The sequence below is a fragment of the Zootermopsis nevadensis genome, unplaced genomic scaffold, assembly GCF_977971745.1.
Source record: "Zootermopsis nevadensis isolate Lab colony 2312 unplaced genomic scaffold, Znev_1.0 Znev_ptg000007l, whole genome shotgun sequence".
Lineage (NCBI taxonomy): Eukaryota > Metazoa > Arthropoda > Insecta > Blattodea > Termopsidae > Zootermopsis > Zootermopsis nevadensis.
Genome location: NW_028259139.1, coordinates 6296016 through 6419539, shown reverse-complemented (window position 1 = coordinate 6419539; position 123524 = coordinate 6296016). Strand labels below are relative to the sequence as shown.

At 38.2% G+C, this 123524-nt stretch overlaps 3 protein-coding genes across 13 annotated transcripts; 1 reads left to right on the top strand and 2 right to left on the bottom strand.

Annotated features, from left to right (window-relative positions):
• Positions 1-1989: 1989 nt before the first annotated feature.
• On the bottom strand, positions 1990-33468 carry LOC110826519 (sodium-dependent nutrient amino acid transporter 1-like). Of its 4 annotated transcripts, none has more exons than XM_022057224.2 (13): positions 33086-33468; positions 13151-13402; positions 11362-11481; positions 10204-10486; positions 8875-9100; positions 7585-7855; positions 7067-7170; positions 6353-6542; positions 5657-5833; positions 4549-4648; positions 4019-4195; positions 3303-3397; positions 1990-2892 (listed from the first exon to the last, which is right to left on the bottom strand). In XM_022057224.2, exons 2-13 carry the CDS (start codon positions 13181-13183, stop codon positions 2677-2679), a joined length of 1992 nt encoding a protein of 663 aa, XP_021912916.1. In that variant the 5' UTR covers positions 13184-13402; positions 33086-33468; the 3' UTR covers positions 1990-2676. The 4 variants fall into 4 exon arrangements, with proteins under 4 accessions (XP_021912916.1, XP_087200241.1, XP_087200242.1 ...); XM_087344115.1 differs by lacking the exon at positions 33086-33468 and adding an exon at positions 21091-21200; XM_087344116.1 differs by lacking the exon at positions 33086-33468 and adding an exon at positions 16074-16230.
• On the top strand, positions 24634-39536 carry LOC110826518 (luciferin 4-monooxygenase). 2 transcript variants are annotated; one of them, XM_087344118.1, is made up of 9 exons: positions 24634-25188; positions 31919-32037; positions 34337-34544; positions 35083-35476; positions 35854-36016; positions 36210-36485; positions 37731-37958; positions 38674-38839; positions 38966-39536. In XM_087344118.1, the coding sequence occupies exons 2-9, from the start codon at positions 31927-31929 to the stop codon at positions 39085-39087; spliced, it is 1668 nt and encodes a 555-aa protein (XP_087200244.1). In that variant the 5' UTR covers positions 24634-25188; positions 31919-31926; the 3' UTR covers positions 39088-39536. The 2 variants fall into 2 exon arrangements, with proteins under 2 accessions (XP_087200244.1, XP_021912915.1); XM_022057223.2 differs by lacking the exon at positions 24634-25188 and adding an exon at positions 30518-30624.
• Positions 39537-39725: 189 nt separating this feature from the next.
• Calx (sodium/calcium exchanger 3) lies at positions 39726-111457 on the bottom strand. 7 transcript variants are annotated; one of them, XM_022057231.2, is made up of 9 exons: positions 109405-111454; positions 65206-65297; positions 62465-62607; positions 60147-60246; positions 57785-57895; positions 52433-52591; positions 49349-49507; positions 47245-47416; positions 39726-46276 (listed from the first exon to the last, which is right to left on the bottom strand). In XM_022057231.2, exons 1-9 carry the CDS (start codon positions 111123-111125, stop codon positions 46072-46074), a joined length of 2862 nt encoding a protein of 953 aa, XP_021912923.2. In that variant the 5' UTR covers positions 111126-111454; the 3' UTR covers positions 39726-46071. The 7 variants fall into 7 exon arrangements, with proteins under 7 accessions (XP_021912923.2, XP_087200236.1, XP_087200234.1 ...); XM_087344110.1 differs by lacking the exon at positions 49349-49507 and having other exon boundaries at positions 109405-111453; XM_087344108.1 differs by lacking the exon at positions 52433-52591 and having other exon boundaries at positions 109405-111452.
• Between the last annotated feature and the right edge of the window lie 12067 nt (positions 111458-123524).

The following is a 123524-nucleotide window of genomic DNA, read 5'->3' as shown; positions in this document are numbered from 1 at the left end:
GACAGAGTAAATCTGAAGAACTCAGAGGAAAACGTGTCCCAAATTCAGTTTATTGATCTCAAATCCCACATGGACTGCTCTGAGCTCGAGCTCGGGTCTCCCTGGTGAGAAATCGGCCCCGAACCACCTGAGCTATTGTGCGGTCTCCCTCGTCTCCGTTCCCCTCGCTGTAATCGGGTTCCTGCTCGTTCAAACTGGATTTGTAGCGCATAAAGCAATGTGCTTTACGCCTACTGCTGTTTCATTGTTTGTGAGACCGTTTAATGCATAAATCAATCACAATGGTTGCTGCTAACAGGGTAATTGTGTAATGCGATGCCACATTCTTCGCAGAATCTCATTTTGTTAATACGTAAGATTTATAGGTTATGGTACTGACATTTTTACAGAAGACAAATTTAGATTTTTTTTGTACATTTTATATCAGCGTGATCAAAATTATCTGAGGTCGACAAACTTTACTTATGAATGTATTCATGTTCTAAGAATTGAAATATCCCTAGGAGAGATTTTACTCATTTTATACGGTGCTATGTTAGCGCGAAGAACTTGTGTGTTTGCAGGGTGACGCAGAAAGAAATGGGACATGCCCGAGGTTATACTTCCCCGTCACAAGTGGTTATGTAGAAAGTTTACATTTGAGCCTTTCACTTTCTAAATTCATTTATAGACCTTCTTATCCAGATAAGTTAATTTCAAACAGTTTCCCATCTAAGTTTGGAGTAGTGGTTTGCACTCATACTTTGTGATTCCAATCACGACTGAGATGCTGGATGTCTCAACTGAAATGTTCTGTAGCACCCTTCAGCCTCTCCAGACGAATTCTAGTGCAGAACGTTAAAATAGGACGCGAAAAACGTCTTCATATCCTTCACTAGAGCTAACCACAGTTAAGTCAGTACTTTGAAGTTGTATTTATGTAATGTGGTTGCAAACAGAATTAGGTACATCGTGAGTGAAGATTCATAACTATGTCGTTAAACACTGGAAGATTACTGTAAGTAGTCATTATTAAAACACGTAATTTAGACTGAAGATTTATACTTTGCGTTTTATGTCGTAGTAGTTACTTCGAAAGTTATTCAACGCGATAATTTCTTCCTCGAAGTGATGGCGATCAGAGGCGACGTTCACGTATTTCTTTAGAAGTGCAGTCTACTCAAGACGTAATAATACCGTGTGGTAAGGTCCTCGGTGAGGTTCAGACACATTGACTCAAATACCGGTCACTGCAGTGCGTCATGGACACGAAACGTACGTAATTAACGTCACGATAAAAAATTTACCACACGGGGAAAACCCGTCTTTCGTAGGACGAAGACGTCAGCGTTCACGTTTCAAGCACAGACCTGTTTGGTTTTCCTCTTTCACGAGACAAAAGAACATCTGGTAGATTGATTAGGGCTGTAACCTGCAGACCAGACATCCAGTCCGTGAAGAAGTAAAGATGTCCCACTATACGTCACATAGGCGTTTTTTTTTTTTTTTTTTGGGGGGGGGGGGGGTTATAGCTCCTATTCATTCTTAACTTCGGCATTAGATAGGTGTGAGTGGTCAGTATCATAACCCAGCCGCGGGAAAGGACCTCATACAGAGTGATTCTAAAAGTTAGGGCCAAACTGAAGGAGCATATAGAGGGAATCAGAGAGAACAACTTTCGAATGGGAATCCATGTCCTTCGAAGTTATCCTGAATCAGTCGAGGCCATTGAAGGTAGGGAAGTCTGATAACATACCGCTGTAAAAATTTGGTTTGTAAGATTGCTAATGTAATCCTTGTACATTAATAAAAAACAAAATTAAGCTAGTAGGAGAATAGCAAATTACGATTATTCTATTCCAAAATCACAGGTTAGTAAAAGAAAATAAAAGTTTTTCCCCCAAACCATTTTCACTGTGCAGTGTTTTATACATAATTCCTCACCCACAAACTCGCCAGATACGGAACTCCAAAATCTGTAAAGAATGTGGACGTCAAGAAAAACTGCAATTTTTTGCTCGATTTGTTTAAAACTTTAATATAACAATTTCACAATGCTTATGAAAATTACAGTCATAATTACCTTACAGATAGACACGAATGGCAGTATTTATAGTTTTTAAAGCTTTATGAGTGTCCATGATAAACAGTCTTCAGTACTAAGACAGCAGATTGTTATAAAGGTCATTTTAAGCATCTGTGAATGCAGATTCACTGATGCCGCACTTCAAACAAATATCAATAAACACAAATACTTATCACTTTAAGAAATTAATAAAATAATATAGGATAATTGTATTATAAAAGTCTATAATAATGATAACTTCTTTGTCTTGAAATTTTGATGCTGATAGAATGATGGTTGGTAAACAATATTTAGACGAATGGTTTTGAAAAGACGCGATGTCACAATTCCAGGATTAAATTTCATCAAACAACATAAAAACATCTGTCAGCACAAAAGGATTATAAACTAATATATAAGTAGTGTATGTGCTCCTGAAGAAGTATTAACACATACCACTGACTTGTGGAAACAAATAACACTCAATCACCAATAAAAAATAGTTACATCGTAAATGCGAAGTATTATACTCAATCAGAATATGAAAATAATTTACAATAAATTTATACACGTATTGTACTTTGTGATGATAAAATACGACTTTGTGAAATATATTTGATGCGTCCAGCACATCAGAATTTGTCTGGTGCATCACCGGATTGAGTCACTCTGCTTCTCAATGGCGAGTTACCGGTAACTTTACGGACAACCTTCTGCCACAACGTTTCATCTCTCATGATCAGTTCCAGTTCTCTTCTTCTTGTTTCTTTGAACTCCTTCCACTCCTTGTACGTCTTATTATTCATTGGCCGCCACAGCTCCGAATGTTGGAATGCGGACTTTATTGCCTGAAATGGCGAGTGTAACTTTAACCCCCTTGGTTATTCTTTCATTTGGCATTTCCCCGAATGTAAAAAAACTCAACTTTATTTTGATAACTTAAACGTGCATAAAATTTTAATCCATAATTACTTGATAATATTGTATACTACTTCATTCTGTTCGAAACTGAAATAAATTTTGATTTTAAGTCATCGCTGTGAAACTTCCCAGTTCTTAATTAATGATAAATAGCATCTTATAATATTATAATTATGTTTGTAACAGGTATCGAAAGTTTGGTTTAATAAAGGGATAGTCTGGCACAAGGGAGATGAAATAATCCGTTGTCAAATTATCTCACTCACGCAATACACACACATTAATTTGTTAACTTTCTGTTCATCTGCGTGTATTATTTATATAAATTACAACTAACCTCTAGTAATGAACCATCTCGCTTCTTAAATATAACAAATAATCCCCACAGCGGAAGCTGCAACACTCCAAATGCAAGGAGAAACCAACCTGCACCTGTAAGAAAAATTAAAGTACTACAAATTAACGTGTGGTTATATACAGAACAGAGAATTTGTTTCTGTTTTAAATGGCACGCCTGATAATAATAAAAAAACTAAACAGGAAATAACCAGATACTCAAAATTTTTACTTAACCTAGACTTTCAAATTATTTAATATTGCAATATTTCTATCACTGATATTATCTGAACCTGGTTTCTCATTCAATATTTTGTCTCCCAGGAAATTTTCTCCAGGCATAAATTCGAAACCTTTACTGTGTGAACCTAACCTAACCTAACATTTCAGTCATACTAACAGACCTCATGCATTTATCCTGTCCTAGCTGTGGTCTTAGAAATACACAACTTTGCTTCCTGTAGGCTGACCCTCCATATAAATGACAAAGTCCTGTGACCCTCAGGTGGGTCTCGCGAGACCAATTGGTGACCCTCACAGAAGGAAATTTATTAAGTGATCACAGATAGCTTGGGCATTTTAAGCACTTTGTCGGTGGTTTCTGAATACAGATTGACATTTTATTAATATAATAAAGGTTTCTCATCGACCTCTGCCCCACACGACTGATTTTGGTTCAATTTTATTACTGAATACAATAAACCTCTGGCTTCTTACCATAAGCAGATGTTGGGAAAGGTTCGTCATGATAAGTTTCAGGTTGCATGATGGCTATGGAGTACACGAGGATGACGAGCATCAGAACTGGCGTAATAAAACCCCAGCACAGTCTCCAGTATATGCCTAATTTTTTACCCAGCATAAACTCCAAATCTTCAGCCAAGTTGTCCACACCTGAGGAAATCCAGAATTTATTTCATACTGTGCCGTAATTACAACTCGGCAGTTCGTAATTAAAGAACAATGTGGCCAAAGTTGAGTTTGCACATAATTTCAGAGCACTAGTTCCAGAAAGTCTCACGAAGGAGGTTTCATTCTGTTTCAGTACAGAAGGGCGCATTTTAAAGTTTTTATTCTAGCCCTGAACCAATTGTACAAACACACTGTATTTAAATAAATTATCTGCAGCAGAATAGGAACAATTGAAGGACAGGCCCATACTTTGAAGATTCCTGTCCTAAGAGAAATACGTGTACAAACACAAAATCAAAAATTTAGCTATTTTAATCATATGTAAAAGAACTTACCATAAACCCAAGCGATTCCAATCATTTCAATTGTTCCTAAGATGAAAACAGTGAAATTTGCACCATAGAAATCCACCAGAGTCAAAACGTATTGACCACCCTGCGAAATTATAAAATGTTATACGCCAATAAATGACCTTTACATAACAATTATTGGAAGATTAAGCATAAATAAGTCTGCAGATTTTAATATTGAATTCTAAAAAAACATATTCTCTAACAGATAAAATTACTAAAGAACATTTTTCTCATAAAAGTATTTAATTTGTAGACACTGTTAACTAAACAAGGAATATTTATTTGTCACAATTGAAGTAGGAATCATTCTTTCTTAAAATGTAAATTTATTGATAGTCTGCAAGATCAGGGCCCCATTAACTGGAGTTTTGAAACTCACTTGCATATTTTGTCAGTGTGAAATGTAGTCCGTCAAGTTAAGAGAGAATACACATTGATCATGTTTGAATGGAATATTTCGACATAATTGGGAGGAAGTAACAGTACACTCGAGAAAAATGCAAAATTAGGAGCCTCACAATTAGTACTCATAACGAGGAGTACTTATGTAATGGAATTGAAGGAGAATAAGATAGATGAAGAATGCACTGGACAGATGAGAAATGCAAACGTAATTACTGTCACAAATCCTGAAGGAAGGCCTAGGGACAGATGGAAATCCATCAGAATCATGGCAGGGGTCAGCGGTTATCAATATGACAACAAACTTACGAGTCCTCAAAGAAACAGGGACCCTCTTTCAATATAAAATGTTAAATCTCACGAAAACGACTCTAAATAAAACACGAAACATGTGACACAAAGAGATGTTTTAATAATGAGCTTAACACGTTTTAGTTCTGTTTCACATCAGTTGCATAGTGGACGAAAAATATCTGCGAACCTCAGGTACGTCACGGTAAGAGTAGAAGGGGAAATGGAAATAATGGGGGAGGGAGATCAAGGTGCCTTGTGCGCAACACTTCCCCTCTCTCCCGTACCTCAGCTGGCCACGACAACACGTGCATCTGAACGGTCAACGATGCCCGAAGATATCTAATAACAAGAATGACCACTAAACTTTACTATTAAGTCTAATGGATTTGCTTACTGGTGTGACATAGACAAGTCCCACAAGGAAACCAAAAATGCAGCTGGATGTTGCAACCACCCAGTATTTTACACTGGGGAAACTGTCACAGATAATGGTATTAACTGCCCCTACAAGGGCTACAGCACTGCCGACCCCAAGTGTGTACAGCATTAGGAAAAACAGCACAGCGAAAAGCTGGAACAAATAGACCACAAGTGTTAAAATACCCGCAAATTATAACAGGCATGTTACAACAACAAAGAAAAATTCACTGTTGAAGGCAGCATTATTAAGTTTTTAATCTATCCAGCGAGTCCATCTCAGTACAGTTCAATTTTTTAGACGTGGCCGCTGAGCAGCGCGTGAGGGGAAACCCCTTTAAATCCTTACCTCCATCACTGGACTCGTCCAACTCTACGGCGCACCGTGTTCACAGCGGTCATGCCTAAGAAACTGAACTGTAGGAAACTTCATACCCTGATATCTCATGACCTAGCAAATTTCCGAAACGTCAGGTCTGATCTGAAAAGGAAAATTTATGCCGATGATGGACAACGTCTAGCCAGTAAATAATTATGTTTACAAAAACGTATCATCGTCCTAAATTGAAGAACTGCGGCCACGAAAACGTGATGGCACTGAACAACTTAACATATCCGAATATATGAGACACTCAGACGCACAGAAGGAAATGTACAGAATGTCGTCACATACCTGAGGCACGACATCAAACTTAGTAATAGCATCAGGGTATGATACAAAAGCGAGTCCAGTTCCTCCTTGCACAACACTTTGTATGTCATCAGTACCCAGTTCGTACATCAGATTTCCCAAGATGGAAAATATTGTACAGCCAGCCAGCAGACTGGTGCATGTATCAAGTGTGGTTACAATCATGGCGTCCCTGCACCAAAAGCAGATAAATATAATAAACATAATGGCTACACGTGCACTCATAATCTGATGAACACCAATTTTAACAAACAGCATACGTAAACATGGCTGTCTTCTGCGATGGTGTGCCATGTCTTCTGGTAGTAGTTCACCGACGTTTCAGAGGAGCTTACTGTGTTGATGGACACAGCAAGGGCCTCTGAAATGTTCGTAATGTCTGCCAGACTAGACTGCGCGTCATCCAAGAAGGCAGCCATTTTCATTCTGACTGCCGCGAAATCTTTAAATCAAACAGAACCAAATTTCCCGACAAAATTTATAATAGGTCTACCACGACGAGTACAAAAAGAAATAGATCAAAAAGTCTGGTAGCTTTTACTTTCGGACAGACAGGTTGACATGACAAATTTAATATCTTGTTTATATTTCTTGCTTAAAAGTGTACTTTAAAATATTCACATCTTTTGCTCATTAATATAAATTTAAGAACTAATAAAGTTTAGAAATGGGTTTCCATGTTTCATGAACACTCACCTATAGACATTATGATTGAATTCATTATACGACGAATACATAATAAGAGTTCCAAAGCAGATGTTGAGCGAGAAGAAAGCTTGGGTTACTGCATTATACCACACCTGCAGGAATAGAGAATTTGGCAAGCTACAAACAATACAATTCGTTAGCGTTTCTACAATATTTTTGTAATTAATTTTGCATGTGCTTGTATGAAATCCATAAAATCCAATTTAATCCTTAACTGAAACCATGGCGCAGAACTATTCTTGGTCAAATAAGGGACGAACACTGAGGGTTGGAGCGGAAGGTTTCTGTACTAGTCTGGTAAGAAACATTTCCTCCGCTCTGAACCTTCGACCACTGCTCATAACACGGCATGCGCTGACGTCAGCAATGGTTAAGGCAAGCACAGGGTGTTTAAAAAGTAATTTACATTAAGTAAGTTGGGAGAGATCGTTAATAATAACTGATGTTTTGTTAATAGTCACTACAGAGCTTGTTCTCGCTACCTTGACGCAGCCGAGGATATTTACCTGTGGATTTAGCAGTTCTTCCCACTGGGGCTCAATGAAGAAGAGGATCCCCTTACCAGCTCCTGGCAGGGTAGCGCCACGGACCAACAGCGCAATCATAATGACGTAAGGGAACAGAGCCAGAAAGTAGGCGGCTTTGCCCGAGCTCTTCACGCCTCGTATAATAACCAGGAAAACTGTTATCCAGGAAAACAGCAGACACAGGGTGAGACGCCAGTCCGGGATTCCTATACCATCTTCTATAGAGTCTGGCTCATTCAACACATACTTGCTGTAAGTGTGAAATCAGAAGCAAATGAACAGTCTTTTGTTGAAAATATAAAAGGTACGTGTCGTCATAGTTCATAAATCCATCACAATGGTTTTGTATTACCATGAGAGAAGTTGCTTCCGACTTTCCATTGCCTGCGCGATTATTATCAACATACACGGCATACAGAGTCCTCTAACGCAGTGGTATTCAACCTGGGGTAAGCGTACCCCTAGGGGTACGCGCGACATCTTAGGTGGTACGTGAAATTTAAAAAAAAAAATATTATTTTATGATAAACACTGAATAATCAGTAATGTAATTTATTTAATTTATTTTAGATGTAGATTATATACTATGTATAATTTGAATTATACACCAACAACTTTGGGGGTACAAAGTTGAAGAGAAATTATATCTGGCGGTACGCGAACAAAAAAGGTTGAATACCACTGCTCTAACGTACGAAAAAGCACATCAGTTTTACCATAATAAATACAGATCTGTTCATTCAGTGTTTTATCTACAGTCCGTCTTGATAAATAGTAGCACTGGTTGAAGCACAAACGACTACAGATATATTTAATTGAAATTACCCTCTCTCGCGCTAAACGAAGCAAGTTTAAAATCATTGTTGTAGCAGCGAATATTCTTTTTTTCAAAATATTCTGTTTTCTGTTTCTCTGTCAAAACTGTTTTAAAAGACTCGACATATGACTTGAGCGGCGTCAATTTTAAGTTTTCCTTCGTGAAAGCAGTTACGTCCGTCTACGTTGTTACTGTATTGTTGGCAAGCCCTCAGTAATAAATTTAATCCAAATATTATGTACTTTCCGAAATGGAAACCATTTCGTAGGGGCGGACGGACAAACAAAAACGTTCCATTTTATACACCTCGAAACAAGTGACGCAAATAAATTATCTTTAGTAACGAGCTAATTAAAATGATAAAAGATTAACCAGATACTGTGTTGTGCTACCAGCGAAACTAGAATGTGTTACTTGGGACTTCTTTTTACCATCAGAGACAAATAACTTACTAAAAGTACAATTCAGAAGAGCTCTTGCGATCTGTATAATTTGTAGATGCATTAACGCTGTCTTCTGTCTTTTTAGAGTCAAAGCACATATCCCATTCTTCTGCGCAGGTCGACCACGGTAGATCAGCCGCAAATGAATTAACAAAGTAGAAGGCAGTAAGAGCCATCAGCGAGCAGTAATAACTGAGCACGAGGACTGTGGCAAACGTCTGTCCATAACCAATACCTAAAACGAAAGTAACAAGCCTGATACAGGATGAAGTTCTTTGTTCCAAGAGGCAAGTTAAGAGCTAGACTGCTCTATGACTGTCCTAGTCCTTGTTAGTTGGTGAAGTAACCAATTTACCTCATCTTTATTCAAATTTTAAACCGTTATTAATGCCAAAGTGTGTGCTGGGGGCGACACCAGCGCGTTCATTTGGGGTCTTGAAATTCTGAGTGGTAACAGAGCTTCGAAAAAATTTTATGCATTACAAAATGACACAGCGACAGAACCATATCTACTGTAGGCCTATATTTAGCTTTCCACCGGTTGTTGCTAACTAACAAACAGAAACAATGAATTTTGTAAGCACCTACAAATTGTGTATGAAATTATAATTCCACAGTTACAAAAATTGTGGCAGAACAAATATTTGAGATGATGAAGCATGGGTCGACAATCATATACATGTGGGCAATTTGGTGGCATCGGAACGGTTTTGTTTTCCCTCGAGAATTTGAAAATATACATAATTTACCAAATTTTATGTTCAAGGTCACAACAAAATCATAAAATGTTGCAACAAGAACAGAGGAACCCGGGCGAGTAACGACATCCCAGAACTCGCAGCGTAGAACAGCCTTGAATCATGCAATTTGGTGACGCTGATGATAGCAAGGCACACGATTATTTCCGGCCTATGAACCGATTCTCTGTCCAGTGCCGAGTTTTAAATTTAATTCAGATGTCACATTAATTTACGTTTTATACAAAAATAACGCATTATCTATTGAATAAGGAGGATATTTTTGTGAGATGAAGTGTACTAAGACAGTATTTTGTAAAATGTCTTGATGTGAGAACACAAAATAGAAATCTTAATGTAATTATTTCAAGTCGCAATTTATGGTAGATGAATACAGTGACAACTTTAGGCCATATTTAAAACACATTCTAATCGCTCGTATATATTAATGGAACAACAGACTGTACGATAATTAATTTGTTATTCCTGACAAGCGTGATCATACAGATAGAAGTATCTGAAGAAAATAAAGTTCACGAACCTTTCCCAGAACTTAAAACTATTCGCAAAAAGTACATGAAAAAATCAGCCCCAAACGTACCTTTGAGAGCTGGTGAAAGTGACCACGCCTTGATAGGTCCCCCGGATACAAACTGCCCTATAGACATTTCTATATAATACAGCGGCTTGCCAATGAGGAACAGCACCACGATGTAGGGTATGAGAAATGCCCCTCCACCATTCCTGAAGGCTGTGTAAGGAAACCTCCAAATATTCCCCAGGCCGACTGACATGGCAATGCACGACATGAGGAACTCGACTCCATGTGACCACTGCTGTCGCTCGGGACCGCCATCTTCGTCATTTGCGTCATCAGAAATATCCTATGAAGTGGACATAACCCCTGTAAACTTGCTGCCATATACAAATCGAATTAAACTTTAAAACCAGAATTTACTACATAAAGTTTCTGCATTAAACTATTAGTTTAATGCAGAAAAATGTGGTGATGGGCTCACAACTTTAGAGCCACATTCAGGAAGCGCATCCTAGCCCCGAACTTTACCGACTTGAGGTTGGTATTCCTCGGTTTCTCATGGCTATTAAGACTTTTAGACTAAGGCTAAGAATAAGGCCAATACTCTCGAGTCGCTATTAATTCATAAATAATTAGACGCTGCCTAACAATAGTGTTTAAGATTTGCTTTCATGTGTCACGAAGAACCAGTACAGATAACGATAGCTGTTTCCTGGGATGTTGCGCCAATAAGTTTACCGATGTTTCAGTGGTGTTTGACGATTCCGTCATTAGGGTGGTCGCCCGGAAGAACCGCGTGTTTAATAAAAGTTGACAGTGGAACCACGGTTCCGGAGAATCTGACGTAAATACGTCTCTGTAATGTAATGTAATGCAATAATTCTTATATAAGATAAGTACTTGTGATATTCTAAAACGTTTTTAACAGCACAATATTATCTACTCTACGAAGCACTTCTTCTACAAGCGATTCACAGCTCAGCTCTTTCCGTAATAACGAAAGCGGATTGTTGACGGCAGTAATGTAACACAACAATGCACACAAGCTGACCATTGTTGTCGGTCCATATTTACACATTGTTGATATGGATCTTATACGTCTTCGAGTCACTTTTTGCCGAATGACCCTTCCGTATAGACGTATTTACGTCAATAAATAAATTAAGACCCCCCCCCCCACAGGATTAAGAATTTATAATTAATTTACTATGTAACTCATACCACATTTCCTTTTTCTGATGCTGGATTAGTAGTAGGAAATCCACTGGAAGGTGAGAACTTGCTGTTTGTGTCCACTTTCCCAGAATCATTTTCAAATGCCTGGTTTACATTTCCCAGTTCCTATAAAACAAAGTTTTCACTGATCACTACTGAAACAAATGACAACCATCAAGCCCTATAAACGTAGAATTTTGTGAGAAGAAAGTGCATTGCATATTCTGTTACTGTTTTAATAGTACATTCCTAAGCGAAGTTGATCAGAATGGTTATAAAGCATATCATTCTTTCAGACCATTCTGAAAAGGAAATTCGTCGGAATTTTTTTTACTGATACGGACTTTAGTAAAGTTTTTACTTTAAACATGGTTCAATTAGCCTAACTGGTTTCATGCTCCAACGGGTTCAACGCCAACGTTGAACAAAACTTCTCTCCTAACTGAATCAGATATTGTATTGAAGGATATAAAGGTGAAGTTTAGACCCACTGTATTCCCATTTCTCTCCATTATCTGACAAACGAAAAATGCGATCAATAATAGATCCATTATGTCGAATTCAATATTGATAATCCCCAGTAATTTTAACCACGTATAAATTTAGCCTTAACATAAAAATATTAGATAAAATTTTCTTTGAAGCTGATAACAGCGGCATTCCACGATAATTACGATGGTAAATTTTATTGTCCTTCTTTTATCTTATGATAAATTAGTAGACTAGACAGATCAGAGTTTACAGGCATTGACGTAGGATTTTACTTCGTCATGCTGTTACCAGTCAATCGATCCTTCTTATTAGATCAAACTTACAGGCTAGTTGCTAGAACCAACACGTTTCTCTTCTGCAAATTCAGTCGATGTTGATAATTAATCCAACACAAAAACGTCTGTTCTGTACGCTTTTTCTCCCCGGTACAGGACATAAACCTCAGTGCTTAGTTCCCTGTTACGACTTCTTTTGTTTGTCGTACAGCTAAATTGTCAATTCGTGTTTCTTGCCTGCATTTGTAACCTGCAGATGCCATGTACAGACCAGACCTGAGCCTGTCTCTCCCCCACCCCCAATCATCATCAACGCTGTCACCGCCGTGAAAACTTCAAATCTCACCCTCATCTTGAAGTTCGCAAGAATTGTATGTACGTAAGGCAGGTTTAATAGAAACCCTCTTGACGATGATTACCGATGATCTGTTTGACAAAGCTGTATTGATGCTTTCTTCAGAAGTAAGAAGAAATTAAATCGCATAAGTAGGGTTACCTGGTAAAACACGATTACATTGCCTGCCGGAAGATTATGGACTGTGAATCTTTCCGTTTAATTATGCATTACTTCGAATGTTTATCTACTGTGATCAACCTCGAGTAGAATTATGTTTAAATTTATCTTCAATCATATTAAAACTTGATCTTCAGTATTCGCCCTCGAAAGGGTTTGAATGAAATTCTGATCTCTGATATTAGCTCTCGAGGCGCTGTCCATGGAATCATGCTCTTCCTGTAATCGCCCTAGGGAGGATCTCTGCTGCTGAACTTAATCTCAGATAATCCAAAATGTAACTTTGTGGTCATTTACAGCTTTGTCTTCCTGAAAGAGTAAACCTAACTAAGCAAATAACTGAGAGGTCTTCGATGTTCTGGGGTTAACTGTGTCTTTTCGCAGCTTTCTGAGACTGAATTAACAGCAAAGTATTTTCAGAAGATATGCCAAAAATGTTACCATTAAATTAAGCCCTCTTCAGAAGAGCGTATTCTTAAAGACTCGCGTGTACAATTATAAAACCAGAACTTACCACTGCGTCTCCATTTTCGGCTGTCTTCTTCATCTTGGAATTCACTTTCTGTCTTCGTAATTAAGAATATCAAATATTTTAAGAGTTCTTAAAATAATGTTTCACTAATATAATGATCGTGTCTTATGACACTTTTCCTTTTCTTTCTTCAGCACTTTTTGTCGAGTTTTATCACAGATGACATCAGAGTTTCGATGGATGGCTTGTTGTGTATTTGGTCCGTCACGCAGGGCACTATCGAATCTCCAGCCCCTGAAGGAACAAAATGAAAAACTCTTTCAGACATAGATGTACCAAGACCCACATTCTCCCCTCTTTGCCTGCATCTTCCAAGAGGGCTAATCCCTTCGGATTTTGCGGCCAATGCACTTGCGAGCTCTCCGATTCGTGCCACATTTCTCGCCAATCTCATCCTTCCAGATTTGATAAATCCAACATTTGATGAAAACACTAATTATGAAGCTACCCATGAAGCAGTTGTCCACTTTGCTGTCAATTCCTTCCTCTTAAACCCAAATATTTTCGATAGCACCCCGTTCTCGGACACAGTCTACATTCTTCCTGTAATATGAGACACCCAGTTTCACACCCACAAAATACTTCAATCAAGATAGAAGGCCTCGAGGCAGAAATATAAATCCGAGACTTTGCAAACACGAAGCAACGTCCGGATGATATAATTATAATTGTGTTTCATTTAATTTTTACGTTTTTGGATAAAAACTCTTAATGACAAAATGTTCTGAACTGCGTCGTGAAAAAACACGTCCAAAATTGACTGTGACCTTAATTTTCTCGTAAAAGAATTTTTTGAAAATTACCATCCTTCTCAAATTCTTTAACTATGACATATTTCGAAATATTCATCATTGTCTGCAGTTATATTATGACTTCAAAATTAAACATTGGTGATGAAACATGAACATTTATACTTAGTCTCTTTGCGTTTCTCGTAAATCAACCCTCGTGACTAGCAAGTAATAGAGGTGCTGTCTTCGTTTACGGTATTAATGTTTTCGCCCATCAAATTAATTAAAATCATAAACACGGAACATAAGATAATGTGTCGCATTCAATTCAACCCCGCCTTCTTTTTCCCAACACTCGGTTCCAAAGCGAAGGTGGGTATAAATGACGAAAAAAGATGTCCTTGTTTCAGATCTTTGTAGTTTCATGGGAAAACCGAATTCAACGACAATTCAGTACAATACAAGTCACTTAACAGATTTTATCGAAATCTGTAAGTAGCTGATAAGTCCCATTTAGGGACGGAGCATTCACATTGGCCGTCCTGCGACGTCAGATAAATTATAACAGAGTAATTGTGCGTCAGGAACAATAGAGAAAGTACAAAGCTATCTTGACGCCTTCTAAGGTAATGACCTTTGAGAGGCGAAAAATTCAATTGAAACCTCTGAAGAAATCCAACTACGTTTTAATATGAAACAGGTAGCCTTCCACAAGAATTCGAGTTATACGCTCAAAAGCAAAAATGCAAATAACTCATCTGCATTTTCTGGTTTTCCGGTACGGATCGCCTTTCCAATCTGGTTTCATAAAAATCTAGGCATGGAAAGGACTACGCCTGCCTATTGCACTGCTAATCACGTCCCGAAGATCAACTAAACGGCCGACTTGAAGTGAATGGAATCCACACACAAAGGAGTTTTAGAACAAGGTCGATTATCTGCATTAATCCGGATCGAGATTCAAGGCAATCGAGTGTCCACGTGGTTTGTAGTAATGGTTCTCTTGAATCTCGATGTTAACAGATTAATCTATGGCTACTCGTGTGTATTATGACATTCAATGTCACAGATCTAACCTAAGCCATTACGAACTGGAGCTTCAATGCGAATTACTACTCCTCATTCTGATAAATCCGTCATCAACATTTGTTATTTCTTCGTTTCCGGACTTTTCCCATTGTCTAGCATTTCGAGAAGAACTTGACATCAAGGAAACTGGCTCTGTTTCCGCCTTCACGTGAAAAGGTGAGCAGAAACTCAGACGACTCCTTTAAGAAGAACCGATTGCAGTCGCTGGGTCACGTGTTTTATCCGCCACCGCAATGCTAGACGACGTACAAAGTCCAGAAAGTAAGCATTAATGTCCTCCAGGCGTTTATGCAACGCCCGCATAAAGACAGGGGACAACACCAAGTTTTGTTTCGGCGCGAATATTGCAGAAGCAAAGGTGGTGAAAACTGAGAACTATCCTGGGTTCGAGTCCCGGTGAATATGCTGAGTTTATTAATGATATTTCCCTATGATATTCAACGATATGAATCCAAATATAAGGTCAATGATAAGCTTTCGGGCGACAAGGACTCATGTGACACGTAAGCATTTGTCGGATTTCGCGCCAGTAACACTGCTGGTACTATACTAGTGCCCATTTATCAGTTACTCGCTTTTCGTGTTACTGACATGGGCATCTTGAAATAAAAGTATCACTTTTGAAAATAAAATGATATATATTTATAATCCCGCCTCTCTGGAGCTGGCAAAACCCCGATATGTTGATTTTTTTCCTTTTTTTAAGCATATAATTCACGCCCCAAAGTCCTTTCAGACAAACAACTGCTTAATAATTTTCCAAGAATAAATTGCCTCTCATTAGCGATGTATGAAAGTATTTCATTATCTACACTACAAACAGACATGTATGTTGCAACAGTAATTAGTAGTGGTAGTAGTAGAAGTTGTTATTATCTGAACTAGAAACTAACAATTGAAGGACCTCACATTCAGGAAGTAGGTGACGTCACAGTCTGGAAGCCACGAAGGTAATAATATAACCTAACAAATAATTCAGCCGTTTCTTAACACCCATAACATGGCACAACGTAGCTTCAGAAATGCGATATGGAAGCACTGTGAATCGAAGCTGCAGGTAACTGAACGAAAAGTCAAATAATTACCTATAATGGAAACAAATTGTCAACGCTTCTTTATATGTACGTAAATGCGTGTTTCCAACACGTTTGCTGCTATCTTCAGGACGTGTTCGTTGAAGATGGCAATCTTCTGGTATGTTAAGACGAAACTTACCGACAACTCTTTGGTGTTTACTGCTATCGTGTAGATGATGACGGCAGTAAACACGTCTGAAACGTAGTACAATTTCTACCAGACTATAAGACATTCCAGAAGAGAGCCATCTTCATAATCGCCGTCATGAAAAATTGTAATCTCACGGCTCATTAGTTATTTCTCCTGTCATGATTAAATGATACACGCAATTTGCATTAAAACCAAGGTACAATCAGCTGACATTATAGTGAAGTCTTTTCAGACTGACTCATGTACTCAACAGTCACTAATTGAAACAAAATTTGGAAGTACGAAAGCAAAAGGCTCTGTGTTCGATTCTGCGTTTCTTATGTGAACGATGACCCTCTAGAAGGAAATTATGAGAACCCGTTTATGCTGAATAACGAAATTTTATTATGTCGACTGAACTGCGAACATGGACATGATGTAGATTATGTATGAGACGCGAATACAGGCAATTCTACTCGCAGGACGTCCATGTGATTCGTGAAAGATGACAGAGTTTATTGTCTTCTCGTGATATTGATAAAACAAATTATTTACGTGCGCGATATAAATATGCAGCTTCTATTCCTAAGTTATTACAACATTCATTCACAGGGCATGAAAACTCGGTTCAGAAATTCTATAATCTCGTCTTTCTAATGTTTAACGATTCCCATACGCGACCTCAAGGCCATTTCTGAGCGCAGTAAAGTATGCAGACATTTATATAAAGTATCTGCTACTGTGGTTCGATTTTAAACAGAACTAAAACGAGTCGACAAACTTCAGTAAAAATTCCTCAAAACGAAATTTTTTTAAAACCTGTCCAGGGGTCCTTTTGTTTTGACACGCCAATCACTAAGCGATTAGGCGCATATTTACAACGCCTTAAGAAACTGAATCAGAGCAGAGGTAAATGGCGGGCACCTATTAACGGACTCCATAATTACACGGGTAATATCTTGACTAGCTGAGCAACTAGTAGATTCTTCAACAGCGATGAATCATTAATAATGAACACGAATGGATGTGAAAAAAGGTCGTACTGACTTTGTGCAGTCTCACCATTTGCCTGGAAGGAATGAGGAAGACCACAAAAACCCTCAGTCAAGATAGCATTTCTCCGGGCCGAGATTCGAACTAGGGGCTTTCCGGAGAGGAAGTAGCAGTGTTAACCACTAAACCGCGACCTTTGGTCGCCTCCCTCGAAAATGGCAGGCGGACGTTTAGGACTGCGATGCAATGAACTGCCGCCTCTGAGGACAATGACGTTTCTTACCTCATCGTAAACTTAAGCTGCGTGTGCTTTGAACCCTCATTTATCAATGTCTTCACAAAAGCTGCCAGTAAAACGATAATAAATGCAATAAATATTTTTTTCAAGAAGAGTATATTTAACAACGTTGTATCACCTGAACAATGTTTTAGCATCGCATTACTTGTAAGTACGATGGCGTCCGGTGGGTGACCTTTAAATGACAGGTAACGTTTTTATCTTGGTCTACTACAATGTCATCCTGGTTTTCGCCTAAAGGGACTGCGAGAAACTACGAAAATCATCAGGATTATCAGTGTCCAGACCGAATGTAAACTTGCAGGAAGATACCAGGGTGTCGGAGGAACATATTGCGCCCATCTTCAGGGCTGTAGTGTAGAATGTACACGTTGGTCTTCTGGGTAGTAAGGCCCTGAAGAAGGAGGCACTACGTTCCTCCGAGACGTTCGTACCTACGTACAGGCCCACATAGTGTTATTACCGAGAATAAAAAGATCGACTTTCTATACAATGGTTCCGAAATCAATCATATGGGAACTATACTTTGTTATTTTTGTCCAATTATGGCGTTATCAGCAGACTTTTTAATTACTTGCCAAGCATGTTTCTCCAGCGGAAAGCTCCTACGTTACATAAAATATGACTTTCGAATCTCCATCTAATTGCTAGCGGATATATTAAACAATTTTCTTTACTCTCTACAGGAGAATTCCAAAACGGAATATTTAAACCGTGCACTAAAATGCCAATATGGAGATGCTACTCTTTCAATCGACTTCGTAATCAGCGTGAACAGGTTAACAAATCTCTTTGTACTGGCAGAGATTTAATCTACCAATGAACTCAAGAAAAGCTTTATTGTTGTGCTGAAAAAAACCTTGCTATCCTTTGATAGCATTATTCTGTTTCATTGTTGTGCCACTGAAGATGGATAATACTGCACTAGAACCCTACACTAATAAGCAAGTCATGTTTCATTGTGCCCAATTCTAATAAAATAGCGATTAGATACGAATTGTCACAATTTCGTTATCCATTAAATCTGACATTATCTGTTTAGCGCAATCAAGATTAAATAATATTCTCATTGTAACTGACACTACGCGTTTCAGATTATGATCGAACTAAAATATGTGCTTATCGGAACATTTGTTCTACATTACGGCTGAATACCGTTTCGATCTCTATCTGCTCTCGACTTCTGTCTTCGATATTTTATTTAACAAAGAACGTGAGATTGAATGCGCTGTCGACTCCGAGGTTCTGATAGTGATGAATATGAGAATGCTGTTCTTGTGGGTTGTACCGCCGTGCGGGCTCACAGATACCGACGTTTCGGAGAAACACAGTCTCTCCATCTTCAGGGGTAAAGTCATAACCCAGAAGAGCATCACTGTCAAGTGACAAACTGTTGTTAGCATTGTTTAAAAAGTTTAAACCAACATAAAAACTGAGTTATTTGCAAGAATTTATAATTTAGCTCTGACAGTTAACACAATAGAGCAAGTTAAGATAACATTGTTTATATGACAGAAAAATAACTTCCTGTGTAATTAATTTAGTCAGAATAGCACGTTCTTTCAATTTTGTATTTTTCTGATTGTTCTTGTTATATTTGTCAGCTATAATGTGAGATTATAATGTTTTATTAGTAGATTCCAAGTTTAATCTCAATCGAGTAACTTACATATTTCAATGTGCGTTAAGTATAAATATTAATTGAAGTTTAACAGGCGTTACAAATTTTGTCTATCATTTTTATGATCAGCGTACCTGATATATTAGGAATAAAACAGCTTATTTCCTCCACGTTATTAACAAAAGGTAGGCAAGAAATGTTTTTTTTTGTCCAGAAAAATTACACAAAAATATCTGTTCATGCACATGACAAACATGATTGAATAAGGCGACGTTAATTTTAAGAGGTAGATTTTACTGCATGCCTGTTCTTATTACTTAAAAATGTACTTTATACGGTGAAACGACTTGCGAATATCACATAAGCAATTGGAAATGCTTAATAAAATCTAATTTACTGCCGTACATGATATTGCCTAGTAGATAAGCTAAATGCACATAATATCTCTTGCACGTTTAGAATGTGTTAAATCCGCCACTGACTTGTGAACAGCGCCTTTCTCTCTTGCGAGACGAGATTTCACCTTTAAAGCGTAAGTGTGGTGACAATTAGTAACACGAACTGCAGAAAGCTAATTCGTGACGACGCAAACCGATCAGTGCATTCTACACTGAAGCGTGCAATGCATTCATGACTCATTCCTGCATTGTTTAAAAACTCTGAAACAACCGAATAATTTCAGCATTTCATAGGTCTACATGATATTGCAAAATGACAACATTTTTTTCTCTACAACTGTTTAGAAAACCACAATTTATTTTTTTCCTATGAAAACAGATTTTGACAGAGTGGAATAAGTAAAATATTATGATAAACCACATAAATGCCATGCAAGTCTGTAGGTGGTTCCACTTATTCCCCACAGGCCGTAGTCTGCTCCCTTACTAATTAACCCGAGATATTCACCCGTTACTCCCATTTGTCACCCGCAATTCACTAATGCCGTCTATTGGACGATGAATATACACACCAGTAGTTGATACAATGTAATAAAACAACGAAATAATGAGATTATTCATGCAGAAATAAAATATGAGCAATGTACAGCAACGTTTGAGAATATAAAATAAAAACCCTATTTGGATTTAAATTCACAAAGAATTTTTCCTCAGTTTTCACCGTGTTTCTGATTTATATATATATATATATCGGCTTTCGCCTTTCACTAACAATACTACTTAACCAATTAGATATTTCATACACGTCATACTGCATTCTTTGCATATTACTTTAGATCGATTCCATAACAGCAATGGGAATCAACAACATAAAATTAACGTATTTAAAAATATCAGATAACCCACAATAACTTTATAATTTGTACTAATCACTCAATATTACGATGATGAAATCAAGGAACATAAGACGCATTTAACATGTAGTTCGTATGTAAACTATAAGAAATCCATAAAAAAATTAGTTTAAAATCCTGAATAAGACCTAATCATAGTAGGAAAGATAATATTGAAATGAATTTTAGATAAATGAAACGATATGTGGGCTGAATTCATATAACTCAAGATACGGACCAACGCTGCAAATTTGGAAACACGGCAATGAAACTTATGTTTGCATCAAAGCCGGAAAATTTTCTGCCAAGCTGAAAGGCTAATCAAGGACTCTCCTACATGACGTTTATATTTCATGACGTATGATAATTTTATGATTTAAGCCAACTAAAGACAATATTCAATCAAACTTGGAGCATTAATTATCATAAAAATGTTTCATAAAATTACCTCCTGCTAAACGTAAGTATAAAATTGTCTTTTATAAGTCACAGTAATTAAACGTTGCATAAATCCTATCTATTAAGGATTATATTTCATATACTTACCCGATTTTTTTTGAGAACCGCCAGAAAATAACTTATTGACGAATGAGGGTTAGGATTAATGACTACACACAATAATAAATCGTTTAAAAACAACTAAAATGCAGGCAAAATATTTTGCAAAAAAACAATTCACAGGTACTCATCTACAATTTCGAACAGAGTGGAAAACAAAACACACTCGTTTCCTTTTCGCAAAAAGTTTCTCTTGTTTCTATGACACTAATTTTACTTAGTCTCGAATTTGCATACGCAGGGGACCACTTGTTGATATGACGTTCCCCAGAACGAAAGGCGATGTTTCACAGCCCGAACCTGCACAAGATTTAAACTTGCTCTCCTGTTATTCAGTAAAAGTACAGTTGGGTGGCTGAAAGCTTGGGGAAGGGGTGGGGGGAGGTGAAGACCGATTTTTATCGACAGCAAGAAGTTAAAGAGAGCAGCATTTCTCCTTCAAGACAAAGGAACAGAATGCGACGCTGGGAGATAAGTAGCTTCAACGAAATTAAAACGAGCAACGCGGATGCAGTACGCCAGCGAAATGTTCAGATACAAGAGAAATGTCACAACGTTTGGACATGGAACAAACTCTGAACGATATTATATTTAAGATAATTTAACGACACTGTTTCAACTGCATAGGAAGAAGACCATGAATAAAGAGTAGGTAAATATTTAAAATTAGTGACTATCTCTTGAATATATCAAGTGGTCAAAATTATTAACTGTCAAATGTCGACATTCTCCGTCTGGGACTGTACGGGACAAATTTAATTTTGGTCCACACAGAATCAGGAGATTATAATCCGTACTCTACACGAAGATTGAATTTAAATTCTTGATATTTTTTTAATTTTCGTACTTTAAAGTGGAGATCAAATGATGATCCACAACCTCTTACTGAATTTTACTTCCACGTATTCTATATTTAACAAAATGGCCGGCCGCAGTAGCCACGCGGTCTGCCTGACTGCTACGACCGTGGGTTCGAGTCCCACTCAAGGCATGGATATTTGTCCGCGTCTTTCTGTGTTTGTATAGGTAGAGACCTAGCGTCGGGCTGATCACTCATACAAGGAGTCCTACCATTGTTCAAATAGATCAAAAATGAATAAATAAAAACCTCGACACCTACGGGTAAAAGAGGATGAGAGAGAGAGAGAAAGAAAGAAAGAAAGAAAGAAAGAAAGAAAAAAGAAAGAAAGAAAGTATTCTATCTTTAACAAAATACGGTGGTGAGCAGTTAATTACCTGCGTCGTGTTTCTGGAAATAAGAGTGCAAACTGAAGTTTACGTGGGGTAGTGTTAGTTTAGTATTTACGTCATTCTCCTTTGAGGAAGAACATGAATTATTTACAAGTATTCGGAAAAACAAATAAACATCAGAAACTTCTCCCGTTTTATGCTTCGCGTAAACAACAGAATCGAACTGCTAACATAATGTATCGTTTTTGTTCGGACTGTCACGTGCTACGACGTAAGTTACGTGAAGAACGCCTGTTGAAAACCTTATAACTCATATCACTGAGATACTTTGCTGTAAAACACCCTTCCTTAACACCGATATTAACTCTTCAGCAAGAAGTAAAACTACGTGTTAATTTCGTTCATCTGTTATCATGATTAGGCTGACGATAAAATGTAATGAGGACATAGGTTAGGGTTTTTCAACCTTTCCCACGCAAGCAGCCATCGCCTTAATCGACTCGCGGATCATAAGCTTATAGATGAAGATAATCTGCACCAATTACGTCGGTAAACATCTAGCAGACTACACGGCAAAACGTCCCAGAAGACATCTCCATACCAGACTCCGTGAGAATCTAAAATATCGCCAGACGAAAATCAGATATATTTAACTCGCAACATTTTCTCTTTCAGACAGTCATCGTAAAACACAGGTAGGCCTGCGCATTCATAAATGTCTGGAAAGTGCATTTCTCCGTCAAACACAGTCGTAAACTCACGATGAACAGAGTCCTTCTTCAGAAGCTAAAAGTCACTTAGTTTTCATAAAACCCGAAGGTTCATTACAGTATTCTTAGGAGCATACTACAGGTACCAATCCTGAAATAAATCCAGTCCACACCCTTACATCAAATCCCTACGATTTATTTTAATATTATCCTCTCATCTACGCCGAGGCCTTCTATGCAATGGTTCCCAGCCTGGTTTTCCTTACAAAATGGGTTTATTGTCGTCATCATATTTCCTAATGTACTGATCTTTATAAACGAGGAGACAATTGTACACTTATCTGCGACGAATGAGAACGCCCCAGATGATGACAAAGTATTTCGTTTATCAAATCACTTATCTACAAGTACGAGTACATCCTCTATTTACTATGTAAATTTGTCTGGAATTAACGTTTAATTACTTGTAATCTTTTCAAGACAAAAAAGAATTCTTCGTCTTTAAACTCTCTGCAGAACTATGACACAACACATTATTATGAACAAGTGCATGAAATCAACGCAAATAGGGTTGGTCATGTCTGTCTGCCTGCCAGTATAATTCAACTCGAAAACCGGTCAATAGATTCGGATAAAATTTGGTACGGACGTTTTGTCATTGGAGACTATCGTAAAATCATACTTTTCAAATTCATAAAATCGGTAATACCAACATGGCGGACGCAGAAATTTGCATGCTATCAGTTCTACATCATTCAGAAGACGGCGCAGAATACAATTATTTAGACGTGGCCGTTGAGAAGCACGTGGGGGGGGGGGATAATGGGAGTTTATTTTACTGGCATAGCAGGTTAGTTAAGTTGTAGCTGAACAAACAAACCCACAATTTAATTCCTTACATACGCCACTGGACTCGTACAGGCGACTGAAATACACCGAATTTCAATATCGGACGGACTTTTTCAGCTCTTCTGATTGACATTATAAGTTCTTCAGGCCAAAACAGGAAGATGACTTTGAATTAGACTTTAGCGACTTCCTTGCGTGTTTTTATTTCACGACATGCAACCATTCGCTCATTTCATTCGACAGTGTACGACCTCTGCTTCCGTAACCTTGGTACAGACTAGTTGCGTAACCCTCGAACTATCCACCACCTGGTGCTCTCGTGATTCGTCATTTTCTCAGATAATTTTGCAGTAAAGGTAATTACACAAGAATCATTTATGACAACCGACTTCTCACATTGCCTACCTTACGGCACAGGGTCTTTCTCTAATATAAGTGACAAGTCACTCAGCCAACAAAGGAAACCCTAGTTTTTTTCTTCTGACGACCCCAAATCGCGTTCACAAAAGTTCGCCATTGGTTTCCTCCCTGAGCGATTTCTGTTCAGTCCACTCTATTCCTTGAAGTCTAATTCTGACACTGTTTTGTTCCGGGCTGTGACGCTACAGGCCTAAATTCAGTCCACAGGGTGTCGCAATTTTCGGAACACACTATACTCAGTCTGACATTCTGTCACGCCGGTTGCTTTACACTTTCACTTCTTTTATTAACACAGTCCCAATGTCATCTCAATTAGAATACATTTATCTTTAATACCAAAAGCAGGTGAGTCATTTTCATCTTTAAAACTTTAAACTTGTCTTTCTTGAGGTGTTGTTAGAACAGGATCCACCGATCATGGCCGCTGACCTTGTAGGGAGAGCCCAGAATGCGGACCACTCACTTAAGGAAGGAAGTAGTTTCGGTCAGTCAGTACAGTCTGTGTCAGTGCAGTAGTGTGGAAACCTGACAATTGTTGTCTTGTGACTGTTCTGTGTTAACAAAATGCCACCTGTTCGTTGCAATCTCCTTCCTGATCATTGACAACGCCTCGTATCAAAACACTCAGACAGACAAACCACCGACGTCTAACTCAAAGAAGGACGAAATGAAAGCCTGGCTATTGGAAAGAAACATCCCATTTTGTGACATGTTGAAAGCTCAACTGTACGATTTAATCAAATTAAATAAGTCAAAGCCTAAATATTATGCGAGTGATCAGGCATAATCGAAGACGCTATTGAACGTATTATAATTTAAGATAAAGGAGTGGACACGAGCAGCGGTAGTGATGAATGGAGTGATGTCAGAAAGCGATGGTCTGTGAGGAGCGGAAGAATTGCAAGAGGACCGAAGACTTGTGAAGAAGATACTCTCTGCGGTGTTAATTTTCTAGTGATGAGTAATTTAGTGAAATCGACTGTCCTGTGTTGCACTCCGTGGTGATGTTTTATTTGGAGTGTACTGTACGCGGCCTGTTGTCATCGCTTCCAGCAAACTTCTGGTAAGTGACTCGCTCCGAGGTTCCAATTCACAAAGTTCAGCAGCCAATAACGCTGGAACGCAGTATACATAAATAGAACGAGCAAAAATTGTAGCTGAAGATTTGGTGGAAAGATTAGCAGTGCATTTGTGTATACTTGAACAGAGAACATTATTATTGAGGCTAACACATGCCAAAGATAAAATCATCTTGCAACTTCAACCCCTTTTCCTGCTTTATTTATTCAGTTCACTTACTGATGCTGTGAGTAAGTCGGATTTTTATAGAGTCGGATAATAGAATAATAAATGAATAGGAAATTAGAAGGACGTAAAAGGAGGCAATCGTGGCGTAACACAAGTTACTCTACCGAAATCGGTGGGCCGCGGGTTACGAACCCCTGGTTTAAATCGTGATTGGTGTAAAAGACATGTAGGAGCACGGAAATGGATAAAATTACACAATTAAGTGGTTCACAACTTGTGCTGTTTTTGAAATTTATAAAATCTATTGGACTGTGATATGTTCAGTCTATAATGTAAGATTACTCATAGGTTTGCCGGGATTTCATTTTCTCGGTAAATCATTTGGTATTTTTATCACCGATGCCACCTACAACGACCATAACATCCACCCAGCTGACCTATCCAATGAATACCGGAAGATGAGTAGGATTGCGTCAGCCGTTTCCTGCCGGAAACAAAATATGGCAGAGAATTAATTACCTCGCGTGTTGAAATCAGATCCGTGATAACGATCCAAATATGCGTCATGAAATTAGCGACACAGAATCGAAGACACAGCAGTCGTCAGTGAGGAATTTTGAAAATTCAGTCTTTCCATACACAGCGTAGCTCCGGTGTATTCCAGAAATATCAAGGAGTGTCATTTAAGAATCCCCCCAATTAAAATTCACAAAATAAGAACGTTCGAGTTGTGTAATACAGGACTTGGCTGAAATTATTATAACTGTCCTCTCGTAACGGAATGTTTTGAGCCATGCATTTGCTTGCACGTATATTGTAAACAGTACAGCCTGCGAACAATAGTTCTCGGAGTTCTTAAAATTCTTTAGTCTCTCCAGCTTTAGTGAAATATAAGTCATATTTAATGGGGGAACAAGTGGTTAGATGCGACAAACGTCGACAACAATGCAGCTTACGTTTATATTTTATTTTATGTAAATAGAAATTCCAGGACAGGCATTGTAGTACCAGCGGTTAAGAGTTTATTTCTAATGAGATGTTGCATTTTTAATTAGAAGGTCTGTGGTGTGATATTAACCTCGTACTACTGAGTTGCGATATTTTGTAGGCAATACAGGACTCCCACGTAACTAGGGCTGCCTTCGGCACGTGACATTTCCTCTTGGCGTTTTCCTGCAATGACGTACGTATCCTTTGTTAAAGAACCGAACGTGGCATTGTGCTCGCGGTGAATCAACGCTAGTTACACGGACACATAACATCCGAAACTCTGGCTGTTATTTTGTCTGGGATTCCCGCCGAGGGCTTCGCCTTTGCTTTGACCCTGATCGCTAACTCTCCTGTAACTGATTGTGTTTAAGGGTCGAGCAACGTCGGAACCCGTTTGTAAATGTAAACGTTCTTTAGGAATATCCAATGTTTGACAAACTGCCATGTTGTTTCAGTAAATGGTTCTGATCCACAACGTTGCAACTCGCAGAAGATAAGAAATGGATGAATGTGGCCCCAGGTCGGGGAAGGCTGAGAACCCTTGGGGGTTCAAATACGCTCAACGTCCATCACCACTTCCCCACCTCCCAAAAAAACTAGAACCTTCTGCATTAGGTTGGTTTGGACCAGTTACCACAGGTTCTGCATGACGTGTCTCTCTCTCTCTCTCGGAGCGAGATCAAAGACCTCAGTATGTCTGTGCAGTGGTTTTCATTTGAATACCTGCGCCAATTTTGACTGACGGTAGGTTAGCCACTGAGCGGTGAACTGAGATTTCAAAAATGGCCTTTGGCAATGATGATGCAAGAAACATGACTGTTAAAAGCAAATTGAGTCCTGCCAGTCCATAAGAAGAACGGAAATGATGCCTTGTTTATAGCTCCACCTGTATTTTGTTGTAGCCAAAGTAGTAGACCTTGGCCATTAAACAATGGTTCCCTAGAAACCTGTCTGGCGTTTCCTTTCCAAGAAACGCCCCAGTATCGCTAACATGACAATATTTCAACAAACAATTACAATTCAATCAAAATTTGTAGTTTCCAATCGTTTCTTAAAATAAGAGTAAATATTTGTTTAGAAATTACAGGGAACAGGAAAATGTAACCTATCAGTTAAATGAGTTTTTCTAGCGTGATAAGACGAGCTGAAGGTCTATTACATTTACAAAATTGTATGGAAACTCTGTTAAATATGTACTGTGAGGAAACTTCTAATAATGTACTTTCTGTCAAAGCAATTTTCTTAATTTCTTGGATATTCCACTACGCGTTTCCGAATACAGTAACTTATAGAAATCTTTCCTGCCTGCAGTCATCGTATTTCTCCTCGATCTGGAAGGAGTGAGCCTGAATGTGACGTCAGGAATTGGGAGATTCCCCTAGACCTTGTTTACTCAGTCACGACAAAATTCCTTCCCAATCGTAATTTCCTTCCTATGTGGTCTACCGACGAACATCGGAATATAACTGAGCTACTTACATCTACGAAATAATTTAGCGTCCAATAATATTTGAAAGAAAATACATCACAACATATTGTTATGATACTAGAATTATCAAGATGTAAATATAAATAATAAGACAACTACATAATACAGAATCTTTCTATAAACGCTGATAGTTGTGATATTTTCAGTTCTCAAGGAGGTGAATATGACGATGTTGTTTTGGGTTGTAACGCATAGGTAGGAACCAACATAAAAACATACCGTCTCCATCTTCAGGGCTTACGTGGCGGTGCTGTAAAGGCCCTAAAGATGGAGAAAGTTTATTTATCCGAAACGATGGCATCTATTTACAAGTCCACACGACATTAAAACCCAGGGAAACATCAATGACATGCTGACTGTTATGCACCTGGTGAAGAAACGAACTAATTTTTGTAACCTGTTCATAAAATCCAGAAATTGTACACTACACTGAGCCAGCCGAATCCATTCCACATCCTTAACGTCTGTTATTTGCAAATATGTTTTATTATCCTTCAATATACACCAATATTTCCTATATGCATGCTACATTCCCTGCACATCTTGTTCTTGTTGATTTAATCGCCATTACAATATTAGAAAAAAAGCAAAAATTATTAAACTTCTCCCTAGGCAATATCTTAAATTTAAAAATGTTACATGAAGACCGTTAAAATTTAAGTAGCAATTATTGGAAACAATAGTACATCAAAAGAATAGATTAAAGCAAATTACACGAAAAATTTAAACAAGAATTCCCTTCTCATGATCTCAACGTAAATTTTATTTTTATCTGTCTTTCCCTAGTATATAAACCTCCTTTTACACTTTAAATTTTTTTTGTCTTCGTACTAAAATGTTCTGCATTATTTTGACAAGAATCAATACTTTTGTTTTTAACTAATGACTAACCAATAAACTAACATCGCCAGCAAAGACCAGAAACTGGTGAATCACTTAATTCCAATCATTCGTAAGTTTTCTTGGAATTGGTTTCATTAACTTTTCTGTTTTTTATAGGTACAAAACATCGTTAACCTAAAGTTGTCTGTATGAATCACACACACAGACAAGTTGCTAGTGTCCGCCACAAATCTTATGATTCGCTTGTCGAATCAGGCGACAGCAAAGTTACTTGTTACGCAATTTGCAACATCACACGCTCTTTCATTTGTCCCCATGACGATTCAACGAACTATTTAAATGACAATATCCCGGCTATGCTAATTACAAGTTAGAATATGATAATTACTAGGGGTGACACCAAACTTCGCAGTGTAATGGCGAATTCTGCGGTGACAGACTTCTCTGACTAAAAGTTTCTGTATCTCCGCGCTCTAGCGTGAGCGCTGAAAGCCTTATGGACCAGTCCTTGTCTGTCTATCGCGTTATTCCTACGGGGGTAGGCAACTTGCAAGACCGGTGTTCGCTGTTGTGCCTCGGGCATCGACAGTGCAAGAATTGCCTAAACCAATCAACAATTCTTCACTGTGTATGTGTATTCATGGGTAATGGTGAAATGTTTTCTTTGCGGTACGGACAAAATTCTTAAATATTTAGACGAGTTTCGGCTTCAAAGGGGTCTGTACACAGTGTATCAGGCCAGCTAACACTTTATTAGTCCTCGGTCCTTGGTTGGAGTCTCACCTCTCATCCACCAATCCGACTAGACTCAGACTGAAGACCTTGAAGACTACCGAATTTGCGACCCCTGTATCTCAGCCACAAACATGTTACGACAAAGGCTATTCACAAGCGCAGTTATTGTTTTGTAAAGTATGAAGTAAGCAACACCCCTTCTTCAATGTTTACGTTACTCAAGTTACGAAACGCTTGAGGTGTCAACTCCTTCACTTCCTGGGACAGTTTTCAAGGCGTGCCTGTCCAATGTGAAATATTCAGGCAGACAAGTGCTGATGTACGCCCCAACATCAAATATTACTGAATGCTTTCTGAGTAACATCTTACCAGGGGTGAACAATTCCAATAATATGGAAATTCAAAACTGAAAAGATCATGTTCTATTAATGCCACTTCAATGTTGCGTCAGTATTGACTCTGGTGCTACAAAACACAGGTTTTAAAATACGTGCAGATGTAATCGTGGGATAATTCTGCCGTCCTAAGGGAAACACATATTTGAACGTAGAAAGCGAAAGTAGCAAGGGAGCTGAAAAAGTTGTAAAATGAGAATTCAATTTTTCACGTCGGCGATTATGATTCGACTTCGTTATATTTAAATTACAACATCCGGAGACCTTTAATTTCAAATTAAATACGTATTATCCTCACGGGTTGAAGTATCGCTCGTAATGAGCTTGCAACTCCTCTAAAATAAATTAGCGCCCTTGATAAAATTCCAAATTCATTATCAAGTCCAACAGCGCCCTGATGATACACAGTATGAAATGAAGAAACAGATCTCTGATGGACAGGCTGTAGGGGATTAAGTAACCTTTCTTCCCATCAAGAACCCGCCGAAAGGAAGCGATGCATGGACACTATTGCTGTATTTGCTTTCTGTATCGAGTTTCATGTAACTGAAGCTGGAAATAGAAGTTTGCATAATTTACACTGTACTGAATAATTTTAATCTAAATATGATCCTTGGAACGGATGGGCTGAGAATACACCATGCATTTTTTTCGCATCCGGTTCAAACCTTTCTGCCTGCGTTAGCAGGAAATTTGATTGGCTGATTCCGTGTCTCAGCGGCTGCTTGTGAATACCAAAACCTATCTAATTCAGTTCTGTGAGCAGACGGGGAGAAAAGTTTGCCTTCGGTTGTTTTTGGTAAGTCGGTCAAGAAATTTTATTTTATTCTCAAATTGTCAACTATTATTTCACTAATTGGATCAGTCGGATCAACCACTCGGATCTAATGATTGTCATCGGTATTAAGGAGGTCTGGGGTTCAGTTCATGAAAGGAATTATTCCTTAACTCGCTACGAGTTCAAACCGATTTTATGCAATCATATCGACGGAATTGACGTAATTAAAATTCGGGAAAGGGAGCAGGTTGTTATTTCAGTGACGTCAAAACTATCTTACGAATCATTAAACAGAGCAAATTTAGAACTATAATTTTAATACGTCATTTTATAAGGGTATTATGATTATTCTTCACAGCTATCTACAATATTTAATTGAATTTTTAATTAAATATCAAAGTGAGTGGCCTACGCGCATGTGATAATAATATTTAAGAGAGGCTTCTGAGTGTGTGGACTAGATTGGATTGCCCCCGGATAGGATTCAGTAGCAGGTTCTAAGGGTCCCATCAAATGCAGATAATTTCCAGACAGCTTAACGATAATCAGTTTCTCCGCTCCGTGTGGTTAAATGCTAACTTGACTATCATTCAAGATATATAATAAGAAATATTTTATGACGCACACTAGGAAGAACTAAAATTATTTCGCTCATTCAACTGATTAAACTAATGCCTGTGTTTTGTATCAACGAATTAACTTACATTAATCAAAAGACAGATAATTCGCATGGAATATGTCGATTATCTTCCATATTTTTGTTGTAAGCCTACAATCAGAAATACACAGACAAGAGCCAAAATTGAATTTAGGTTTGAATTTTCACAGCGATGATGATGTTCTTCTGGGTTTTGGCTAATTGTATATTTGGCCTTGAAGATGGAGACAGCACGTTTCTCCGAAACGTTGGAATTTACTGGCTAGTCTACACGGCGCAAGAACCCAGAAGATCATCATCAGAGTTTAATTATTTGTAATGTTATATGTTGTCAATATAAAATTTAATTCAGTTCTGTTGAGTATTTTGGCATTCGAGATATAAGAAAAAATTGACATTTTGTAAAAATAACGGAGACAAGGAATATGTCCATCCACAAAATAGACACAATGAAATATTTAAAAAAACTGAAGGATACAGAACTCGCGAATCAGTTCATTAAATTTTAACAGCAACTTTTCGTTGAATTTGCTTTTCCTCGGATAAGACATTTAATGCATGGTTGAAATGTAGTGTTTTGGCTTAGGTTTATTTGAAAAGGGTTTCTTATGTACAACATAATTTGACAGAAGTTTATTATTTACAACTTATTTGCAGGGAAGAACATGTCATTTGCCGCTGTTTTAAAAGGACGCCCAATTGAACTACTGTCACATGTTCCGATATGGCAATATGTAGAAAGCAAAGTGAAGAACTTCAGTTCTAAAGTTGCCCAGGTGAGTTTAATTAAATGTTATGTTTTGTATAAATTCTGTAACTTAATTTGGACGGCGACTAGGAAAAACACGGAAAAAGTTCATTCATTTTTAATCAGTTGAATTATTCATACTAACATCAAAACAAGTTTTGAGCATTTTTAAATAGGCCTATCTGATACATTTTAGTTTCATTTATAAATGCTGCTTATTCAATATCAGACTCGAAATAATTTACGATTTACTGGAAAGCCCTTTATAATAATATTCATATTCTGGTTATCTACTTTTACCAACGTCCGACCAGCGCTTCTCGAGTGAAAGTTGCGGACGGACGCGTAGAAAGTAGTGAATTAAATATATAATAGAAAGTACAATAACCACCCAAACTAAGTAAAACAGAACCTAATATTACAAAGAATATAGCAAAATAACAACACAGCAAGATGAAGAAGAAAGAGATTCACAATGATAAGAAATTAATTAAAAAGTAAAGTTAAAGTAAAGTTTGTCCCACTATACGCCATGTAGGCGTTTGGGGTGAGTGGAGGTATAGCTCCTCTCCGACGGGGGCAGAGGATTTTTCCTCTAGCCTCTGCGTCCAGACCGGCTCTGGGGCCCACCCAGCCTCCTCTACAATGGGTACCGGGGTCCTTTCCCGGGGGTAAAGCCGGCCGGGGCGTGATGCTGATCACTCACCCCCATCTAGTGCCGAGGTTAAGGAAGAGAGGAGCTATACCTCCACTCCCCCCACCGCTTACATGGCGTACAGTGGGACAAACTTTACATGAAATTAATTATATAAGTAAAATATAAATAAGACTACAGGAAAACGTCTACTTTTACAAAATCTACACAGGCGACGCTCGTTATACGCAAATTAAGGCTTCTCATGGTATATTATTCATAAAATCAACAGGCATGTTACACGTTTCCCATTTTACGCATTTTCGATAAACACAAGAGCGAAACCCCAGCGTATAAAAAATGTCGCCTCTACATATTTTGGAAAGCAAATAGTGATTGTCTGAAAGCATTTAATAAAAGAAATTAAGAGGATTATACTTACAGTAGCCTTTTCCGATTCCAACAGCGGTCCGGTCTCTTCATATTTTTATAGGTCTTCCTCTTTCCCGCTTTCCTTTTAAAGACTATGTATAGAATATTTCTTGAGAATCGATATTTCCCATTTCGTTTCACAGTATCCTGCATATTCCTCGATAAGTTAACGACAATTTCAGCCACCATTATGAGGGTTAGATTTTGTACGTAAATAAATATTGTACCTATTACCGATACACAGATCAAAATACTCAACACTATATTTATAAAACACTCTTTTGTATTTTGTATCAGCTTAAAATCGAGAAACGTCACTGTTAAGTGCCTAAATCACGTTCAAAACACGATACTTGGAGCAGCATGACAAACATGTGACACTCACATACAACTCCAAACTCTCCACACTGGATGGCAGCACTATGAAGACAAACATGGGTGCGTTTTAATTATGCAAGGAATGAAATTGAATGTATCAGATGAAAAATTTATTTGATGTCAACTGTCTCAAACACAGTAACAACACGACTTTTCTGTGCAAGAGCAGCAATATTTATTGTCTCTTTCCCATCAAAACAAAATGGGTCCTGGTCTTGCATTATTTTACTTCTTGGTTTTGACCACAAAGAAACCACTGAAACTCTCATTAAAAGTCTCACCCCAGGAATGACAAAAGCCACATAACCAAACCAGTCATGCAATGTTCCTTCAATATTATGCGAGTATTTATAACTTTGACTTGTATTTCTATTAACCTAAAATTAAAAACTTGCCAATTATTCTTGGGGAAAAATAAATCAGATACAAAATGAAGCACGTTTGCTAGCAGTTACACTGCCTACTGTTATAAGAAATGAGCTGTACATAGATCTTTAATGTATCTCAATCTGAAAGTGTAGAATGTTTGTTTCACAATCATATTTAATAGTTTTTGACATATTATGTAACAAAAGCTGTACAGCCATCCCTACACTCTTCTCAAAATATCACCAAACATTCATTTTCCTTTCTGTACATTCCTTTGTCTTAAGTCCATATTTCTTGGATCTGCTGCAGTTTGCAGGCCAGATACGTGGGCAAAGCCCTTCTTTATTAAAGTCTTCATATGGCAAATCTCAACTTAAACTTATAATTAAACCAGTAATAGAGTAAGTCTGTTTCAGAATTTATATACCCTGTCCTACGTGGTACGTTTTATCTCTCTTGTATTTTGCATCATTTCATCTGACCTGAGGAAGTAACAATTACTTTTTCTCTTCAGGTGGATGCAGAAACTAAAAGAGAAATTACATTTGCAGAGATCCTTGACAAGAGCAAGGAACTGGGGGTAAAGTTGGCAGCTCAAGGGGTAGCATATGGAGATGTGGTAGCTATTTGTAGTGAGAACAATCTTGACTACTGCTGGATTGTCCTGGGAGTTCTCTGGACTGGAGCAAGCTGTGCACTGCTCAGTCCAACGTACACAGCAAGTAGGTTTAAGTTTCATGTGCCTGTTAGTTGTTACATGAGATGCAAATGTTGAATCAGGACATTTTATTTCTTCTGTCATTACTACCACCATGAAATATAACCAAAGAAAAGTATATTATATACCACACTTTCCCTAATGTAAATATGGTGGCAATGATGCTATTATGATATTATTAAAAGGCATGTTTTAACACTTTAAAGCCCAGTAATGACCGTACACATCGCCTTCTTTAACAATTAACATTTGTAATATGTGATAAAAATTTAATGGAAACAGGAACATGAATCAATGGTGGTCCTCTGTGTTGTTATGCGGTATGGACTTATAGACGAGTACCGATGTTTCCGAGGAACTGCCCTGAAGATCGAGGCAATATTTTTCTCCAAAACTGCGGTTTCCACCTACACATTAACATAGTATCACAACCCAGAGGACCACCATCGACATCTTCACCACAATGTGAAACTCAAATCTCAAGCTGAACATGCCTCCTGAATATAAAACTAGTCTTGTTTACTTGAATTATGCCTTTCTAGGAGAATGGGAACATGCCTTGTCAATCTCAAGGCCTAAGTTGGTAATGTGCTCAATGTCCGTATGTGAGACGAAACTGGAGCAATACTTGAAGTCAAGCAACGTGAAACAAGTGCTAGTTTGGGATTCCAAGGGCAAATCACTACCAGAGCACACAATATCCTTGGAAGAGATTTTAGATGGTACACCAATTGCATGCATGCAAAAGAAAAAACAAAGGAATATTTGCATTGGAAATGCACTTGTTGTTACTCAGGATTCAGAAGAGGAACATAAAGCTGGTAAAAAGAAAACCAAAGATCATCCAGCTTTTATACTGAGCTCAAGTGGATCTACTGGTCTTCCAAAAGGAGTTGTGTTAACACATTTTAATATTACAACAGCTTTAACCACAAGGTACGTGCTCTTGTCAGGAAAATTAGTTGGTAAATGAGCAGCCAAAGCAGAATGCTTAAAACTTTACCTTGTGCTTGGTTCTTTGTTTTATCATTCAACTTCGTGGGTTATTTATTAGTGATGTTAATGAGAAGTGATACAATTAGTTATAAAGGATTAGGATAGAAGTGATTGTGGCCCGTTAAAGTACCGTTCTGCCATTTGGCTGAAGGCACTGGGGGAAACCGCAGAAAACCTCTAACGTGTATCCCTGTCATGATTTGAACTGGATACCTCCTAAACATGAAAAAGTTCGGATACAAATGAAAAGTGTCACATGATTCTGTTTCGGATATATAAAAAATTATAACAATTAAATAAATTTTTGTACATTTTAGCACGGACTATACCAGCTGTATTGAGATCGCACTAGGAGTGCCACCGTTCTGTCATGCATACGGTCTACTTCTGGTGCTTATGTGCATGTGTGAAGGAACTCGTGTTGTGGTGGTACGTAAGTTTAAGCCAGACCTCTTCATTCGATCCATCGAAGAACATAAGGTATGTTTAAAACATTTTTCCAGATTCCTATGTTTCAGGTTACTGAAGTTACATTTTTGTACTCATCATTCACACATCAACAACAAAAATTACAAACATAACCACTACAATTTTAGTTGAACTATAAAAGAATGTAACCGTTACCTGTTTCCACAAATCTCATACAGTGACAGCTTTGTTATTATGATTGCAGGTAACTTGTTTGTATTTAGTGGCTTCTTTGTTAGTGTTTCTCGTGAAGCGGGATGTGTTAGATAAACCTGAATTCAGCTCTGTACGACACATCTGGACGGGGGCTGCACCTTTAAGTCCCAAACTTCAGCAGTTGGTGCTACAGAAACTGGCTGGACGTGCACTGCTGCATCATTCGTATGGGTTAACAGAAACAACATTCACAATGTTCACCTGCACAGTTGATAATTTCAGGCTGGGAACACCGGGAAAAGTCACACCTGGAATGGAATGCAAGGTATGTTATATTTTTCAGGAACAAAGGGAGAAAATTATAAGGATTACTACTGAGGTTAAAAAAACTCAATTATTTTTTACTTTGCTTATACTGACCTGAATATAATACGATAATGCCAGATGGAGCATTTATGTGGAACAGGCGGTAGCCTACTTTTATGATCCTCAAGCATGTCCAATAAGATATGGAGAAAAACCTAAGAACCTGCACGATGACCACAATAATGGTTTCCTTCTAAGACAAAACTACATCTAAAGAACACTAGTGTATGAGATTTGATGTTCTCACAATAGTGAAATTGATATTGGTCTTCTGGGTTGTAATACCTTGTGGACTCAACTATAATACTGACTCAGCACCACATTTGTCAAACATACAAATCATGTTATACATAAAAAAACTATTTTATGAACAGATAAAACATTATTACTGTGTGTGTTCAAAAAACCGGTCTGCTGCTCTGGCAATGTTTGTACAGTGCTTCAGTTTGTTAAACAAGAATAGAAATGGCACTATGTTGATACACCATTTTATTGCATTAAGATCATGCAACAGTCAAAAGACTTACGAAGCACTCTATTTGCCTGTTTGTCCAAGACTTCAGAACTAGGTTAAGGCAACTAACATATCACTGTCAACTATACATTAATATTAAACCACCTTGCGCATGTCTCTATCCAGGTTCCTAATCCCTGACTGGGATCGGTCAAAATCATGCTTATGAGGCACAAAATTCGTGTAATTCATCCATATTTTACGTGGAATTACATTAAGTGGCAGTAACCTACTTTTTTTTTAAAGGGGGAGCAGCTTCATCGTTGTCTTCTTCCTCTTCCTCTCTTTATGTTTCGTCACTTTCGTCAATATCGTCGATACCAAAGTTATCATCCCTGATTTCGTTACAATCAGACCCACTATCATTACCTAAAACATCTAAAATCTCATCTTCAGTCATGCTATGTTTACTACTTGAGAAAGCTATTTTGACAGACAGCAGACAGATGTCAAGATAAAACACGATCACACAAAAGCATCGATACATCAAGTGTAGCGATCGATAGAATTTTCTACTGTATATAGAAAGATTGTCGGATTTGCCATCTAGTAGTAAACTATCAAAGTACGTCGCCAGAACGGACTCGGGAGAGGGACACGACGCGACATTTAAATTCTGAGTTAACTTGGACATGGGATGTAAAGGGTTAAACAACTAGACGGAGTAACTGATTTCTCATGTACCAACAGGTTGTTGATGTGGAAACTGGTAAAATGATTGGCCCCAACCACACGGGTGAGCTCTGTTTCCGGGGCCCACTCATCATGAAGGAATACGTGATGAATACTGAAGAAACCCAAAAAGCAATTGACAAAGATGGATGGTTCCATTCTGGTGATTTAGGATATTGTAATGAAGATGGATATTTCTATGTTGTGGATCGACTGAAGGAGCTGATAAAATATCAAGGGTATCAGGTATCTAGAAGTAGATTTCATCCATTACAAGAAGCATAAAAGCAATACATCTATACCCTGATGTATGTTGTAGATGTGTTCCTGGAAAAGAGTGATTAGGGTTCTCTTTATGTGAGGCATTTTTTAAGTTAATACTAGAGCATCAGGCATTTTTATATGAGTCTTAAGTGAACTGTAGCTATGCTAGGAAAATTCAAGAAAATGTTTGTTATAGTTCAGGTTTCCAACGCAAACGCTATTCATAATCTGGTTAATAAAGTAAGAACAAATGGCATGTTACTAGACAGGTAAATAAAACACCAACATACAGTATCAGCAGAAGAAAATTTGGATGAAATCAGAGCACAGTTTGAAGTACCTTAAATACCTTTCACAATAGACTGGAGTATCAAAACAGACTCTAACAGCTGCTAAAATATTAAGGAGATTGTGTCCTTGTAACAAATCAGCTGTGCACTCACTGGAGGCATGTGGTTCAGTAGTCAGACTCGATTTTTTAACTGGTATCTTCAATCAGTGGAGATATTTAAAAACTGGAGTCTACTGAATGAATATACACAAGAAAGAAAAATTCAGAGAAATCATTTCTCCTGAAGTGTCCAACATACCTACAGAAAAACAACATATGAGGTAGAAACTATTCACATTTGAAAATTTGCAAATAAAATGAAAGTTCAGTGTCTGCTGTGATGATTGGAAAGATGTTCTATTGCAGGTATCACCGAGTGAAATTGAATCCATTCTTGTGATGCATTCAGCTATTCAGGATGCAGCTGTCATTGGTATTGAGGATGAAACATATGGAGAACTACCAGGAGCTGTCATTGTCAGAGAACCTGATACACAAATAACAGAAGATGAAATAAAGGACTATGTTGCTTGTAAGTATATGGAGGAGGACATGAATGTTCACTGTAATGTCAAGTTTACTACTCTCAGTATAGCAGCACCATGATCTTACAGACTTTCTGTCACATTTATAGAATTCAACTGTGTTTCAATTTCAGGTCAGGTTTCACCATATAAAAGACTAAGTGGAGGTGTGTGGTTTGTTAATTTTATTCCAAAGACTACTACTGGTAAAATCAACAGAAGAGAACTGAGAAAATCGATTGACATGTTATCTTAGCTTTACATTTGCTTTTAATTATGAAACAGGTTTTCTTTAAAATTAAAACTTTTATTGTCTAATTTTAGATTTCATAGACATTCTGCAATGTGTAATTAAAATGTGTTTAAAATTGAACTTATGCATGTCACTCATGCACAATTTCTGATAGTTATTACAATATCATACTTTCCTTAACATGTCTTGACAAAGTCTTTAGTGTACTGAGGCAAATGCAATATATATGTGGGTTTGCTTTATTTGTCATATACATGAGACCTCTTGTAAGGCAGCTAGTTCATGAAGCCTGCATCCTCATAAACAATAATGAGTACCACTGGGCTAGAGGAGTTCCAAAGAAAAATTATAATACTGACTGTTTCATTGTTAGTCTTATTTGTAGTAATCTTTTGGTCTCCCAGACATTTGATGATGAATAAATAAAGCATGAGTGGCAGAATGCTAATATTCATCTACCATAAAATCCTGTACCTTTACTCATCCCATTTTAATAGACATACATTGTCACTAGTAACAAGGTGGTTTTCTAGAGGTTTAAAGCCTTGTAGTTTGGATTCACAGGCAACCATGTTTGCCCATAAGTTATTTTACGTATACGTATGCTAAAACGTAAAAAATGCTTACAAATTAAATAAAAATATCTTTGATATGTAGATTTATTTTTGTTTAGTTCTCATAATTTACAGTAATGAAGCTTCCATAACATAAAGTAACTTTGACAGGTTTGGCATTAAAAACTGCGGACATGACTGCCACGTTTGAATCAAAACTGTACATCTCTCAACATTATTACTGTTATTACTTATATTATACTTGACATAAACATGTAAGTAGTAGAAAGCAATAATTCCTGCTTTGTATTCCTTCTTGATTACTGCATAACAAGTCATGATATACTAAACATAACACACTTGAGATTGCACTCAGTATCACAAACGGGAGAGGAGACAACACAAAGCTGAATACTGTTATCTATTATTATATAAAAACAGTGTTATTAGAAAAACAAACACTCAAAACCCTGCAAGTACTACAAATTGGCACAAGCATGATTCAAAGCAAAATAACTATTTTTGGAAGAAAGAAATTATCAGTGAATATTGGAGCTATTTGCAGGCCTACTCCATTATTTACATTATATGTACTTTATAAAAAACAATGCTATTAACTGACGTTTCCAGGACTAAAACTAAAAAAATGTAATTTATTTAAGTACCTTAAAATGCACTTGTATTTTAAAATACAGAATGCAGATTGAGACATATTCAAAAAATGGATTTAAAATGCAATGAAGAAAATAATCAAATTACACTATATATGAACACAAACAGGTTTGGTCTGAGGTACATTTCTGTTTATGTATAACGTATTCGGGATGAGGTAAGTTGAAAGTCAAAATGAATGATTTCACAAATGCAATGTTTTACATGCAAACATATGTAAATTTATGGCATTACTGCATGTGAAAGATATGTTTCTACAGCCGTAAATTTGCTTTTGAAGTCTGAGAAAGTGAAATGAATCTTAATGAAGATGGAAGTGGGTCTGAAATTATCAACCGTCTTTACACATTCCCTTACCCAACATGTAATATACAAATCACATTTTCCAAATTTAAAAACATTTCCTATTTTCATTAATTTTTCAGTGCCAATAAATATCCCAAAGAATAAATGGTTATTATAAATGTTATTAAACTTCACTATTTACTGACCGTCATCATAAGAAATGTAAATTACCTGTGCATTTATAAATCATTTATTAAAATGTGTATGTCAACATAAAGACCTGGAAGAAGTGTCAGAAAGGATGTAAATTTACTCAGTGGCTGATACACAAATTTTCATGTTGTCCCAGTATTACTGTCATCCTCAAAGCAATTCCCCAACCTCAAATATAAATAACTTTGGATGAATGATAGAACTGGCCAGCAGAATGCTACTGAAGTATTCACAAACAATACAGTCTATTAAAAATGTAAAGCTTTTAATGATATATAAGGAAGAGAAATTATAATCCATTAATTTTATTGTGCTGTCTTGAAGAAAACAAAGTAGGACCATAATGTAAATCTAAATTCAACATAATTTTAAAATGAAAATATTAATTTGGCATCAATAGCAGCAGTTGAAGCTAACATAAGTGATAGAATTTGACAAAAAGTTTATTTTAAATTTTTAATACAGTACCATTAGGTTTTGAAAACTCAAGTCTGGAAGATGCCTGTCTTCTGGGCTGTAGTGCCACATAGTCTGGTACAAGTTTACCAACGTTTCAGAGGTCCTTGCTGCCTCCACCATTAGGGTGACGACTGCCTCTGACTTCATGGTGCTACAACCCAGAAGACAGCCATCTTCACACTCTCTGCCATGAAAATCTCAAATACCACTCAAGTCTGGTACTTGTGAAATTACATTTTGCTATCTCTCCCCCTGTGTCTATGCCACTGACTGCAAGTTCAGAGTGAACTACGTGTGACCACCATTAAGATATTCAGTACAGTACTGCAGTGTTGCTGTTTCTTTAACAAGACATTTAAATTCACAATTGTTAATAAAAGATTAATGTTTGCTCTGTGATTACAATTAAGTATGAAACTAAAACATAGTGGAAGTTCCTTTTTCTGGTCTGCATTTAAAAGGTGACCCAATTGTTTACATCATGTTACATTATAATCTAAATTTCCATTTCATATTCCATTTATATCTTAAAATAATTATTATTCTGCATTTATAATTAAACATTCTTTGCAATTACTAACTTCATTAGAACTTCAAACAATATATATTTATTTTCTTGATTACAGAAATAAAATAAGATTATTTATATCTTCAATTAATTATGCATTACCTGTCTTGGTGTAACAAAGAGCATATTTAATGTCAACATAAATAGTTTCCATATTTCTTCATACTTACATAAAAAAGCCCTTTTACCGCGGATGTTATATTTTTTAATCCTAACTCAATATTTTATGGAAGAACTCTATTAAGTCTAAACATCTGGTTCATAAAAACCAAATGTAGACTAATTTAAAAACTCAACAATGTGAAACTCACGATATGATGAATCACTACCAATAATTTTAAATACCTGTATCACAAATAACTACTACACATATTCATTCATGTTTTTACATTATGTACAAATGTACAGTTATTTACATATAAAATACTGTTTGCACAAATAAGCATGGCATATAACCAATATGAAAATTTTATTTTGCCAAGAACAGATTTTGTCTGGCAGTGGCAAATATCAGTACTGAAATTCATTACTTTTTCTCTACAGTTACTCTTTCAAAATATTTAAACATGTATAAATATTTTTTAACAAAATCTTCCATCAGAAATGTTAACATTCTAAAAACAGTTCCCATTCTCTTGTAAGTATTACAAACTCGTATAGAAAATGAATGTGTCAGTTCCACTATAATTGGACTCCAAAATATTTTGAGACGAACAGTTCACTATCTTCATCTTTCAAATTGCTTTGGATTTAGGAAAGTTAGTACTACATATATTGCATACAATATGCAGAGATATCTGCTGAGAATATAACTTCCTACAAAAATGGTGGGTGGCTATTTCTTGTTTTATTCGTGCTTCATCTATTGAAACAAGTGCATATCAATCTCAGTAGAACTGCCATACTTTTTTTTTGATAACAAACATTTTATTTTGAAATGCACTGCTGCATGTCTGACATGAAAATTTCAAACTTTCATTATTGGAATTTAAATAGAGAGTTCAGCACATTAATACACTGTCATCTAGCAGAACATTTTAATCATAAAATATGCCAACATCATATTATTTCCCCCTGAATTTATTTTTTGGTGCAAAACCTTTTTACATTTTTTCTTTTGCATATTTATCATTTTAAATTAATCACCTTTCTGTAAAAGTAGATCCAGAGTTTTAGAAATATACCTACATAAACGTATATAAAAGTGTGAACATAAGTATCACAAAACAATCAATTATATTGATACTGTGTGTTTGAAATAAAACATATACTACTTAAGAGAGGAGTTTTATTGCATGAAGTCAACATTAGACTGTAAAATTTAACTCCCATTGCACAAGAATTTAACTGTTACAGTGTAATATATATATATATTTATTTATTTATTTATTTATTTCATCTCATTTATTTTCTGACTGTAATTTCCTTACATTATTAATTATGTTCTTCCTATCTTTATCTGTAATTTAATATATTAAATATAAACTACCACAGGAAAATAATTAAATGAGTCCTGGCAATGAAAACACAAATAGAAACTTGGAATTATTTCTCACATCTGCCAAACGCTGTTGACCATTTCTTCAACAATACAGAAGTTACGGAATGGTGACCACTGTACTTTTTAGATTAAAAATATGTATTGTACATAAAATTATGTGATGAAACTGAATCAGCTAATTAAAAGTCCTTAGAAAAAATTTCAAGGTTATGGTACATGCAAGTTGACAGACAAAAAGAACTTTCCTGACTAGAGCACAGAGATTATAGTAGACATCAGTACATGAAGTGGTAGTATTAAGATAGAATCACAATTGGAAAATGACGGGTTTCAATAGTGACAAAGACTAACATGTACAGGCTACAATCAGTACAACTCATTCAATCACAGATTCACACATTCAAAATCATACAAGATTCACACACAAATCAGAAATTGAACCCAGAACCTCAAAAGGCTGGTCGGAGTAAAAACTTCAACTTCCCACTTAAATCCATCAGGACCTAATGATAATCTTATAATACAAAACTTCTAGAATAAGGTAGTAGACAATTATGTTATCACAAAGCCTGTATAAAGTCAAAATGTTTTCTTACGTTCTCGTATTAAAAAATGCCATTATGAACTAGTTCTATTACTGATTGAAATGTCTTCAATAAATTAGATGAGACTTTTAATTATGTAATTATATAAATAAATAATGAAGATAAGTGTGGCATAATTCATAAACTGTATTAGATGAAGTCTGACAGACATCAATGTACTTTCATCTCCATTCAATTTCACTTTAACTCCTTCATATATAACCACGCAATAAACATCAGGAACATGCTGAAATTTGTAAATACACCATATTTTATTTATGCATTATAGAAGCATGCAGTTTAAGTCCATAATTTACAGAAGACAAGATATTCAAGTGAAATATATTTTTATGAAGACAAATACAAATTTTCAGTTACAAATTATTCTACAGTTGGTAGCAGACAACAAATACATAGGTTTATGACAGATAATGGTACATCCTTCAACACGGACTGATGCGTTTATGAAACACTTCAAATAAACTCCGTATCACTGTATTAGAGCTATAACAGTTTGGATCATTCATGTGTACTTAACTAAAAACAAGGAATATCTGTTACATTACAATTCCTACCAACATATACTGTGACTGAATGCAAGGAAAAACAGAAGCTATTATATTGAAGGGAAATTAAATAAAAGCATGTTAAGTTCTCTGAATTAACCTCTCTTTGCTGTGCATAATGGCATACGCACAGTTCAATGGGTCATGCATCACAGTAGCATACTAAACTCCTGACTCAAAGTCTGGGTGGTAACCCTGTAGCAAAAGGTTTTAAATTCCCTATTTTCATACAAAAAAGTTAAGGTTCCAAGACGCAATAACCTAAAAATAACAGAATAACCATTAGTACAGAAAGGCAAAAAGAGTTCTAATGTTACTACTTTCACATTAACGTACTACTCAAACAAGAAGCACCTTCTTATCGCGAGTCTCAGCCTTGCATGGTACAAAAATCACAATAATGTAAAAGATAGAGTTCAATAGAAAAGAGGAATCCTTAAATCTTGCATGTGCCACTGTAAACCAACGCCAAACAAAACTGTGGTCATGATTCATAACATATTACTTACAATATTTAGTAAAGTCTCTCTCTTTCATTACACAACACTCAGTTAAGACTAATTACCATGCAGATATTTCCTTTTCAACTATACAAAATGAAGGCAATTTTACTGGCTGGAAATATATGAATAATTCTATACAGTCCAACAAAAATAGCATATCTACTGGGCATTCCTGTTTCCAAGCAACAATCCACGAATCTCCAAGTTAAAGTGCACATAATCTGTGCTGAGTTGTTACATTCGTTGCCTTAAATTCAAAAGTATGTGTCTGTATAAAACTCTCAATTTCTGCTATGAACACATTAAGTATGTCTTTACTCATTAAAATACTGTTTTATGATAATAAAATGCAGAGTCTACATCATTAAATTGTAGGCAAACTCTAACATTTGAAAAAGCAAATGAGACCTGAAGATATGCTATTTCACAAGAACTGCAACACGTCTGATAACAAAATGGAACACAGGCCAGCTGTCAATTCCTGCATATACACATATATAAAAATGATGTCAATTTTCATAAAAATGGTCTTCACATCTATTAATGTACTATTCCTTCTTTAGAATGTAGATACCACCACAGATAATCAAAATGTCAGGGTTTTTTCTCCATTTTTCCATTCCTGTTTCAATACCACAGTGTCACTAATATGTTAACCAGTACCAACTTTACTGACTTGACGTAGTCCCATTTCAGATGTACCATAACTAATACTGCCGATGTCTCTTGAAACATCACCAAAAATAATAATTGTACTTCTTAAATTAGGCACTTGCCAAAATTACACACTATCCAAAATTTCTTCCTCTCCAAGAGCTACAGAGCTACATCTGGCATTTCAGCCCTTTCTTTTATGGCCGGTTACATGTCTTAACTCCTTTATTGATCCCAAAATGTGGATACCAGCAGATCTGACTGACCACAGAGGCAGCATGAGGGCAAAAACCACACATAATCCAGTTGTTTCACAACTGATAAAGATAGCCATCTTCAGATGATAACTTCATTTCTTTTTAAAGCTGCAACATTTTAAATACCCAGACATGTCGTTCACTTAATGGCAGAAAATGCTGCAATGGATTCTAGAAGCCTTCGATTACATCATACACTTCCAAAGTGGCCAAGATCAAGTAAACCATCCACAAAGAGATGAGCAGTAAAGACGTAACATACTTTAAAAGTTTTGGACCTCCAAGTTCACCACCTACCACTTTTGACCTTCTTAGCATTAATATAAATATGGCAACTAAGGCTTCTGAGCAGAAAATTGTGACGTTGAATGCCAGGCTGAAAAGAAATTCAACATAATGTTTCTTTTTGTTCTGCAGAATACTTGCAGTAATAAATGAGAAGAAAAGCTGAAAAGAGATTCATGTACATCTTATGGCATGAGTACCTTTAAATGTAAGCAAGTATACACACACATGCAGAAAGACAGCAAAATATCAATGTTACACCATCAGATACAATTCTATTACGTAAACATCAAATACTGCATATTTCCTTTCATGTTTTAGCCTACATAGCACCTGAAGATGTCCTGTGAGGGCAAAAACGTTTAACACAATAAGCAACATTTAATGTGCATATACTAAAGTTGTATTTGGTGGTTTAAAGGTAAATTTATTTAATTGATAGAACAGTATGAACCATAAATATCAGTCTCATGGAGCAGTCAATTTAGAAGTGAATATTTCTGTATTTTATTCAGTACTACAATTTATGCTGAACCATATAAAATCTGACTACTTGATCATCATGACAATTCACTTTCTGAATGAATAAAACAAAAAATAATACTCTTCATTTGACACATTACGAAAAGTCATTAATAATGGTGTTGGGAATTTCTAATAATGTACATGCATGTAAACTGAAAGATAAGAGGTACTGGTAAGATTAAAGTATCATATTATAAGGGCCTATTTCAAGTAATGACACACAATGGCACCACTAAAATTTCCATCTTTGGCTTTTACGAAGGAAGAAATCTAAATAAAGATTAAAACAAATGACTGGTTTTACACCATCATAAATGTTTAAAAATTTGATATGAAAGTCATTCATAAAATATCCTTTACAGTCTGTACAAAGTACAATAATATCTTTCTTTAAAAATAAGTGAATTCTGTTGTTTCCTCTGCCTGTTCTAAATGTCCAAGCTGCTATGATCATTATCATCTCCAATTTTTATAATATATGCAACTGTAAAGTATCTACTCCTTAAGCTCTGTTCTCTATAAAACCATACTCACTTTCCAGGTTGCACCAGAAACTTTTTGCCTTTAATAGCATGGTATATGGCGGCAATAGACCATGCAATACCAATACCCAGGAACACGTTAACCGCATTACTCCCAGTTACATTACCAACTGAGGCATCTGCATACTTGTCCTGGATAGCTGCCACCTTGCTGGCAAATGTGTCTATGAAGAGAGGGAGACACTTATAACCATATGGCACACACAATATGCATGCACTATTATTAATCTGTAATTTTTTTAATTTTTAAAACTTATAGTATTGATTATGTCCTTCGGCATCATTCAGTATGAAGGCAGATTCCAGAAGAGATATTTTTATTGGTAATTTCGTCATAAATTGAAGGTTACAATTCAAACATTTCTTAACATTATTATTTTGTAAATGAGATTTAATAAAATTTCTATACAAACATCTATTCCTGTATGAACATAAGACATCATATTTGTAAGGGTTAAACAATTTTATGGAAATAACTTCTCATCCAAAATCTTCACCATTATTTCTTTTAAGTTACTGGGTATTTCCAGGTAAATTATTTCTTTTGCAATAATCAAATAATTCTGATGTTAAGGTAGATATAATACAATATACATACAAATGCAAAATTTTTCTATTCAATGGTTACTCTATTTTGCTTATGTTGAGAGTAGCCAATGGTGAATTAACTGTCATAAAATAACAGGACCATGGTTTCTGAGCACATCATATCTTCTTTTTATGTTATTCTTTGGTGATATTTTTATCATAAATATTCTTTCATAAACATAATATACATATCTGCATCACACTGAATCTGCCATTTCAGTTTGGACACCTTTTCAAGTAATTTATTTTTCTTATTTTCACACACATTTCTTTCTTTTAAATTATTAATATATTTTGTAGAATCCTATGTTCAATAATGGTAACACAGTTCCAACATACACATCATAATCATGAATTTTGTAAGATTATATGTCATTATGGCCTGTTCTAAAGCGGTAAATTGTGACCAACACACATCTGATGCAAGAGGCACTAAAGATAAAAATAATTGACATCACATCTAAAATAATATTATTTTGATACTACTGTAATGTACTGTGTCAGGGTGATCTAATATAATTCAGTAGACTTTACTCACACTGAAAAGACTTAGACATGATCAGCTACAAAATGCTATCTTAACCCAATTTATAAAGGTTTTGAGCCACACACAGTAAGTTTTCTGAACTGAACAGCCATGAAGCAAACTAATGCATTATGGGTTGGCCTAAATTGACAGTAGAAGCATGTCACACCTCCATGAAAACTGACGACATATAAGACTGCTTTTGTAATTCCTTTGAATATGATTTACATATTTATAGAACTGAAGTGCAAATATTTCATGTTCAGAACACTGATTGACTGATTAGGCCTGCATTAAAGAGAACACATTTCAGAAAGACAATATCACACACACAAAAAAACATGCCACATGTTGTACAGTTAAAAACGAAGAAATAAAATTTATAACTGGAGTTAAAAAAGAACATAACCACCATTAAATGCAGTAAGACACACCATAATTGGAAGCTCTTATTTAAACAAACACTACATTCAACTGCAGTTAAGTTTACTCCCATACAAAAGCAACAAATCAAATGAATTATTAAAATAAACAGTGGCCAGCTCAGTTAGTACTAACCACTCTATTATACAACAGAATACTACTGGATGGAAAGTATGAAATAGTTCATACTATCCTAAACAAAAGTGCAGAATCTGCTACAAAACAAAACACTGATAATTTTGTAAACAGTTGATATAAACATTTACCACATATTTCATGAATTTATGAACAAATTTCTTACAGAAACTCTCGTTTGCTCACCACAGCACACTACAAACATTTAAAATACATATAATTATTTCAGTTCTGTGAGTGTGTTAATTTCAAAGCTGTTTCCATTTAAACCTCCATTATTAAATATAACTGCAGTGTTAAAAGTAAATTAATGCCACAAAATGTGAAAATATGGTATATGGATAACAAATTCTGATCCTTGTTAGTAAGCATTAGTATGGCTCTTTAAACACAAAATGGTTGCAGGAAATATGACCGTCTATACCTGGGAGACTTGTACCCATTGCTACAAAACCAATAGCTGTGACAGAATCCTTCATGTTGACAGAGCAGCCAAAATGAGAGGCAACATCACCAATAAGAGCTGTCAGGAATCCTATCCATACAATGGATACGGCAAAACACACGTACCCCTGACCGACATCTATTAATGCATCATCATTACCGAGAAAGAAAAAAAATGTTATTTGTTGCATTCCTTCATAAAGATGGCAATAAAAATATTAATGTAGCAAAAATGGAGCCACTTTCATGTCTGCAAAAATTAACTTACCTATCTCAGAACTGTACAGCAAATAAGGAAACAAAAATATAAAAAAAAACCAAAAACTAAATTACTAAGTAAATTGTGGAAATAAAACATCACATTTATGACAACAGAACAAGTGTCTGTATTCTTCAGATGGCTACAGACAGCAGAATAAACCATTTACTCTGCGACAGACATACAGTAGCTTCACCGAAGAAACTGAGCATAACATTAATTATTGTCATTATGTTACATCACTGGTTCCTACTGATAAGAACTGTATCCAAGATGTCCGAAGTACTTGGTTCCTCTTAACCTGCAACAACTATGCCCTCATAACAATTACTGTTAGAAAGTCTCCAAAGTCAAAGTTCGAGGTGGATGAAGTTACAGGTAGTAGGAAAGGGAACATTACGCCCATCTGGTATTTAAATTGTTTTAGTTGTTGAGGAACAAGAAAAGGAAATAAATGTAATAGGTTTTATACTTCCTCTGTATTAATTTGTCTGGAGCAAATTTATATTTAGGAATGTTTTGAAGAATAACTGTAAAAACAAAATATATGTGGTAACATGCAAAAGGTAATATAAAAGACTGACATAATCCTTAAATATTCAAATATTCAAAAAAACTTTCATCAAAGGGATAAGTTTCAATAGGTTCATTTAATAACATCAACTGCAACACACAACAAAAATAATGTCAAAATTGATTACAGCTGCCATCTTAGTTTATGAAGATTACATAGTTGTAATCAATTCTATTAATATGTTTATTTGTTGTATTTTACAGTATTTAATAAACCTAATAAAATGGAATGCAATAGAACAAAATTAAACTTTAAAGTAAAACATTTGTTCAAAGTGGAATATGAATTTAAATATTTAATAACAATACTCATAACTACAAAATATGCAATGAGTACTAGGGGTCCTTTCCCTTAGGTCAAAGCACAGATGAGGTGTAACACTAACTACTCAACCCACCTACTGCCAACATCAAGAGCAAGAGCACCTCCATGGTATGAAGCAATACAGCTTAACTTTTTACATACATACAGACATACACAATAAGCTACAGTGATGCATACATATGGTAAATAGAGGGAGGTATATGGGTGATATTATCCAAAAGAAATAAGTTTTGTAAATAACGTGAATAAGGAGAAATACGATGAGTATAAGAGCCATATACGCTTACTAACAATGACTTATATCAAGATGTGAGATTTGAGGTTTCCATGACCAATCTCCAAAAGATCATCATTAATACAAAGTATTAATACCTCAATAGTTATCACACTACACAAGTAATCAAATGGTCCAAGAATTAACCCCTCAGACATTAAACACAACAACTAACACTACAGTGGCAACCAACTACTCACAACATTCTTAAATCAAACTCCCAAAACACAGTGTACATTATATATACCTCATTCAAAGGGAACTGTCCAACATAGTGTGCCAAAATTAACTAAGGTTTCAAAACTCCAGATATACGAAACTAATTGGAATATTGGGAGAGAGAAGACAAACTAATAAATTGTGTCCCAACAAAAACTCAAGACAATTACCTAATTAAAGTAGCATGTGAATGAAGGTCAGCACCTACAATTTACAGATATCTGAATGGTACAACATGGATATGGTGTCACCTAATACTGGGCCTGTTAAATTCAATCCAATCCTCAATACAAAAAATTACTTACGCAACCTTTGTTTTAATATAATTGCCTCATCTCTATCTCACTTTCCAAGTGGTCACTTTAATCACTGAAGTTTGTACGCAGTTGTTTGATCAGTCAAAGTTATGTGTCACGTCCATCGTAACTTTATTGTTTCTTCTGCTTTAGTAACATCTGGTGTGCATATAAATTACAATATTTATTATTATGCATGAATAATTTCCTCTATTCCTCCATATATTGGCGTGGCTTGTAACCCTACAGTCTTTCACAAACTTCCGTCACCGCAAAAGCTTCACTTTATGCGTCTTATATTACCCACACAGATATTTCATTCAATGGGATATAAAAAGATGATTCTTTTCTGGCAAGTAAGAAGTTGTCATTATATTGCTTTCCTTGTAGGTTACCATTATTACCATTATATAAACACTTTCACATAAGGCTCAATAAATATTTAATTAAATTTTAATGTATGCTAGATGTCTGTCCACATGGTTCAGATAAATTATTGGGCTGAACTGGCTTATATGCAAGGGAACAGGACTACACTAAATCTTGCATAAATTTTTCTAACCTATAATTCACATAACTTAACCTAACATTCTCATCCCTTGTCCTTTATGTCTGCCGTACCTTTCACCCAGACACAATACATGACAGTCTCTCTAAATTAAAGAGAGTGATTTTCAAAATGGATACCTAAAGGTAGTATTCAATTTCAAGGGCAATTTCTAAGCAACATCCAAGGATTTAGTATGTTTTAAAACTTTAAAAATGTTAAATCTAGACTGTCATTCTCTTACACAATTACCCACTTCATAAATATGGTTTTTAAAGTATTAAATTAATTTGAATTATTTACATGCAATTTTCCTTAAATCTTTTAGGTACCAACTGAAAGAACCTCAAAGTTTGGCAGACACAAAATTCTGCAGCACTGTGGCTAAAATGTAATGATTTCCCAAAAAATAAAAATAAAAATAAAAAAAATAAATAAATATATATATATGAGACGTCCCTTAGGTTCTAAATAGAAAATCGCTCTCAGTCTTTAAGTTCATCTGTAAGAATTAAATGAAGAGTTCTTCTCAGCTGATGTTGGAAGCTGCCGGAGGGCTCTGTTGCCTTACCTGGTACACTTGTACCGAGAGCAACAAAGGCAATTGCGGTGATTGCATCCTTGAGGCCCACTGTACAACCAAAGTGAGATGCCACATCTCCAATGATGGCCGTGAGACAACCAATTCCACATATTGAGATAACGAAACATAAATAACCATCAAACATATCTGGGGAGTAGAAGATGAGAAAAAAATTCATCAGCTGAGTAAAACTTGGAAGAAAAGAATTGGAGGACAGGGCATAGTATAAAAGAGTCATTCATAGTGTTTAGATTATCAACATGCTGAGAGGAGTCAGTATAAATTCTGGTGCAGAAAATAATTGAAGATATGGAAAGAAAATGTATTGTAAATATACAGAGTGAATAATTTGACACTTCACTACAATGTGCTCACTTCAGAACAGTGTTACACCAGGTCTCCCCAGTGTTTCTTCGTCATTAGCCTCAGTTCAGTAGGCCTTGTATAAAATAAATTTTTGTTAACAGCAGTAGACAAATTTCATAACAGTTATATAAACAAGGGTATACAATACAACATTTAAAAACTGGTGCAGCTAATATAAATGAAAGAAATGAGAACAATAAAATCTATTATGATCTGGACATCGGCATGCAGATACTGAAATGCAGAAGAAATGTAAACTCCAGTTTACATGAGGATGGGTTCTAATACTGATTATATATTGCATAACCTAACACCAACATTAAATATGTGACTAAGACATTTATACGTTCTGCAATGAATAAGTATACAAAATTATCAATATCTGGAGCAATTCCATTAGGTATTTATAAAATACAATTGTGTAGTTCCTTTCACTGGAAAATACATAAAGTCTGAAGATGCTGTAACTAGAGACCCTCTCTAGCCAAAACATTCCTGTGATAAAGGATAATGACTTCCTACTTCAGCATTTTGAAATGTGTTTTGAGAGGCATATGAATTAAAAGTGGTTTTGGAAAGGATTACAAATTTAGCCATGCTGTTGGACAAGAATGTTCATAGGTTTGTGACTGAAAAGACATGTCATACACAGGTAACATTTCATACACAAATGTCATGTCTTCTGCCCAGTGCTTCGGTCCTGAAATGTCATTTATAAGGTACGGTGGCTGAATGGCTGAATAAAGAAAGTGGAAACAAAGAGCAATAGTGATAATAACAAAAAACAAGAAACATTAAGAAAGAGAAGGTGTGAGGTATTGAAGGCAGCACTATAACATTCCGAAATATGGCAAGCAGGCATTGGTTGTATTGCAAATAATTCTCTGAAGGTATCCATCTGTGCACCTAGATGTTGCTTACATACATTATGCTAGATGTACTAGGTTGAATACGACAGTAAGTTATCTAAAACACCAAAAGAAATAGACTTAGCAGAAGTAAAAGCATTATTACTATTACATATTCGAAAAAAAAGAAAACCTCTTACATTAAAAGTAGTTCAGCTTATTAACAACAATACCATTCCATCAAAAAAGTTCAAAGTGAAAATAAATTTTTAAATATAATATAAAAGCAGAGTTCAAGTAAACAACAAAAATTAGCTTCGCTGGTATCACTTCAATTATTATTAACAGTAAAATAAGATTATGAAGTTACTTGTCATTTGACAGCTTCAATGACAGAACATCTGTCCAGTAAGTGCAAGATTGGGTGTACACTTATTGACAATCAAGATTATATCATGTTATGATGGCATACAGAGACATAAACATAAAGCTCCACACATTCTGGACTTTGACATTAAATAGAGAATAGTGGCTAGCTTCATGTTCTGCCACTCTATTCCACATTCCCCTTTAAAGGAGGCCATTCTGGAGGCATGGAAGAAGGGAAAAATACCTGCATAAATCCAGGTTACTCTGCCCACCGTCAATCAATTATAATGGCTGGGTGTATTGTGTACTGTCTAGGACAAGCATATCTACAACACAAAGTACTTAATGACAGTAACAACAGTTACGTGTACGGCTGACCCAAGATTAAAGATGTGGTTCAAAAATTATGCTTTAACATTGTGCTGTGTTATACCAACGAAGCAATACTTTATGCTGTATTAAGACAGAAGAGAAGAGACATGAAATGAAGACAAAGCAGGTCTCAGGTGCTACCTGGAACACTGGTACCCAGTGCAACAAAAACGATGGCTGTTACAGAGTCCTTCATGCCGACCGAACATCCAAAGTGTGAGGCAACATCCCCGATGACCGCTGTCATCACACCGATCATGATGATACACACAAAGAAAGCGGCATAGCCTTTGCCAAGGGCTGCATATAACCAATATAAAAAACACTGTTATATTAATTATTACAACAACAATCAAATAATCACATAACACAGAGGATATTAAATATCACATTCATTACAACTGTCTAGTTATGGGGATGGTAGCCGTAACGATAAAATATGAGGCTTGACAGATTCTGTATGTGCTAAACAACTGCCCTGTAAAAAGTCACTGAGAATGCAAAGAACAGACCAATTAGTAGTTAATCTCAAGTATTTGTACATTCTTTGCATAAACTGCATAAAATAAACACACAATACAGTAGAAGTGCATGGCCATCAGTATGGATGGTATATTGAAACTAATGAATAAGTCTGGGTAAAATTGGTGATTGATGTTTATACTAAAAATTCTTGTGTGAAATTAATTATGATTTGGATCATCCCAGAATTAAATCATATTTTATAATAAATTCAAATCAGAATCATAATTCTTCCAAGGCCAGGACTGTTGTAAATACAACTGTTACATGACATGAAATGCACATCTCATTATGATATACAACTTTTAATTGAAATGCTTTTCAATATACAAAACAACCAATAAAACTAGTATAAATAAAATAGGACTATGTAGTGCAATCTGTAGAATAACTGATTTTTTATCTGCAATTAACAAACATTAAAAGTTGATTGAAATTGATGTAAATATAGGTCCTGCAATATTTTTAAACAGAAAATAATTTATTTAATATCAGAATGAAACTTTTACAAGTAACCAAACTGAAGTGAACTAGTATAGTATTCGAAGGTATTCTGTTCCAATCTGGCCACAGAATTAACTGAGCTATCGTTGGTTTTTCACGTCATTCCTTAGTTCCTTTAGACGAATGTCATTACAACGCATTCAAATAAGCCTCACTGCTTCTTCATAAATTCTTCCCTGTTCACCATTCACTATCCTCCTTATAATTTACAGCTATATAATCTTTGTAACTGATATTATATCATTACATAACATGGTAATTGAAATTAAAGAACAGCTTGTGAAACAAATGTGTTCTGAATATTTTTCTTAAACTGAGTACGTTAGTAATTAAAAAAAAATATTTGTGCGAACACTTGAATTGCGTGTTATTTGTTCCATAGAATGTGACATATACATTTATATACAGCATAAGAGGTTACGAGTGAAAATATTATAATAAGTGCATCTTACACCACACACAGAGAACATTGCTGTGAACAACCTTGGAAATTGTATTTTGCAAGGAATGAATTTGGAAATAAATAGCGAATTCATTTCTAGGAATGAAAGAAAATATAAAAACACATTCTGCTGGTGACAGTAAAGATCACATTACAATTTTACATTACTTGAAAAAATTGGTGCCACACTGTCTGAAAGAGAATTATTAGAACATTCAGAAATGTTGTACAGAGCACATAAATAACAACATACTACAAAGTAATAACCATCAACATGGTGTGCAATTCCTGAACTTTGTTTGAAAACAGTCAAGAGGGATCCCTGAAAATGGAGGAAGCACGTTCCTTCGAAACATTATTTTCAAGTCCACGCAGCATTTCAACCCAAAAGATGAGCATCAACATGTTCACCAATGTGAATACCTCAAATATCAAATAAGATCATATTTTTGTTTAACCCTTTAAAATCAAAGCCTGTCTGAATAATATTTGAGAAGTCAGTCTGTACCGCAAAGAAAACATGTCATTACAAAGAAGAATTGGTTTGTGCTGTTTTATGAAATAATCGCTGTTTACAATGTGAATCACATGAAACCCACAAATACACATTCAGCATAAATCAACTTAACACTTTCAAAATTATATTAAAAGAAAAACAAACACAGCATACTCTGAACTTCGCACCTACACCAGGCAATAGAAAAACTGAACTTGTAACAAGTAATAATAAAATTGTGGAATATATTTATGTTTTGGAGACAATAATTACACATCACAATAATATGTTTATCTTCTTCCATCCTATGAAGAAGGTGGCTCACTCAGAAGCACCTGCCATTTCTCGTTTCATATCTGATGTTATATTTTTTCAGTGAAAATAAATTCTTCTGTCATTTATTGACCACTGACTGTCTTGATGTGAAAGTCTGAAGCCATCTACAAGCTGTATGTGAATTTTCAGCAATGGAAATTATGAAGTACCACAGATATTTATATATAAAATAAGACATTTGTTTTCTAAACAAATATGGTATTAAAGTGATAATGTTGTGGTACAGTGGTGTGGTTTGTGATAAATTAATTATTTTTGTATGTATCTATGATTTCACACTGCTTATACGATAAACATGAACATAATGTACTTCAAAATTTAAATACTTACCACCTAATTTATTCTTGAAATTATTTCATTAATTTAGATTAATGAGTATTAAAACAGGTCAAGTGTTATGACATGAACTTCATGTTACTCAGGAGACACGAACAGGTTTAGCTGTTAACAAATCTTTACAGAAACAACAATAAAAGTCACCAAATGTTGTCTGGATAAATTTAAATAAAATTAATATCATGATGTATTAAAAGAACAGAATACCAGAACAGCAAGGTTAGAATATTGATACCAAATACAAAATTTGTTATTTTTCTTTACCTAACACGGCATTCATCAAGACAGACAATGCATAGGATAACTGAGATTTATTAAATGCAAGAAAGTGGATAATTATTTAGACTATTCCCTTAGACACTCACTATAATAAAGTAAAAATAGCAGCCCATAAAAACAAAGGTTAATTTCATAAGTAATTCCAATTTAACAATCTTATTCTCTTTATGCCTTCTGCGACTTATCCGATGCTTAAAAAAACTGCCATGTTTGCAACAAGAGCATTGTAGTGTATAATGAAGTAATGCAGTTTGCTCAGGTACATTAGAGATTAAAAATTTAACTCAGGACAAACATTCAAACTAAATTTTTTGATATGCTTATCGCTTCAGGAATCCAATTTACAGTTTTACCAGGAGATTTACAATTAAAATAATACAATATTATTATATTATATTAAATTATTAACATCAGACTCTGCTCAGTAGCGGGCTATCGTACAGGCATGCCACTTATAAAAACTATCTCACCTGTGGGTGGAACAAAGGCAAACAGCAGTTTCCAGAACAGAGTGACAAAGTGCATGATGTAGTCACCACAGGAGGGTAATTTTTCGTCATCATCATCACCACTGTCATCCCCTAGAAGGAAAGAAACATCAGCAATTCAAAAGCTTGAAAGAAAAGATGATCACATGAAGCGACTACGGACCGCGTTCTCATCTGTACAGTTAACGCAACTGCAGTAACGCAAGTGTAAAGACCTGTTACTTTATGATGATGCTTGGGTTTTGGCTGCACTGTAGACATGTTCGAGTCTGTGCACAGAAATGTATCATTCAATGGGCGTAACAATCAGTTTGCTGAGAGATGCGCAACAAAGTAGGTCATGTTTCAGGATTTTAACAATGTGTGATTAGCAATTATAAAAAATATATTCAGCTTTTACAAACTAATACATTTAATTTGAAACAGAAATAATTCGATTACATTAAAAAAGTTGATGTACACAGGTTCATTAAATTTTTTTAAGTAACTGAAGTGTGTATTTTGGTAATGAAAGATAAATATTTCCCACGCTCCACCACTGCCTCTCCTCTTGCTACCGACATCAGAGTTCCCTGTTGTATTTTTCCAATTTTTGCACTGGCAAATTGTCATCACAAAGTAACAGATCTGTAAACATGTGCACGCACACACATGTATTACATACCACGGATCCATTAAGTTAGAATACAACAGGGATGGATTATGTCTTAACAGCACAACACACATAAACAAGTGAAATTCATACTATTATAAAGATTTCACATAAAATAAGCAAAAGATTCACATAAAGTAGTAAAATGTTACAAATAAATCCACCTATTACGTCAGTACGCAAAACCCCCGGGCATTATAGACTTCTGCGGTGGATGAAGGTATGTGATGAGCTTCACGTTCCAGCCGATTTACCTCGAAGAAAGAGCTCACATGATCCTAATTGGTACGAATATGCGTGGTTGCGGAGCTAGTGTGTAATTTGCAACCGCAAGCTACTATAATCGACCATTACAACGGACATAAACACGCAAGACAGTGAGCGGGGTGTACTGTCGTTTGTAAATTACCAATAACCTTCCTAATATTACAAGATGGCGTGTGCTGGTAGGGCGCACATTACAAGGTACGCGAGCTACTTTATGTGACCTAATATTACCTCTGGGAGTTAGAGAACAAGATTTTGTACCTAAGACACGCATTCTGGTTTGTTGATTTTTAAAAAGATTAGGTAATTAGGTACTGTTCATGCGATGCTACACGAAACTACAAACATGCGAACGTTGGTTGGGTTTTGAACGCACGTGTTCCAATACCGTAAATTTTAATTGTTGCATAAATTTTATTTATTTGTGGTTTACTAAACGATGTTATAAGTTGTTCAGACCCTGTATCGTCGAATGATAGGATTAATGATTGGGGAAAAAATATGGAAAGAACGGTCGTGGCCTAATTTAAGGCGCTATTCTGGAATTTATCACAGAAGTCTCGATCACGATAGCAGGTTTCCGGGCCGACATTTGAACCTGGCACTCGGTAGTCACGTTCGGTCACGAGTTATCCATATCCAAACAAAATAGTTCTCAGCGCGAAGTTGCACGTGTCCGTTTCGTCAGAGTCAGAATATCGTACGCGCTCCAGCCATCGCGTAGGATTCTATCCGTACTGGCATTTGACCTTTTCCCTTTGAGAAAAATGGCGGAGGATCTGAACCATGAACACGGAGGCCATTGTTACGAGATATCAGAATGGCATTTGTCTAAAACTCTCCTTCTACAACAGGCTTAAAAGTTCATTCCCTGGTAATTTAATGACGTCGTCTCAATAACAAAAGTCCGTGGGAGTTAAGTAAATACCTGCGATGTAGTTAAAAGAGCCATTGCCAAAAACCTCCAGAGAATCTAAAAGGTTCGCTGTCCTACGCGGTATGTACTAGCTTAGCAGGGGTGAGAAATCACCACCGTTCAGAGTTCGTATCAGAAAGGCCTTAAATGCAAGTGATAATTTTAATGGCACTCTGAAAGGTGTAAAGGTCTGTCTGTTGAGATTTCGGGTATGTATGGTAAAAGTTTACAGACGTTTCGAAGGGGTTTGCTGCCTCTATCCCCAGGTCTATGACTAACAGAGTCATAAACATTATCCCACAAGGTCGAAGATCCCTTTACATCGTTACCCTGTCAAAAATTATAACAATGTGATCATAATACACACGCACAGTCACAAACATTTCTCGCCAGGTTGAAAATCCCTTACAGCATTAGATTATATAATAATATTACGCATAACAGAAACTCAAAGGACAAGACAACTTTCCTGTTGTTACAATTACAAGATGGTGAATGTAGACTCTTACCTGCACTGACTGTGATAGCTTCAATGAACTGCTCCTTCCAAGACGATGTTCCTATAAGAAGCGATGCGTTTGCTCTCTGGACAAGCTTGTCGACGGTATTCTGAAACAGAGGATGAATTTGGATGGAAAAGTTGTGCCGACCTACGTTAGGACAAGGAACGCCGCTGGTGCGTCGTTGTTCAATATTTTCCGAAGGCATTTAGCAAATCCCACTGGCCTACATGCTTCCGAATTTATCATAAAGCACAGAGCCTGAAATTTATTTTTCATTTATTTAGATAGATATTCACTACATCGAAAGATATTTCACACGCTGTCGACTTTAAATTCGATTTGGAGATCGAACACATGGTCGAATAAATACAACTGCGTACATTTCTAGTAACAAAGGCATAATGCGATGACTGCGTTGGGATATGCGTTCTGATCATGGTCTTGTCGATTAAGAAGATGACAGTTAATAATGAAATCGAAAGAATGTGGAGCGAAGCGGTCCTGACCTAATTTAAGGTACTATCTCGTCATCTGCTTGGAGAGATAGGGGAAAAAGCACGTAAAACAGAAGTCAGGATGGTTAGTCTCCGGGCCGCGATTTTAATCCGAGACCTGAGTTAACCATTCGACCTCGACGTTTGGTAAGGGGTTTTAAACACGGGCATTGAATCAATACATAAGCGACCGAAACGTCGGATTTTTGTAACGGATGAAACCTATTCGCTTGAATACATTCAATTTCGGATGTTTCACGTTTCAACATTTCGTAACATAGAGCCTAAATATGTCAAGATATGGGACTACGTGCTGTGATATTCTTTATGTAACAGACATATTGGATTCTGTTTCAGTATTCAATGAGATTTATGAAAATGGTTCAAGGCCTACAGCAACTTCCCTAGTTTAATAACGCTCGCTTAAGAACATCTCAGAGTTATGAACAAATTTCCACTGTTATGAACCCAAAACGTCACCCACTGACAGTTTATTTTCCTTTCGCTCAGGTGCGCCACTTCAGTGTCTGAGATGCAACCTTTACGTTGCTTGCCATTCGACTTCTTTGATGTTATGCTTCAGTTACTGCAAAATGTACTCACAAGTTCACGGACTAAAAGTATTTTAATTACACTATTGTTCCATTAAACCCATTCTGTTCCTAACGGGATGTTACTGAATGTCGTAATGAAAATGTGTATATTTATCGTAAGTTATTTTCAACACAAAGAGAGAAATTCCATTAAATTAACCAACATGTAAATGAATTTACTTGTACTGCAATCAGTATTGCAGAACGACCTTTATTTTCTTTGAGTTTTACATTAAACTGGTACCATTAAACCCTATAACCCAGCGGGCAAAACACCCACAAACGTGATGATGACACAGGATTTAACAGAGCGATTTCTGTACCACTGAATCGAGTGAAATCGGACAAATATATGATGCATTTCCAGGGCTCACTTCGACCTTATAATTGGAAGCTAATCTGCATGTACGTAAAGAAGCAGATGACCTGGAAATTAACGTGACCAATTCCAGCGTCACTCATGTTAGTGATAATGGGTTGCAGAAGCTGGACGTAGAAAGAGAATATCTATCAAACACGCAACGTAAAAACGACTGTCTGCTGTCAATCCTTGAGGCTAAACACACGAATCGAATGTCGACATCGCATGTCCACACATGAAAACGTGTCAATACATGAATAAAATACAGAAAACAGTACTCACTCAGCTAATCAAGAAACTTCTCGTCCTTTATGGAACACGAAGGTTCGTTAAGGGTGTGATTGTAAGAGCCTATCACCTGTGAATTTCCTGAGTCGGATTAATCCAGTCCACACCCTAACCTCCTCCCTTTTTAAATAACAATTACAATATTACTGGCGTAGCATGACCCAACAAGATTAATGGAAATGGATCTTTTTGTGTTGAAAGAATACTATTTATTGCTGCATTATCTTCGAACATCGCTGCTTTTCTTGTTTTTACATTGATAGGTCAATAATTGCGTATAGGAACTTTAACCTGATATAATCTTGTTTTGTAAACATCAATATTTTGAATGAACATTTAGAGATACTGTTTATAATTATTTAATTTCAATATATGTAACTTAGACTGCCTTCTGGGTCATCCTGATAATAGGAGCAGTAAGCACCTCCGAAACGTATGCCAATCGCTACCAGACTGCACGGCGTAACATCCCAGAAGACAGCCATCTTCATAATCGTGGCCGTGAGAACCTTATCTCTCACTCAGGATGTAATTTATTTGGGTTTCCCCGAAGTCTAAACTTATCTAAACTGAACACATCTTCCTCACCTTGAACTCTTTGCTCTCCTTGACTCGAATTTGTGCCCTTGTGATGTCTCCTAACCTGGGACGTCCCAGCAAAGCCATTTTCTCCTCCTCGGTCAGATCATCTCTGCGCTTACTTTCAGCAATGGCTGCCAGACCTGCCTCTTCTGGAAGCAACAACGGCACATCTCTCACATTGCACACCAGCGAATCACTTCATTTCAGTTCGATGAAGAGCTAATTAAGAAAACTTACAGTTATCACAAAGGATAACACACCAGTGACAACGCTAATATAAACAGGCATAATGTCCCCTTCATCGACATTAATTAGCAGTCAAATTCGAACAACACGAATGTCCTCATGGAATTACAGATATTTCGCGGGCTATTCGAACCCAGAACCTGACAGTCCAAACACGATTCTGCCCACGCCCAATAAAAAGTCGCAAACCCAATAACGAGCCACGGGCAACAAGAATGTCTAATTCATGAGTGACTTTGGTATCACAATTTTTTCGTCAGTATGGACAATCGCTAATTTTAAAGTGTTCAGACACGCCTATTGTGTCATCAAGCAGGTTTTAATAAAAGCGCCAGCTCACGTACTTCATAAATGTCGCACTAAATCCAAATAGTATCTGTGTATTACTTTATACATGTTCGGATAATTGTAGTTGACTCACAGCAATGATTTACAGCGAGACTCTTCACAAACCCAAATCCGCTTTTCCCCCAAAGTTCCCTACAAAAAGTAAAAACTGTCAGCCAGTTCCAGAGACCAAGCCGTCTTTGACTTCACCAGGAAAATGAGTCCTAAGGGTCACCGCTTGAACTAACCCGATTGGTGGGATCTCTCGTGTTGAGAGTTCAGTTCCTCCTTGTCGCGACTCATGAAGGGCACGCCATGGAGAACCGCCCTTCGCAGAGAAAGTTCTGGTTAATGAAGACGAATGATAATGTGGCGTAATGAAGAAGGATGGATATGAAAATGTAACTCCAGCAACGCAGTACAATCAAACTGAAAAACGATCCTACCTTCCAACAAACATCGCACAGACTACAGGCACGATTTAATCTGTGTGACAGTCTTCATGGTAAATAGAAATATTAAATTAAAGAAAGACAAGTCACGATAGAAATGGGATTGTCATTCTATTTAACTCGTCCCATTTGTGTTAAAGCTGTTAGGCTGGCAATTGCAAACGCGAACCTTCAGAAGACATGAGGCTATATTTTCGACCTATACCTCCACATACAACGACAGTAACCGTGTTAACAGATTGCACTGAAACCAACTAGTATTTAAACGGATCCTTTGTCACCACGTTCGGATGAAGAAGTAGGTTCCCATATATGGATGACACTTGCCAATTTATTGAACAAGCCGTCGCGGAAAGCAGACAAGGGGTGGTCCTCCAGGTACGTGGCGTAACAAGTCACCACGAAGGAAAAGAGGAATACGACAGGGTCTTGGGGTTGCAGCCCTCTGACGGAGACTTTTCTCATCAGGTGTGTGCCAACACCCAAAAGTGGGATCAACGAAATGCAGAATAATTTATATGCATCTTTACAGCTCTTTAGATTTGAACTTATGAGTCTGTGGAGTACATTATCTTTACTGTTATTAACTTTGTGAACAGGTTTGCTTACCTCCACTAAAGGAACAGAAAAACAGCTCGATAATGTAGCTGACTCGAGAAGTACATTAAGTTAAGTTATTTTTCCTCGAACTGAACTTCCATGTTACAGAATGCAAGGCCTGGCAAAATGCAACAAGATGGAAGTCAAGCGCACTCCGGAGGTCATGTTTGCAGTTTCTGTTCATTTAATTACCACTCATCGCCTGGACGCTGTCTCTTCATTAGCTTAAACAAACATCAAACTTGGTCCATTACTACAACAGAGATAAGCCCTCAAACCAAACTAAGAGGAAGCGATCGCGTCTCGTTTTAAGTAACTTGCCTCAATGTACGAGGGTAAAACAGCTGTGTCACCCAGTAACAAAACCGAAAATGCATATTTCGATTCGATACAAATATTCGTCGAGAATACAAACAAACGTAATCGATGGTCGCCAATGCCGAAAATGGCGAATAAGTTCATGGACTGACACTCGTAAAATCTGTGGAGAAAAACACAACAAGAGAAGAATCACACAGTGTCCCAAAAAAAAGACATAAACACGGCAGCAAAGTTGGCGACCGCTTGTCGATCAGCTGACAGCTGCCTCGTGGTCACTATTTAGCAGCTGACACTCGGGCATAACAAAACACCAGTTAACTCCATTCTGACAACAGAACAAGTAAAGAGCATGTTAAATAGCAGTGGACTCATGCAGTATGCACACAACTCGGGAGGAAAATCGTTTGAGGGACGAGTAAGTCTTTGAAACAAAATTAAAACAACTGACTGTCCAGTATTTTCACTTACAAAAGAGATCACATGTTGCGTCTCTGAACACACAAACCAATATTTACGCAAACCGGCAAATTTTTCTCAACTTTAGTGACGTTGCTAACTGTACACGTGTTGAAACGGCCGATATTCAAATTCTAATACCTTTCGCTACAAGGTCCATAATGGCTGTATTTCATCTGAAAGTAAAGTTCGGAGAAGAATATTTGAACCTAAGAAAGGTAAAGCGACAAGAAGATTAAATCAAACGAGGCGGGACAACATAAGGATAATATTAAACATTACATACTTATTTTTAAAGTTGTTGCATATTTTATGTGTGTAAAGGTACGTGGACAGTCTACTCACCATCTAGCATCCTGACTTCGCCGAGTTGCATGTAGAACAAGACGTCCTTCTCATAACTGTCTTCGTCTACGATGTTCAAAGGAATCGTCTGTCTGAAAACACAAATACAGCTTCGTCATCAAAATGTCTCTCTTCTGAAAACGTGAGACAACGATTGAAATGTCACACACCCCGAAACAAAATTTAAATGGCATCCTGAACGTTCTGAACATGGTAGCAGGTTTTGTGAGCAGAGGGCAGCATCCAGTGAACTCAAGAAGTGTAACACAGACTTAATTCCCTTGTTCGTCGGCGAAAAATACGGCTTGTGGATCATACGTGTGACAGAAATAACATAGAAATAAATCCCCCTCCCCATAACGTGCATAATAGGGCTCTTTGGCTGTTCTAGAAAACACACGTCTTCGTATACTGTAGGCTCCGAGTTGAAACCTCGGTCCGATAATGGATTTACTTATTCAATTTACGAGAACCCTCGTAAATTGACTTATGATAGGTCTTCTTCAACATCCATTCCGAAACACTGGTCATGACCACCCTGATATCCGACGCGAGTTCACATACGCAAATGAGAAAGTATTGTTTAATAACACAGAAACACAGACACAAATAACAAAAGGAGAAAAGATGAAGAAAGGAAACGAGGGAATAAAAATTAAGGAATACAAGGACGAAAGAAATAAAATAAGCCAATGGCTCCTGAATTAATAATTAGTAAACGTAGTCCAGTACATCATGTCCCTACACAACAATATATTTCACAAAATAAAATTCATAACAAACTTCTCTGTTAATAACTGAGTTTGTCTTTTATTTCTGAGTTACTAAAAAAGTTGATTTCCGTGACGTATTTCCGCCGTCTTCCGATCTCAAGATGAATGAGCCAAACTGCAGCGAGGCCTGGCGGAAAATACGGCAGTGAGGGATTCATTTTTGCGTCGCTCCTTTAGGGAATTGTGTGAGCGTGGGAGGAACGTTTGACAAAGAACGCCTTGACTTTCACATCGTATTTCCTCACGAGACCAATTGTCGACTAGTTCCTAATGGGATTCCCCACTTTTGTGCACTTCGTATTGATCCAGGCAGCTGCAGCTGTGATTTTCTCACCACAAAGGGCTCTTAAGACACGCCGGCAAGGTCAGTAGAACGGACGGGGGACTCAAAATCAGCATGATGTTGATGATGATGCATATTTAGTACTTCTCGCCAAATTAAAAATTCATTCACCACTCTAAAACCCTTCTTTATGGAAACAATGCTTTGAAAGAGTTTTCACTTATCCATGGCCTTATATGTAAATATTATTTACACACGCGGAAAAGCACGTATTTACATGTTAACGCCTCACGGAGTTTGTAATTAAGCAAATTATAAGTACCGTATTTAATTTTCATATGCTGCTTTCCTACATTATCTAATAAAATGTGTTATTAAGAAAGACTCTCGGTTTTACCATCATTTTTGTGAAGCGTCTTTCTACTACTTATAACAGCAGGCGAAGTTCCTCATTAAGTAAATATCGCCATTCTCCTCCTCCTACTACTACCTGCTTTCTCCATCACTTTCTCTCTTTCTCTTTAAGGTCCCACTTTGCTCCTCACCACTTTATTTTTAAAACGCTCGTCTCTTGATGTTTTGTTTAGCTTTCAACAGCAATTGTTCGCCTGCATACAACTACACGCATCATTACTGAGTCGGAGAAGTTGCCGAACATACACGGCGAACCCAACTCTTACGTTGCTGAAGGAATGTCAAGGAAAATTAATGAGCACGCCAGAACCTTCGAAGCAAAAGGTCGCCTAATATTATTTGCGAATTCATTGCAAACCGCGAAGGGAAAAAAGCGTATCCACTTAAAATATCAACTGATAAACACTGTTTCAAAAAAATAATCCCTGTTTGCATGCAGTGAGACCCACACAAAACCCATAAAAACAAAACAGACTTCTTGGTTGTTAAATTTGGAGGTACATGTACCTTCCATTTGTCCTTAAAGGATTCAAATGTACTGCGAAAGTCAAATCGTTTACTTTCCACGCACGAAACTGTACACAGAGACACGCCTCAGAAGGGCGAATTCCCCCGGGAATCAATTTCGGTTGTCATCGGCTTCTCTGTACAATCCGAACAAAGGCACGCAGATGGTGTTAGAGGCTCGCGAAAAGTCTTCCATCACCGCATGATCGGGGGCATTAAAGGTGCTTTCTGTTACACCAGCCCTTATATGCGTTTCGACAGATCAAACTCTCTAATACTGCGGAGGGAAAACCTTGTATTTCTTCGAGGAATTTTAATATTTATTTAAATTAGGTCGTTTCAAGGAAAACTTCAATTAATGGTTTAAATGAGCTCCTATGTATATATTTTGATTCACGTGACAGATTTTGACGAATGACATTATTCGGCACCACTAGCACACAAATATTATCATGTGAAATTTCATTAGATATAAGTCCCACATTAACTTAGCTTCAGATGACGAATCGAAGACTGTCACTAAAATTCTAACTCTAGGTCTTGGGCAAATTAAGCACAAATTCGTAGCTCCGCAATATTAAACAAAAAAATATATTTTAATACATTTCCTATTATCTGTAAATTATCGGTCTATGAAATACCAGAGTGAAGATTTTGACGCAGCGGTAACTACATGGACCTCTATTCGGGAGTAAATTATCTTTCGTTATTGAGAACTACACAACAGCCAGCTACCAATCCCTATCCAGAGCCAGTTAAATCCAATTCACACTCTTCAACAATATTTGCGTAACACACTTTTAATGATATCCCCAATCTACGCAGTGGTCATCTTACTGTTTTATTTCTTCATATTTCCCAACCAAACTTTTCTATGCATTTCTTATCTACCCCATGCGCTTTCAACAGCATGAATTGTGGAGAATCTGATTTTAAATTTCCTACACTCGCCTGCAGGGCTGTGTAGTCGGAGTCGGAAGCAATTTTAGGTGGATTCGGAGTCGGTAAAAATGTACCGACTCCTACCTCGATATGAAATCTTAAGAACAATTTCTGTAACGTGTGAGCCGCCGGCGGCCTCACGCTGAGGGAGATGTGGGAATAATGCTTTGTAACTTTGGCTCCGGTACCTTAAGAATACAGACTGTCTACAAATCAACCGATTTCTGCAATAATATTTAAATACAGGTTATAAGTCTAAAATGTAGTCTGATGATTCACGTGGTGGTGATGAAATCTCTTATGGTGACACTTACCATTTTAGTAGGTTTACCCTTATTAATACATATTGAGCTTTTATGAAAGAGTTGGTATCGGAGTCGGAGTCGAACCCGGAGTCGGCGCCCAACCCGGAGTCGGAGATTCTAGTTCCAACTCCACAGCCCTCTCCCCTTTCACCTCATTCCCTTTACGTTCAAATGTTTTTCGAAGATGACTCGTGACTTCACTTCAGTGTAAAATAAGATGCAGTCGCCCTCCTCAGAGCGGCGGGAGAACACTCCCTTATTCTGATGAATCAGACCGCTCAGCTCGGAGATTAAACTTGCTGGAACGTCAGAAGAGAAGAATGTCGCTAAAAATAGTCCCTGTCCAGATGAGGCTATTAGATCAAGGAAGACTACTACTCAGTCGTACAAACGACGGAGGCTCCAACAGTCGGAATGAAATAAATGACAATTCTGCAAATAAGACTTTGTACGAAGCGAGATTAAAGACATAATAAAACACATTTTCAATACGGGATAAGACGCAACTATAGACAGATTTTGGAAGCAATATTAAGAAATAATAAAGTTGAGTAAATTAAGAAAACAGTTGATTCAGAATGAAATAAGTCTGGAAGAAGAGGAAGAAGAAGAAGAAGAAGAAGACTCAGAGTCTGAAAAAGTTTCATGTTCTTCAAGATATTATTCCACAAATGCAGCATGTTCTACGTCAGAATAACATCGTTAAACATCAGGCGCGTAAGCTCTATTCACCAACGATACCCTGAACATGACCCCCGGCCGTCGAAACATGTGAATAATACATGCGAATTAACATCGTTATGATTGAAGACTACCTTCATATAAGACACGCAGATTGCAAAGTCATCCATCACAATGTGAAAATATATTCGATTTTATTACACCTGTTTATGACTGACTTTTGCCAGAAAGGTAATTTTTATTGACAGGTATTTTACAAAGTGCCTTCTGTCGAAGCAAATGCTCGGATAGCAATAAGACGGCTGTCTTCTGGTTTGAACCGCTGTGTAGTCTGGTAGACGTTTACCACCGTTTCAGAGGTCTCTTTCATCGCCCTGATGATGGAAGTAGCAAGGACCTCTGAAACGTCGGTAAACTTCTACCAGACTAAACGCCGCTACAACCCAGAAGACAGGGATCTTCGTGTTCGGCTTGAAAACCTCAAATCCTTCTCGGATAGTGGTCTACAGAAACAGAGCTAGTTACGTCAGATCACAAACTGATACGCCTGACTGACACCTTTGTGTCTAATCAAATCACTCCGGTTGGAAGAAGATGTTCAAATTGCATAATGACTATTAGCTGCAACAAAAGAGTTTGTTTAAGGCATGGGAATTCTGAACTGAACAAGGTCCAATGCAAGTTTGACAGCCGAATTATTGGCAAAAATATCATTATTGTTTGTAATCTGTCTAATTACACACAGATTACAAACAATAATTGTATCTAACATTAATTTTAAATAATTGCTTGTATGAGAGAATCATGTTTTAATGTATTGGTGTAAACAGCATAAGAGTAATGTACAAACAGTCTCGCCAACTTGCTGATGCAAATTTTTCATATAATTACAATATTAAACGCTTCCAATTTTACGTCTTAATTTATTCTCTATCAAAATTCCGATTTTACTGAAGAAAATAAAACTTTTTCGATTTGTTTTCCTACCCTTGACTAAAATCAATTGCAATGAGTCGATCAGTAATATAAGACAGTAACCAAGTAAGAACGAGTTTTATTCTAAACCCTTACCAATTTAAAACTCCTTCCCAGACAGATCTTGTTATCCTCATCCAATAAAACGTAAGACCGTCGTCGGTGATATATAGAAAGGAACGTTTTTCTGCAACCACCAGTATTACCAATCAGTCACGATAAAAGTTCCATTCCCTTTACTATAGCAAACACATATATCCAGGGGTTACACACGAATAAAAAATTCCACCTTTAGAGCAATATCTAATTTAACAAATCTAAACTAGTCTGATGTCACACAAATGTCGTATAATAGTATAATAAATCCTTAATCGATGCCCATACTTCACAGTCAAAAAGAATCTATTTTAATACAAACTAATTACATGGTAAAGGCTGTATTGTGGTTGATGATAATCAATCAGCCGGTCAAAAAGGCCCCTATTTTAAGAGGATTGGAGGGACAGGGATACAATAAATTCAAGCAAAATTTCCTTTATAAACCCACAAGCAAAGAAATTGCTTGGGAAACAGATGCAGATATAATTGGAAGATAATATTAAAGTAATATCCTGCCAATGCTATTTGCAAGGACATTGGCATTTTATCAAAGATTCTACTTCGTTTGTGAACATTCTATAACGCTGCCCACAATTAAAAATTATTTTAACTTTTCTTTGCATTTGTATGTTTCATATTGTGTCTTTGGACCATGTTTCTTTGTGTTCTTAAAATCTTGCGTACTTTATAGATTTCATTACATTACTTATATTGTACGTTTGTTTTAATATGAATCGATATAGCTCAGCAGTGTCCAACAACGGGCCAGACGCCCAGGGTTCGATCCCTAGTAAAGGCAAAGGATTTTCTTTCTACCATCTCCGTCCAGACCGGCTACGGGGCTCACCCACTCTCTTAACCAATGGACACCTGGGGGATCTTCTCCCGGGGGTAAAACGCGGCCGAGGTGGGACGCTAACCACTCACCCCCACCTACTGCCGAAATTATGAATGAGAAGGAGCTAAAATCCTCATCCCCCAAGCGCCTACCTGGCGTGTAGCGAGACAAATATACTTGATTGTTGTCAATCACATGAATAAATACCCAGTTGTTGTTATTATTATTAAGTATTATGTTATGACACAAGAAAAAATACAGAAGGAAAAAAGTAGCTTTGGCAAATAATACCGTCTTACTAACAAAGGTTAAATGTCACCGGAAAAAAAATTGCAGACAAAACTGCGGAGAAGGTTAGTAACAAAGTTGTATTTTGTGTGTGTGCGTGAGGTGACCGCCTTTCTGCCCAAGGCTGTCAGCGCAGTATTTTCACATGTCGGTTGGCGAATCACCAAGTGTATAAATACTTTGGCACCTCTCCTTCTCTCTCTCTCTCTCTCTCACTGTAATCTTGTTCAATTGAAATACTAAGATACTCTGCTAAGCACAATCGAACGCACAAGTAAGACACGCTTCGACAAATTCCCATGTTCAGAACTACAACGTCCTTAATTATTCACAGAGAAAAATACCACTGATTGGAATAATTCATAAATGGGATTGCTATACAGAAATTATCGCTTTAAATTTTAACTGATCTACACCTAGAAATAAGGCCCGCACCAACGAGCAAAACTAATTCTTCCATCTTCTGTTAGGCCGTTAATATGATGCTAGGAATTACAAATCTGCATCGTGCAAAATTGGAATAAAACGCATAACAAGACTGAGGAAAAGCGACGGTTTGCCTCGGAAAGACAAGAAAAAGAGACGAATGTGACTATATTCTGTAGTCTGGTAGAAGTTGACCGACGTTTCAGAGATGATACTTCCATCATCAGGGCGATGATCACTGCCCTAATTATGGAGGTAGCAAGCACCTCTGATGCAAGTGATGGACGCTAAGATACAACGAACTCTCTGGCAGTAGAACTGACGACTCAACACCGGGAGGACGCGAGATAAAAGAATGGAACACAAAATCTTTGTGGGGAAATCTGTTGCAAAGTAGTTCTACGGAAGGCCAGGACGAATACGGAACGATACGTTTCAGGGAGTAGGCTGTGAGAATGGGAAATGAAGCTGGTTTGGTATTACGCTAACGGCGACATTACTAGGGTGTTGCACTTCGTGAAATATTGACACAAAATATTACATGAAACACTGGGTGTGTTACTGTGTATAACACAAAACATAGAAAGTGTTATTGTGTGTAACATGCTGGGAATCAATGGAATATTTCCGGAATAACACTCAGAAATATTATCACGGAATCGGGACAGAGTGAATACAATTCCAGGCTAATGAAATATTTACAGTTCCCACAACTATAATTGGCAAAGTAGGTCAAAGTCAAACGCTTCGTTTTAATATCACTCACTATTTCCGTCTTTAATAATTCGTTAAACTGCAGCTGCGATATATCGCAGTTAAATCAACCCTCGAAGTCCTCGAAGAGACAACAGCTGCTCAGCTGATGAAGAAATTCCTAGTCTTATTTATTTATGCTGTATTCAACAAAATTATAAAATAGGCGTGACCTAATTTAAAATACTAAACCGGCATTTGTTTTGATAAACTGAGAAGAGTAGCGAAAATTTGTCAGCACAGCCGGTCTCCGGTTCGAGACTTGAAGATGGCATCTGTCGGATACGAAGCAGCAAAGTTTGGTCCCCCTGAGCCACTGACTCCATCATTATGCGTGCTACAAGCCACCGTCGCACGTGGCACACAAACCCGTGAGGAATCAGAAATTGGCCGCTACTCACTCCGTTCAATAACACGCATCGATGTGGTTAGTGTGTAGTAATACAGAAATAAGAATAATTTTTGGGTATGGACTGCAATGAATTTCGCTAGCTTCTGTCTAATGATAAATTTATATCCGTAACGATTAAGATCAGGTCGAATAAGATACGCCTACGTAGAATCACAATGTATTATATGTTGGCCTTGATGGTTGTTATGCTGTGTCGACTAGCAAGTAGACAGAGCCTACCATCTTTCCTTAGAAACATACTGCATCTTCAGGGCTGTAGTTCAAACCTCGACCGGGACAGAGTATGCTCTGTGCAGTTGGTTTGTTAGTTAGTTGGTTAGTCGGTCTTAGTAAGGGGTCGGGGTTCTTAAGAACGTAACCCCAGCGAACGACGAAGGCGTGTTGGACGGTACTTCACTGCTGATGACTTTAGGCCATGTCTTCTAACAGACCCCTCCACAGAAAAGCATTCTGCCACCCTCCGAAATTCATGTTAAACCACAAACACTGTTAAGACATTGTCTTCCAAGTACAGCAGAGGGCATGGCGTACATTATTATTCAAATCAGAAAACAGGTGAAGATCTCAATGCGCGCTTGATCGTCTCCTCGGTCTAAAATATTCCCCACGTCTGAAGATGAACAACACAAAGAATACCATACGTATAAAAAACACATTTATAAATTTAGAAATTGGCTGGGGCTGAAGCTTTTATATTTTGCAACTAGAACCGATGCTACACACTCGCTTAAAACCGCAGCGATTAGACATAACAATTACAACAAACTAACCTAACATAAAATGAGACCTGAGGCACTCAATTCAGCGAATATGTCGACTGAGTAACATCTAAGACGGCACACAGCGTCATAACCCACGATATCACTATCGACTTACGTTTTAATAATATCTAAATCATGCCTTTAGTTTTGCCCTGTGATTCAAAAGTACTTTGATGATTGTCAGATATTTTAAGCAAGGGTGATGCCATCTGTAGAAGTGAAGAGGTAGCTCATATTTCCTATTAAAACGAAGGAAACGGAGAAATTATCCTGAGGGGGAGGGGGGTTATGAACTAGTACTTGAACACAGACAGATGTAAATGAAAAAAATTAGCAACTTATTACTGAGGACAGGGAAGGAAAAAGTAGGTTTGTAGTTGTATTAACAATATATGTGTAAATGTTTAGTGCCATTAGAGGTAGTTTATCAGGCTTCGTTCCTCAATAACCCGGTGACAGTTGGACAGTATTTTGTATACTGAACTAAAAGAAAAAAACATATGAATAAATTAATGAATTAATTAATAATTGCCCTAACTTCTAATGTTTAGAACATATAATAATAATTCATAATCGCAGAAATCTAGAAGAAAGTAGGTTTCATATTGTGAGATTTGAGGTTCTCACGGCGGTCAACATGTCGACTCTGTTCGTGGTATTAATTTTCAGCCCTGAAGATGGACATATTATGATTACCCGAAACGTTGGTATCTACATACGAGTCCACACGGTGTCACGGCCCAGAGGAACGAAATCGACTGTCTTTCCTATCGACTGTAACTCGAAAGAGGCCACGGGTCTGCCTTGTAATTTAGGACGCTGGTGATGGACTTAAAAGTTCGTGTAGAAGGCATCACAAGAAATAGGAGTCTGAAGAATATTAAGAAGTAAGGGTTTTCGTAATTTGTATTCTCTGTGAAACATAATTAAGCTGCTTAAATCAAGAACACTTCGAACCAAATTGAACCAAATGCAGCAAAATAATATTCTCTCTTAAAATTGTAGTGTATATGCTACTACCAAATATCACCGAAATCTGTCGAGAACATTAACTCGTCATGTAGACGTTCGATCAGACAAACATTTTCCCTCTGTGTCGATTTTATGCATTTTGTGTAAACAAGATGTGCAAATAAACAAGGCATTCAGCGTAGCGTACACTGGCTCGTACTGCACAGTCTTCAGCAAACGACACCCCAAACTTCGTTCACAAAATCGGCAAATCGAAATGACAGCGACCGTTATAACTTACTAAAAATATTCTGACACAGGTCGACCACATTTACGTAATCTGAACTTACAATATTCTCTGACGTCACTAAAGTCACGACACAGAATATCGGTAAAAAAAATCCCTCGAAGCTGACAAACGAGCTGATCACAGATAAAGCTTTTTTCCCGAAAATCTACCAGTGCATGGCCCTATTGCAAGTGACGCTAACTGTCGATCCCACCTCAGAAGTTTGTTGTGATTAATTTGTTTGTTTCTTACTTTTAAAACTAATTGACCGCTCAACTATAATAATAATCATTCGAGTGAGTTTAGTTACGAAACTTGGCAGAGAAATAAAGCAGCTTTGCCAGAAGCAGTCCACATCTCCAGGATCTGTGACGAGAGGACACCGTTGAATATTGGAAAATGAAGTGCCACTTTTCTGGGGGTCCACTAGGTATAAGGCACAAGGCATCATAATGCGACGTCTTGTATGACGTGCGACACGCTTTTAAGACCCTCTGACGGTTCCCTTATGTGTACGTGCTTCCATTTTCTTCGCCTTCGTTTCTTATGCTGTTTCGAGAAAAATAATGTAAAAACACGGACGGAAACATTCACATTTCGAGAGGAATTAATAACCTGAATTTCGTTTACGCATCACGTTTGCCTAATACGTAATTTATTAAAGACAATATTATAGAATCGACGAATACCAAATTTCGTTAAAATGTGTAAAACGGTTCACAAACATACGTATATTCAGTTATGCCCCCAAGAAAAATTATAGTTAGTGTAAATTACAGTGAAAGAAATTTATGTGTGATAATAAAAGTGTAATAAAACTGCCTACTTGAAGTTCATCACAGAATTTGAGGTTTTCACGGCTGTGACCCCGAAGATGGTTGTCTTCTGGGTTGCAACGCCGTGTAGTCGGGTGGTAGCAAGGACCTTTGAAACGTCGTCAAACTTCTACCAGACTACACATCGTAACAACCCAGAAGACAGCCATCTACTCCAATTGTACATAGTTCTAAATATTGCTTTCTACACTGTCCGTAAATCTCATTTAGTGTACGTCCAAATGGTTCATAGTTTATTACCTCAAACGAGTCGGCAAATATTCGTAAAATTCTGTTAGTATCCACATTGTTTAACGTTCTAATTCGAAGGCGAGCACCACGCAAAATTTCTTTAACCTACATCACGTGACATCAGTGTTACTCCGAAATAAGGACCCCTCGTGACGGCCATGTTCTTGTTAGGCAAGTGCTGGTGGTCAGTCGTTGCATGAAGTACATCTCAGTTTTAAAGAAAATCAATCAAATGTTTCAAAGTTGTTAGAAGGGCAGACACACGGATAATACACTGTCATAATCCTACGTTAATTTGTAGATAAAATATGGAAACCAAACTGAAATCTACACAGAAATCGAATTGTGTCACTTCGATAATCTAGGTCGATTTTTAGCAGGAAATGTAACAGAACAAACGACTTTATTCTATATGGAGTACGTGACATATCTCCACGCTGTTACACCCAACCCCAGTCGGGTTTAAATAATTCTCCTCAGCTGAGTAAATTCAATTGACTCCATGAATTAATTTCGCGGATTCAGCATTACTGCAGGCAATTCACTTGCTCCATGTAAAATATGTACCTATGGAGATTTATTAAAGTACTTCACAGTTACTGGAGAAAGGATGATTAATTCTAGCAGCTATTCAGACACGTTCCCGGATCAGATGTTCCCCTTGCGTCGTGCTCAAATGCAAGGCTGAGGGATGTGTGGAGCTTCACTTCGAAATGAAAAATGGCACGAGGCAAAATGCTTAGACAGTACTGTACTACGTATGATGGTCAGCTGGCTGACGGATTATTTAACGACTTCGTATAAACTACAGAGATTGTTATGCTTCGAATTAAATGAACGGCTGATTACACGAACTTAAAAGGTCGCAGATTTTTCTCGATCAAAATTCTGTATGTTTTTCATTTTCACAGTGCGTGCTGTATGTCTCTCCCATTTAATCTTTGTTGAAATGATTGCACTGACAATATTAAGCGGACCGAGTTCTGTGGGCCTGTGGTTACTAGTCCTTTTCCACAACCGCGAGGTCTCTGGTTCAAATCTAGGTCTGAAAAACCTGTTATCCTGACAGAGTTAACTCTATTTGTGACACACCACTGTGCGTCTCTAAAAAAAGTATTGTATTATCCATCAGACACAATTATTCACATTTGTGAACATACAATCTTATATTACAGTATCATGGGTTACATGTTTCGACACTTTTTATGCCATCATCAGATTCTTGTTTATATTAAAAATTATATAAAACAAAACGTATACAAAGGTTAAAATTATATTAAAATAGCACTATTGCTATATGTAAATAAATTATTTAAGGTAGGGCTCAAGGGACCACATATAGCACCAAGGCCCTTCTGCGGGCATCGAAGTCTTCGCAGAGGGGTTTTCGACTTCCAGCGAGAACCTTTAAGTAAGCGACCGAGGAGCGGCATTTCGGTCAGTACATACGCCCTACAACTTCTACTATTTGTCAGGGCTCGAACCAGAACCGACATCTGCTTCTCGTAATAGCTATCGGTTCTAGCCATTCACAACCGAAGACCTGAAAATTGTGCCCGACAAACGATGGATATTGACAGAGCACATGGAATGATAATTTCTTCTGCTTCTACATTTCTTGCACTTGGAGCTTGGGACAGGTTTAAAAAAATGAGAAAATGCTTACGTAATAAATAAGGCACCTTAATCGTAAAATAATGCTTTTAATATTGAACATTTGGAGACCAATGCATTGCGGGAATTAGAAGTTATAGGAAGAATCCCACGTCCATCTTACTTAAACGCTTCAATCTACCGTCACGAGGATAGAAGAAATTATATTTCTTATTCATTTTTTGTGTTCAATTTCTCTTCATAATTTCCACCACTGCAGATTCAGGAAACGTTATATCTACCAGACACAACTTCAAAGATTTGCACTACGTTACTGTTTATTATTTAATAACTCATTAAAATATTTTATATATAATTTTTACACAAAAACTTCCACATGCCTAGATTCAATAATTTTTTAGTTAGGGTCAATAAACAGGGGGCTAAATATACTTTCCATCCAGGTCTATTAGAGTTCATAAATGTTTAAATTCGCTGCCCTTTTGTTAGTTTATTATCTAGCAGAGTCCTAATGTTTCCAAATATTCAGTTTAAAGGCGGCATTTGGTTTAACTGCTGGATACGTTTATAACTCTTATGTATTGATCTTCCTTATTCAGCGCAGCGCACGAGCAGTCTATTAGTGTATTTTGGTAATTACATTTCTTGGCCGCTGCAGAATCGTGTGCAAGTGTCAGGACGTCTTCCGAGAAATAATGTAATGTAGCCGTCAACGAGGGAAATTAAGAAAAATTAGAGGAAATTTTTCTTTGTTATGATTGGACGTTCTGCTAGGGTCTTGTCAAACTGCAGCTAAAGGGTTTATAAGTTAGGCATTTCTTTAAATGGGATAGAATTTCAACCGAACCCGGAATCTATAAACTACTGAACAGAATTCAGAACTGAAAGCAATGTCTGAAACCTGAGTTTCAAAGGAAATAGGAAATTTAAATAAACTGTTGTAGGATGGTGTGATCCGGTGTTGAATCACCACCACCCCATTCACTTTCAATGGCCTACACAACGTGATAATGAGCAGACGCTACGTTCAGAAGCGCAGACACAAACCAGTTCCTGCCACATATCTCCTGACCTTCATTTCAGTTTATTATCCTTCCAACAATGTTTGATTGGGTTTTAAACAAAGATCCAGCTGTTACTGTAGAAACGAAAACACAGGGGAAAAGTGCGATGCACGGTCAGCGGTTTGTGTACACGCACGATTGTCTTTCGTATTACAGGTTTGCGGTAAAGTTTTTCAAAACCAGAAATTCACAAAACAGCCCCTGCTTAAACACGTTTGGATACAGTGAATATTCAATAAATACAAGAAAAAATATTTATATCATTTTACAATGTTTCGTCGTTAGTGGTATGAGATGTACAACAATGCGCGTACTGTCACACCAACAACAATAATACTATATCTGTACATTGTTATTGCTTGTTTGTAATTATAGTTTAGTTTAACGACGCTGCGACTAGCCCGGTTCAGCTAGTTCATAATCAATTCGTTTATATACCACAAAAGCACGAAAGTAAGAAGACATTTTGTTTATAGCTTTCAAAGTGTTAGCTGGACTTCATTATATTTACACAGCAAGGTTATAACATAACTACAACATACCACCCCACTATCGACATAATTCTACTCGTTTCAAAACATTCACAGAAATTTTTTGGAAGAATGGCACCACTGATTATGAATTCTAAAACTCATTTATTTGATACAGCGGCGTCAAGAAAATTAATCTGATATACCAGTCTAACTGATCAATACTACTGCATTCGAAAATAATGTTCAACAATGAACAAACACTGCACTGTTGAAAATAGCATGATGCTTGTTTTCAAACAATTTACTGACAGCCACAAGAAAGTGCGTCAAACCAAAGACTTGTTGGAGTAACGAGAGCCCAGTGTTGCCAGTGGGCAGAGCAAGTTTATATTTCCCTACCACACCAACAAAATATTTACCTTTTAAGCTGCGGGTTGCGTGACTTTTGGGACATTCCGTTGCATGGCTTGCACTGATTCTCGAGAATTATGAATTGGGATACGGTAGATAAAACACGACGCACGTGCAATGCGTTAGCATATTTCAAGCTCAGAGCTTTAATTACTGAGGCACCCACACGCAGGCAACGAGGTCCCTAACCTCTGCTTCTGCTTTCCGCTTACAACGAAGTGAATTCACACATGGACAAGGCAATGAGTATACGTACGCACAAAACTTATTTATGGCTGGTGAATCAATATTCGATAAATACCGATATTAACACGCACGAAACATGCAGATGAAACATTTTCTTTAATGAAAAATGGCATTTACTGGGCCTACGCTTTACTGTACAATAAAAAGTTTTTCAGATATATTGATTTAACAAGTATATAACCGCTAGATTGACACTAATTTCACTAAATACGAACAGGAATATCGATATAAATGATATATCGACATGTTATCGGGCCGAACTATCGATATATCTGACTTGAGGTTCACACGGCGCGGGGCGATAAGATGTCGATATCGGTTTCCTTGGTTACGGCGCCGTGTAGACGTCGGAAGATATCAACGTCTCGTAAAAAGCTGCTGCCTCCATCTTCAGAGCTGGTCCACACGGCGTTACAATCCAGAAGACCGATATCGATATATCGTGTGCGTTGTCTAAATGCACGTGGAAGGTGAAGAGAACTCAGTGTGAAGACGATTGTAACAAAGTGTTTGCGAACTTTCCGTGGCTACTCGAAAACAAACAAAGTTACTAAATTCCTGACTTCTGTCGTTCTGCTGTAAGAAACAGAGGCATCTGGCAAACACCGGCGAACACAAGTTCCCTGGCTGTCGGCCAAAAGAAGGTCAATATATTACACTTACCTACCCTTCCAACGTTTAATTGCACTCAATACGTATCACAGATGAACCCGACTAGTCAAATTGAAGATTTTACAAATCAGATTTACTAATATTCCAGAAGTTTGCATAAATACGGTTATGCTATGGCATGCAATTCGGACATACATTTAAGACTGTGATAATATTTTTACTGAATCATACGTAATACGAAATACAGACTGCAAAGAAGTAATCATATTTTGGTTGCAATTTTTGGACTTACATCCCTTTACCCTGGACCGGCGATATGTCACAGACCCGCAAAAGAATGCATTGATGTTTACTGTTCCATAAGGACAAAATGTTTGCTCATCATCAGTTTGAAATTTAAGGTAAGAGACGTTATGTCTCTATCCTACCAAAGGCTATTTGGGGCTTCTTTGCAGGAGTAAAGAAGGCGGGAACGTCAAACTGATATCCATACCCAACCATCTCCAATTTACGAATGACAATATTTACCTCTAGCCCCCACACACCTAAGAGATGAAAGGGCGTCCTTAATTAACTTAGTAATCAATCAACACAGAACAGACGAGATGACATTTCCTTGAGTTTGAGGACAGGGAGATTAAACTGAACGCAAGATATAGATATGTGGACCAAGCATATCCCCACACGAGAGAAATTGTAACTGCAGGAAGACAGACCTCCATATTTAACACATTTGTTTATTATTCCATAAGTTGAATTACAAATATCTTAGTTCAGAGTAGCCTAAATGTTTACACTATAAGCCATCATAAATTCCCCTCTCTTTGAAACCCCAAAATTACCTTCTACACGGGGAAAATTCATGCCCAGCCACGCTTTACCTCCGGAGAAAAGACCCCAGGAACCCAATGACTGTACGGGAGGCTGGGTGGACCCCAGAGACGGTCTGGGCTCAGAAGCTAAAAGGAGAACCCACTGCCCCTACCGGGAATCGAACCCCGTTCGTCTTGAGCATACTGACTGAAGTACCCAGACTCATACGTTTTATTATTTCTTTTGAGTAAGAGTGATATAAGTCCACATAAGTTCATTTGTCCCTTATCAACGAACCCGTCCTGTGGTGTAAATTGGAATTTCCGTGCAATGCGAAGACTGAGCCGCACTTCTGAAAATCTTCTTAAATGCCTGTCTTGCACTCATTTTTATGAATGCGCGGGGCATGAACGGATTGCAGAGTGGCAGAATAAGCAAATAAATAAAATATTACGAGGAAGTCTAAATTACGAATTTCATTTTAGACATAATAAAAAATACAGGGGCATGTGTTTATCCCTGTTCGCTCGCCAGGCAGTCATTTCAACGGCCACACATTTGAAAAAGATTCTGGCTATAACAGGAGAGAAACGCCAGACCTAGTCACTCTCCGCTGTTTACAGCATCCCCTGCCGATAATAATCTAAACTGTTTAAATGGAGAGGCCCCATACAGATAATAAAATCATATATGCCGACACATTCAGTTATTTTCACATTTCTTAAATCCCTTCAACAGAATCATTAGCAGACGAAACTGCAAGACATCACGTACAATATCGCACGTACAAAGTTTGTGTTAAAAGTCAAACACAAAAGGATATGATTTAGTATTGTTTTCATGTTTGAGGGATCTATCAACGCGAAGTGTCGGGTAAACATACATCAGGACACAAAAAAAGATTCCCCGCACACCTTTTGTAAGGTACGCCGAAGTGAGGATCGTCCTGGCTGACGCACCTGAAACCAACCTCGACCAGCCACGCCGTCAGCACGGCATGACGAAACCCGACGATATTTCTAAAACGCTGTCAGAAGCGTCATCCGTCTCATAAATAAAATTAGAAGAGAGGTCCGGCAAGAACACTAAGCAGAATGACGTCACCACTTTGTTAATAGAAAATTAAATTTACAGTTTTAAATTTATGTGGGCTGTAAAAGAACAATCGAATTGAAAGTTAGATAATTATACAGTGAAGATAGTAGTAGAACTCTCTTCGGAAATGATGCTGACCACATGGTGTCACAACCCAAAAGACTAACTAACTAACTAACTAGATGGCTTACCGAACCCAAAGGTTCATCACCGAATTAACCAAATCCCTCCACCGGACCCTGTCCTGGGCCAACAAAATCCAGTTTCCTTCAACTCCTATCTCCCATAGATCCCGCCTGAGATTATCATCCCATCTACGTCTAAGTCTCCCCAGCGGTCTCTTCCCTTCAGGTTTCCCAACCAGTACCCGGTGCACACCTCTTGTCCCATCCATGCGCGCTACATGTCCCGCCAATCTCATTCTTCTCGACTTAATCACCCTCACAATACTGGGGGAGCAGTACAGATTTTTAAGCTCGTCATTGTGCAGTTTTCTCCACGCCCCATCACAACCCAGAAGATCATATTTTAAATTTTTACATTGTTTACACATCCAACTTCACACACAATTTTCGCTTCAGAGGAACGCGCGATTAAGTGCACACCAGAAGACGACTGACCACTCTTCAGACGTGTTAAATGCTTCCATCATCGAGGCCAACATCGCCCTAATGATGGAAGAATTAATCACCTCTGAAATTTCAAAGATTCGTAAAGTTAACAGCGATTATCTCTCGATTATGAATAATAGTCGATAAAAGTAAAGCTGTCCCGATGCACGCCATTAATGACCTCGTGGGGAGAGGCGGTATTAAAACTATCTTACACCTACCATAATATGGTATCGTTCCAAGACGTGGCGCATGGTGACAAGGGACAGAGTTTGGGCACCCCGGGGAAGTATCTGAGTGGCATTCACATCCCGGATATGCTGTCCATCCGCAATGCAAAGGAGCGATGCGGTTATGTACGGGGAAGTGTTTGCCGTCTGCGTGTTAATAAGTCCGTGAGTCAGTCGTTAGCTTAGTGAGGAATCAAGAGGCGAGTGGAGCAAAGCCGCGTAATGAAACAACGCAAAAACTTGCCGAAAAGAGTATTATGAAGCGCCGACTACCGCTACTTAAAACTCTGTCAGTCGGTTAAAAAGAATGTTTATTTCCTTCGCTGGACTCAACGCATTTCACAGCTTTAATTATTTATTTGATCACATTCACTTCCCGCTCACACATGACTTCGTGAAGCCATTCGCACGACCTACAACGCACGCATGCGCACATTATGGACTAGGTGAGAACATAAATAATGATTCTCTACAGGCTTGTGGCAAAGTTAATTCATGATACGAGAATTGTACGTCGTATGATGTATACTTGGTATAAACGACGTTTCGATAGTCGGCTTTACTTCAGTCTTCAGGTAATTGGCTGTCATTATACTGCCATTTTATTTCTATTATTACTAACAACGAAGTAACCTTGCATTCTAAAGGTCCCGGGTTTGATTCCGAACGATGTCACTAATATAAAGAAGTGTCTGACAACCAAACACCTGTTTACAAGTGTACAGCCAAGTCCTGAAATGTCATGTATATTAAATATACCTCATAAAATGGACACTGTCTTAAAAAAAAAGGTCGAGTAGCCGTCACCATTCTACAGGGTTCAAGGTCACATCAAAATTGTACAATTTTTTAACAAACATCGGAGCCGAGGCGAGTGAAGACAGATCAGAAATCGGAGCGTAGAAAAGCCAGAGACGCTGTACTGACTTAGAGCTGTGCGGAAGGTGATGTATTTCAAGTAAAAATGTTCGTCTGGCCAACAACCAGAGCTTGTCTAATTCGCACGCTACTTTAATCTTTGAAGCTCCAATTTACTGTAAATAGTATTCAAAAATGCTGTTCGTACCTCAAAGAGAACACAGTTTGTTAATGTTATTTGGGGAAATAATCTAAGTGTTTTCTAAGTATCACACAAAACCCACAAATATATTCTGAAGGCAAAAGTGAAGAGTTAGTGAATGTAAACGTAAGTGGTATATACAGTTACCATTGGACTTAAAAGTACTAATCTTCTTTGTTAGAGGCCTTGAACAAATCCAGGGAGTATTCGTTAACAAAGTGCGTAATTCTCTATTTAAAGCCCATTAGACTACAGAGATTTAAAAGCATTGACTGGCATGGGAATATAAAGCGAGAAGTGAGCAGGAATGGTCTAGGAAGCAGACGGTCGTGGCCTATCTCAAGGTCGTTCCCATTCCGGAATTCACCTGGAGAAATTGACAGGAACCAAGTCTGAACCATCGCCGTCCGGGTACTCTGCTCGGGGTTCACGAGTTCAAAACTGCCCAAGTCTGAAAAGTAGGGCAGTATCTGTGCGTGGTCTGTATATCCCCGATTAGTGTGGTTTTCAGTGCGTTTCGCATGCGCAGACGGCAAGAGGAAATGGAAGCTAACGGCCATTATATTTATTCGCAACTTCTCATGCAGTGAAGAAGATTCGAGTCATATCACTTCAATGAGCAGCTCTATGGGCTCTTCAGAAGTGTTGAAAGTTTTATGTATTTGCAGTTGAAGTGCTTCTTTTTTAATATGTCTGCTTCTCATCACTCTGAGTAACACACGAAGTGCACTGCCCTCAAGAGCCAGGAAAAAGGCGTTAAGCCAACGATCAAGTGTATGAATACATGTTCAATTCCTTTGTAAAACATAGGGTGAGTCACAATCACGTATACATTTTAATAAATTATAACTCTGAAATGAGCACTTGTAAAAATGTAAATTGTAAAATAAAACGTGAAGTTTGCTCCAATATCAAAGAATATTCGCGGCTCTGTTCATTTATGAGTCTAAATTTCTTTACATGTTGATCTAATCGTCACTCAATCTGTAGAGTGAATGGTGTTTGCTACAAAACATATTAATCTAACCGTTGCAAAGTATAAGCTGTGATCCACCCGCATGTGTCATGAGTATTCTCAGCCCCTCTGGAAGCAAAGAAAGTATTGTAAGGCAGGCCACGACCACTTCTTCCCACACTTCTCGATTCACGATTCAGTCAACTTACCCAAGTCATCACATCGTGAGAACATTTTCGCCCATCAGCCATATCCAGGAAACGTAATCAACTCAGGCTTTTGCGAACACAACGGCAAAGCGGTGGCTTATAAGGAGGGTGAAAAGTAACTAAAACGTCCCAAGAATAAGAGATCAATACAAGTACGACGTGACGAGCACTGTTCAGCCACAGTGTGCCCCAAGACTGAATTGGACGAAATCCGGCAGAAAGTAGCACACCAGAATTCACCCGAGGAGGTTTTACAGACGTTCTTGTAGGTCCACTTCCTTTTATGGTCCGGATTGTCTACATACCACCAGTCTCTTAAAAAATCCACGTACACATGTAGGGAGCCCAGTACGTGCATACGGCTACATTCGACTTGCTTACAAACATTCACTAACTACAGGACGGACCACTGAATTTTAGATTTCCAAACAAATTAACCTTAAGTATAACAGAAGACTTTGATCCGTGGATTTAGTTCAGATATTTGATTGAACCCCTCTGAACGGGTATCCAACCCTCGCAAATTTCTATCAAAAGAGGAGAACGCAACACAGAAAAACACTGATAATCATCCATGCCTCTAGAGAGATTCAAACCCACGATCCTAAAGTTCAAGCTGATCAAAATCGTTCACACCTCACCGCCACTGTGATCGGCTTAAGTTCAGTCTGAAAAAGCCGAATCAGTTATAAAGCTTTCAATCTTAATTTAGAAACATTCATTATCATTGCTGTCAGAGTGTGTTATCGCATAGACGTAAATGAAATCAATTCACGGACAAAGGGTTTGGCGAAAATCATTTGAAACGGGCGACAAAATAATTATTTCACAATTGAACAACAAAACGTGTCTGAAAAGAACGCCACACTCACTCACTCACTAATGCATGATACCTCTCACCACACTTAACATCATTAAAATACATATTAATGGCAGTGCGTCCGTTGTCAGCGGTAAAGCATCGCAGTGAAACTGTTTCATCATTTATCTGTGACGCCCATACACAGATCTTTGGAATCGGTTGGGATGCTGCGGTCTGGATTCATCTGGTTCAATACAGATGCAAACATCAGGCTCCCAGGAACAAGTTAATGGACCTGTGTCCCATGAAGGTGGGAAATCTGTTGACAAGCTGAGCGACTATAAGCTTCTGAAAAGTGAGTCTGCTCCATGGAGTACGTTCAGGATATATCTTCAACCCGGAAAATAATGGCACTATGTTCTTCTCAAACGTGGCCAAGATCCTAAGCGGTGGAACAATCCATAAGACCAAGAACTATATTAGCGAATATTTTTCGACGCTGAACACTGTGTACATCCAATTTCCTTCTGACTGCTCGGTCAGATCATAGCTTAACAAGTTGCACGGTCGTGTTGCTGTGTTTGTATTCGTTGACATAAAAAATAATGATCCACGACGGACACGTATGTTTGTCAACACACTCAGTACAAAGTGTAACATGTTGAGCTCCAATGGGCCATCAGTCAAAGCCGCGAAACCAAAAGCTAGAAATACATTACGCGCTGCACCTCTGGCTTAACATACACAGGAAAAAAAATACAGTTAAAAAATAGGCGTACTTTTTAAGACCCACCGCCACTCAAAATTTCATGACCCCTTTTAAGTGTTACTGGTGTCACTTGCACCTCATAAGTTTGAAAGATTGCCATGTTGGTATTATTAATAGTAGTACATAAACAGAACCGTGGGATGGTTTCTAGTGACATAGTGTCCATGCCAAGTTCCATGAATGTGCGTCAACTGGTTGAAACATTCCGAATTTTCAAGTTCTAACAAGCTGCAAGCATGAAGATGGCTGTCTCCTGGGATGTAGCGCCGTATAGACTTGTATAGGACTGTCGACGTTTCGGAGGTGCTTGCTGCCTCCATCATCAGGGCGTTGAGTAAGCCGTGCGCGCATTAATCTTCTATCAGACTGACTACACGGCCCTCAACCCAGAAGACAGCCAACCTGTGGTTGACAAAAATTTGCAATAGCAAGGCAGTCTATGCGAAATTAGCAGTTGACAAAATGGCGCTGGGGCACAATTCCCTAAAGCAGATTGGGTTTCCCCTTCTAATCATAATTTCACGAATGCCCCCACACTCAAATATCACACCTTGGGTACGCAAAGGGCCAGCCAGTGAGAATCTTTATCACACTCAGAATCTTTTGCATCTTCATCTCGAACAAAGTACTTAAGTGGTTCAGTTATAAATTAGTTACTTAACCCTAATTCTTCGCCTATTAATGGTGACTATCATTACCTTGTCCAACATTTTTACAATCCATTACTACTGCAACAAAAACACATTAAACGTGATAGGCGAACATTACAAAAACATTTCAATTGATCATTTCAGTCACTACAGAAACGTCTGTTATTAGTTTATGCGCAGTCTGACAGTTAATTGCCACAAGCAGATTCACACAGACTCATAAAGTTGGGTACTTTCCAGAATCTTGAGGGATATTTCAACGCAATTACACGATAAACCTAACCTATAAACATGAATACGTATTGCACGCGGACAGATGCAAGCAACAAAATGCAGCCTCTAGTTGTACAGTATTAGACAAAACAACACTAACCATGATCGTCGCCAGTACACCCAGGAAACACGCGCTCCCCTTCAGAATACGCCCGAAATAATTTAAAATATTTTTCTAGTGTCACGTGATAACATTTGGTAAAGTATACTGAAATAAATAATTCCTTCCCACTTCGGCTGAGACTTATCTCGTCAGATACCGACACAAGCACACATTTACGGTTGACAGATTTCAGGTTTTCACGGCAATGATGATGATGATGGTCTTTTAGGTTGGGGCGCTCGAAGCGTGATGTCTCAATCTTTAGCCCTGAAGATGGATAAAGTACGCTTCTCCGAAACGTTAGCATCTATAGACCAGTCCACATGGCGCCACAACCCAAAAGAACATCATCATCAGTTGGACATGAATGTCATGGTAATTCCTCGGAAGCATAAAGTTTATTTATCTAAAATTTCTGCTCCTACCTCAAAGAAAACACAACGTGTCTCCATTACAAAGATCAATCGTTAAACCCTGTTTACGAAAATAATCACGTTTACTCCAACAACCATAGGAAACTTGTTAACACACTCTGTGAAAACAACGCAGAGTTACTAAAGTTAAGGCAGGTGGTACATATAGGTACCACTGAGCTTTAATGAGTTAACTCAACCAAAGGCGAAGAAAGAGTAATAAAAATATTTAAACACATTAGAACCTTCCTGAAAGAGACGCGTGCTCCTGAAAATGTGTAGGATTGGCAAACTTAAATAGCAAATAAAATATCTATAAATAGCTACAAGATTCCATAGCGGAGTCTGATGTCTTGCCAAACTGTGTTTCGGGCAGTCTGCCACGTTCTGAGGCCTGGGTTCAGCTCCTCAACCTGGGACGTTCACTCGGTCGGACATGGGGACCCAACCCCTAATTAATTTACATGCTGCAACCCAACAGACACTATGGACAATATGCTTCAATGCAACCGTTTGGTGGAAAAGTGCCAAGTGTAATCGGATGTATTATTTATTCAGTATTCTTATTCTCTAGGTCTGAAGACGAGGAAGTAAGAGAGAGAGAGAGAGATGGAGAAATTACATGAATACGAGTTTCATAACACTACTGTTCACATAATAACACAAAGCTCTTATTTCACGTTAAAAATGCATTAACTTTCACACACCAAAATTACTGGTTAAGCCCCACTTCGTACACTGTTCCTAAAACGTCCAATGATGACATTTATCGCTAAACTACATCGACTAGCAACTAGTCACCTTCAGGTCCATTAAATGTAACCAAGTCAATGCAAATAACTTTAATTTATGTATAACATAAAATTAAATCGTTAAAATACTTACAAAATATCACAGATAGTGAATAAAACCCAGGACATTGTACTATTTCAGGTATTTCATCCAAGATAATACTTCTTCACACTTCAACATATAATCAAGTAATTCGTGGTCTACCTAATTTACATTTATTTAATAATCCCTTAACCTAGCCCATACACTGACAATATCAAGTATGTATAAAGGTTTCAATATACCATCCGAACAATGGCGAAACAACGTAGGCCCTGCACATCAGCTTACTGGTCTGTACGCGATGTCACAAAACGCGTGTCTCCATGGCAACCGAACTTCAGATAAATTACAATAAGGGTCGTCAACATTTCATTACCGTGGGCCGCAATGGTTATTCATATATTTGTCGAGGGCCGCAGAAAGAAATTACTAACATCGTGGTCAGGAAACAAAATGACAGTTCCCTTCAAAAGAGGCAATAACTCTGTTGTTTTCATTCAACCGAGTTACTGCAAAGACACGTTTATTTTCGAACAGTTTTGATTTTAAGTCATTTCTGATTTTACAAAACTTCAGTTACTGATATCAGAGTAATTTTCATATTGGTTTGATGAATTGTGCACGGTCTGAGAAACGGAACAGCATAACTCTGAACAATAACGCATGTATGTGCAGAGAATGTTTGCCCTTCTCGCAATTAGCAAATTCCCAAACCACGTCACGGGCCGCATAAAAAATTTGCCGACCCCTGAATCAGAGTATTCAACACATTGCCACGTATCAACATGGCACTGTTTTTATGTCTCCAAGTTATCGCTCAAATGCCACAAGTGCCGACAGATCACAGGCAAAAACTCATCAATGGCCACTAACCTGTTATCTTTCTCAACTTCGGAGGTCTATTAACAAACTATTTAGAAGAGACTGAACATTCCGAATATCACGTGTCGAAAATGAATCGTAGACGCCATCTGCGCCAGTAAACTGAGCATCAACTAAAAAAAATATGTCCGAACGACGCCTTTCAGCGATTAAAACGCCTGCTTCATGATTGGGAATTCCTATGTTCAATCTCGGCCTGGTGTTCGGTTATTCTGTGAGATTTCTTTACAGTTTTCCTCAGTCCCTCCTCCTTCCTCACCCTTTAAAATTCATAGTTCACAGATACACATATATTCAACGTAAAATAACATTTACTCGAGAAAGTGTCATTTAGTAAAACACAGACGTCACAATACAAATAACAGCGCACCGAAGCAAAATATCTCAGAGCTTAAGGTACGTTGCAGTAAGAGGGGAAAGAATATGCAAAAGTCAAGGATCGAGCAAGAAGCCTTATGCAGTATATTTCCCCTCCCGCTCCGTACCGCGGCTGGCTGGCTAACAACACAACACATGTGCATTTGTAACGGTGAACGAAGCTCGGAGATATCTTGCGACAAGTGTACGGCATATCTCCAACAATGATACATTTGGGAAATTACTCCATGAATAAAACACCTGCTGCGCGCATGCGCATGCAAAACAGAGCCAACTCTATCCATTATCAGTAGTTGACAATCTAAAAATAGACGTGTTCCATTTATATCGGGAACCGAGCGAGAGAGAGCTGCCATAACATAAATCAAATTGTCATTTCCAGTAATGGACGACAGACAGACCGCAACAGTGGGCTTGCCCTATAATGTGAATGCGTTTATTTCTTTACATCAATGTCTCCCATTCTCCTGCCTGTCCTTAACACACGTTGGTCCGTAAAGTCCAGTTGGCATCAGCCGCTAAAATGCCCGCTTTTCTTGCATTAAAATGTATTGAAATTACAAAACCGTGTTTATTATAAAAATCTTATAACCAGGCCTGGTTATAGAGTTTAAGAAACTTGCCCTGCTGGCAATTTAAATATTATTCAATATATATGTAATGTTGCAAGAAAACAACTTTTATTCGGCGAAACGTCTGGGAAATATACACATCAGAATTAAATTCATTCGCCTGTTTTTCTCATAAGAAAATTAGTAAGAGACAATTAATAATAATAATTAATAACAATAAAGATATCCGCTTATGTTTCTACATCATCTGCAGTCTAACACCGATTTTGAAAGATAATAACGAACCAATCAACTATAGTCTATTACATAAATAACTACATGTTTAAGAATGAAGCATTTTTGTGTTAATTTTCGTTATATGCTTCCCCGTTTGCTTCAGGGCAATTGGCAACCAATATACTGCTCGCGATAGTTAAGAAAGACACCCCGTAATATAGGCGGCCTGATAGGCAAGCGATGTACGCATGCGTCACTCCCCTATTCCTGAGTGGATAACATTAGCCTTTAGTACCAAGTCATTTCACACATGTCTTTATTGCTTTCTTCTGCACCTAAGTCCATACTATCATCGTTCATTTATTTGTTTTGTTATTGCCGGCTACTTTATAACTTACAATGTTTTAAAACATCACCAGTAAAGTTTATAACAAATCAGAACACGAACGACGTTTTCCGATCTGCTAGTATTGCATCACGTGACTTTCCAGGCAGCATACGTCACAGGACTTACTAATTCTCGCGTGCTGTATCTACAACAGATCTGAAGTCGCGATTCGTGTAATGTGAGTGTGTTGATCCTCCAGGTGGTGGTAACTGCAGCTTCTGAACGGGCGGGAGAGCCGACAGTTGCCGTACTATTATTGTTCTTATGTCTGACGGTCTGGGATCTATTTATACTCTTTGTTTCAGGTCAGACTGGTTGACTGTTCCGTGGTGTCTGTCTATGTGTGAGTACGCAAGACGTCTCTCTAGCCTATTTCTAGTTCTGCGTTGGCTGGGAGAACTAGTTAAAACTGGAGATGGGGACGGTGAGGTAAAACCCTTGTTTTACCTCCAACTGTAAAGAGGAAAGCGAAAAACTAATAATCTGACGTGTTTCACAATACAATCTCAACATGAATACCGAGATAAATAGGTCCTCAATATGATTTTATGCGGTCTCTCAACGAAGTACATACAAATATGGTGCCTGTCCGCATGCTAATGTCCAAACCCATACATGAATATTAACAAAACGTGCAAGACGAATTTAAGTTTAGTCCGTACACCTACATAACCCTTAAGTTACTTATGAAAAAGCAATAACAGAATATCAAAGCCAATGACAAACAAACAGCAATGCTATATAAAGTGTATAATTTCAGTGCGTTATAACCCCACACACACAGAACACGCCGAGTAGTTAGTTACACGTGTGATTTTCATTCGGGAGTACACGGTTGCTATTGTTTGGCTATTCCGAATGATGTAACTAGCTCCGTCTTTCGATTACCGGCCCGAGGGCCACGTATCATAACTTACATTTTTTATTATCTTCAGTCCCTCCAGACAAATTTTGCGATATAACATTCAAGTAAAGTCAGATTTCAGGTTCAAGTCGGTGATTATAAAGATGAGAGATTTCTGCATATTGCTCCGTGTAATCTCGTAGAAGTTGACCAACGTTTCACAGGTGGTTACTGCCTCCATCATCAGGGCGATCACTACACCGCGCAATATCCCAGAAGGCCGTCATTTATAACCTTGGAGCAAGGCACGATCGCTTTCTTCCACATCAGCTGTCAATTTTCTATTCTATTCTATTCTATTCTCCCTTTCATTCGAAGCCACGCGACTAATAGAATATAGGAAGCGTCTCTTGACAAACTAAGAAAATGTTAAACGGTCCGAAAGACGACAGACGGAAGCGAACTATTATGATGTCAGTTTATTTCGACTTGATGAAAAGAATGCTCAGAGCAGGTAATTGGAAAACAGCACAGAGGAAGCAAACTAGACCAGAAAATGTAGTGCGAAACGGAACACAACACAACCCACGCTAATTGAAACAACTGACAGACAGAACGGAGCGCTGAACTGCAGCGAGATCAAGATGCCTGCCCACCACAGCGGCTTACGCAACGTCGTCAGAGAAAAGCGTGGTCCCACCAGCCACAACCAGCTAGCAATGACAACTAATAATTAAGTCGATGTATAAGGTCTTCACGGCGCTGAAACAAACCGTATCCATATCCATTTCAGCCTTGAAGATGGAGACGGTAGGTTTCTCCGAAACGTCTTTATTTATTTCGCACTAGAGCAGTTGATATTTCTTTGATTTCCTCTTTATTTCTTCTTTCTTCATCCTCCGTCGTATTCCTTTCTCCATACATTCATTTCTGAACGTGACTGTACCACAATACAACGCTTTTTACATAAAAATACTATACAATCAAAACATCGCCTGGTTCTTAGTCCATTTTTGCACAGGATGCATTGCAGTAGCGCTACATTTCCATACCAAAGACTTGAAACAAGAATAGCACAAGAGAATCTACAGGTTTTACATGCAAGTATAGGCTGTATGTATCTATGTTTATAAATGGATGTATTTTCTCCAGAATTCACCTGGAAGAGGCTGAAGTAATCCATAAAGAACCTTACTGTATATGATTTGAGGTTTTCACGTCTGTGTGTCTGAAGATGGCTGTCTTCTGTGTTGTTGCGCCGTGTAGTCTGGTAGAAGTTTACCGAGGTTTCAGAGGTCCTTGCTGCCTCCATCATCAAAGCGATCGCAGTTATGATAGAGGCAGCAAGCACCTCTGAAATTTCAGTAAATTTCTACCAGACTACACGGCGAAATTTTGTTAACATAGGTAGGTTATCCATACAACAAGTTAATATGAAGTTTGGCTAATACATCACTTAATTCTCATTACCTGTCAAGCTGACAAGGATGCGTTCAGCAAATAACGTCTTTGTGTCATACACGTCTGTTTGCCACACAAGAAGTTCATTCACTGTGGACAGCAGTGATTCTACATTTTCAATACAGACGAGGGCACGCATCATAGGACAAGATCAGAAACGCCTCGATGGAAAAATATCCTAGGACACAAACACTATTCAAGATGCAAGGTTGGCAACCGTTGATACAAACTGTCAGCTATTCTTATATTTCTCGAAATCCTGAATCCCTAAACAGTACTACTAAGGGACAGCCAAATTGACATGGACAGAACTTTAAAACAATATTCACCCTACATGGTTAATGAAAGAATAAACACTAAAAGTAATATGATTAAAACCTACAACTGATCTCACAATTACAGACATTAAGATGACTTAAAACAGCCCTCTTTCAAAATTCTTACATACTCGCAGCATTAATGACCGAATTTCAATGCCATTCGACACTACATGACCTATATAAATGGAATAGCGTTATTAAATAAAAAACATTTCAGAACCGGTGCGTTGGTATAAGTTCGTATCCAAATCTCTAATGCGTTTGAATTTATAAAACACAAAATGTTTCAAAATAACAACGACGCACTGAGGCAATCTCAAAGGATGTTGATCTTCGGAAACAGAAGGTAGCTTTTACGGTGTAAGAAAAGGGAGCCCTTTCTTTCAGAAGTAGACTAACGCATGCAACTCTCCAGGGGGTAAAACGCCTTAGAACCAACCGGTTGTAGGATATCGGAAAACAAACAACCGTACAAAACATAGTTACGTTGCGCATTACAGAAGCAAGCCAACGGGACAAGCCACAGAGAACATATACAGCGTGTCTCATAAGTTCAAGATCATTGAAGATCTCTGTTATTTGCATACACAGCAAAATGTAAAGAAGTATTTTTTTTAATCATGTGTTCCCATCGCCCTGATGATAGAGGCAGGCAGCAAATACCTCTGAAACGTCGGTAAAATTCTACCAAACTACACGGTACAACAACCCGAAAGACAAACATCTTCATTTTCTCAGGAGTTCGCCACTTAAATTATCCTCACTGTGAGCGCAAGGAAACAAGAAATCAAACAGAGTTTCATGTAATGCAGATAAAATTTAGGAGAAGAATTTGAATTATTAAGTACATCATGAAATTATTTTCTCCGTGCTCTAATGACTTCGTATTTTTATGTCCAAATACGTTGCTCCTAATTCTGTTTATAAACTATCTATACGAACGTATGACCTTCCACTGTAGTGGCTCAATACCATGACAGGTAACTTTTAGCCTATTCCTTCATACACAATCTTTATGTTACCATATAACAACAGACAATTTAAGTAAGTTCGAACATGCTAAGTTGGGTTGACTTCAGACAGCTCCTCAAGGTTTTCTTGTCACGTAATATTTTACTTATATCTTAACCGTTGCCCTTACTTATAATCCAATGTTATGTTTACATTCTGATTAAGTCTATTTACTGCCTGTCTGTGATTCTTCATCAGGTAAATATGACATAAATTACATTACAAAAGGCCTGTGAATACGCAGTTTTTGTTTCAAAATATCTATTCATTCAGACGGTTTCCTTTAAAACTGTGTTCTTAAACTTTCTGCTACCTTTTTACTGCGGTGAAATTCAACAGCTTATTCAATTTAAAGATGGCTGTCTTCTGGGTTGTGTGCAATGTACTCTGGTAGAAGTTTACCGACGTTTCAGAGGTCCTTGCAGCCTGCCTCCATCATCAGGGCGATGATAATGGAGCTACAAACCAGAAGACAGTAATCTTCAAGTAATAAAGTTAGCATGAACCTTAAACACACCTATGAAATACCTTTTCTATTATACTGTGTGGCCATTTATAATAGAGGCTGATCTAAAAGTCACGCAACTCACATTACTGATCGTCGTAGTTCAATACAATTCGATTGTATTAACAAACACACAGCATGGCTGTAATTATACAAGAGCTTTCGCAGGTCACGTCATGTTGTAACCTGCTCTCCGTCAGTTGTCTTTCGACAATCGAAGTGTATCGAATATTCATTGTCGACCACTGCCCGACATCTTGTTCTTGCATGACCTTCCAGAACGAGCTCAGGGGTATATTTCCCTATTCCCCTCGCAGAACAAGTTTCTCGTCTGGTAAATAATTTCCAGTCACTGCTGAAAGTCTTCGCCGGGTTGAATCAGACATCGCTGAACGCGGTGGACATTTCAAACACTTGACATAACATTGTTTTTGTTTGTTTTCTCATTTCAATGTAATTTCTTTTAACAAATGAAACATGTATCAGGAATTCGGTTTCGTGACTTTCAGATTATCCTTTATTACGAACTTATATGCATTATAATTAAAGTAAATCAACTGTAGAGGTACTGGTGAGTAATTTTGTGGCTAAAGTATTCCACTGTCAAAATTTTTAGGAGATGATGCTCAAAATAACATGTTCCACTATAAATAATCAGGGAGAACTCAGTCAGTAAACATGCCACAAGCTAGACGTACGCAATTCGGTTCCCGACAGAGATACGAATTTCTTTTCGTCGCTGTACTCAGAAAAACGAGAATCATGGGGTAAACCGGCCAGGTGTGACGTTACCATCCAGCATCAGCATATGTCAATGTGCTTTTAATTTATCTCCACAGATCCATACGCCTTACAACGTCGTTCTTAGGCAAAGGGAAATTTTATGTTTGCCCCAGAAAAAAGTTCGTTTGCTGGTACTACACAGCTTATTTTATAAGCACCATAAATTAAATTTTCTGCCTTCACATCCACACAGAATTTTATCTAAAGACCTTAATGTCAAAGTTCACAATGCACTTCATACCAGTACACAATTTCCATTTAAAAATAAAGCCAATGGCAATCAGAATTATATTTTAAATTTTAAATATGTTTTTGACACTTGAAGCAGGCACGGCTGCCACATGTGACCACAACACTCAAGCTTCTAAGATCTAAATATTAATGTGGTAAATATTTCAGACTTATGGAGGCTGAAATCAGATACACACAGCGAAGTCCAAACCTAGGTTCTTCGGTCAGACCTCGTTTTTTCCTTTTAATGACGTATTTAACGCCCCTGTATCTCAGACTATACGCTTCTCAACGATAAGATGATTAAATAACTAATTTGAAAGGCTCTTGAAAAAAAGTGGTATGGCTTGAATGAAGATACTATCCCAGCATTTGCCTGGAAATATTTAGGAAAAAACAGAAAATCTCGATCAGGACAGTTGGTCTGCAGGAAGAAATTTTAATCCAGGGCACTGATACATATCAAATCATCGGCCCTACGAAAATCGTTTGGACAAGAAAGGTCGATAATAAATGTTAGTATCCGTCGAATTTCCCTATAGTAACAGCGCGGATATTCTGTTGGTCCTGTGATGAAAAACAATTTCATAGAGATAAAAATGAATAGTACGCAGAAGCGTAGAGTCCCAGCAGCGCTAATCTTGCCTCTCAGCGACACCGGTAGTGAAATTGAAAGACGAGCTTGGTTCCAAAATACGAGCGTCTATTTTAGACTTTCCTAAGCATCACTAGCAACACAGGGGCCGTTAATTTTCACGTGCGTCTTCCTCCGCCTGCATTGACAGACGTACTATGTTTCCATTGGTAGGCAGCAGCCAGCATACAAATTCAGGTAATATGCTAAAGTCTGTCTAAATTCCAATGCATTTGTTACGTTAGACATCACCGTAGGCCTGAATATACAAGGCAAGTATTGGGATATTTCCGTTGTATGATTGGTAGCACTGCTGAGACCAGGTCACACGGCAGCACAAGGTCAGACGGTCACATGTTGCGAGGGCAGAACACGATCCATTATGGACGACACACTTTAAGTAAACCCATCTAGATATGTCGCCCTTTTAAACTCTTAAAACACTTGAAATCGTCTTCCCTAAGCTGCTGTTCCACGGTATTATATAAAGAGGGGCCTTAAAAGAGAATGTGATGTACGACAAAATGTCGATTTGAAGACATAAAAGTCTTCTGTGTTCGACTGTAAATCAAAATTAATGTAAATTAGATTTCCCATTTATCCTGACTTATCCTTGCTCTTTTCTCGCTGTAATGTTTCTGTCCACACATTAAATTAATTTAAGACAGCAGAGTTACACTTACAATGATTTTACGTTCATATTTGTCAAATGCTGTAATTAGGATTTGGGTTTTTCATGGTGGCGAGTCCCAAGATAGCTGTCTTCTGTGTTGTTGCGCCCTGTAATCTGGTAGAAGTTTACTGACGTTTCAGAGGTTTCTGCTGCCTCCTTCCTCAGCACGATCGCCCTGATGATGGAGGCAGCAAGGACGTCTGAAACGTTGGACGCTGCATCCTAGAAGGCAGCCATCTTCAAATACTGCATTGTTTTGCAACGGCAACACTCTGTATTCAAATACATTTCTACGCGTTTAAAAACAGGTCAGGAATTTTCTGTGGTGAGATTTCGCTCAGACGACTTTGTCATCCGATTCCCACGTGCTGATGTTTTTTTTTTTTTCAAAAATGCTTTTCTGTTTTCTTTGTGATATTTCTTTTAAATTTGTTACTCACTATTGTCGTGTGCCTTTCCGCAACAGTGTATGTAATTTTAATCCCAAAACTTGGTCATTCTTGAAAATGGTTATTACTTGTTCCCGAATTATTCGGCATGTTTACAACCATAGCACTACAAAACATATTCCAATTACACTGTATAAATAAATCACAGGCAAGTGCGTAGTGTAACAGTAAAACTTGCCTTATGGCGACGAGGGCGTCTGTGAAATCTCCCCTTGTGCTGGCCGTAAATAGAAAATAAAGCTGTCCCTATGGAGAGGGAGAGAAAACTGCACTCGTTCATATGGCACTAGACAGTTATGAGCACTTAGCGTCACGCGACAGCCACACTTTACCCATGGGGAAGGACCCCTGGTGGGTGGCTAGGCAGACCCCAGAGCCTGCCTCGGATGCAGAGGCTAGAAAGGAAAATCGCTTTACCCTGATGGGGATCGAAACCCGGCCGCTTAGTTCCTAGTCAGACATATGCGAACTTATCAAACAAGACTGATCATGAACCGGCTGTCAAATTCCGAAATCCCAACTCCGTGGAGTAGAATTTGTCTTCGAAAGCTAGCAGTGTCTCAATGGTCATGGAAATATCTGTCTTTATAGATCTTAAAGGTTCATGACACTGTTCGCAACAGCATTCACTGCTCCCTAATCCTGAAACAGACAAATCTAGTTCATTTTAATATTATACCCTAATATTCAGTATTTTATTAAAGTGTTTCTTCCCTTTAGGTTGTCCTACAATTATTAATTCTGTGACGTAATGTGAAAAGTAAGATGTCGTGAAATGGAGGGCAAAAAGACTGTGTATGACGTCATCTTTGACTATGATGTTCAATTGGTCTTAATTAAAACTGCACTGAATGTTTATCAAAGCAAACTAAAATCCATAACTTATTTGTTCATGTTTACATCACAGAGCTAAAAAAATCAGTTTATGCAACGTAGTTTCGCAAGTATTTAAACTCTGAAAGTCTTCATGCTGTTATATTAGACGGTCGTTCAAAAATATACTAAATAAATTAAATCTGAAATGGTTCGACAATTGTTAAATCGTTAAAGTCTCAAAGATTAAACTTATTTCAAATCGATTTATCCGTTCTCGAGTTGATTTATTCTTGCCGTGGAACACGATAGCACTCAATCGCCACAATCCGTGCTTACTGACTGGTGCTATTCTAGCTACATTGTTCATAAAGCGTCCAATGAGATACGAAGATTGTAATAATTTGAAATTTGTTCGTAGCTTTTGTGCACATATTACGTCGTTTGTCTTAAAAATTAGGAAAACCACGTAAACTGAACCGAGATACAAACACGATACCTAAGATATAAACCCTTAATGACATGAATGGAACCATTCCATATCGCTATTTCAGCTACAGGAGTCTTATAATATTATCGATTGTTTTGTGAGTCTGTCATAATGATTCAGCTGTTAGAACTGCAACAGCGAATTATCAGAGGCAAGCAAGGCTCTGACTGTGATCAGAGCCAAGAATATGTTACGTACGGAAACATATGGCGAGACGGGCTTTTATAATGAAATGTGCAGAGGTCAATCCAATATTGTTACGATCTTTAAATGATGAATGTCAATGTAAATACCGCAAACTTGCGGTTTCAGTGACGGGAACATTTGGCAAGTTACCCCCATCTCTATAAACATAACTCCTGTTTGTAGCTAATAAAGTCTTCATAAATGTGGCAAAGTTCAAATATTTGGGACTGATACTAACAGATCACCAAGAACTTAAGAGTAAATTACAATTGTGGATAACGTTTTACAATTTCAATATTCTGATTTTATCTAAGCGTTTCCAAAGGAACCTGAAAATAACATGGGTGTTAATTCGAGTCTCTACAGAGTTACACTATCCCACGTGCAATAAACAACTCTGTGATTGAAACGTAATAAGCGAACTGACTTCTGACAGCCGCATATCCAGATCCATCGAACTAGAGACAATATTTACATTAAGTGCGGTGTTATGTGTTGGTAATGCAACTTTATCGAAGACTGGGATGTATTTAATTACTTTTTTATTTGTTCCGTTTCACAGTGGCATCAGATCAATTAAATTTCCTGTTCAATAAATCCAAATCAGATCTGCTACATATTCCACGGTGACATATCTCCATACACATCATTCAACTATTGGTCTGAATAAAACACAATCTGCGTATCTGACGTTTCTATTAAAATTAAACCACATGATTTTCATAACGTGGTTTCGTTACTCATAAAACAAAAGTCATAAACAACGTGACCACAATACAGCTTATAGCAGCCCTGGAACCTTCACTGTTCGGTTACATAATGAGGAGGAAACACTAAAGGCGGACAAATCATCATCAGAGTTGTCACGTAGAATACGGAAAGACGAAACGAAGACAGCGAAAATAAAATAACGAGATCAACACAAGAGAAATGAAAAGTAAGGTTCTTGGAGAACAAAGTCTTCCCAAACAAGTTCTTTGCTATTTTTTCAACCTCACAATTTTCTTAAATTTCAGTTTTTCGCTGAGGCAAATAAATCGATTGTGGTCTTTTGGATTGTAAAGCTTTCTACTCGTTTCCAATGCTCTGAAGAATCGTATAGCCTCCATTTCCGACAGCGTGTTTTCTTTTCCCGTCACAAACACGGTCTCTGTGGAGAGTAATCTTGGAGAAACGGCTCGCCAGTACCCACATTTGGAGCCAGATTATAGCCAATATAAATCTATTGACACAGCGCATCAACCATCTAAACATACAGCACCGTACCGTACAGAGGTATAGATTCCGTTGATGATACACCTAATTAATCATCAGCATCATCACGGTTTAAAACTTACGATCTATTCAGTCCTTCAATTAAATAAGTTGCCCTTTCCAACAAAGCTTCAGCCTTGCAATGGATCTTCATCCTCTTGGTGTATATAATCCATTCACTGTTTATGACCGAGCACAAACCTAATTAAATGGTACGTAAATTACACTGCAGACTGGAAAATTGTAAGCACAGATGAATAAAGTAACGAAGGAATTGCTGAAATCAGAGAGTACACAGACACGGATCATCTTCTGTATTTTGTTAAACGACCGAACGTAGTTAAAACACAAATTATAACTCTTGCAAAACACTCAACTATGCGTTCTATTATATATTTCTTACAAATAATCCACATAATTAAATTATTTAATGACATTTCGTTACGGTCGAGTGGTTAGAACTTCTGCTTCGTATTCAGAAAGTTCCGGGTTCGAATCTCCGCCCGGAGACCTCCAGACAAACGCCGGAATAATGCCTTAAATTAGGCCACGGCTCCTCATTCCACACCCTTTCCAATCCCTTACTCATTAATCATCCTGTCAACTAAAGCTGTATAGTCTCAGTTCCTGACAGCGCAGTTAAATAAGCCACAAATAAATTTTAAAAAAAACTCTTTGAGACAGAGCAACGTAACGGATGTTAAAAGAGTTTTTGTTATCATCACTTTTTATCAGTTTACTTTGATACATAAAAACACGAATTTAGGACCCTGCTTTTCTGCTCGCATTGTGTGAACATCACATAAACTGGCTCAGATAAAGCTAAGAAAAAACACCGAAGCACCATTTCACTTTTGAACGCGTAGTCCGGAAAAGTTCCACTCCGTGGCTCGAAACACGCCATTGTTTCGCAAGCTTCACAGCATTCATTCGTCATGGAATAGAAATCAGGAATCGATTGTCAACTTTTCGTGTCGATAAACTCTTTTCTCCAACTCCTATGCATGTGATCCCGAGCGTCGCTTGATGCGACATCGTCACAGATACACATGAATTGAAGCGGATTATTTATTATTCGAGTTTTCTCCTCTGGCTCTCGCAAACAATAAAAAACACGTGTCTAAACAGCAGTACAAACACTTGATCTAAAAATGCACCATCGTACATCGTGGCAGACAACTTACAAGAGAAACTCACTAAGACCTGCCTGTGTTTTGCCAGAGGTATCACTGCGCGTATGTTCCATACCATGAAAGTGTATGAGGGCGTGGAGGTAAAGCTCCAAACCTAAAGGAGAAACGACGAAAATCTCCTTCTGTAAAACATTAGTTTCTAAAGTTGTGATAAGTACATAAGCACAACGCATTTTAAACTTCTGCGCACTCAAGGTCATGTGTTTTCTTACAGCGCTCCACCACTTTATACAGTCCGCGTGACCGCCGTAAATTAACTCGTAGGCCGCCAGTGGCCCGCACGTCTCCGGTTAACAAACACTGAGAGAGGAGACTGAACTGGCCTTAGGCCTGGGATATTGAGACTAAAAGAACAATTAGAACAATTTCTGCCCCTTGAGATTTTAATGGCTGACGCTGTTTCAACCCACCAGACGCGGTATCTGGGAGTTGGGGACACCGGTTTGTTTCAAGTCAGAAAAGTCTTCAGAAATAGCCACACGTGGGTAGAACAATTACCAGGTCCTATCAATAAAACAAGCAGATGAACGAACACATTTTGTGGATGGTATCGGTGTATGTCTTTCGCGCTCCTTGAAGAGTTTACGATAATAAAATGCAGTGAGGACTGGATATAAAATTACGTAAGCCATTTAGCAAAGTTACACACGATTCTAAACCATAATAAACACTGGAGTCAATCTTATAAATATATAACTAAACTATACCTAAAACAAAAATGTAAGGAATTGTTACACGGCTCAGAGGTTCAGCGTTAAATTTTGTCTTACATGTAAAATAAAATCAAAATAAATGCACCGTTAAAGTTCGAATAGGAGCCCTGGCAATTTTTTTAAGTATCTATGCTGCATTATAGAACCATTACTATGCAGACCTTGGCTTTTCTAGGGAATTTTCTACCATGGGGTCGGCCCGTAGCGGGACATCAACATACATAAAACATCGCAGCAAAGCAAAACGCAGACACACATCCATGCCTTCACGGGGATTCAAACTCATGTTCTCAGTGTGCTGTTGGTACTTGGTACATACACCTCTTGGACAGACTATAGCACCGATCTTTTCCAGGCCGAACCACCATCTGCAGTTTCTATGATACCAATCGACTACATCTCGAGACTAAGCCATCTACTACATCAAATAAAATATTTACAGCGCACATACGTAGTGCGACGTAAATGTAGGAAGTTGGTTTCACGGACATTTTCTGTATCACCTTAATCAAATGCCAGCAGGAGCTGGTCCCACACAGTCAATTACATTGCCCCCTAAACTCGCATTTTGTTCGCAGAACCTCGTCCCAGCGAGATGTCAAGTAACGTAATGGCATCCCTTTCATATTTAATAGGGTTTTCAACAGAAGGGTCTATAACAAAGCGAAATATTTAATCTGAAAAGGTGTTACAGTAATATCAACGTTAAGAATCATGTTTGGCTTTCTTGGTTTTTCTTCTTTGCTTTCAATTTGGGCATCGTAATTGACCTTGGTGAGTCTTTGTTTTCGTTCTCCTCAATTCCCAGGGCCCATTATCCAACCTACATATTTTTTCATTAATACCGACTAATTCAGGGATTAGGTATTCAAAATATACTAAACCTTTGTTTTAATTCCTGTTTCATGTGGTTGTTAAAGTTGATCTCTCCAGTAAGGCAATAACCCTAATTGCGTCTGTAAAATAAGTAAGGAGAAGTATATTTGGGTTCAAGTGAGAAGAAACAGAAGGCTGGAAAAAAGCATACTGAAGAACTTCAAAATCTGTACTCCACCAACTATCATAGTGATCAAATCAAAAAAAAAACCGACGGGCCGGGCACGTATCACGCATCGGACAGAGAAATGCATACAAAATTTAAGTCTGGAAACCTGAAGGAAGGAGACCAGTTGGAATACGTACTCACAGATTAAGAGATAATATTAAAATGGATCTTAAATAAGTAGTGAGTGAGAATATTGACAGGATTAGCCTGGCTCAGGACTGGGTACAAAGTATACTAGTGAATATTCCTCGTTATGTACGAAATCCACTGCACACAGGCACATGGAAGCCATACTTTTAACTTAATAATATCGAATGACGTAAGTTGCTGACGTAAAAATGCAAAGGACTACAACACTGAAGTCAACTTCTAACTGAACAAGTTTACTAGGTCAATAACTCACTCAAAGCATTGACTACAACTCTCAGAAAAAATTAGTCGCTTAGCTAGTAACGAATTTCAAGCTTTATATTGCAAACAAGGTGCTTTATTTTCGTGTTCATAACAACCCGTCTATGGGCTCTGTCCTGAATCAGCTAAATGCAGTTCACAACCCCACTCCGTATTGCTTTCAGATCCATTTTAATGTTATCACCATGTGTTTTCCAAGTGGTCTCGTCCCTACACGTGTTTTGCGATTAAGATTTTGCAAATATTCCCCCATTCGACGCTACATGCCTCTATCACCTCATCCTTGATTTCATCACCGTGATAATACGATTAAAGTTTTCTCATCGTAAAAAAATTCAAAATTCGGAGACTCCTGATAATACTACTTTCATATCAATCGATCATTTAAAGGGCTCAGTTCTCTACACAGAAGATTTTGTCCATCCAGAATCGGGATTTTGTGATCCACGACTCTAATATAATTTTTTCCAATTATGCTATTCTCTTAAAATACAATTTTTGTTTTTTGTAATTCCTATAGTTCTGCTCCCTTTCCCAATTTTTAATAATATATTATTGATTTTATTCTCACGGTTACGATCTAATTGCAAACATGTATTTCCTAGATTTCTCTTGTAAGCTACCTCTTCGTTAAAAATACATCATTTTAAAATTAAAAACTGCTGCCTTCACTTGTTTCCGAACATTTTAGTAATATACTCAGAACACCTTCTTCATCTCTACGAGAGGAACATCTACCTCTCCAAATCCTCCCGCTGTTACACTCAGCTACCAAATACCAGTCTCTAACAATACTGACTCATTGCAAATTGACGCCAACAAAAGTTTCTCCGCCCACCACTTTATGAGTTTTCTTGTGCGAAAAGCATAAACCGAAATCAAACTGAGCAAGAAAGCCATTCGGTCTCTTCCTACATAACCAATCTAAACCTACCTCGTTAACAACCACTCTAATGCCCTCCCCATCTATATCTAGGTCTTCCATGTCGACAAAGAATGAAAGCATAAATATTTATGGTGGAATTTGAAAGTAGCGGTGACCTATTTTCAGACACTGCATCAACAGTGACTTCATATAACTGAGGAATATTACGATATCTACTTGGAGCCTCGCTTCAACCACCCACGCCTTCTAGACGCTGTGTAAATTACATCATAATTCATGTCCTTATCGGTTGAGCAAGACACGTGTACGACAAGACAAACGAGGGCTGATAATCTTTGGATTTCGAATCAGACGCAAAAAGAATTATATTTATGGCCAGGGAAATATTCCTTCCAAACTGTCCCACTTTTACACCTACGGGACTATACACAGCTAGTAAATGCACTGTATGACTTAAGGTTCTCATGGATGTTAGTCCGAAGTTGGCTGTCTGCTGCCGTGAAGTCTATGTACAAGTTTACCGACGTTTCAGAGGTAACTGCTGCCTCCATCATCAACGCGATGAGTATTTATCATTACAGCCTGCCCTATTTAAGACTTACAAAAACGCCCAACCACTACACATTCACCTGAAGATGGCAACATAGCCGCAAGTATGATGGACAGACGGACAAGAGGAAACCACGAAGAGAAAAACAAGACAGCAAATAATGAGCGACGAATAAACTGATACTGGCGTTATCGCTGTGATAACCGGCTAGCTTCCTGCCTTAGTGCATCCTTAGTACCAAAGATTTACAGCTGCGAAAACATTTATGTATAATTTGTAGTAACATCACAGTCAAAACAGAAATAAAAACAATGAGAATGTGCATCATAGAAACAAGAAGCGATAGAAGAAATGTAAACAATCGGGGAAACCCGTCGTGACATTTTACCTTGCCTGGTCGGTATGCTCCACATACTGTGAAGCCAGACAGAATAATGAGTCATCCTATCACGAACACCCGACGTTTCCCTGTCTACAAAGGAACAGACATCAAACACCAGAGTTCGTCAGGAGGAGACAGACATCAGGTCCCTCCTCCCCCGACACCTTCTACGGAACCCTGAAGGTTCACAAGATTCTGCCACTGGCCCCTGCCCTAAGCCATATGAATTCAGTGCACATCCTGACAATGAATTTCTGATCCATTTTAATAACATCATTACAAGAATTTTTTTCTTCACGTCGTTCCAATAAAAATTTCCCCATGTATTTGTACACGCTGCACATTATTAAGTTAATTATGTAACTTTCTCCATCCTTCAGGGCCATCGTCTTTTTGGTGTATGTAATTGATACGCCATTATTTAATAAGACAAGAAACACTCTTCCTTTCTTTATCGCTGCGTTCCATCTATGGAACGGTTACAGCGTCGTTAAACAGTATGCAAATAAGCCGCTGATTCTTGTATATAGGAAGAACGGAACACAAATGCGCACAGCTTAGGATGCTATTACAGTCAGTGTGTGTCATTTAAACAGGCCCAAAATTTAAAGGAAAAAAGTAAAATCATTAATTTCATGGTTTATACCTCGTCCTCGAATTGACTGCACCAGCGAAAAATGCTTTTGGAACATGACTGAAATCTTTAACATTAATTCATGCATTCTCACTGCAATATGAACTTAAAAATTTTTGTATCACGTCACAGTTTAAAGAAAAGCAATAATGAGAACGGAAGATCAGACCATGACAGCTTCCTTTCACATCCTTTCCAATTCATTATTCACTAATCGTCCTATCATTCGATGTCATATAATCTCAGCCACAGACTGCGTTGTTAAATGAACCACAAATAAATAAAACGAGGCAATCACGTGTATCTAAGCCAACAAATGAACGTCACGGAGCGGAACAAAATTAAGAAGGAAACAAGACAGTTTTTATAAATCCCTTTTCATCGGATTCTCCCTCCCCCTTCCGAAATTAATCGTGGGCTTTCAACTGCAGACAATGAATACAGCCTTCGGCGTCTGACAGTAATTTACACTTCGTCATGTCTTGCTTAAAGACACTTGTTAATATCGACCCACCCTTGTCTTTAACCAGGGGTGGAAAGTTCACGTGAACAGTGTTGGCCGTGTTAGTGCGGCTAACACTTTGTAAAACGAAAAATAATAGACCGTCTTGCTTTCATAGTTCGGTGGTATTTCACACTGGAATATAGCAGAAACAATCAGATAAAATACATCGTTGACCAGCTGCAGCCAGCTGGTTCAGGCTTACACTCGTGGCGAGCGCCTGGCTAAAGATGCATTTTATCCGATCGGGTCTGTTGTGTTACAGCGTACGGAGTATCAATGAACCACGAAAGTAAGACATAAAGACTTATTTATTTATCGTTTTTAAAGTGTTAAGCTGTGTTAATACGGTTAACTGAACGCTCCACAAGTGTTTATGCCCATTGCCCCATTTAACATAAAGTTTAGCACATCGTTGGAGGCCCTATTTCAATTCCACAGCCAAACGTAAGAAAATAAAAAGGTGACAGAATAAAATCACGAAATTCAGTGCAATTAATGAGTTTGACTGGGACAGAGGGGCGCGTCTACGGGAAGCTTGGCTCTCATACAGCTTACAGATTAATGACATGCGGCCTACAAATAACTCATGACGGATAGAAGCAAACAATGACCACGGACAGAAGTAAATTACAGTCCACGACTGTAATCTTGAGACTTGCACGGAATGCAGGAAGTCCGTAGCGTTAAAGGCAGACGCTATCTTCCCTCCTTTACCCCACCTCCTCACCCCGCAAGTCTCAAGATTACAGTCGCGGAGTGTACCTCCTTTATCAAGTCAATTGTAAAAACAAAGTTTAGCGATTTAAATTTTAATCCGCGAAATTACAAAAGACATCCGTGGACTGATATTTGTTTTACGGGAACAAGTTTCTACAAAATCCTATGTGGCCTTTAAATTTAGGTTAAACACACAAATTCTGCTACAGGGTCCATTCCAAACCGCTCGTGTTAATACCACCGACCCCATTAATCACTGTTCAGTTAATTGGGCATGTGTTCTATTTTTAAAAAATCGATTAAGGTGAATTAATTTGTGTCAAAACGTATTTATTGAAAAGTAACAAATCACCACCGATTCTATCCACAGACTCCGATCAGCAGGTCATGTAATCATCCTATGCAGCCTACGTCACAGGAAACCTCACTATGTGGTCAAGTGTTATTGAATGCGCTATTTGCCTATCTTACCCAGTTTACTAAACATACTTAAGTTGGCATGCACATTCAGGTGCTCTGTACGCTTTGGGATAACTTAAAACCCAGTAACATCTTAAGAGCCCTCCCATATGCGCCTACAAGTCATCACATTGTTACAACACACTTGTAATAACAGCCTTGAATACAACATTTGTAATTATTCACTTCGTTGCCCTGGTAACGTCATCGCCCGTCATGTGGCGTAAAGAAAATGTTTATAAACTTGGTGTACTCCGAAGAGTACGCATTTCCAAAACTTGATGCTCATACCACTATCCGATAACCAAAACTTAGATTGATTTTTTTGTCAAATTTATTTGTCAACAAAACCTGGAAGATGGCTGTCCTCTGCGATATAGCGCCGTGTACTTCAGCAGATTTTTTCCGACGTTTCGGCAATACTTACTGTGTACCATAGCCATTCTTGATGATAAGTACGTCTGGAACGTCGGTCAGTATCTACCAGAATACACGGCGCAAAGTCCCTGAAGACAGCCATCAGACCCATGAAAGTCCCACGGAACAGATGATTCACAGTGTGGGGATGGAACACTTTGGGACCGGCCCGCAGCAATGGCGTCAAACTACTTACTCCGACTCGTTGTTCTCGAAGACAATTTGTCCGCGCGCGACCTCGTACTCCTTGCCGGCCTTCGCCGTTCCATCCTCCGTGAAGTACGTGACGGCGACTCGACCCCGGGCCCCGCTGCATCGCACTACCCGGAGCTCATACTGACCCACAGACTCCACTAACTCCACGTCCTTCTCGGGAAAGGCGAACACTCCTCCGTGATCGTCATCCAGGATCATGACGGTGGCGAGTGAAGGACTGACCAGCTGTGGGGCCGGCGGCGGAGGCAGGGGTTTTGAAGAAAGACGTCGAATCGGCGACGGAGCAGCATCGCCATTGGACTGGCCCGTCCTCAGATTACGGAGACGAACGTAGAAATGCTCATCCTCTTCGAAGACGTCGTCGTCTATAACTTGAAGACGGAACGTCTGATAAACTTCGCCAGGGCGGAAGACTAGAGTTCCCCGGGCGCCGATATAATCGGAGCCTTCATTAGCAGAGCCGTCTTCCGTGGCGTAATCGACCATAACGACCTGATTGATGTCGCCGCCCTCACGAACCACACGCATCTCGAACTCTCCCACGTTCTCCATGACGGTGTAGTGACCAGGGTCGAAGTAAACCTTCGTACCGGAATCCTCCTCGCGCTGCAGCTGAGCTTTGACCTCTGACAGGTCACTCTGAGCGCGTTCCTGAATCTTTTTCATGATATTGCCACCGCCCACCATCTTCCGCGTAGCCTGGACGCGATAGAATGCGCGACTCTTTGGGCCCTTATTCAGGACTTCCTCCTGAGCCATGATTTCTAGCTGTTCCAGGTCCAACGCCGGATACTTCTTCCTCAACTCCCGCAGGGTATTGATGTACTGACGACGGTTGTGTTCAAACTCTCGGACCTCCTCACTCTCAGCTTCATCCTCCAGAGACTTGAGACCGCCGTCGACGTGATTGATCTTGTTGGCCAACTCCACGTTCCCCTCGCTCTGCACGATGACGCCGTGCCGGTTCATACGGTAGTCCTTGTGCAGATACTTGTAGATTAGGAGTCGCCGATCTGCAATGTAGGCCGTCCCGACTGTGGCCGGGAAGAACAAGAAGGTGAGCAGACCCTCCCACACTTCCACCTCGCCGACGGAAAAGACGGACAGGATGAGGTACAGCCACACGTACGCGAACACTGACCACGTGGCAGTCACGAAGAACACCCGCAAATGTTTGATCTTTCGTACCTGCCCGTCTGGGATCACCATCACGCAAATAGCAATGATAATAAAAAGGTTGTAGGCAGCGGAACCAACTATGGTTCCCGGCCCCAAGTCACCTGCCTCAAAATTCTTCGCGTATATTTCTATAATGGAAAGAAGAATTTCCGGAGCGGAAGACCCGAGAGCCATGAGGGTCAAATTGGCCACAGTCTCGTTCCACACTCTCACAACTAGAATTTGCTTCTCGCCACTCTTCTTGCGAACGACGATCTCCTTCTCCTGCGACGTTATGACTTCGATGGCGGCCATGAAACGATCTGATATGACAGACACGCCAATGAAGAGGTACAGCATGGCGAAGAAGTAAACAAGCCCTCGGGCGATTCGGTCGCCGACGCTAAGATTGTCCGAGGGCAACCAGACCGGAAGGAGAAGTCCATCTTGGCACTGTTGCGTATAATTACCCGATTTGGAGGCCTCGCAACATTGCAACCCCAGTGCTAGCAGTAAGACAGCTGCGGCAGCCGACGCCGCCATGATTCCGTAGGAAGCCGTGCACGTCACAACATCCTCTACCGTCCGGCACACGCGCTGCTGGTCTAGCAGCTACTGAGACCCCACCTCGTCGCTACGACCGAGCCTCGGCGCAAGTCCGCTGCTTCAACGCACTCACTCAACGCCACTGCTGCCTTTTCTTCGGACTCCGAGGAGCGCACAGACATCGGCATTAACGCGTGTAACGCTCGACTGAACAACGTCTAAAAAAGACGTCATGTTATGAATGTGTGCCCACGCTGCAGGACGATCCCAACACCCGGTGTTGGCGCGGACCTTCTGCTGGGTGGAACCGTCCACAATGTCGTCATGCGCCCGACCACACTTTTTAAATGGAGCAAGACGTCTGGGTACAGCCTTAGGACACAGCAGGAGAAAGAGAGAAAGTAAATACGGAATAATGAAAGCAGCGAAGAAGTGGAAAATTAAGGAGAAGGAATAAAGAAATGAGAAAGAAAGAAAATGCTTAGACAGAGTGCAAGAAAACTTTTAATGAACGAACATCCAATTCAGTTCATTTCTGGCTTGTAGTGTCAAAGAAACTCTGTTCGATGATGCAGCTAGACTTAAAAGTCTCAGGTTTACAAACTGCAAAAGGTTCAATAAATTTAAGAATTATTTCCTTTTTAAAAATCAAAGAACGCATTTTTATTTGCATTTCTTAAAACCCAACATAAGAACGTTTTACGACGTATCGGTACTATTTTTTTCACAACTGAAAATCTGAAAGAACAGGTAAGAGATCTTAACGTGTCTGTCTGTACCACACTTCATGCTCTCTGTTTTGATTCCTCGTTTAAAACTTGACAAGCAACAAAAGTGAAGGTAAATTACAACACTTGACCTTGCTCACATCTGCTAATGAAAGGGCCAAGTACCTACATTTAGGCATTATATTCATCATCATTGTCAGAAATCGCAATTCTCGTATTTATATTCCGGTGGAACAAATGTTGGGCGTCATACGTCAGTAAAACGACCAAACCAAATTTTATGCACTTTTGTCTCACCGAAGTAAAATGTTTTCTTTTATTTAAAACACAGAACCTTGTAACAAAAATAAACACTCCGTTGTTCACGTAGGAATCTGCGATCATGAATATAACTCTACGAAGTTGGCATTCTACGCGGGATAAGGGCATGAGGACAACAACACTGGCCCCCCCTTCCCGAATACTTCTTACCCACCGCATTTTTAATTTCTTTGCTCCGACGTCAAGCTAGACCCGGGCAGAACCAGCAGTAAAGATCTTTGTAACAACAAAAATAAACTATCTCGTGTTCTGGTCGATTGACGTTCCGGTGTACCACACAGCAAAAACTTAAAAGACTGAGCCGGTGAACTATCTTCAGTTGTCATGTGACGTCAGACGATGGTTCCATGTTTGGGAAGAGACGGTAATTAAGCCGTCGGTCAATGAGTTCGACTTTGTATATCAGGGTAATGTAAACACTTGAGGGTTCAATGCTCGTTCGAAGAAACTCGGAGGAAACAATAAGCCTTGGTCATTACCCAAGTTAAAAGAAAGCTATTATAAAACTGCCACAGTCTTCACGACAAAGTTATGAAGGCAATATTTTGATCTAAGATGGATAAAAGTGAAAAAATAACAGAGAAAACGTCATTACAATGAACTTCAGTGCTGAGGGCCTATTCACACCTGACATTAAAAATAAATACAAAAATGTTGTACGTCCTGATTTTTGGTTACAGTGTAAAGCGAGCTAAAGACAAATTATAAATGTCTGAAACAAGTTGCTCATTAAACGTTTTTAGAAATGTACAGGACATTCCTGCAACCCAGTGGAGCAGATATTCATGCCCCCTTCCTTGTTGTAAATCCACAACCGCAATTCTGATTGCCTAGCACACTCGTACGACATACTCGGTTGAAGTTACCTGGTCCACTCACATTGGAGGTACGCAGGGACCTTATCAGCATTTCACCCGACCCGTCACGAGGACTATTCGGCCCGACTTAGTCCGGGCCCAAAGTTTATCTTGAAATATGTTACCCGCACCATATATAAAGCCGACGCACTTTCAGTCCAGCCCAAATTAAGCCCGATCTATTTACAATCTTCCCTGACTTATACATCATTAATACACGTTTCCCTGGATACTTAAATTCCAGCATTCCTCGAATTATTCAACGACCCTCTAAGAACATCTGACCTTATTTTGGCGTTTGACATCGGATGCAAAGTTTCTAAGGCGTTACTTCGAACTACTTCTGGGAGCGGGCAGTTACGAAAAGTGTCCCACTAACTGTATGACGTAAGAGGGGAGTATCTGGATGACGCGATGATAGCCACACGTGTTATGACGTAAATATCGATGTAGTAGCGATGACGAGTATGAGAACTGATTCAGCTGGGAGGAAACACGCACTGTCCCACTCGCTGCATATACAATTAGTGACATCAGTGACTGGAGTGGGGTCGGACAATTATTTTCATGATTTCTTTTCAGGCATAACATGAATGCACAATGTGAAGTCATGTTCGTGAGCCTATCCTTCCATGAGGCCGCGATTTCATGTTACGAAGACTGAACATAGAGCACAAACAAGAGTTTGGCTTGAGCTACGCCATATTTTGTTGGTGAAATTGGGAAATTTAACTTTGATGTGGCCAGTGAATTGTCAGGACTGTGCATTGTGAAAAAAAATGTAGTAGATAATTTCCATTTGCAATAAATTAACAGCAAGGCCAATAAGATTTACTCAGCCACGTATAACACACTGTGTTGCAAATTGCAGAATCCTTTCTGTATTATTCTGTGGAAAAATTGTTCGAAACGTTATCGATTATTTGTACTGGGTAATTGTAATTTACAGTTCTGCCAACAGATATCGGATGGATAATGAATGAATCTGTGAAGACGGTAATGAAAATTTTTTCTATAAAAGGCGGAGAAATTCTTGGCTACGTATTCGATCACCAGTTTCTCAAAGAGCACTGCTCCACTGTTCGTTGGATAATTCATGGAATAATAGCGCCACTCCTAAGCCTGAACATCCCTTTACACCATTACGTATGCGCACTAGACAATCGCTGACGCTACTGTTACAAATATCAAATAATTTGTTCGTGAATCATGCAGTGTCACTGAATCGTATTTATGAGTCACGTAGTAAGACAATTGGGTAGAAATAACAAAAATTTATCGAATATAAATCAAAACTTTTCTGGTGCCAGGGAAAGGGTTGAAGTCCAAAAATTATATCCGATGTGTGATTTCTACTTTACAGCTATTACAACAGCCTTGATTTCGTACGTAAATTGTATAATCATATTTCTATATTTTTTAAAACAAATCAATAAACATTATTTGTGAGAATTTGAGGTTCTCACGGCGGTGAGTCCGATGATGGCCGCGTATTCTGGTAGAAAATTACTAACTCTGAAAGGTAGGTGCAACCCAGAAGACATTCGCGTCTCGTATCCAGAATATAGGCCAAGTCAGAAGATTATTGTTTATATTAAGCATGTTAGCCCAGCTAGCATGGTTAACATGAACGCTCAGTTCTGTATCCATTTACATTTTACCTGTTGTGTTATATGGGTTCAAAATTTGATCTCTCATCTTGAGAGAAGAACCCGCAAACATTAGCCAACTACAACTTGCATTGCCTCAAAAGCTGTTTAAAATAACCCATCAGGTCAAAACAAGTGACTGAAAATACAATAGCATATTAAAAGCAGAGAGCCTGCATAATAAGAAGCCTAATAATCTCTACTCTTCCCCAAATATAATCAGGGTTGACCAAATCAAGCAGGAAAAGATAGGCAGGGCGATCGTGGGAAATATAAAGTGCACACAAAAATTTAATTGAAGAATCTGAAAAAATAGACAATTGGCAATACTGTCTGGGACATGAAGTCAAGACCAGATGACGTCACAAGGCCACAAATGTTTCAAAACTTGGTCCATGTCGTGCACATGTCACCCTCGATCACAAGGAACTTGGTTAGGAGAAACTACTTCATCCGTGAGTATACACATTTTAGATTAAGTTGTGTACAGCGATGAATCACGGTACCACCGTAAGTGGGTGGATACGTTGATAGCCAAAACAGTTGAGTGATGTGTATTTCAAACATCACTTCAGATATTCTTCTTTAGGCTACGTCAAACTTGAGGAAAAGAACAAACGCACGCGTCTGTGAACGTGGTGGACATGCCCCACATTTAATATAATATTTTTTTCCTGATTTTAATGTAATTTATTTTTTTGACACAAAGAACATGTATTAAGAATGGGTTGCGTGACTTCTTGATCACTTTGTAAAGAACTGGGAATCGTAGTCAAATGAAAAACTTTATTTTGATATAAAAAATGGAATGTGAATACTAAAAACATACACAATTGAAGGTCGGGGAAGACAGAACGCTTTGTTCCTGATTACACGCTATCCGCAACATAAAAATTCTCAGCGGAGTACAATAATACAGACATTTTTGTTTACAGTTGCAACTTCGTTGTGAGTGTGTGATACGCCGTGTCCTGCCTTGAATGGGTTAACGTAAGAGTCATCTACTTAGATACACTAACATCTCCATTCACTTCAGTTAATGATACGGGATTAGACACTTTCTGAGGTTACAAAAGCAGTTCAATGACTCTCATTCGTGGTCTTCCAAAGTCTTGCTTTCCACGAGATCTGTGGTTTCTTTTCTCCGCTGTCTGGCATCCAGACTTCTCACTTATACCCACTGTTCCTTAACATAATCGGTGATTTTATTAACTTCAGATAAGTTCCTTATTCCTGCTGCTTCAATCCTCTGTTTATCCTTGCATCAAAGGGTCCAACATTCCCTTGCGTTACAAAGCTTATTTCTCAGGCAAAGTTATGAAAATTCAATTGGACTGCCTTATCCATTTGTCTACAAAAACACCGTACGTACGCAGTGCACCATTTAAAACGCAACCCAATAACGTTCACGTGCTACGGTACCAAAAAAAAAGAAGAAGCAGAATCAGGTCCACTCTGTATAACATTCTACCAGTTTGCCCGGTAACACGCGAGTAAAGGTCACTCTTGTTGCTAGGCCGCTGCTCACACCATCTGCGCAAAAGCTTTGCAGGTGCGAACATGGTGTCTTCACTCTCGAACACTACTTCGCATCGAAATCGATTGCTGCTGTTCGCTAGGCTCTTAGAAATGTTTATCCTGACGAGAAAATACCCAAAAAAGAAAGATAACAACACACCGACTGGCAACAAAATTTCGGGTGGATGCTTATCTTAGATAATCTGGTGGATATTTCCCGCACCAACTTGTAAATATCTCTGTAACAAGTATTTCTGTTTCAAGGTCAAATCATTTCTCTGACAGACTGTACTTCGAAAATAGGTTCACCACGTCTGCGTGGTCCTAGCACAAAACTGCTGCATAATATTCGACCCACAAGAGTTTTCGAAAATCCAGCTCATTCTCAGATTCCGTCCAGGGACTGACCAAACTGTCCCGTACAATGCGTGCCGCAGTGCGGCTTCTGGTGAGATAAGGGTGGGATAGTGGTGGGGTGGGGTGGGTGGGATTCGAAGATGACTGTCTTGTGGGGCGTTGCGCCGAACGTCCTGTTTCTAACAGAAACTTTGAAGACAGTCATCTTAGAATTGGTCGTCGTGAGAACTTTAAACCTCATTAGATATCCTGGTTAGGTAAAGACAAAGTTGTGACCGCCAGTATACGTCATGGTGAAGTAGTGTAGGAGTGTGAATGGAATCATACAGTCATCAGAGACCTCGGCGATGGTAGAGGTGAGATCAGCTGTTCTGTTCTAGGGACCTTAAATACAAAATTTTGCTTTCGTAAAGTTAACAGAGGAACAGACCATTGCAAACAGCGGGATGTAAAAATGCCAATATTTGTCTCAAATACGTTAATCTCATTCGAGATAAAATCACCGCTCCTTAATCTAACTAGACTAAATACAACTCAGAATTAAATCGCAGAGTCCAAAGGTTCGCAGTCTGCGGACCGCCGATGTCCTCCAGTTCATTTCCTCACATTTTCTGTTGCCACACAGAACACACACGAACTGACGAGGCAATATTGAAGGGAACTGATATGAGGTTCTGCGCACGCTCAGTAAATATTTTCCTAAAGGGAAGACATCAGGACCTACTTGAGATAACTGTCTTCTTGGAAGTTGCACCGTGTATTATGGAGAAGTTTCACCAGGGTCCTGATGACGGAGGCACAGAGCACCTCTGAAACGTCGGTAAATTTTTACCAGATTGCACAGTGAAGCATCCCAGAAGGCAGTTATCTTGACGCTCGTCGCCATTAAAACCTCAAATCTCACAGAATTTATATGTTCACGGTCAACGATAATTATGAAAATAACGTAATTTCGAAGCTATCGTAAGAAATATCACAAAGCTCCAAATTTTCCGGACGTCAGGACGATGCTACCTTTCGATTGACTTGTACATACTATAGATGCTTCTATTTGGTCACAATTCCTATTACATTAGAGTCTTCATTCCGAAGTTTTTCGTGGGTGTCCTTAACACATCCAGGCTAATGCTGGAATAGTATAGTCAAGAAACTAACAAATTCCATGTACCAAAGCCCGCTTCTAGACGCGATCCTTAGCCATTTCCAGCCACAGCATATTTTCACTAATTATCTCCATAAAATCCACCTCAGTATTACGCTGTCACATCCTTCTAGATTTTCTAAGTAACCGCATTCAAAAATCTTTCCGCATAAAATTTTTAAGCACATTTCTTGTATCTCATGTGTGCTACATGCTCAATGCATCGAAACCTCCCTATATATCACTGTGTTTCCCAAAACACGTTGCATGTAGACGTCACAAATGTTTGTGAAGTGTATCAAAATCTTATTATCATCGTTTAAAACGTTACAGTTGCTCAGCTGGTTTAAAATTCACTTTATGTGGGTTCGGATAGCTGAATCCTTCTTTCACAAAAGCCCAACCTAACCTCGCAGACATCTGAAAGTAGTGCACATTCTCATAACCTATTTCTTCAAGATCAGTTTTAATATGTACCTCTGCTCATCCCGACACAGAACTTTCTCGTGATACATACCCCGTTTATGCCTTGCTACCTGATTCAGTATTCCAACAGCCTAATTGTGTGTTACAGTACAGAGTGAACGTGCTCTTGGTTGAGGGCCTATATCGCCTTTATATGATTGAAAATTCAATAACAGGTGAACGGTAGAGCACACGAGGTGTCAGTGGGGCGTGAAATTAACATCTCTGCATACACGTTCCAGGACCAATGTAATTAAGTTCCCACAGCGGTGATCCTACGGGATAAATCACTTGTCACGACATAGCATTCCTCTACAGACCTGACATCCCATGACGACCATCTTCGTTAAAGAGTAACGTGTACGATAACGAATCCGCATTAATCCCCTTTTCTAAATTAAACTGAAAAACCACAATGAAATTTACAATTAAGAATGACGATTCTGTAACCGCAAAGTAGGTAGGTCTATATAACAAATATAAATAGAGAGTTTGAATTACTGAGCCGTTGGCGTATAATCTGATTATCATCAGAACCTTTTAGAATCGATTTGTATCCTTTCAGGATCGCAGTTTAAGGATTTGTGGCATTTAATGATGATACAAATCTAATAAACATTATTGAATTAAGATTAATCATCTTTACGAAAAAAATATGTTAAATGCACATTGCATTGACGTAACTTATTTGCAAACTTCACACACGAACTTAACGTTTTCTGCATCTGAGCATTCTGTGTGATACGATTACACACACACACACACACACACACACACACACACAAATTGCTTTCGCAAAGAATGAGATAAGAATCCAGATCTACTGAATGGATTTGTTAACATAAGAGGAATGTAAAGGTTATATCAGATACTGTAAGCAAAGCAAAATGACCTCAGACAAAAATACTGGTTACTGTATGTAACACAAAACTTCTCTTGTCACACTTCCAAATTCAATGCGACGAGGTATGTTTTATTTTGAACAATGAGGAAAAAAGTGAATCAGAGATATGCGTAAAATTACATTTGAAGTGGAAGAATTATCAACCTAACATTTACTTTATGTTTACGATGATGATGATGTTCTGGATTTTTACGCCGTGTAGACTCGCCAGTAGATATCAACGTAAAGGATAAACACACTGTCCCCATCATCAGTCAGATTGTTTCTCCGAAACGTCGGCATCTACAGAAGAGTCTACAAGGCACCGAAATATAGACGAACATCATCCATCATCCTCACTGCCGTGAAAACCTCAAATCTTAAGTTAGGTTTATTTTAAGTGGTGATTTGATAAAATTTTAATAAGAATTTTACGTACAAGCAATTTAAAATAACCAACGCAATTTACAATGAACCCAACACTAACACATTTTAAAGTATTATAAATGTTATATTTTGTGACTAACGAAGTTTAATTATTCTACCCCCGTCTCTAAAAGGCAAACTCCTACTAACTCCTATGTGAGAAGGTGACAGTGTTTTTGTGATCTAAGGGCTGTGTCTGGAGTACCTGTTCAATTTTTTGTTCTTTAACATCCGTTCAGCGACACGTCATTCATTCTGACTGCGTCATCGATAAAACCAATTCTACCGTTAATTCACACAGGAGTGACCTCTGCGGAAATTGGATTTCAAACAAGGCATTTCAGCGTGCAAATCTTCATCTCCTGTGATATCCGTCTCTCCATTTTCCTCGCGTGTGCAGAACTCCTGACTATGACAGCGAACATCCAAAAGTGACACCCTTCGGACAACCACGATGACATCCAAAGACAACTAACGCGTCTCGTTTATTTTTCAAGACAGGAGATTTAATTAGCCCTTAAATTTAAAGCATCGGAAATTGTGAACACGTGAGCTCGAATAGTTAAACGTTGGAGGACATCTTGAAAATTTCTGATTCACGTTCTTGTGGAAAAAGAAGCGATCGATATAGAATTCGTTTCCAGCGCGATCTGTTTCCTTTCTCAGATGCATAAAATATTCCAATAATCACAGAAATAATTAAATAAAGAAATGAACAGAAGGAAATTTATGAATTTTAGTATATATTTTAAATTCTAATTTCGAAACGTATTTTGATAAAATCAGTGGTAAAAGACACAAGAACAACTAACAAAAATTAAATATATGCCATATCTCAAATAACAATAGTACACATATTGGCCAATAGGGCATGACGTAAACGGAAGTAGAGCGCAGGGGTTGGATCATCCGTTCCTAGGCCGAATTCTTTCAGTTGATATCGGGACTTCTTCTTGTGCGGTTCTGTGGTAGTGAAAGTGTAAGTTGCAGTAAAATTATGTTTTTGCTAAATGGTGTTCTCATCAATTTATTAATTTTAACGGAAGTATTTAAAAGTTAATTTGTTATGATTCTTAATTTTGCGAATATAAATAGCAGCGATAATATTTAGCAGTAGAAGAGAATTTTTAAAAAAATAATTAAGGCAATAAATTTGTATTTTCTTTGAAGTGAATAAATCTAATTTTCTCCAACTGCGTCACTCTTAGATCCATTTTTTCTTGTTATAGTTTCCATGATTTGCTGTTCTGTTACTGTGGCAATTTATTAATTCCGAAGTCGTAACTGCAGAAGCCGCATGGTGCTTGCCCATAAATGCATCGTTCTTTGGCGAAACAGGGTCAAACTTACGGCACACTACATTAAAAAAATTCCATTTAAAATTATTATTTGTACGTCTGTTTTCCGATGCTGTTGTCGATGATGTCCTTTTTTAGTGTTGTTTAGGTTGGAGTATTCCAGATGAAAATATGCTGCTTTCAAAGATGAGGGCTTTAAATCCTTGGAGCAGTCTTCCTTGAAATGGTAATTTTGGCTCTGGTTTTGTATATTCTAATTGGTTTATTTTACTATACTTTAAATCCCGTTTTGAAAGCCACAAACGTCTTTTGTGATAAATTCAGCCATATTTGATTTGAGCTTCATGTTGTAAAGTATTTATTTAAGAACGTAGAGCACTAAAATTGACCATACAAGTTCTAGTGGTAATTATGTTGTGCTTCTCCGGTTCAACCATCTATAACTTTTGACTCGTTCAGAGCGAATTTTGGAGGGTTTTGTATCATATCACGATTGTAAACTTCGCGATTCGTAGGCAAAACGACCAGCTGTAGCCTTCTGGTCTAGCAGGAAGCAGGAACTACCCTAGGGCATTGTACCAACAGAGTAAGGACGCGTTTGCTCCAGTTCAAACTACCGTAACAGACTGCAGCGAGAAGTTACCACTTCATTCCAGTTTGAGCAAGTTAATTCTCCCCATCATTGTTCTTATTTTCTTTTTATAGCCCTGTAGTTGGCTGTGTACAAGTTTCTATTTCTTCACTGGACATTCGACAGGGCCTCTAGGATGGTTACTGGCCCATCTCATGGCATTACAGTGAAAAGCTCTGTTTCCATCATTTGGTTCCGTCCGTTGCTTGGGAACCTCCAAATCCAAAACGTTTCTCTTTTCTGCCACGTTAAACTCAGTGTCTCTCACTTCCATTCCTCAAATTTCTCTTCTCTCATTCTGCCATGTGGACAATGCTTCAAGGGTCAAACCAAGATGATAATATTTCAAAGCATTTCAGAACACGTGTTCAATGTTACAACACCCATAACAGTGGATGACGAGAGGTTTCTGTACAATAAATGGCTGCTACCAGCAGCAGCAGTGACTACGCACCACATAAACAAGCAGCGGCCTGGATGAACAGAACTGTTTGCCACAACGAATTTGATATGAATTTTGCTAATGGATATCTCGTGTACAAATACTGATTTATTAAGTTTTTTTCTGATCTCGTATGCACAGGCTAGAATGGTCAATGTACCGAAGGCATAAGCCACAAATACACAATACACAGGGATTTAGTGTACCTTCCGCTGTGCTTATAAATTCTGTCACCTAGTTTGTGTTTTTCTTGGCGCTAGATCATGAAACCAACCTTGGCTTCCTCTATTGTTTGGGAGTGTTTTCTTTGGACACTATCCAGTGTTAGGATTGAAAAGTGTGTCTGACCTTCCGCTGGTAATTATAACCTAATCGTAAAAATTTGCGTGTGGTAAAAAGACCAACGTCTCGCACACCTCTCTGCCACTTGTATACTCATAATTTGGGTTCGTGTCTGCAACATGAGGCACAATACTGATTGACGGATACCGCGTTGCATGTTAGAATATGTGACTTGGAAATACACGCATAATTCTCTACGAGGACCAGACTTCTATACGCTGCGCCTAATATTTGTGATATTCGGGCTTAAATTGACGCAGCAGTCATCAGTGAAAGAAACCTAGAAGCTGACCATTGGTCACAAACGAGCAAATACATCCCAGACGCCATTTATATGTGTATTGAATATGAAGAGCGCTTTGTTAGATCTTATAACAACAATAATTTGTGACTCTAAATCCAATCTAGGCTCGCGTCACGACATACAGCAAGTGCTGGAGGTAGATATGAATACAGAAATCCATGCGGAAATGCTGAAGAAAGCAGACTACTTAAGAAACCCAAGCAACGATGTGATGATAATATTAAAATGGGTTTTAAATAAACAGGATACGAGGGCGTGAATTATATTCATCTGGGTCAAGATAGCGACCACTGACAGGATGTTGTAAACACAGCAATAAAAATGGCTGTCTCCTAGAATGTTACGACGTGTAGTCTGCTCATTTCCCCGATGATGGAAGTAGCAAGCACTTCCGAAAGTTCGCTAAACCTCTACCAGACTAAAAGGCGCAACATTCCAGAAGACAGTCATGTTCACTCTTGCCGCCTTGAGAATCTTAAATCTCACAAAGATAATGAACCCTCGTGTTACATAAAAGGAACATGGCCTCTGTTGAGATAGCCAGCCGCGGATAGCACAGGACACCAATTACAACGCACGAGGTAATGGAACACGAAACCTTTTTACTGCTTCAACGACGCCAAAGCATTAAGCTTTATAAATAATAAAGGACTGCATGCTATTGAAGACAAATGATCTTGCCTTATAACGCTCCCTTGGAACCTCAAATACCACGAAAACCTTTCTTCCTACAGATAATAAATACCCTGATAGCACGCAATATTATATCTAGCTTGGGTCGAGTGACCGTAGAATGAGGGTAAAATTGTTCCTGTCCCTAAGGGCTGCCCTATGAAGTTATTTATTAGGTGTGGAGGTAAAGATCCATACTTCGAGACCTAGGCGAGTAATCAATTTCACACTGCAATCTCCATGTCCCTGTGAAAATAATTTTTCCACACCCACTGAGAAGATGGATTGCTATGCCCAAACTCGGTTTGGATATTTCAGCAAAGATAAAAATGGCCGCTCGTGACGCGAACCGATCCCCGGAC

Coding starts and splice junctions, on each gene's coding strand:
- LOC110826519 (XM_022057224.2), bottom strand. CDS start 13,183: ATGAAGAAGACAGCCGAAAATGGAGACGCAGTG. Junction 9,101..10,203: donor ACTTTCACCAGCTCTCAAAG/GTACGTTTGGGG, acceptor CTTTCGTTTTAG/GTATTGGTTATGGACAGACG. Junction 3,398..4,018: donor TTTCCCAACATCTGCTTATG/GTAAGAAGCCAG, acceptor TTTTTCTTACAG/GTGCAGGTTGGTTTCTCCTT.
- LOC110826518 (XM_087344118.1), top strand. CDS start 31,927: ATGTCATTTGCCGCTGTTTTAAAAGGACGCCCAATTGAACTACTGTCA. Junction 32,038..34,336: donor TCAGTTCTAAAGTTGCCCAG/GTGAGTTTAATT, acceptor TTTTCTCTTCAG/GTGGATGCAGAAACTAAAAG. Junction 37,959..38,673: donor TAAAATATCAAGGGTATCAG/GTATCTAGAAGT, acceptor GTTCTATTGCAG/GTATCACCGAGTGAAATTGA.
- Calx (XM_022057231.2), bottom strand. CDS start 111,125: ATGGCGGCGTCGGCTGCCGCAGCTGTCTTACTGCTAGCACTGGGGTTG. Junction 62,608..65,205: donor CGAAGTCAGGATGCTAGATG/GTGAGTAGACTG, acceptor TGTTGCTTCCAG/AAGAGGCAGGTCTGGCAGCC. Junction 52,592..57,784: donor TGCCTTTGTTCCACCCACAG/GTGAGATAGTTT, acceptor TCTACTCCCCAG/ATATGTTTGATGGTTATTTA.